Raw genomic sequence first — 140,572 nt, 5'->3', positions numbered from 1 at the left:
TAAAGAAAAAATATTTCTTTATCATAGCTAGAGGTAAAATAAAATATTAAAGTAAGAAATGAAAATGGTAGAGATACGTACGTCCATTTTTTTTTCCATTTTGATACCGACGCGAAGGAGGAAGTCTTCGGAGACGTAGCGCTCGCCGAGAATGTTAAGAAAATTTATTTATAAATCCGGATTTAGGGAGAAAACGGGAGGAAGAGGGAAATGTCCTTATAGGACATACGGTTGAAAGCGTAAGTTGTTTTAGGACGAGGGAGTCAGGGCATCGTGAAAAAGGAAGAGCAGAGGACCGGAGCGTGAAATTTCGAAAACAACCCTGTCGAAGGGCCTTCTCGAGTTTCAGGCCCTTTTCGAGGACTTTAAGGCGGAATCTTTCCCAAGGATTACTCGTGTCGTGTCTGAGGAATGCCAGAAACTCCCTCGCGCCTTCGGCGCGACTCCGCGGTCTCTGGAAAAGCCTATCTACCCCTGGAAGAACCATTTTCCAGGGACTCGAGTCAAGTGCAGCCCGGCACTCGAAGGGAGCTTTATTGCCCCGAGATTAGACCTTACGTGACCCGTGCATAAGGACGCGATTCCCAGGAGCCTGACTCATCGCCGGAATCCTTGGGTTGGAATCCTCCTTTTTTCTCCTGGCCCCATTTAAATCCTCGTTATCTCTAACCTCTGCCAATGGGTTTCCAAAACTCAGAACTCTCGGGTATAAATAAATACCTCTACTTCCATTAACGGATAAAAAGTATAATGTCATAAATGAAATATAACACCGCGAGCTATATTACTATTACAACATTAGTAGGTAAGTTACATTGTCTCTGTAATATAAATGATAACGTGACGTTACATTTAATTTTTATCAGGGCATTTTGAGTGACGACTCTTCGCGTTCGGTTTAAATTGTCGGGGTGTCATTGGAATCGCGTCTTGTCGCAAGACTTCTCGTCTTGCGGCATTCGACGTGCGTTAGCGAAACCTTACGTGGGTTTTGCGAGCCGGGCTTCGAGGAGGTATTTTTATCCCCGATGTGCGTAAAGAGAGTCGATCGTTACGCGTGGCCGTTGACACGTGAGCTGCTCAAACCCACGTGAAAAATATGTCGCGTGAGAAGCACGCGTCGGCCATTTTTATTTTTTTCTCCACCCCGTCCAAGGTGCCTCCGAGCTCCGCGATAGGATCGATGCCGAATCGATTCTTTAAAAATGTGACTCTACAGAATTAACCTAAATAACCCTAATAACGCATTTCCGTGGTAGATTGCGATGTGCTCGATTATTTACCAGGTGATGTTTCCCGAGCGGCGGTCGGCCGTGCTCCGGAAACGAGAAGACGGGCTTTGTCAGTGGACACGCCCGCCATATTGTAACACAATATGGCGATACGTAATCGCCGGTCCGGAGCCCCGGTCTCGCCGGACGGTGCTCGCTCCTGTCGGCCTCGAATGCCATTCGGCTTTGTCGTTAAAACTGCGATCGTAAATCCTTCGGGGGTTACGAGATCCAATGACGAAGCCAGGAGCGCGTTCCTTCGCGGAAGGACTCGAGGGCGGCCCTCCTCGACGTCGGAGGTCGCGTTCCCTTTCGTTTTTCGCGACTCGATCGCTCATCCGTGTCACTCCCAACATCCATACCCATGTAAAATTAAAGGAAACTCGCTGAATCATTCTAAAAGTGCTCATTATTCCCGCAGGTGGAGGAATTCTCGATAATTCTCGGTTTTTAGTTCGACCCAGGCGTCACGGGAAATCCAAGATGGCGGCGCGTGGAGAACGCTCGCGTCGAAAAATTTGTTAATAGAATAGAAAATCTCGTAATAGAGAAGGAGATTTTTTTTCAAATCATCACGTGAAACGTTCGGAAACGTGAACTTCTAGACGAATGGGCTCGAAATTTGTGTCTCGTTAAATAATGCACCCTTTTTGTCAGTGGCCCTTCGGGATGGCGAGGCAGTCCTTGGCAGTAAGTTTGTACCTCTGGGCTCGGGTCGTTTTATGCGTAATGGAATGCGATTCATATCCAAGAGGTGCCCGTGTCGCACTCGGCATTGGAAATTCAGAATATCTTATTGGAAGCCGTTCGAGGCGAGAGAGAGCCTCCTTCCAATTCGAGGAGAGAGTGTCAGCTTCTAATGCACTCTCTCTCTCTCGAATGGTAATTACCGCGTTTTAGCAATAATTTCTTGAATTTTCAGGGAATTCTCCCTAGAAAAGGGAAAGGAGCGACAGCTGACAATCATGCGTCGTGATTATTCTTACGCTTACGAGGTTTTCCGACGGTTTTCAGGAGAAGCTGCGGAAGCGGAAGGACGAAGAGGAGAGGCAGGAGTACCTCAATCAGTCCTTGCGAGGATCTCGAAAATTGCAGGCACTCGAAAGCCACGCGACGAGTCTTGCCGGCCAGGAAAATCCTGCCTACTCCCAGGACGAGACGACGAACCTACCCAGAAGCCAGATCACCCCCAGCAGGGTGGTCCAGGAAGTCGAGGAGCCTCCCAGATCCCTCAGTGAGTATACAGAGAAGAGGCCGGCACTCTCTCGAGGCCGGAAATGGATTTCGGAGTCCATTTGCCGGATTTAAAAGGACCCTCGAGGACCACTTTCGAGGCCACCGGGGAGCGTTAATTCCCTCTGAACTCCAGAGTCGATTGGTCGATTTATCCCGTGAATAGTGGCGAATTTTTAGCGAACTTCTCTCTAAAAAAAAAAAAAGGGAAGACCTGGTCGAAAAGAGACCAATGAACGCGGAATTCCTGGAGAACGTTCTCCACCTGCGAGACTCCGATAAGTTCATTCTTTTTTTTCTTGTTTCTTCCTCGTGGTTCTTCGGTAGCAATTTTCTCGATACAAATATTTGGCTTAAATTTCCCAGGGTAAATTTGTGTGTATCTTGTGCTCTCCCTTTTTTTTATTCCCTTTTTTTGTAAAGGGGAATTTTATGTCGGCTGGTAAAAAATGTCTGCAATGAACGATCGGGAGACTCTTTCTGGCCTCGTTGGAAGAGAAATTGCGCGGCCCTCCGGATAAGCACGTAATCGACGAACGCGAGTACATGTATATGCAAATGGTTCCTGATATTCGTGCCCGATGCCGTATCATCGGATTGTGTATATACGGATACGCCTGCATCTTTAAATCCCGTCAGATGTTGCGCGTTATTTGTAGCCGCTTAAATCCTCTCCGAGCGTTTCTTCCGCATCCCGTATGTCCTTTTTTGCGAGTCCAAGTAATATCCACTTGCAGGGATTTATTTCAGACGATTCGCGCGATCCTGGGGAAATATTTACCGTGGCCGTGGTAAAATTGAGCTTGCCTGTGACCCTGCTTGCGCCGATTGTAAAAAGTCACTCCTACTCGTCCGGATAAATCACTCCCTCGATGGAGGACGGTTTTGCGATTAATTACATCCGGATGGAATTAACTCGCGGCAAGAAACGCCCCCCTCGTTGAAATGAATTTTGTTCACTGGCGACAAATTGCAATACTGCTCTCTGTCGAGGGAATTGATTTATTCCGCGGCAGGACGAGAATTTTTGTCTCCCCTCGTGAGCGCGGAAATTCTCCCGAGGTAATTCAGCTGATTTGAATATTACCGTTTGGGGGATCTAAATGGCCCAATTATTCTCTATAAATATCTAAATAATCGGCAATATTTTTATCAAATCATTTTTATGTACACGTGTCTAAAGTGTCGGGCTGTTTCAGCTTATGGAGAGGTCGTCGCAACGCTGGAGAGGCTGCAGCTGCAACTGCGGAACATATCCGGAGCCCTGGGAATTTCAGGACCCGGGGTGGAGGCCGAATTGGAGGCGGTTAGGACGCTTTTGGTGCAAAGGCGATTCGCAACCGCTTTGGCGACACATCATGCGGTCAAGTCTCGGCTCAGGTCGGGGAAAGTCATCAAGCATCATGCGGAAGACGCGTCGAGTCTCGCGAGAGATGTAAGGAGCCATTCAAGGAATTTCCTATCATAAACCATCTCATAGATAATGTGAAAATACGGAAAAGAAGAAGGAAAAGTGCATGGGTTCGAAGTTAAAAAGGAATCCTTATCAGTTTTTAGGATGAGCATTTTTTATTGGTGCCCGATAGAGGTAATGCTACTCTTCGCTGGTACGCTTAGGAGCTTATAATCGATGCAATTACCCGTTGGATGTAGACAGACGATCCGTGAGAGAGTTTACGTCTTGGCTTTAAGTAGCTGCACTTTGGAGTGCACATGCTTGAAGAGTCTGTCAAGACTCGGAGCCTTTATTGCCCGACTCGCGACACCTCTCGCATTCGGTGAGGACGCTGAAACTCCTAAGCAAAGTCTCGTTCCCCGGAGTGCCGGCTCGATTGTTTGGACTTGATCGATCTGAGCTCCGATGTACAGGCATTGCCACTCGAGTGTCGATACGTCTTTAGAATCCCGGGGAGGGGTAATTATTCGGTAATATTCCCTCGGCGAGAAGTAATTATTTGGTATTATTTCCTCAGTGAGGAGTCGTCTCGTAGAATAGACTTTGGACGACGTTTAAGTTCTCCCTCCTTAATAAACTGAGCTACTGCAAAATTAATTCTTCAACAAGATGCTCCATCTTGTCTTTGGCGTTTCTACTCGTAGGGTTTATTCGTGACATTCGTTAATTCGATTTTTATTTCAGTGCGTCGAGGTCCTGGAGCAATGGCAGTCCTCCTCCGTTGGCAGCGGCACCGGAGCTGGGGGGGAAACGATAGCAGCCGTCGAGGAGCTGACAGGGTTGCTGACGAGTGTCGAGATGGAGGGCCTCCTCCTGGCACACGACTCCATCGTCTCGTATGTCGACGGTCTGCAAAGGAAGAGCTCCTCTTCGTCCTCGCCCAGCGGTCCGCCGAGTCCTTCGTCGAGCCTGAGGGGTTCCCACGTGGCTGACAATATCAAAGTCATCAGGATCGAGAAGACCAACGAGCCCCTTGGAGCTACCGTCAGGAACGAGGGAGATGCCGTCATCATAGGTACTTGATGTCAAAAGAAATTCAAGTCGAGTTTAGTTTTCTAAAAGCTGGTCGTCTACATTGAACCGACACGGTCTAAGATTAATTATTATAATTCCATTAGGTCGTGTTGTACGCGGCGGGGCTGCCGATAAGTCAGGACTCCTCCACGAAGGAGACGAGGTCCTTGAAGTCAATGGTGTCGAGATGAGGGGGAAGAGCGTGAACGAGGTCTGCGACATTCTGGCCGGCATGCAGGGTAGCCTGACCTTTTTGGTCCTTCCAGCTCCTACGAGTCACAGGAATAATTATTCAAATAACAGACGGGAGGACACCACCCAGGTATGACGCTTTGCGCGGATAAAAAGGTCCCCAGGAATAAATATAATAAATATGAGAACGTACCCGAGTCTATGTGAAAACTATAACATGAAAATACATGGCCGGATATGTTAAAGCGGCGTGAACGTAGGATACGACCCTGCAGACGAAGAGGGTGCTGATAAGTTCTTATTCCAGATCCATCACGTCCGCGCTCACTTCGACTACGACCCTGAAGAGGACCCCTACATCCCGTGCAGAGAACTCGGCGTGAGTTTCCAGAAAGGGGACGTCCTTCACGTAATCTCCCAGGAAGACCCGAATTGGTGGCAGGCTTATCGGGAAGGCGAAGAGGACCAGACCTTGGCGGGTCTGATTCCCAGCAGAGCCTTCCAGCACCAGTAAGTGACGTCGAGGACGATTTTCGACGGCCCATCTTTCCACCTCGAACTTGAATTACTATACGATAATTCTTCGGGGGCGAGTTATCGTTGAAATTCTGGTACGTTTAATCGATTACCTTTATCGCCTTACCCTAGGCGGGAGTCCATGAAGCAGACGATAGCCGGAGACAAGTCGACGGTCCGAGGGTCGAAGAAGTCGAGCACGCTCCTCTGCGCCAGGAAGAACCCGAAGAAGAAGAAGAAGAACAAGTTCGGCTTGAACTTCAACGACGATGGGTACCCCCTGTACGCGACGACCGCGATTGACGGTAAGCCGATCGATCGAATAATCCACTTATCGTCGGCATGTCTCGTTACTATTCCTCTCATCCGCAGATTACGACAGCGAGGAAGTGCTCACGTACGAAGAGGTGGCTCTGTATTACCCGAGGGCAAACCACAAGAGGCCGATCGTCCTCATAGGTCCTCCCAACATCGGCAGGCACGAGCTGAGGCAGCGATTAATGCAGGACAGCGAGCGATTCGCCGCTGCGATTCCTCGTGAGTCTTTGTGCACTTGTCGCGAGACTCTGCCGAGATACATGGACTCGGCATTAATTAGATCCAATTAGATCCCTTTATGGTTACGTAGCCACCTTGAACAGGGAGGGCGTATGTTATAAACTTAAATAGGAATCTAAACGCGAAGGATACACTGATAAAAATCGATGGAAATTTACATACATTTGTACATACTTCATAAATCAAGGTTTATATAGAAAAACGTAAAATTGAAGAATTACACATTCTAAATTACATAAATACACGTAAGATTGTATATTCACTGTATTAGGGCATTTTTCCTCGAATGTTACATTCTAATTTTCTTTAACTTAACTTAGGTATAGAATGTGATTTTACAGAGACAACGTAATTTTATTGCAATTTATTGTGACATCAAAGTAACCAATAATTGAGTATGTAAATTTATTTGGGCATTTTCATCACTGTGATGATAAAGTAAATTTATCCGTTCTAGATACGAGTCGTCCCAGGAAGGACTCGGAGGTGGACGGCCAGGACTACCACTTCATCTCGCGGTCGCAATTCGAGTCCGACATCCTGTGCCGGAAATTCGTTGAGCACGGGGAATACGAGAAGGCGTACTACGGGACTTCGGTAGAGGCGATCAGGTCGGTCGTCAACTCCGGGAAGATCTGCGTCCTGAACCTCCACCCTCAGAGCCTGAAGATCCTGAGGAGCTCCGACTTGAAGCCGTACGTCGTGTTCGTCGCGCCGCCCAGCCTGGAGAAGCTGCGCCAGAAGCGACTGAAGAACAACGAGAGCTTCAAGGAGGAAGAGCTCAAGGACATCATCGAGAAGGCCCGCGAGATGGAGGACAAGTACGGCCACCTCTTCGACATGATCATCATCAACAACGACACCGACCGGGCTTACAACCAGCTCCTGGCGGAGATCAACTCCCTGGAGAGGGAACCCCAGTGGGTGCCGGCCTGCTGGGTCCAGTAGCCCCAAGGAAGACGCGCCAGGCGCGTTTCCATCGTCGAGCCGAGCCGAGACTAGTCGAGCCGATCCCTTTCCTCGGGAACGAGGATCTCGACCTTAAAAAGGACCCCAGGATCGCCGGCAGTCGTTCACCCTCGTTCATCCGAATTTCCGGGCAGCCGAACGGGGAACCCAGGACCTGGGATTCAGGAATTCACCCGGAAGAGGACCTTCTCCTCCGGTTCCAAATAGTACTGGCTAGGACTTACTCGAGTCCTGACGAAGCGGAGGATATCTTCGGAAGATCCCGCGAGCGTTCTCCACCGCGCCCCTTCAGGGTGTCCCTCAGGGTGGCTCGGTACCCCTCGACGTTCCCGCGGGGACTTCGCACGTTCTGTACATGTCACACAAAATGGGGTACCAAGGTGTCCTGGAGGTTTCGAGATATTCCGAAATTAGTGCGACTACCCGAAGAGGGCCTGGAAAACTCTCACGTTCGGGCCGGACGATCGTCCTGGCTCTTGGGTGGCGTATAAGGCTCCTCGTATCAGATTTTCCTACACCTCACGGCAGAATGAGTCTCCTCTCGTTTCAAAGTCACGTCGAGGTGAGACGCGCCGCGTGTCTTTAATTCAAGGCCGTGCACCACTTCCCGAGCCCCGCCATCTCGGGTAAAACGTCTATGGAGAACCGCGGGATGGCGGGATAACTCTTCCCGACGAGCCCACCACGAAGTCGAGCGTCGGCGGAAATTCCGCGCGGAACACCCGTTACCGAAGCTTTACCGTTTGCCTTAGGCTACCCTATGTGTCCGTTTAGAGAGCAGTATAACGAACGGAAAGTCGTCTTTCCGCGGAGTAGACATCGTCGTCGCAGTAGAATCGAAGCTCGTCAAGGTCGATACAGAACCCGAGTCCTCCGACCAATGAGGTCCTTGATCGTTCTCCGAAGAACTTCATCACTACCATTTCGATTTATTTTTCAAGTACCGAAAAAGGCTTGTTACCGTACATTTTGTACCTCAATTCCTGACCTTTCCAATTTCTTATTTCAACCAAAAAAAACATTTACCATTTACCCGAAGAAAGTTAGAACTAAATAACCTTGCCGTTGAATCAGCTCTCTCACCAGCTCAAGTTTCTCAGGTAAATACTTCGAGGAATCTCATTTTCGGCAATCTCGTCCCTGAATTTCTGAGCGCGGGAAGTATTTGCCGTGTGATTCTAAGAGGTTGCATTTAAATACCTTGCATTACCTTTTTTACCTTCCGAAACCGGAGGACTCGGTTTTCCGCTACGCGGCGAGTTCCGCGGTACGTAAAAGTGAGGCCTTTCCGAATAAAAAAAAAAGAAAGAAAGAAGGAGAAAACCTTTCGATAAACCCTCGCGAGACTGGTAGGAGAAAAGAAAAGCAACCGGATGAGCTATTTCCCCGGCACCGGCGATTTCGAGAGTTGGACGATCAAGCGATGGGAAAACGTGCCTCGTAAATGGGGAATCGAAGGGAAGCGCAAGGGGAGAACTCCGGACACGTGGGCGAGGATCCAAAATGGTTTTCCATTTTTTGGGGCCGACTTTTGTTGGTATTAAGCGCCGGTTTCCGTTCGCCACTGGCTGCTGACGAATGACGAATAGAGCCCAGCGGTCACTTCGTCGATCCAGCCGAGAGACTTCGACTTCGGCGTCGCCGAATTTCGAGGAGGCTCGACCCCGAAGAGGGGCTGGAAGCGAGAATCTTAGGATGTGCCAAAAAGTACGAAGTAAACGCGAATAAGCCTCGGGCTCGATATATTCCCCGGACGGGGGCGTAGGATTGGTCGTTAACTAATCGTGTAAATACTTGTGCAATTGTATAGAAACGAGTGACAAGAAGTTGTATCGTTGTATCTCGCCGTGGTGCTCTGTCGAGCGTGCGCGACCTACCGCAAGTGTGCGCACATACGCCTCCGGAAATTGCTCCAGGCCGCAGGGCTTGCAAATTCAGGGGCTTGAATTTCATTAGACTCGACTTTGAAGTCCACTCCACGTGCCAAACGACTGTTCAAGTCCCTGGAACGTTCTCGTCGAAGATTTTACATTATGAAAAGCGTTCCGCCGTCGTCTAACGTTAACCATCGACGGCCTCCTTGATTTCATATTTTTTCAGATTTTCTTTAGATCTTGCAGATTTTTCCTTGATTTTTTTAACGACCGTAGCTTCCTTCCTTTCGACCTGTATAAAAGGCTAAATCATTTTAATGGAAAATCAGGACTGACTCGCCGACCCTGAAGAGGCCCCTGAAAACCGGCAACCTGGCGCGCCTCGGTGTACGCGGGCAGACATGCAATAGGCGTCCAAGTCGTAGCGCATATATGTATATTAATTATTAACCTCCTATATTGCTAGTAGTGCGATAGAGTTTCCAAGAGTGCTCGGCATTTTCTTAAACATTGACGTACACTCGCAGCCCTTCCAGTTCGCATATAAATTCCTCATGTACTTGCCGACATTTTCCGAGTTCTCCATTAATGGATAAACTTAATTTTAAATCATTCAACTCGCCCTAAGAAACGAACTTAACTTTGAACGCTCTATTTGAACTTATACGTAATTACGTATTAATTACGGCTAAATCATTCGGCTCGCCCAGCAGATTAGCTCAAATTTAAACATTTCCTCTTCTATTTTTTTTTGTATAAACCAAAGTATACGTACTTAGGTAATTAAGGTTACGTACTTGCGTAATTAAAATGACACGAACATCCAGAGGGCCGACTAGCAATATAGGAGCACCGCATATATGAATCGAAGCGACTCGAGAGGATCCCCTCCCCGAGGGGTCGCCTCTTCGGAATTAAATGGAAAAGATGAGGAAGTAGACGAAAAAAGCGAGAGAGAGAGAGAGAGAGAGAGAGAGAGAGAGAGAAAAAAACATAAACGATAAAAGCCGATTCCTGCCAAGAAGCGAGCGCCGATGACGCTTCGTCGGAAAGCCGCCCCGTCGACGACGTCGAGGAATTATCTCTCGTCCTCGTGACGTCATTTCTCCCCAGAAATGAATTCCTCAAGATGGCCGAAACGTGGCGGCCTTCCTCGCTTTCCTTTTTCTATGACTTACGATTAGCCTCGAAATCGCGGGAAGCCCCTCTCGGCAGAGCCACGTGGCTTACGGCTAGTTATCACACACACACACGTACACCGTTACCATTGAGGGGGTTCGATAACGAGCTTTTACCGATTGAGCTTACCGACATTGCAGACTTTCGCTTTCCCTCGACCTCGGTAGAGAAAACTGTCCCAAGCCTTGATGCGTATCAACATTTCTGTCATAACTCGAGCGGTAAATAATCCCTTACGAGCCCCCTTGAAGAGAGATGAAAAAAGAAACGTGGCGAGTTTTGGAAAAATGGTGGATTTTCGTCGGGGGTTGAACCTCGACTTAAACAGTCGTTACGGATCGTCGCTAACGCTAAAGTGTGTAAATTAGGATTAAATATCCGAAACTGGTATCACTGCGTGTAAAGATAATCGTGCGTTCGCAGAGACGGTACATACATACATATGTATATGTGTATATACCTAGACACGTGGCCACGCACTATATATATACATGTATGTATATGTGTACACGTAAGAGAGTATAAATATACCTAGAGGCGGGAGATGTTGCGAAAGAGAGAAAGAGAGCGAGTAATATAATTAGCAATAAACGTCGGCGTAGGCATAAATAAAATGGAGGTCAGATTTAAAAGAAAAAGGGCCGATCCGGAGGGGGGAGGCGCGCGCGAACATTCTAAAATTACGATTCTTCCGAGACGTTAACTATACATAAATATAAATATATTGTACTAATTAATATATAAATATAAATATATATATATACATATATATATGTATATTGCGTTGGTTCATGGCGGGTATGAAAAAAAAAAAATGGAGGAAGGTGGGATCGAACCTGCCACCTCCAAGACGACTCGGAGAGCACTCGCGCGGTCACCGGGGGTAATTCGTTTGTTGATTATTTTGTTATCAGTCGTAATGGGGCTCGTCGGGGCCCTTCGACCCCTACGGCCCTTTTGTGGCGATTCGGGAAACGAATGAGAATTGTATTCGCCCGATTGGCAGCTAATGTACCGAGCGATTGTACTTATGAACGTCGGTCCCCAGGGGCTGCGTCCTGGATCGCGCACAGAAATTGTGGGAAGAGTCGAAGAACGCCTTCTACGCGTGGCATGTTCCTCTGTGGGTGTCGCCGAATGTCTGGATATTAAATTTGGAGGAATATTATCGAGGCGACCTCGGGGGGTCTCCAGAATTTTTGGATCTTTATTCCAGAACGGAATTTAAAATCGATTAACCAGGACGCGGCTGCCGTTTCGAGCTCGCCAACCTGCCGACGTTTCACCGCAACTCCTCCACATTCTGTTATATATTATTCCGTTGAATAAAGGTTACTACAACATTTATCAGCTGATTAGTATAAGTCGAGGGGGTATCGAGGATTTTTATTCAGGGGGGGATATCTTGGCGATGATGGACAGTTTTTCGAAGACATTTAAACTCGATGTCTCGGGGGTGATTTTACACGTTTACGTTGCGTGTTCTTAAAAATCGACGGGTAATTATTGGGAGAGGATATCAGGACTCTGAAGTAACGAGGCAATTCTTTTGTGCCCTTGATCCGCATTCCCCAAATCGACCAAACGAGCCCTGGTAACGAGGCAACGTCGTGCTACTATCGTCAGATATTTTCATGATCTCGAGACAGTTTCCAGCAAGACTTTGTTTGACCGATAAAGCTGATAATATAAACGCGATTTTCCGAAAAGTGTCGGCGAAATAATTCTCTTTTGAGGTACTTCGGTGGGAGAAAATCTCGTCCCGATAACCGTCCCCTCGGTGGGGACAAATCGAAGCTCCAGATGAGGTTGCTGAAGTTCTTGCTGAGATACTTCCCTCCAGGTAATGTCCAGGACAGTGGTTACCGTTTCCTCTCTCGGAAATAATATTTCCAACTATTGGAAATATTCCTCCATTGCGAAATTATTTAAACAAAATATTGACGAGTTGATTTCAGGCATCGCGGTGAAGGTATACCCCGGTAATTATTTAAATAAAATATTGACGGGTTGATTTCAGGCATCGCGGTGAAGGTATACCCCGGTAATTATTTAAATAAAATATTGACGCGTTGATTTCAGGCATCGCGGTGAAGTATACCCCGGAAATTATTTAAACAAAATATTGACGCCTTGATTTCAGGTATCGCCCTGGAGTACACTCAAGGAGGGGACGTGAAGACGAAGATGATCGACCTCCTGGACCTGTCTGCAAAGTAAATTCTTCCGAAATGAGAAAAGGGGAAATTGCGATAGAATGGAAGAGTAAGAAGGGATGATCTTTCAGGACCGATATCAAAGCTTTGGCGGAGAGCATCAGAGCCTCGGAGCCCATCATCACGGAAACCGTGATGGACCAGCTGGTGGAAACTCTAGAGAGGCTGCAATCCAAGGTCTGCGATACGAGTGTCAAGAGATACTACAAATACAAGACCCTGCAGACGCACCTGTTGCCTTTGACCAACATCGCTTTCGATAAACTAGGTAAAAGGTACTTCCGACCGAGCGCAGATTTTCCCGAGCATCACGTGGAAGTGTTAATGATCGTGTCAAGAGTTACTTAAAAAGACCTTGACGATATCTCTTGGCAGATGCCTGACGGGCAGCTACGACCGAACTTGTAAAGTTTGGGACATCGACAGTGGAGCGGAGCTTCTTACTCTCGAAGGCCATCAGAACGTGGTGTACGCCGTCTCCTTCAACAATCCAACCTCGTAAGTTCTGGGCCCATTAAGCGTGATTGTCCTGCTCGGTCCCTTTAAGTCACGTACCGGAAGTACCCTCGCGTTTTGGCAGTTCGTCAACGAAGGTCATTAAATGGGTGACGAATCGCGTCCGTCCAAGCCTCATCGCCTTACTCTAGCTCGCGAAGAAGCGAGAGGTGACTCCCTCGATTCCTCCTTCCCAGGGAAATTTCTATAAAATTTAAGAAAAATTTGCCTGGAATATTTGATAAGTGACAAGGAAGAGGTATTTATGAATGAAAAGAAGATGCATCCGTAAAGAAAAATTCTGGAAGCGCGGGTTTGAGGATAAGTGCACGGCGGAGATGTAGAAGTGTCGACGGAGAAGTAATCCGGGACATTTTTGTCATTCATTCTTCTACAGGGACAAAATCGTAACCGGGTCCTTCGACAAAACGGCGAGAGTCTGGTGCTCGAAGACAGGCCACTGTTTAGTCAATTTGTGGGGTCACAATGCAGAAGTGGTCGCAGTGAAGTTCTCGCCATCTCAGAGCCACGTGGCCACGGGATCCTTGGATGCAACTGGGAAAATCTTCCACGTGGAAACCGGTAATGGATGATGGGTTTGCTTTTTCCGAGGAAATAATCGGGGAGAATTAAGGTGGCCTCGTGGCCTTGACAAAGAACGCGTATGTTGACCCAGGTCAGGAATTGGGTACCTTGAGAGGACACACGGCCGAGGTAATCGCCCTGCATTACAACAACGAGGGCAATCAAATCATTACGGGGTCCTTCGACGGGACCGTGAACCTTTGGGACACGAGGACCTTCCAGTGAGTTCCTAAAGAAGTTACCGAATTATTAAAAATTAATTTAAATCGCCCCTTCATTTTATTTTCGAATTTTCGACCCAACAGGAGGACGAGTGCATTGATCGGCCATCGGGAGGAGATCTCCAATTGTCTGTACAACTTCGATTGCTCGCTTATCGGCTCTTCGTCCCTTGATAAGACGGCCAAAATTTGGGACCCAAGGACCAATTCGTCCCTGGCGACGATTTCAGGCCACGACGACGAGGTTCTTGACCTGACCTTTGACAATCGGGGGAAAATGTTGGCGACTGTCAGTAGCGACACGACTGCCAGGGTTTGGGATGTCAGCAAGGATTTTCAACAGCTGGCTGTCATGGAGGGCCACAGAGAAGAGGCCTCTAAAGGTAAGAGATAGACTTTGACAATTCTTTCTTCTGTTATACTCGTTTCCATATGGAAACAAATCTAGAAATGATGAATAAATAAATTTAAAAAGCCACGCAATAGGGACCTAAAGTAACGCGAGTGGCGTCAAAAAGTCTCGTTTATGAAACTTTCCTCCTAACTGCGTGTACCGAATCCCTTTAAACTTTACGACGTGAATCTGAAGACTATAAGGAAGGTTCTGACGTCTATGAAATGTCAATTTTTCCTTTTTAATTTGGAGACACTTTAAACATTTTTTCATTAGAAATGAAATTTCCTGGGTGCCAGGACCTTTCTTATAGCCTCCATTTTCACAGGGTGGAGTTTGAAACGATTTGAGACATCTGGTTTGGAGAAGAGTTTCATGAACGATTGACTTCTCAGATACCAATTTCACAGCCAATTAGGGAGTTATAGGTTTTGAATTCGTGGTTCTATCATCCGCTGTTCTAGTTTGTTTCAGTCCTAATAGTCAACATCTTTTGACGTCGTCTTCGGACAAGACTGCCCGACTTTGGTCACTGGAGTCCAGCTACCTTGTCCAAACCCTTGGTGGTCATACAGGAGAGGTGTTCAGTTGTGCATTTTCGTACACTGGTGATACCATTATCACCGCCAGCAAGGACAATACATGTATGGTCTGGAGGTGACTAGACTGGTTCCAAGTGGGCGCCTAGCTCCTCTTGTTGGTCCTCTTCTTCAGCTACGTCGTGTATTTCTTTATCCTCTGAGAGGCCTCGTGCTTTGAAATGAAGGTGCCCCTAAATCTGGACTCCTTGCAGAAGATAATCTCGTATTAAAATTCCTAAACCGATGTACAGGTACCTAAGAACGATTTAAAGTCCTAGCTCATCGATCCAACATAATCTGCATATCTTTAAAGAGTCCTCGGCTATTATTTTCACGAAGTGAATTCATCAATTCTGACCCACTGATTTTTAATCCTCTATAGAGTACATCTCGTTATTGGCAATCGCAGAGTGTAAATACACGGTAGAATGTTTCGATAATTTTTTTTTTTCCCCCCAAAGTAAATAGAGAATATCGATATTTATATACAGTCTATTTGTACGTAACTGTAATTATTTGCAATTCGATCGATATGGAAAATTATTGAGAAATACGAATCCGGTATTCCCGAGCTAGATGGCATACTGGATTGTTGATACATAATTTACCGTCAATTGCAGAAATTGACTTTGGGGCAAGTTCGCTCAAGAAGCCTCATTATGGGTTGAAATTGTAATGCGTTTCTGATAGAACTAAGATTGACACTTCTGAACTTACGCGAATGTTCGTGAGAAAATTAAATTCTTAGGGATAAGTAGCATGTAAGAATGTTTGAAAATTGTCAACACGTACGATAAGAATGTCTGTACATTTTGCACGCTGATTTCTATAGGGCTACGGTCTTTCACTAAGTAAACGTCTTTCCGATCAGACTGCGACTGTGAGGAAGAAAATAATTTATGAAATTGACCAAAAGCATGCTCGCATTTTTAGGTGTTTTTCTTTTATTATAATATATGCCTCGAATAGTCTAAGAGAGAGAAAACGAGTCTCAAGGTTAACGTTGACTGTGGTCAGGTCTCGGATGGGTGACCGGGAAACCTCTTCAACATTCTCTCCCATAAAAGTGCCCTTCTCTCCCATTAAAGTGCCATTCCCTCCCATTGAAGTGCCAAAAGAGGTTTTACTAGACCGGCTACTCAGGAGTTTGAGAATCTCTGTACACCAAACGAGAGGAGAGAAAGAGAGAAGCCTGATCTTTACGACCAAATCCACTCAAACCCCCTCCAACAACAACAATATTCCCCACTCTTGGCACTCAACATTCTACACTTTGGACACGATCTCCCAGGTTGACAGTCAGAGAGTGAGTGGTGAGTAGTCAAGTCGAAAGGTCGACACTCGAGTCGAGGTAAATCTGAAAATCGATGTAAAACCTCCCAAAAGAAAATCTGGACGGAAAAATCGGATCCTGACTATGGACAACAACTTGAAGCCAAAGATTTCCCGTAGAAAAGTGTCAAAAAATCATCTCAACTCGTGACACACCGATTCTTTCCAAGGTGAGGAAAAACAATTCCTTAGAAAACAGTGACCCTGCTAAATCATAATTAATCCTACATTCATTTTCCACCTAATTAATATTAACCAAAATACCAATCCACCTGAGTGGCACCTGTCTCAGACACAAGTCAAGTCATCTCGAAATGAGTCGAAGGAAGTGTACCAATGGATTAGCATATCGTCATCATGAAATGACAGTTCTTATCTCGAAATACAATGTTGCTTATCGCAAGGAAAATAGAACGGGCAAGTTTCGCCGTTCTTCTTTCAGTCGGCACTTTTATTAAATATGATTTTTCGTTAAATACGACTTTAATTTACAATCCGTTTCCACGGCTGTTTTCTCCCTTTCAAGTTTCTCAGTCGCGAGTAATTTCACGTACATCCGTTGAAACTTATGTTCAATGCCGTGTTAATTTATTTATATTTTTTTTCTTTCCGCCCGGAGAAACGTCGCGCCAAGAATTTCCGCTCGTGGTGGATGAAAGGAAAATCCTTTCTCGTCCGTATATTATAGTTGTAAAATCCCCGTCGCGTGCGTAGACCGCGAATGTCCAGGATTTAATTATTAAAGGGCGGTAAAGGAAATGACGTGTAATTATGGGGAGGGTTTGAAAGTGAGCTCAGTGCCGTAATTACTGACGAGTGGCGTGAATCCAGGGTTTTCATTGGCACCCTAACGAGGGCCCCGCAAAAGGGGCTCCGGTTATCCCAAGTTTTCAACTTTTCTCGTTATTTAGGGCTCGGCTGGCTTTCCGCGTTTTCCCGAACCTCGAGCCTGTATGAAGCTCCTTCGAGCACTTCGAGTACCATTGACATCGCGAGATTGCCTCTTGTCCCGAATACGTCGCTTTTGTTTCCCATCTTCCAGGCAGAAACCCCCCGTCTGCTTTTGTAGCCGCTTGCCTCCCCCGAATGCCTAGAAAATGTTTCGCCTGCACTTCGAACTAAACGTCTGAATGCGAAAATTCCACCTGGGAAAGTCAACGAATTGTCAACGTAACTCGGTACCAAGTCTACATAATTGGGTCGCGATTTTAACCGATTTTCTTTTTCACCCCGTTTAAAGGCCCCGCCATGTAGCTCGCGAAAAGAATTTCCGCGAAAAGCTGGAAAATCCGCCCTTAATTTAATTTAAGAGATTCTTAATGGTGACGTCGTGGAAATGTCGGAGGTAACGGGGCGACATTTTCCCGCAGCTCGGTTTAAATCGCTGGATATAGAATCGCTCGTCATTTTGCTATCGAAAAACGTGAAACATGGATAACAAAAGGGGACGGTGATGTTCTGCAACATCCAGCGGGCTTGGAGGAAAAAAAAAAATAATCGATCGATGAGCATCGGCCAAAGCACCGATGCATTTTCTCTGGACGTGAATCGAGAGAAATTACCCCCACGTCGGTGATATTAATTTCGGGGAATTTAAATTTTACCGGTACTCCATAAATTGCCAAACCTCTCGTATATAACTATGAGAAATTTTTAGGAAAATTCCGTGGACTTTATTCACTGGTATTTTCTGGTTATTTCCTATAAATATAGTAAATTTACGAAGTTTTCCACGAGAAGGATAAGTCGACGGAGAATGAGGAAAGTCAAGAGACGCGATCGTCGATTGTCTCTTGGATGCAAACAGGAAGAGAAACCCCATAATTTGAGCAGCCATCCAACAGGTGTAATTGAACCTTTCGTTCTCCCTGATTGTACAGCCGCCCGGCTAAACAGAATTGAATTTATTTCCGCATTTAAGGGCGGCGTAGAAAAAAAAAAAGAAAAAATCGACGTCGACCGGATAACTTGTAGGAAACGATTGGAACGAAAAACGGTTAATTATTTAACGAGGAGTCGTCCGGATTAATAATTATACGATAAATTCTGTCTGGCAGTGTTGCGAGGCTCCCTTGTAAAAATCCATCCCCGGGAAGGAGTTTGCAGACGTTTTAGCCACGGTGCATAATAATTCAACCGCGAGGGGCTATTATCCTGTTACTTGGACCGCCATGCACCATTATCGTTCATTTACACCTATCAAATCCTCTGTCTTATGGCTCGCGAGTGCAAGAGATCTATCTCGAGCAATGATACGAGTTCTTATACCCTGCCCCAGGACAAATGACAAGAAGATACATCCTCGCGCGCATGCGTCCTAACTCAAAATTGACTTTTCAAAAATGAATTTTCACCCCATGTCGAATCGATTTAACACCGATTCATTGTCTCCCACAGGCTGAAGATGACGACCGGAATAGACAATCCCACCTATGCCTCGCCCGATGTGCCGGTAAGTGAAATAGCAATACTCCAAATGTAACCCACAATTATGTAAAAAAAAAAAAAAGAAACCATACAAATTATTTGACACACACAGAAGTGTATCTCAAAGATAAAGGGAAGAGAGAAAAAAAATGATAAAATTAATCATATGTATGTTATAGAAAAATGCGTAACTCCAGAAAATGCGCAGTATAGGTTGAGGTAGGAATTATTATAAAAACAATTTAAACCAACGGTTGGGGAATCTAGGGTTAAGAATGCCTCTCTGTAGCAATTAGATTTGAAGGGGAAAAAAATAAATTTGTATGGTGTTACGCAGTCCGGGAAGAAATATCGCACTCTCCACAAAGTGGAACTTCCTGTAAGTGGATTCCGAATAAAAGAGGCTCCTCCGTAGAAAGTGGCTTGACCATTTCGGTCCATTGATTCGATCAAAGGCAAGGTTACGTTCTGTCAGACTCGTAGCCGGTTTCCTGTAGCCTTTTCTCTCTTCCTGGATGTATTTCTCCTTTCCATTTGTCTCCGTCACCCTCGGGGCTTATTCGAAAACGCGCCACAAGAAATTTGGACCCTTTACTTCTCTCCAACTCTTGTAATTTATTAAAACAAGTAGTTTGAATTCTTTCAAGGTGATATGAAAGGGTCAATCTATATATATGCATCAAAACGTGAAAATGAACGCGATGCTCGTGAAATTACATTTTTCAAAAAATGAAAGGGCCTCCATAATTTCGTGATGAAGTTTCAAATGATTCGGTGCACCCAATTTGGAGACAAGTTGTTTAAACATTTGGACTTTCATATCACCTTTAAATAAAAATGTTCTCATGGTTGAGGCTTTCAAGGGAAACGGGGGAGGGAAAACATACTTCAGGATTGTATGCAGATCGCATGACCATTTGCAAATTTCTGGGGTGAGTTAAATGCTAATTTTCGCAGCGCAAACACCGACCCATCCGGCGGAAACGTTTCCTTGGACTCGACACTTGTTTCTTCCCACAGAAGATAGTTCCTAAAGAGATCTAAAATATATTAGAAAAATTCAGAAACGTCATTATTTTCTTCTTATTAAGCTACTTGAAATAAAAATGATATGTAATAAAAATTGCAAGTACTAGGTTTTATTTCGAATATCGTTTCTTTCGTCCTGACAGAATTTATTTACGCGATTTTCATTCGCGCAAAACGAATTCACGTCGAAGGGATACTCCACGTAAATTGAGGGACGACTGTGTACGTATCCGAACATGTATCGATACATGTAAAAAATTAATCTGGAATTTAATATAGAGTGGAGTTTTTTTTAATGTCACCCTCCCTTAGGAGGTGCAATGAAACATGTCTCGGCCTTCAAGAAAGTCGTCTCTTTCTCTCGTTACGAATCGGGGGAGGATCGAGAAAAGACCAAAAGGGAGATCCGAAGAAAGGGAAATCCCTAAGACGAAGGTCTGTCCACAGATTGCGGAAATCTCGACCTAAGGGTGGGTTCTTATTTCTTATCGTCGGATAGCCCGAGGCAGAATGGAGAAGTCGGGGTAAAAAGCACCCCTGGCTCTTATCACTCCCCCGTGATAAAGATTGCTCGCACTCGACTACATCCGCGGGTACGTCCTCGGGTGTCTGGCTCCTTTTTGCGGAATAATGCGAGCCCTTCTTGTATGTCGCACTTTTACACAATTTCACATATTTTTGCACACCTGCAGGGATTTATATACCTTTATATATTTACATACGTGCGCGTACCCGCGTTTATCTGCAACCAGGAAAGCGGTTTGCGATTCATTTGCTCGATGGGCGCAGTACGCCGGGAGCTGCGATTGTTCCGCAATTACGCGAAGTAACCCGGACAAGATGTCGAAAGGGGGCAAAAAATAAAAGTCCCCTCCCTCCTCGGGGCGATATTAATGGACCAAGCTTTTTGGAGCGGAAAAACCGCGAGCCTCGGTTCGTCCCTCGGGAATCTACGGCTGTATATCGCAGAGTAGGGAAAAAAAAAAGAAATCCAATTAATCCAATAAATTACGAATTGATGGATGGATGGGAAACGTACATTCACATTTAGAAGGTCCGGGAATGAAAGAAATCCAATTAATGGGGGAAATTATGTACCGTGAATTATGAATGGGAAGGGCAAAATCATATTTTGATGATAGAAATTGCGGGAAAATTAAAGGGAAAAGAATATACGATTAATCCGATTAATCCAGGAAATCATAGCTCGATGGATGGAAAATATAAAGTCAGTTGATGATCGAAGGTGGGGGAGAAAGAAGAAACCCTGTTTAATCTAGACAATTTTGGAGAGATATTGCATAGTACATTATGGAGGTTCATATTTTAATAACAAAAGGTGTTAGGTTTATTATGTGAGGTCTGTGGTACCCGGACGTGCCGCATCTGCTCTTCAGAGTCCTAGAATTATTTTCGTGTTTAACGCCGAGGTGATTAATGGCGACAGGCGGTCAGTAAAATTCCCTAGGGTAGTGGAATCTGTCATCTAAGCGTCGTTTTCGATGTTTTAGTGATATCTGGGGAGAAAAGCCGACCGACAATGGGGACGATTACTCGGGCAACGTGCTCGGAAAAACGCGTGACACGACTCCTCGTCCACGTCTTACGGGCCGTTAATTCCGAGACTTACGTTCTTGCATCGAGCCCCTCGAACAATGACCCGGGCTCGGATATTTCCCTGAAAACGGGGACGAAACCCTCGGCTCAAAAGGGAGCTTTGTGTCTCGATACGAGCGCGTTCGCCACTCGCGAGCGCGCTTTCCTCGGCCACCTTTTCGCGCGCTTTCATCCTCGGTTCGCGGTGCCAGCTTTTTCCCTCTTTTCCGTTTTTCCCCTCCCCCCGTGCGGCCGATCGACGCGGGATTTTCCTCCGAATGAAACCCTCGCCACCCCGGAATTTTCTCCGAATTTTTCCGACCCCCTTCCAGTCCAAAATGGCCCCCCAAAGAAATTCCCGAAAATGAGATGAAAAAAACTAATCACGTAACGATGGAATGAAACGATCCTCGTTAGAAATGAAGAATACGTGAATGCGGACAGCTGATGGACTTATTTCTCGGGAAAAATCGGGATATCGTCGCGGGAAACAATTGTTGGCGGCCCTTGGAATCGATAACCGATATCGGAGCGATATACTCCGCGTCGAGATCTCGCGGATCGCCGGAGGAATCTGGATTATCGCGGAAAACGCAGCGCCGGGGCTGGAAATAAAGGAAAATCGGGAAAGAAGGGAAAATAACCCGCCGGTTGGAAATTCGAAATCCTGCATGAGCTCCTTTAAATTCTCGTACTCGAGGGAACTCTCGGAGATTTTTCTCTTTCTCCTGGGGAAAAAAAAAAGAAAGAAAAAAAAGAAACGAAGATTCAAGTCCTTATCGCAGAATTTCGGTATTGCGGAGCCCTTCGATTTTGCGATTACGCATCGGGGTTAATAAACGGTAGGACGGAGGCAAACATTGTTATGGTTTATTTTATTCACAAGGGAGACCGAATTTCGAAAACCGTGTCCAGCGATACGTGCATTTATTATAAACTAGAAAATCCTGTTTGTCGACGGAGCGGAAAATTAACGCAGGTCTCCGGCGTGCGAACTGATTTTGTCAGCGAAATCCTGGGCACTGTTCGAACGGGAGGAACTTTTTCTATTGTTCTTCCAGCAACTAATTCCCTGGCTGCAACTGTTGTAACTAGTCGCACTGAGTCCTGCTAATTGGAAGTAGATTATTTCCGCCCGCGAGATTTTAACGGTATTCGGCGCGATGCTAATTATCCTCGTGTCACCTCGGAATTTTCCACCAGTTGATGGAAAATTCGGAGGGGAAAAAAACCAAGTACCTACACGCAAAAAATAATGTTGTCCATTGAGTCAAATTTGATTCCTTGCCGAAAATGTTCCGGTCGAGGGAACAGAATTTTAGTTCACTACATCGAACCCATTTGCTTCAAGTAAAGTGTTTAATTAAATTGTTTTGTTAAATATAGGAAAAATACTTCAATGAACAAGCCGAATATTTTTAATAAATGTGCCCAATTTAGTACCTGGGGTGATCTATCAGAATATTTGACTTAATCGGCCAGAAATGGTTGATATAAAAATTCGGATACCTTGAACAAATATTTCGTTTTTCATATGCTAATCATACTCCATGTTGAACAATTCTATTGTCTCAGCCAGATATTATTTTATCGTGTTTTACACGGATCGTGCAGTCGATTTGCTCTTACAGATATGTACCTGTACACTTGATTACGATTAGGAGTACCTGCTATCACTAGCTGACAATGACTCGGTACCTCACGTAGGTCTAAGTGCACGCGTGTGCGCGACACTAACGACGTGCATATTTTATCGCTCACGAAACGTGCCGGGGCGATATCTAGAAGCATTACCGGGGATTATCGGCACAATTCGCAAGATAATTACACCCTGATTAATGCCCGAGATTCTGGGAGGCCGATAATTGATAGCCATCCAAAACAGGAGAGATCGATAAACCAAAGCCTCGATTACTGCTAAAATCAAGTGGACGCGCCCCCCTCCGCGAGATCATCGATTTCTCACAGAAAAGTGTTTTCAAAATGGAAATTCAAGGGTCTTTGAATCGAGACCGCGCACCTTGAGACCGCCGACCTTGATTAGAACCCTGGTCCCGTGATAATTAATCGTCAACGCGATTACCCTCCACCGTGGGCGTAAAATGACGGGTCTGCCTACGAGTTGGCTCGCCACGTGCCAATTCGAGGGCCCAAAAGCGAATTTCCGGAGAGAGGAAAGGGGCTCTGAATTAACGGAAGCCATGAATCCTCCTTAACGATGTAAAGTTCCCGCCCGGGTATGCACTGTTGAAAATAATATAATATCAGCAAATTTAATGCAACCCAGGGATACAAAATTGTACCGAGACTACAAATTCGTCGCGCCGTCCTGAATTACTAACACTTGACTGTATGACCGAGTTTCGAATGTTGCATCCTATCGGGATTTTTTAAAAACTTGAAAAATTAAAAAGATTCCACATCAGATATACCTACAAGCGTGTCTTAAATTTAATATACCGCATATGATTAAAACTTCCGATACACGCGTAGTGAATTCGTTACAGATTGTTTTTTTTTTTAAGCGGTGTAGTAGGATGAAAATTGAGAAAAAAATAGGAAATACTGAGTTTTACCGTGAGAATAGACGATGATAATTTTAATAACGATGGTATGGAGCATTTACAACCAGGGCGGGGGTTAACGGAAGCCACTAGCCCTTATTAATAATTGTATGAAATTTGTTTGTCGTGGGTCACGTGGCGCGTCCACCAATCCTCTCTTGCGCTGTTCGGGTTTACTCGGGGTAAACGAATCCGAGGATTTACGAACGAACCCGTGGGGCCTGTATATAAGCACCACGTATGTACATATGCACCACGTACATATGCAGTGTCACGTGCACATGTCGCCAATGCCTTTCCTTTGCCACCCTTCCTCGTAATTCAAAATGGAATCCCGGACTTGGGGCCACATCGCGTCGGCCCTGCATACGAATTAAGTGAACTCTTAATAATAATATGAAATAGTAAGAATGGCATATATATGTAGATACATAGAGGTGAGTCCTTGATTTAAATAGAGGGTCTATACTGCACGGGGTATACATATATACAGTGTCACGTGCATATGCCACTGATGTCTTTTCTTTGCCACCCTCCCTCGTAATTCAAAATGAAATCCCACGGACTTCAGGACCTTTGCTACGTGATATCGGCGCTGCATACGAATTCTAGCCACCCTGATATCATAGAATAGATATATCCTAAATATGAAACAACTGGTTGAATGAAATTTATATTAAAAATCTTTCGAGCGGTTCAAACGTCGCCATTTCTTTTTTAATAATCCAGGGGTGATGGGGCCTAGAATCAGTAATCACGTTAATTAGGCTTTGTAAGGCCTTAACTTTCTAAGGAATTATTTTTCAAGATTAGGGATTTTTTTGTAAAACCTTGATAATAAATCAATGCTATTTCGCGAGGTAAGGAGAATGGATTTCTGATTCGATCCCATTCGCGAGAGGAAATTCTCTTTCCAGGGGACGTTCCTTGGGCGTGATTCCTTTTCGCAAACATTATTCAGCCGAGACATCCTTAAGACAGGGAGCTCCTTCCCCTCGATTTAAAACAAGCGACCCTCTAATGAAAACCGACGGGATTCCCGTGGAAAACGCAATTAAGCTGCGAGCAGACACGGCGGAGTCGCGTTGCATTTAGCGCCATTAAAGGGCGGCCCTGCAGCTTCTTTTTTCCGGCCATTGTCACGGTTTTTAATTTTCCAACCATTCGGTATATACAATTTAACCCCGCAGCAATATCTCCCGTTAATTAATCCGAGAGGGGGGTTCACCTAAACCTTCAATTTTCGATTCTCAAATCGCCCGATCATTTCGGAGCGTAACAACGTCCCGATATTAATACTTCATTAATTAAGCGGAAAAATGGGAAACGCCGGGAGAGAAGGAGAGGAGAGAGGAGCAGGGGATGAAATTGCACGCCGAGGGGCGAGGAAAATAATCCTCAACAGTGGCGTCTTTTAACAGTATATCGGCGAAGCGAACGCGAAGATGAAAAATGGAAAGGGCACCTCGGCATAAATAACCACCCCGGGATGCGGAAGGGGGATTATTATGCGAATTTCCTTGGGGTTTTCCTGCCCTGGGACCGAGGAATGGAAAGCGAGACGGAGACGTTAAACGAGAGAGAGGCCAGGTGGGGGACAAGCTGTTTCGAAGTGGACGCTTTATCGGGATGATTTATTTCGAAGTGCTGGACCCCGGACGGTAAATTTCAGATCGTAAATTTCCGGCCACGTCTACCTGGGTTTCCTTAATTTATTTAATTTTTCCCGCGTCCTTTTTCACGACGAAGGGGCGGCGAGGAGGGTGCTACCGCGCACCAGGGGTGGGTTGCACCAAAGGGCGGACCTTTAAATGCACTCGAGGTACTTCGGAAATTCAAGGGTAAGTGCACTTGGGCCGGGGGCAATGAATTGCGATGAAAGGGGACGAATAAATAATGTGATTAGAAAATGCGTGTAATTGGCGTCGCCTGAAATTATCCTTAGCTTTTCGGTCGGCGAATGGGAGACCGTAATCGTTTCTCATTGTGCACTTTGACGAAGTAATAAGTGTACGTCGGGGTTGTCACGAGGATGTCACGAGCAGATGGGGCGCGGCTCGAGAGGGCTGCTCGAAGGCTTTCACCTTCTTTTTTTTATATAAGAAAATTAATTTAAAAAAGGGGTAGGTACTTAATTACTCTTTCAGGGCGAGATTGATGGAGGAGGTTGAGGTATTTAGCTGTTCTTTCACGTGTTTTAGGGGTAACAGTGGTGAGTGGTCAAGGATTATCATAGAATTATCACAAGCTAGCGTGGTATAGCTCGAGAGGAGACGGTTGAAGGTTGTCACCTTTTTTATTAGTAAATTAATTAAAAAGGGGTAGGAGGAAGTATTTAATTACTCATTGAGAACGAGATTGTCGGGGAAAGCTGAGCTATTTTGTTCTTTTTCTTCCATGTTTTAGAGGAAATAGTGGTCGGTGGTCAGGGGTTGTCACAGGGTTGTCACAGGGTTGTCACGGGCAGACGGGGCGGGTCGCGCGAGGGGTCAGGGAAGGCTCTCCGGGTTTTCACGGGAGAATTAATTTTAAAGGACTGAAAAGGAAAAAAAAAAGGAGAGCGAGGTTCTCGCCCACTTATCCGACCACCTCGGGGGAAGATTGATGAAGGGAGGTCCACCATTCATTTCCTTTGCGCCCCCCGAAGCAACAGTACGTGGCAACCTACGTGGAAAGGGTTGTCCCGGAGGCAACCAGGAAGAACCGCGTTGGGTTTTCGGGGTGAAATTAATTAAAAAAGGAAACACTACAAAGCACGTTATATTCACCCTGCTACCCCGGGAAAGATTGATGAGGCGAAATCCGGCATTCACCCTTATTTTTCGCGGTGCGCGGCCACCTCGGAGGAACTTCACCGAGCCTGACGAAGTTAATTGATAAAATGGGTAAAAAAAATAATAAAACGCTTAACTACCCACCCTGTCACTATGGGGATGATCGAAGAGGGGAGGTCCACCGTGTACCCTTTAAACGCTCCGAGGCAACCATAAAATCGATGTGGCATCTTTATGAAACTTTCCGAATCTACGGACATAAAGAAAGTCTTGACACCGAATTTATTTCACTTTTCCTAAATAAAAAAAATTAATAACGGGTCAATAACCTGAAAAGTGAAGATTCATGGGGACCCTCCCTAGAGCCTTGAAATTTAGGTGATACAATTTTTTTCTTTTAAGGTGAGTTGAGTTACATCCATGAGACGCCTTTCATTTTTCCTTAACCATTTTGGAAATTGTTGCAGGATCGCTTTTTTAGGACGAAGCAACAGCTAGCTCAGGGGGAGGTTGTCACGGGTTTGTCATGGGGTCGTCGTTCGGTGACCAGCCGGAGGTTGGAGAAGGTTAGAGGAGGTTACGGGTGCTTAGGGGTGGTCAGGGGTGGGTGCGGGAGGTTAGGGGAGGTTAGGGGAGTGTTGTCACGGACAGGTGGGGCGCCGATAGCGCAGGGGGGAGGGGCGGCGGGGGAAGCCCGAGGGTGGCAGCGCTCGGGAACGGCGCGCCGCCCGCAGTCGCGTGTCGACCGCGCCGCCGCGCACATCTCACGTTGCGTCCCTTCCGCTCTTACTTTCGACTTTTCGCTGAGATGTCAGCGAAAACGGAGAAAGTCCTCGGCGTCTCGTGAGGATAGAAAGTAGGATACACGTAAAAAAAGATACGAAAAACGAGAAAGAGAGTTATATGCAAATCGATGCTAAGTGTATTCTGTAACTTTGAGGAATACTTCTTCGCGGATTGATTTATGTTATTTAATTTATGAATACTGGGTTAAGAACGCGCGACGACGTCACTTTCTTTTTTTTCCTTTTTCTTCAGTTTCACTTGTACTTCTTTGGGGAATGTAGAAACGTTGAATATTATTTACGAGGTGTTGTCGGTAATGGGAGGTGAAATCTTTAGAGCGGAGTCGCTCCTCGGGATTGGCTTTCAGGGGGCGAACTCTGCCAGGGAATTACGTGTAATTAACGGCACGTATGGACGGCAGGCGAGATGAATAAGAGAGCAAAAAGGACGCTGATTACTCGACTCGTTGCACGTTGCACGTGAAAAACACGTGTTCGGGAGATCTCTACTGAGCCTTCCGGCTAGTTCGAAACTACCGCGACGAGCGGTGATAAAAGTCACGGAGATAAAGTTACCAAAGAAAAATGAAAAGGAAACGAGAAGAGGAAACGAAAATAAAGCGTTTCTCATTTTATTGTCTAACGAGAGACTCCGGTCAGACACGTGGTTCTATGTCATCTTATAGGACGCGAGCAATCCCGCAAAGATCGAAATTAAATCCCCACTTTCCAAGGGACTGTCCTTTCCAAGCTTTAATCGTTTTTTTAGGTCTCGCGTTTTTGTAAATCTCGTAGAATCGTTCTTGGATCATGGATGCATCGAAAACGTCACTTATGACCTCGCGAGATGCACTTCTCGAGAGGAAGTTCTCGCTGACGCTGCAATTAAAATTCACCCCTCGAGCTCGATCCTCACCTGTTCAGGTGATTTGCAATTAACGACTCGACGGAAATGTCCCGTCAGACAGAAAAAAAGGAAAATGAAAGTAGTTACGCGTAACTGTTAATCCCAGAATGAAATCCTAGAATCCTAGAAAGCTCGCATAATCTAGGACTCGACATTATGCGAGCAGGGAATGAATTTATTACTAATTATCTGCACGTACAAAAAAATCGCAGTTAATCCCGAAATTGCTCCGCGTGCTGTGAATCGATTTATCGTTAACTAATTACTTATCGGGACGAAAAGGAAAAGCTGGATCAAAATGAGACGCTAATCATGGAGTTACCTCCTCTAACCCCTCCTCTGAAAAGTGAATTAATTTATTATTAATTAGGTATCGGCGCAGGAAAATGAGCACCTGGTCGCTCTAACTCCCCACGGGGCGAGACTGTATTTCTCGGCTTTTCTTTCCTTTTTCCCAAGATTTATCGCAGACGGTGAGGGGTATGTTCGGAATTTAGTGCCCCAGGGGAAAAGGAGGGCATGTCGAGGACGGGGGTTTCCCTGGCACCAGGTGCGACCATTTCAGCCTCGTACGTGTTGCGTTTACGCTAAGTGCAGTGCTTACCGGAAACGAACTTTTCCGGCTTTCCCGAGGAAACCGGAAGACGCGCAACGCGTCGCTTACTTGACGAGGAAACTTGCGAAAACGACGGCGAAGCTATGCGCGACAAGTTCGCCTTCGGCGTAAGTTTCGCGCGAGCTTTTCTTTCCCCACCATTTTCCCGAATGTCTTGTCCTCGCTTTAGGTTTTCCGGGATTTTCGGCGGAAAGGTGCTCCCTTAATTCGAGATTTTTCCCTTATTTCTCGGTGAATCTTCAGTCCGGGGTCCCGGACATGCACGAGACGCTGTCCAGCCTGCCCGAGCAATTCGCCGATGGCCCGGAAAAGCAAAACGTGAAACCGGATGTGCGGAACGAGCCGAGACACCCTCCGGAAAATCAGAAATGCGGATGGCTCTGGTTCAGGCCCTTTTGTCTGCAGAAATTTCGCACGGCGAAATGGGCCCTCTTCTGGCTCTGCTGGGCAGGGGCCATGCAAGGTGCGTACCCTTTAATTCGGTATTTAATTAGGCGATTAACTACCAGCCTTTTCACCTCTTAATTTAATTCATATCTCTTCGGAGATTTATATCTAAATTATTGTCTCTTCAAAACCGGCCACGCATTTAATGATAAATCCTGGGGTGGAAGAGTGTACGGATTTAGTTGACGCGGCGACATTGTGGAACTCGAGTTAACCGCACAAATTATAAATCGCTACGATTCGTCGTTACGTGGGTGGCTATCTTGAGGAACTCGATTTTACTGGGCATATTACACGTAGCCACGATTTATCGTAATCTGTGTATTTATCAAAAAATTGTAGGGCGAATTTAGCGGCCGTGTGAACGTTTGCGGAACGCTCGGCGTCGCGCCTCCCCGAAAGGGGGCAAGTCGCCGTCCATGGGGGGTGACGTTTATTCTTGGGTAACGTCGCTTGCCTTGAACCATGGTAATCGGGATTTGCCTAACCGGGATCGATAGCTTTTGCCAAGTGGAGCGAATTACGTTGGCGAGAGAGCTTGTACCGGGGTGTCGACACATGTAATCCGCGCACGGGGGCTCGCATGCAAATCGCGAGTGAGAACCTTCTGCGTTCAAGCGGAATGACCGGAAAATCTCGATAATCAAGGTTACGGCCGTCTTGCGACAATTGCACAAACTTAAACTAAAATCAGTAATCATTGATTTTCGCATGCAAGTCCGTAATGCAAATCGCGGGTGTGCAAGTCCATAATGCAAATCGTCTCGTGAGAACAATAATTGCGCAATTCGAAAGTACAGTTGGAAAACTCTATGACTTTCCACGGGAGTGGACGCGCCTCATTTCCGGCGTGTTTTTAGCGCCGTCGCGAGGGTGGGGGACGTCACCCCTTTAAGGAGGGAATTCCTCCTGGGGGGGGAGGAACTCGAAGATCGAATCTCGACAAGACCTACGAGATGTCAAGCGACCTGCGCTCGGTGACGTATCGCGTCAGCACCGTGCCCTGCATTACCGGCAGTGGCGCATTCAAATGCAATTTCAAAGCTTTCAGGGGGAGGGCAGGGGGGTTGACTGACGATAACCGGAAATCGAATTTTCTGGGAGAGCGAGAGAGCGACGGGGCGCGCGCAAAGGGACGAAAGTTAAGGGCGAGGGACAGAGAGGGAGGAGTCAATTCCAAGGAGGAAAACCGTGTTAGCCGATCGGCCCGGGAGGGCTGCAAATTTGCCCCCGCCACTGGTTCTGGTACTTAGTTTAAACAAATTTAACCCACGGTGATTTAACGTGCGGGTCTCCCCTCGGCACGAAACAATAAGCGTCGTGCTGCGACCTCGGTACACTTTTGCTCTTCGGGACTGTTGAATTGACGGACAATGGTGTCCCACCCATGGCCCAGGGTGAGAAAAGGCGGGACGTGGATCGACGGATAAAGAGATGCGTGAATTACGAAAAAAATAATGGAGCCCAGGAAATAAGAAAATATTTTCATTTCATTCGTTCACTGGGAGGTGGAACGTCAAGGTGATGAAAAAAAAAAATTATATATATATAAATAAAAAAAAAAGAGGAACCGTTTCCCACGGTAGGTCGCGTTCTCCGATTTTTCCCAGCGCACCCTTCCGGCGTTCCTGCCTCTCTCGAGGGATCTCTGTTTGCCCGGTCGCGCTCATTTTTCGCGTTATTTTTACGAGAGAGGTTAAAAGCGCCTATTTACCGGCGAGGCGCGCCTTGGAGTTTACACTTCTGATTTTACCGGCGTGTAAATACGCGTAGCGTTGTGAGTATGCAGATTTGCCCGGGCCGAGGCTGGCCGGCCTCTAGAGGCCCGATCGCCCTCGAGGGGTCCGAAAATCCGGGCCGATTAATCGATCGATAGATTCCTCGATAATGTCGAGTCCTCGGGGCCGATTGCCCTCCCCTGAGACGCGAATCAGCTGGGCGCTGATAACGACGAGGGTCCTGGGGCTCTGATTACGGGAAGAGAGGGATTGGGTTACGGCGATGCGCGGACACTCGAAAGGAACCATTATCCTTCGACCACTCATCCTGAAGAGCAGGGTCGTGCCCTGAAGAGTGACTCGTCACTCGAGATTCTTTACATAAATTACCTAAACGAAATATTTTATACCTAGTAATATGCAGGACCAAGATGGCGGTACTGTAATCTCACTTTTTCTTTTTTAACTATCCAAAGTGCGCTTCATTTGTGAATAAATATTTCCGTTAAAAATAGAGAGTTAGAAATAATGTCTGGCAGGAGTGAAGGGGCCTTCCAGACTTTATTTCACTTTACCATACGTTCCATGGGAAAGTATAGATTTTTTAAATCAAGGCTACCCAATTCATCATGGTTTCTGTGAGTTGGTCTCCTGTCTCTATTCATATTTTATTTGTAATCGATTCTGAAATTATCAGATTAAATTGCGGAGTAAAGGGGGTTATGCTTATCATCGTACATAAATAGGAATATGAGGCATGGAAATGAAGTCCCATCTTCGCGTAATTTACCTAAAGAACTCTTAGCGTATAGTATGTAACGCTTTACTGTAAAAATGTCGGTAAATTATCTAGGGTAATTATATTTAATTACCTGGTATTGCTGAGGAGGCACGTTCCTTTTTCCTTGCAGGGATGGTCGTCAACGGATTCGTCAACGTCGTTATCACGACGATAGAGAGGAGATTCGGCCTGAAGTCCTCCCAGACGGGTCTCATCGCCGGAGGATACGACATCGCGAGTTTCCTGCTTCTGGTCCCCGTCAGCTATCTGGGAGGACGGACGAAAGCTTCGAAGCCCAGGTCAGCTGGAACGAGACCAATTAGAGTCGATCGATCGGTATCGATAGCGATTTGAAAGGGCCCACCTGGTTAATTAATATTAATATCGTTTAATAGCTCGATTGCGGCGTTTAATTAAGCCTCCGGGGGTTCTTGGTTCCCTTGAAGGGGAGGATTTTAAATTAATTTCCCGGGATGGAATACCTCCCGCTTCGGGGGGGAAATTCGGGAAAAGTTTCGGAAGGTTTCGTATCCTTGGAAAAATAAAGAAAGGAAATTCCTACACGGGGCTGATTTAATTTCTGGCCCTCAGGTACGTCGGGATCGGAGTTCTGGTGATGGGCTTCGGGAGTCTGCTCTTCGCCGCACCCCATTACCTGGCTGGACGGTACAGGGGAGGATCGCAGAACGAATACTTGTGCCAGAGGGTGGCCAACGTGTCTTCGCATTTAGTGAGTACAGACTCGACCCAGAGAGGCCGAAGCATTCAACGTCGGTCCCTAGGGACGCGAGGGGTCTTCTGAAAGAGGTCTTCTCCTAGGGGTGGACATTAAGGGCGGTTTAGGCCTCCTCAAAATTTAAGGCTGCCTAATAGGGGTGTCCTGCATCTCGGATCTCCCCGTAATTGTCGGCCGCACCTTGGGATTTGGAAAGGAAATTGGTCACTTTTTTAGACGGACCCTCGGGGGTTGCTTTTGGGAGTTGTCATCGTTTTTTTCTCCGTAGTGACCTCAAACAGTTTTAAGGGCTATTTAAGGCGATATGAAAGGATCATTCTATGAAATGTCCTATGAAACGTCAAAGTATTTATAAAACTTTTCGTTGTTTGAAACTTTAACACGTGATTATGAAGGCCCTAAGGAAGAACGTGATGCTCGTGAAATTTCATTTTTTCACAGAAAGAAAAGTTTCTTTTATTTAGCCCAGACTAGAAGCAAAATCGTCGTTTAATTTGTTGTAAGATCTCTTTTTCTTTCCAGACATCTTGCAATGGCTCGGAGGAATCCGAACTGGAGCCCCACAGTGGATTGTATCTGGCCATTTTTTTAATCGCTCAACTCTTACACGGTGCCGGCGCTTCCCCTTTGTACACCTTGGGAGTCACCTATCTCGACGAGAACGTGTCTAAGAAAATGTCCTCCGTTTATCTAGGTGAGAATAATTACCCTCGGTCGATCTTCACTGTACAAATCGTTACAAAATATTGATAAACAAATTATCCGTCCAGGAATCTATTACACGATGGCCATTATCGGTCCAGCCTGCGGCTACGTAATCGGCGGAGAACTATTGAATCTCTATGTCGATTTCCTCGCCTTGGATGCTGGGTCGTAAGTAGATGTTCCTTTTTAACACAACTTTACGTAGCTACAAAGATATTGTTCAATTATCCTCTGAACATTTTACAAGAATTCAACATTTTCGAGGTTTCCCAAGAATTGGGAATTATACCCTAATAAAATTGTCATAAAATTCGGGATTTTTTTCATAAATTCACAACCCTGCTTTAAATCGCAATTTGTATTTGTGAATTCAGGACGATTTGGTACATATAAATGCATGAGATTTGCGAACACTTTTTAATGGGATAGATATAAGTAGAATTGCATATGATGTAGGTATCGTGGCGTGAAAAATCGGGATGAAATTACGGGGACAATTTGACAAAGCTTAAGTCAAAGGAGGCAATCGGCATTCGGGGTTTTCGCCTTAAATATTGCGAATTCTGAAATATGCACCTCGCGTTTCCGCGGGAGAGCGTTTAGGCGGAACGCCGGCTTGACTTTATTAAATTCTGTCCGGGATTTATCGGCCGCTCGTCGGGAGCATTATACACGCGGGAAACGAGTGTCCTTTACGTGCGTGCATTCCGCACTTACGCGTGTGCAGCCCCGCCACCCGCTCTTTAATACTCGATATTACCGCGAAATATGAAAACCCCGAGTCGGAAGGAATTTCCCCTGCGGGAAGAGCGTATTTCGATTTTCAATCGGGAAAGATAATGGAACCGCGTTGCATAAAGTGCATGGGGACACTTGGCTCGGTCCTAATGAACGCGGTCAATTTCCTTCCTATTTTTCTACGTTTTTTTTCTTCCTTCACTCGAGGGTCGAAATCGAAATTGGAAATCACGGGAATCCTATGGGAGGATGGGTTTCCCCATTGCCCATTAAATCCCCGTTTTTCAAACGTTGAACCCCGATAGCCGTTTCGGGGGGAGCCAAACCGCCGGGGAAATTGTCAGGAAGACAGGTAATGACTTCCCTATAAATTTCTCTCCGAGTCAGGAACTTTTACGAGTGCCTCTTGGAAAGTGTGGCGACAGAAAACTATGCGAACAAAGTAGACGGCGCGCATCATCCCCTAAGAGTTCGAGGGGGAAGTTCAGGAGGGAGAGAGAAGCACGTTCGACAAAGGGGTAAATCTCGCGGTCTTTCTCAAACATTGCCTCTCGCCGCGTGACACTTTCCCCATGGGGACGGCGATTCATGAGCCACCAGACACCATTAATATCGGCCGTTATGCTTCTCGGTCATAATTCAAGTTCACTTCCGCTTTTCGCCCTTTGGGACCTCGCGGGGGTTGAGCACCTCTGCGTGCGCTCTGAAGTTCGGCTCGATTAAACTTTCTCTCGAAGCATTGTATGCCTCCCGAGGCGAGTCGCACTTCTATTAAAGTATGCAGATTTCGAGCCGAAGCGAGCTTAACCCAGACTTTTTCAGATTGGGAATTGATATTAAAAAAGTGCACCGCCTGTGAACTACCGAAGTGAATTCTCATATCGGTTGTAGCTCAGGTTATCGTACGGTAATGCGCAATACCTTAGCAAAAAATTGATAAGAACATTACCTCGTGCTGATATGTCTATTCCTTCGGAATTTAAAAATGGAATTTAATTTACTCGTGACTACTGAGATAGTTACTATTAAACTTTCTCTGGAAGCATTGTATGCCTGAGGGGCGAGTCGCACTTCTATTAAGGTATGCAGATTTTAAGTGACGCATAACCTTCAAGAACAACATTACCGTACCTTGGCTAAAGAAGTTGCGATTACAAAATTCAGTAATAAAATTCCCGGCTTAATTTTGCATCGAGAAGGTGTAATGTTTTACCACGTGGTTGGTGGACGAATAAACGATTAGTCGAGACAATAAACAAGGTGAAAGGATTAATCAAGAGGAGTTTGAAAGCTTCAAGCACCCCGAGTTGCGGTAGGTCGCGAAAAGGGAGTTAAAAAAATTCAACAATAAAATTCCCCGCTTAATTTTCCATCGAGAAGATGTAATGTTTTACCACGTGATTCGTGGACGAATAAACGATTAGTCGAGACAATAAAAAAGGTGAAAGGATTAATCAAAAGGAGTTTGAAAGCTTCAAGCACCCCGAGTTGCGGTAGGTCGCGAAAAGGGAGTTAAAAAAATTCAGCAATAAAATTCCCCGCTTAATTTTCCATCGAGAAGGTGTAATGTTTTACCACGTGATTCGTGAGTGAATAAACGAGTAGTCGAGACAATAAGCAAAGTGAAAGGATTAATCAAGAGGAGCTTGAAAGCCTCAAACTCCCCGCATTGTGGTAGGTCGCGAAAGGGGAGTTAAAGTTCCCTCGAAGTTCTCTCGAAGGTTGATCCTCGTGTCCTGTCCTTGCATAAATGCAGGGATTACCTTTCCCCGGGTCGATTTCCGCGGAATCGGCGATTTCAGGATGTCCTTAACCGTTTGTCTCTCCTCGCAAAGAGACAAAGTTCCACCTCCGGGAGGGATAGAGAGTCGCGAGTCTCGCCGAACTCTCGGGCCCGCTCCGAAAAACCACTTTGTCGGGCTAAATATTTGCGACAAACATTTGCGGGGACGTGGATGCACTTCGGCGTCCTATTTTCCAAATGTTTGGACGAGTCTCGACGGCCGCTCGTTCGCCGATATTGCACGTCGAATTTGGCGAACGTCAACGACACGCCGTAGAAAGTAAAAAAGGATTCCGATCGGCCGAAGATACCCTGCGATAATTATACAAGCTCGATTATTCCTAATAAAGGAAAAAGTAAGCGAGCCGAAATCGAGGAATTTCTCCAAATTCGAAATTGGATAATCGGTCGAAAGTATTTCCGCGATTCGAGATACGTCTTTTTCGGTCTCTTCTATATATAAATCCGACGAGACGACGCCCTCTTAAAAATAATCGTAATTTTCATGCAATTGAAGTATTCAAGGTCGCGTTGAAATTACAATCTTGATAACACCAGTTAAATCATTAATATGAATTAATTATTAGCAAGTGCGCAAATGTACAAACAAGTTCCCGAATCTTATGACAATTTATCGGAGATTCTTTTTAACTGGCATGTCAAATTAAAATCCTGAATATTGCGTAGACACATGTACGAGTACATTATGATATTCGGTATAATGTATCTAAACGAAACAGTTTTTCAACGGTAAAGGTACAAAAAGCCGGAAGGAAGAAAATCCCTTCTCGGCCGAACGCGTCACGTTTTATTTCAATTAACCGTACCAACGTGTTGCATGTGAACGGGGAATAATTCATCTGAAAAGGGAGTCTCTGAAAGGACCATTTTGTTACTAATTTTTTTTTTTCATCCCCCCGAAATCCATTGCGTGTGTCGTCTCTAAATAAAAGAATGAACCTAATAATTCGTTATTTACACGTACCCTCAATTTCTTTACAACGACACGCGTATAAAATTCTCCTCACTTCCTGATATTTCTTCCCGTTTGGCCATTTTTTTCGGAGAGTTCAATCGAATGATTTTCCGATCGATCGCTCGACGGGGGGAGTTTTTCAACCCGTTCGATAAGCGATGATCATCAGGTTAGTCAGGGATTTTCCGACGATCAATCACCCTTTCGCAGGTTCTTCTTTTTTCCGGGGCTATGGGGCGGGGAAAAAAAAAAGAAGAAAATGAATCGCCCCGTAACGGAGTTAGGTGCAGTACTTCTCCGATAAGTGCTACGGAGGGGATTCGTCGATATGCTTTGAGGGCGATTGGCAGGAATCGGGAAAAGTAAAAGAGGAATCTGATCGATTCCCTCCGTGAGGGTCGTGCTACTTCGTGGAAGTTCAAAAAGTCGCCGAATTACTCGACTATTGAGCTCGAAGCTCGATCGAGAGTGCTCTTAGGGAATCGCGTGGAAAAGTAATTTCAAATCAGCCCTCGCTCCTTGGGTTTTCCTCGCGAAAGAGTTTTATGAGATCTTTAACCCCCGTTTTCGTCCTTAAGAAAAAAAAAAGAAGAAGAAACATAGAGAATTATGTCGTTGATAAAATTGCACGAGAAGATGGAATTTCCGCTAATTCGATGAGACTCGTCCGGCAATTCTGCAGGCTCTAAAGGAAAATTGGCTCCACTTTGCGACTCCGACATTGAGAGGAAACGGAGAGAGGGAAATGACAAGAGAAAACGTCCGGAGGAACAACTTCCGGTCGCGTAATCTCTCGGACAAGAGAGAGAGAGAGAAATGGAGAAAGAGGAGGGAAAAAGTTCCATAGGAAGCCAGTTGTTGCAACGTACCGGGAGTTTCCCTCGTGGGAAGGGATTCACCCTGAATGTGGGAATTTTCCACCCCCCGCGTCCAGCCAAAGAAAATTCCTCGACTCTTAGGGCTCTAATTATGTTTCCCTCGGTATTTATCGAGAGGGAGGGATAGAAACTCGGATGAAATTCAAAAAGAGAACGGAAGCTAAAGGAGCAGGACTTCGGGAATTAAGAAATAGAAAAGGAAAGCCTACCCTTAGTTGAGAAACATTCCGCGGATGTAAATGAGTGCCGGGTTTCCCGAACGACTGCCAAAGCAGTTTGCATAGAAATCCCCTTCGACTTAGAATGCGTTCCTCGGGAAATCTTCCGGGGTTTCTCAATAATTTAGCCAAGGCAAAACTCCGCCAATTCCCGAGTTTGCCCGCCAAAGAGGGCGAGTCCAACGGGAGACGCCCCGGAGTTCCGGAAACCGCCGCTTTCTCCCGGAACTCATCCCTGGGAACCAAAGGATCCCCCGTGAAAGTTGGCCGATTTTTTCCTTCACTTCCTGTCTAGGAGTTGCACCAGAAATCGCTTCCCACCTTGCCTCCGTTTTATAATAACGCCCTATATGATCAATAATTTTGTTTAGACAATCTCGTGAACCTATGATACCATCCCCACGTTTATCTGGTATCAAAAATAGTAGCATGAAAGAGCCGGGCGCACATAGAAATAAATATATTTTTGTATACAACAAAAATATATGCTGAAATAGACAACTTTTCCGGGAATATATTCTCAGATATATTTTACGGCGATAAGTTATCTATTTCCGCATATATATTTTTTTATAAACAAGAATATATTTATTCCTATGTGAGGGAAATCACCTTCTTGGGCGATCCTGGTCCCTCTGGAGAATCCCATATTCCTTGGCTAGACCCTAATGGCGGATTTTCTCAAATTTCCAGCCTGGGCCTGACACCTGCCAGCAACGTGTGGGTAGGTGCCTGGTGGATCGGATTCCTGGCAGCAGCGGTCCTCTGTTTCATGATCGCCGTGCCGCTCCTCGCCTTTCCAGCATCTCTTCCAGGTACCCTGAAGAGACACACCCACCCGATAACCGATACTGCCAACTGGCACCCTAACGCTAAGGATAACCGTCAACTCACCAAAGAATAGCTCAGAGACCCTCGGTATCCCTTTCTCGCCCTCGGGATTTGTCGTCCCAATCTGCTCCATTCAGGCGAGAGGTGGAGGTCGACAGGTTGCAAGGAAGACACCCGAACATCGTGTCGACTCTTATTCCCACCCGCTTCTCTCGAGATTTAAGGATGAACGAGGAATTTCTATTCCCAGGATCTGAAGAGCTGGCCAAGAAGAAGATCTCCGAGGCCCACGAGAGGACCTCTACCAACGCCAGGGTGGAGGCCTTCTCGAAAATCCGGGAGATCCCAAGGGCCCTTCTGGAGTTGCTTAGCAATCCTGCCTTCTTCATGCTGAATCTCGCTGGGGCCAGCGAGGGATTGCTGATCGCCGGCTTTGCGGCGTTCCTCCCGAAGTTCATCGAGAACCAGTTCAACGTCAGCGCCAGCTCCGCCGCGCTCCTCGTTGGTGAGATTTTGGGAACTCTTTTGACCCCCTCTATTGACCTTTTCGTTTCGGTTCTTCTATCTACTTAATCCTTCCCGTGATTTTATAAAGTCAGTCTTGAGCTTCTACCCAGTTTAGGAGTTTCAAAGTGGTTCTCTTGGACCTAGGTTTGGTGACCGTACCTGCCGGCGGTGGAGGCACTTTCTTAGGTGGCTACCTGGTGAAACGCTGGAACTTGCCTTGCTCCGGAATCCTGAAGTTCTGCCTCTGTGCCACGGCTGTCTGCATAGTTTTCACCCTGGGCTTCGCCCTTAACTGCCCAAATTTGGATTTCGCCGGTCTTACGGTGCCCTACAGCGGCGTCGCCAGGTGAGGTGCTCGTTATCCGGAGGCTCCTCTTCACTGGGAGTGACTATCGAGTGGAGGCGGCGAAATCGATAGATCGACGAGGTATTGTCTCCGTGACTTATTTTGAATCCGATTGCCTTTTTCAGGAAGTCTCTGTCCCTGGACAGCAGCTGCAACCGTGGATGCGGATGCTCGACGTCGGAATTTAATCCGATATGCGGATCGAACGGCATTACCTATTACTCGCCGTGTTATGCCGGATGTTATCACGCCACTCCAGTAAACGACGTCGAGGTACTACGATCCAAAAAACCTAATTTAATCCTACAAGGAGGAGGTATTGACGTTTAAGTAACTCCAGTTGAACGGAAACCCGGAATTTTCATAGAAAACCGGGAACTCGTGTTACTTTATGAACTCCGCGTCTGAAGGATCTGGTTTATGAAACTTTTCTTCAAAATGGGTGCACCGAATCGTTTGAAATTTTACAGCGCGCATATGGGGACTCTACGGAAGGTCTTGACACACGTGATACTCCATCTTTCTTTTAAATTTATTTATTTAAAAATTTTGTTATGAGAAAATTGAAATTCATGGGGGCTGGGAGCTTCCTTTTAGGTCCTCCATATTTTTCTGTCGCAAATTTTCAAATGATTCAGATCCCCGAAATGTTTCATAAGCGATTGACCCCTGAGATGCCACTTTTATGTTACTTTAAGGCGTCGATACTCTTGATGCAGGTCTACACCGAGTGCAGCTGCATACATGCACCCTCCTCGAACATGACCGTCCTTTCCACGGGGTTAAGGGTGTCGTACGACGCCATCAACACCACCTGTCCCAGTCGGTGCTCTCATCTCTGGCTGTTCATAGTTCTTGCATTTTGCAACATGACCATGACTTTCCTGTGCACGATGCCTGCACTCTCGTCCACCCTGAGGGTCGTCAGGCACGACCAGAGATCCTTCGCCCTCGGGATTCAGTGGATCAAAGTCAGGATCCTGGGCACCATACCGGCTCCCATGGTCTTCGGGGCCCTCATTGACGAGACCTGCGTCCTTTGGCACGAGACGTGCGAGGGAAGAGGGGCGTGTCTCGTCTATGACAATTTTTACATGAGTCGGTGAGTTGAATCCTGGAACGATGCCTCCCTGTGCGAAGGGGTGAAAATTATAAAGAAAACCTCCAGCATCGCGCCGATGTTATAAGCGACTTGCATTCATTTCAGGTACATGCTGGCACTGGCTTTGATAGGCAAAGCGGCATCCTTGCTATTCTTTTTCCTGGCTTGGTGGTATTACGTACCCCCTGGGGGCAGAAGAGTCAACCCCAACCCTTCGGAACCTGTGGCGACTTTGATGGCGAACGATGGGCCGACTATTCAGAATCCTCAAGCAATGACGAATCCCAGCAACGACACGTAGGCGTTTATGAGGAACTAATGGAGAACCAATTATGGGGGGACGGGTCTCCCAGGGTGTGAAGTTTCAGCCGAACTTCAGCAGCCGATCTTGGGACGCTTCGACGTGGATTCGTTTGGGATCCTTCGGAAGCAAACGTCAGGAAATGTTCTTTTAGAAGTATCTCGGGGAATCCATTTCTAATGTCTTTGATACTCACCGAGGAAAGTACATTCTGAGAAATATATTTCTCTAATATGCGCTGTAACGATTGATAACGAGCGTTCCTCCCTTATCGTGTACATATCTTGTTATTGTAATCTTGCGAGGATATTTCTGTGAGGGAGAATGTATTTTGTGAAGCCGTCACTGCCACGATCCGGTTTGGTAAAAGGAGATCCTTTATTCTTTTTGAAACCTTGTACGCGAAATTCGGGAAAGATATATATATCTTGCATTGTATACTAAGGTTCATAAGTAACCATTTAACGAAATTAGTTTCTCCTTATTTTACCGAACTTAATGTCACCTACGGTTTAATTCACCGTCGACATGTTTCTCTTGAGTCTAGATATAATATATAGTTGGAGGTGTTTAGATAAGAAGTGTACATATAATAATTAGACTTAACGCATCGGAGTGTCGACAGAAATATGGGTCTTACGCGTACTTCACAGTATTACAAGAGTTTTCGTAATGACATTCCACTTTGGACCTGCAGTTATTTCTGAAAAAAAAGAAAAGAATTCAGATGAGTATTTATTTATTACTCGGACATTTTGCAGAATCCTCGTTGACTATATATAGAATTAATTAAATGTTCCCGGAGATGATGATTAGCCGTGCAGCACTTTGAATCGTTTACATCGCGATGGCGTAATGATTTACAAGAGTACGTAATTTACTTCCGTCGTGAAGACATTGTTGTACATAGTATGCACAAAGAATTTACATAATATTGAACGGACTTTGGTATTCAGGGAGGAGAGAAATGCGAATGTTTGAAAATATTCTGTTAAACAATGCGCGGCGATCGCGAGTAAGTTACGCAATTTCGCTTACGCATTGCGAATTTTTTATACCTTCTTAATGTTTAGACATTTTTACCGTTTCCACCGAAATGCGGCGTTTATTGATGACCAAGTTGAAATCTTTACGCAAATGGAAGAACCTGGAAATATAAATTTGTATACACTGTGCGAATATATTTCGAAGAGAAATCTCATTCATCCGATACCATTGAAAATACTTAACGTGTACATTCCGTGGTGTCTCATTGTCATTTTACCATCTCACCCGAAATTTGTACTCCTTTTCTATGGACTTTAGTGATGTTTTCGTCGTTGTAGTTTTTTAAGAGAACACGTGTATAAGTAGGCCACTTGTTGTTCGTCGTAGCAGTTAAAAGAATTGAATAAAATCAATTGAAGAAGTCAAGGAAGAACCATAACGTCACATGTTGCTCCTTTCCCTGAAAAATGATTACAATTATACACATGGTATCCGAAAAGTACGCAGTTAAATTGTAACAAGTATGATAACTTATTGCTGAAATGAGGTGTTCCTGTCATCGATAGCTTTAAACTGTATATAATTACCATTGTTTTAGCATAGAAGCGTATAAGACACTTTTTTGCCTTTGCCCCGTTCAAATGCGAGTTTCTCGATTACCAGAGTATTATGAATTGTCGTACAATTGTCATGACAAACGTTTCTCATATTAGAGTCTTCAATAACTGTATATCAATCGAGATATGAAAACTCGACGCCATTTTCGTTCTGGTCTGGGCTAAGTTAAAAAATGTTTTTCTTAAAATCCCAATTTTGAAAGGGTCAGGATAATTCCTAGGTGCTTACGAGTTATGTGTAAAAATGTCGGACAGTTTTGTTCAATATTTAAAAAAAAAGTGTTATATTAGAATCGACAATTTTAAAAAGGGTTTCACTTCGGTTTAAGTACTTCATTCTTAAATTGTACTCTCAAGTGGCCTCTTGGTCTAGGGGTATGATTCCTGCTTTGGGTGCAGGAGGTCCCGGGTTCAAATCCCGGAGGGGCCCGATTTTTTGTTTTTCACATCATCTGAAAACTTCCTTATCAGTATCACATTTTTGATTCCTTAATGTATTAAAAGTTTCCAAGTGCAAACTAATTAAATAACTATCATATGCAGCAAACTCACCTAATGAATCCCAGGCCGCAGTAATATTCGATCACCATGAGTTTGCTCTTCGCCACCTCAATATCTTCCTCGTATTGTCTACCACACCAAATCATTTATTAACATTTAACATCACATATTTATCAAGAATATACAGCAATCATACTTCAGTTTTCTTTTTAGGAAAGAAAATGGCACTGCGAAATATTTCAAAAGGACTACCCGTTACCGATAAATCGCTCGACAATTGGCATGTACACTGACTGTTGATAATTTACCGTCGCACCGCCGAGACGTAAAAGCCTAAGAATTCTTTCAAAATTTCCAACACGACTTCCTACGTCTGCACTGTAGATTTTTCAATTCTTTGTTTAGACACATCGCATCACTCGATGATACCATCCCTCCTTTTCTATTAAAAAAAAAGGAGGGTACAAAAACTGCTGACCGGCGAGTGCGTCGTAAAGATGTACATCCACTCCGGTAACTGTCGTACCGACGGACACATCGTGTCAGAGAAAAGATGAGAGTACCCACAGAGATGCTGTTGAAACTGTGCCTCAAGTACTAGTAGTATCCGCAGGAATAACGGCGCTCATGTCGCAAAAATTTGATAGCTGTGTTCCATTGGGCCTGGCTACTCACATCTTCTCTCTGGTAATACCTGGTAATACTGTACAGAGATGGTACTGTACATAATACCTAAAGATCGTGAGGGGTCGACACTAACATTTTGGCTAAACACCCCAAGCTGCTCTCACTAAAACACGGAGTCGCAATTTGAAAATAGCTCTAACATAAAAAATTATAAAATAGTGGCCATGCAGTCGCCAAATTGCAGGAGGTTTATTTTTGTTTTGGAAACCCGTACATTATTTGATCACATTAAATATATATTACCGTTACTTGATAGAGGACAAAACTGACTTCCGAATGAATCCTGCGAGGACTGATCGAAAGGCAACGATGATGACATTAATAGTAATAATAATAAATCCTGAGGTTGATTGGGGAAAAGCATCGACAACTTTCAGAATACATTAAAGAACGCGTATGGAAAAAATGTGATGTGTGTGTGTATATATATATACAGTAAATAATTTCATTTGAAATTACCGACACTTGTCATGCTTCCCACGAGAAATCTTGATAAATATTTTTGTTTTTATTTATATCTATACGTATTGCTACTCTTAAATAATCAATATTAAACAGGGCTTAGGGATACACCGAAGGCTGTCCAAAAATTAGTTTCGGCTCTTTACGCGATCAGCAGCCTTGAGTATCTCATTTTTTAACATCATGGGCAACCATGCTTGAATTAGTGACCGACGAGAACATTTCCTTTTTCCTCGGCGGAAAATAATGGATAATCGTTAAAGAAGTTGGGTAACCTCTCATACTTTTGTTCAATGATTAAGGTACTACCGCCGCAATCGCGACATCGTCAGTTGAACTGTCGTCTTCGTGATCAATGTTGACAGCCTCGGTGGCTGTTTCCGGAGGTGGTGGAAATTCTGGATTTTCCTCATTTTGATGAGCCTGTCTTTCATGGCGTGGAGATGCCTCGGCATTTTCTTCTGTAACTTGAGCAGGGCACTCAAAGTGCACACAATGAAAGACCTGAAATTAAAAAGCGATACAAGAGTTGGTCAGCAAAGTTACGTAGTTTTATTTTAATTATTCCAATGCATATTACGATAAACATGCAAGAGTAACTTTCCTAACCTCGTTGGCTGTGTTGTGCGTGCCAGTTATGCGTATAAAGACCACAGGGCGAAGTGGGTGAAAGTGTAAGGTTTGCCAGGAACGACAAGGTACTCTGGTCTTGTCTACGACAAGTTCCCAATTCCGTGAATTTCCCGACACCTCGATGTAATACGAGTATGAGCGACTATCGCAGTCCCACAGTAACAAGCTGTATGGTAAATTATTTTTATGACTATAAAAATATTTATCGAAGAACCTTAAACTTAAACATTAAATAAATTCTGGACGAAAAAGTTATCAGCCAATTTGGTTAAGATGTTATCATACCGCATGGAATCGATCATGTATGGCTGACCGAGCTGGACCAGGATACAGCCAGAACCTAGCTGATGACAAGTGTATCCGCTGTCCCAGTCGTAGTTAACTGTGTTACCATTTAACAGGGTATTTCGAGATCTGAATTTTGTAATTGCCAATGTCATTAATTATGCATCCCAAATTTGATATTTTTTTCATAGATGCTGTAACGGAGTTACTTTTTACCTGCTGACTCCTTCGGTAACACTGGCACTTCTGTCCATAGTGGCAACATTTTGAGTTGGTACAACAATACCATTACACACGGCCTCAGGCTGGTCTGTGTAATAAGCTTCTACGCTGACCAGATGGAATATCTTAAAATGTTAATTTTTTGTTACATATCGATTACATATCTCTTATTGAGCTATGTATCAGGAATTCACATATTTAACTATTTCGGTTTGTGAGAGAAATACTAATGTATATTCCACCAATTTATCGTGCAGGATTACATACCTTGTTAATAGTATTTTTGGTACCAACTATACGTATGTAAAGGACTACCCTTGGTTCGAAATACAGGTACTGCCAGCTACGGCAAAGGTACTTTGTGTGATCAATAACTCTAACCCAGTCCTTTTGGTCCATGGACACCTGTGATTGATTTCAAAAGTTAGATAAACTCATCAAATAACTAAGATTATATTTTCAAAGCAGCTTTTAAAAACGAAATATGGAAGCTGAAATGTTTGAAAGAATACTACTGAGTACTTCAATAAAATAGGAGTAAGAACGTTGATCTCGATCCCACAATAACATCTTAATATGATTGATAAAACTTGGAGTGCCCAATTTGATGAGTATTCCTCGATCATCAGACTCTGTTATAGTGTGTCTTGTATACCTGAAAATAAATCATTTTCAGTTAACAAAAAAAGTCCTAAAGCAGCCCTCAAACGAAAATAAAGTATTTCCTCAGTCCTGGAATTATTACAATTGATTCAGTAAATGCTCCACAATGACATACCCGCATTCAGTGTCATATCCATGAGTATCACCATCTAGAAGGAAACTTCTCATTTCTCCTTCTAAAACCTGAGCTCCGTATCTTGGATGTGCAACATTTTCTCCAACCAGCAATTGTCCACGATAAGCTAAATCAGAATCGCGCATTTGAGTCCGTGCTGCTATTGCATCCAAAATAACTTCAGATGACACCAGTCCTGTCGGTCTGACTACATTTAGTAAATCAGTAATTGATATCAGACTCAGTCTTACTTGACCTGGAATTAAATAATATATTTATTTAAAGAGACCCATGTTTCTTTATTACAAAAAATAAAATCACTGATTATGTGCTAGACAAAAGAACAAACATACCCAACACTTCACTTGGATCGATGTCAGGATTCGCTTTCAGCCATGCTTGCACTGCGATGAATATGTCAATCTCTGCAGCGAAGAATGAGTCTCCCGAGATGAGTTCATTCAAGGCACCTGGACTAAGCTGTAAAAAGCTTTCGTGTTGTAGAATCTTCATCGAGTTCTTATCCATGTAGTCATGACACACCTGTAAAAGACAGATATTTCCATCATGCATTATAATTTCTAATAGGAATGTAATTTATTAATTACGTAATATTTTACCATGTGAAGCTAACCTTAATCAGAAACTGACGCTGGTAAAGACGGGCGGCATCAAAAATCAAACACACATTTTTAATGCTTAATATTTCCCTGAGATAATCGGAAACTGCTGCTTCTAGCTCTAGGAATCCGTACTGGTGCGCTAGCCCCAAAATATCTAGAACAGCCTGTGTAGAAAATAAAATGTCCATTTACTTTTTCACAAATTAGTTTGAACAGAATCGACGAGATTGCTTACTGGTTAACTAACCTCATCACGCTGATTAGCCAATGACATATGCCCCGTGTAAATATATTTCAACAGACTTTTAAATGCAGGCAATGTTGTCCCTTTTAGTTCGATTTCCTGTTGCGTAGATTCCTTGAGACCGCCAAACAGTAACGCCCGGAAGTACTGACTGCGTGCTGCCAATATAACCTTATGTCCATTGAATCTCTGGCCATCAACGATTAGCATTATATCTGAGTAATCATCGGACAGATACAACGCGCCAATGTTGTCTGACAGTAAATTGATATGTTCCACCTCGCCCGAAGATGGATTCAGATGATGGTGAGAGCTCATCTTCCATTTGACTGTCCAATGTCCCTTAGGACCGAACACCTGACACACCTAAAAGGACAACTCACCAAAAATTGAATCGTTCCTCTGGTTCGTATATTACACTCATTAAGAATAGAACCACTCTACGAAATGAATAGAACTAAGGCTGACGAAAACACAAGTCACAAGGCCGTCGAAAATATTCCTAAGGTCGTCGGTCATCGAGAACTGTCGTTCCGTTTCGTTAATTCATTTGCGGTGATTAGAAACGTTTGTTACCTATAATCAGGCTGAGTTCAACGTAGAAACATTGACGACTAATGCCAGACGCAGTTTTCGCACTTTTCACCTCCAAAAACCAGTTCGGAAGCGGTCCCAATTAAACCGAGACAAAACAGGAATAAAATGATGAGCAAGATTTGTCCGTTATCGCGAATGTTCGAACGTTCGAGCGCCATCTGGCAGATCAGGGAAGAAGTATGTACATGAGTGTGATCGATCACTGCCGGTATCTGCGCAGATCATTTTTCTCACGAAACAAGTATTTTTACCCCCAGAGAAGAGTCCACCGAGTGCAACGCATCACGCACATTACTTTCGTTTTCTTTCCCGAAGAAATTACAGAAATACTAATTGCTATCGTATCATTATTCAAAAGATACATATTTACGTTTCCAACTAAGATCTAGTTTATGCATACGTCCTAACCTTAATATAACCAGAGATGAGCGATGTAACCCTAACTTAATTATTCACTGTAAGAGATTCATAGAGTGATTATGCTAAAAATTAAGGTTAAGGTAATGAAAGCATAGACGCTCCCCATAAATTCCTCATAGTAAATAATTAATAATTAAAGTAGGGTTAAGGTTAGGAAACATAAGCCAGGCTTAAGGGCAATATCGAAGAAACATTCAATTACCATCGAATGTCAACTTCGTTTAATTATCGTTTTTCTGTTAATTTTACTGATTTTAATTCACGATTGCGATCGCCTTCATCGGACGTGCCTCGAAATGGGGGGAGAACAGAGTGCGTAAGACGGAGAGAGACTGAGAGAGAGAGAGATACAGAGAAAGAGAGTTCGAAAGTAGGTCCACGTCGTTCAGTCAGTTGTCGACTGCGACTCCGGACGACTGGGTGTCGTCGCCATGGTGAGTTCTCGATCGGTTCGAGTCGTTCGATCCATCGACCCCTCCGCCGGGATCGATTCTCGCGACCTCGGCACCCGACTTCTTTGAACATTAGAGCGATCGGGTGTGCGTGATTTATCGAAGTCGCCGAATCGAGTGCCGATCGATATTTCGGTTTAATTTAAAATTTAAGGGTGTCAAAACGAGTCTTCGATAAATAACCCCAAAAGTCGATACTGCAAAATGTCGAATGAAATAAAAAAAATGTCGAGGGCGTTAAACGAATTTTCTCCACGATGAAAACTGGTTGTCGCATGAAAGCGAGTCGAGCGATTTATCGAAAGCCTCGATCGGAGCTGGTCGATCGATATTTCGGTTAAATTTGAAAATCCAACTTGAAATTCAAGGGTGGTTAAAACGAGTCCTCGATAAATAACCCCAAAAGTCGATACTGCAAATGTCGAGTGAAATAAAAAAAATGTCGAGGGCGTTTATACGAATTTTCTCCACGATGAAACTGGTTGTCGCATGAAAGCGAGTCGAGCGATTTATCGGAAGCCTCGATCGAAGCTTGCCGATCGACTTTCCATTAATTCCGTTATCGATTGTCCTCGCATCCTCCTGGAGAAGGTCGCTCGTTCCTGGAGCTGTTTCGATCTGTTGCGGTAGCTGTTTCAGGACCGGTGGACCGAGAAATGATTTTTCCGGTGCCCGAAGAGCACGTCCTGCTCGCTTTGTCTCGGCTTAATTGAACGATCGGAGTGCAACGATCGGGAAAGAATTTCCCGATCTCCCCGGGGGTGTCGAAAGAACGTCCTCGGGGCCCCTGAATTCCTTCCCGCGCGGAATTCCCAGGCGAATTCCAGCGGAATTCCCGCGGATAGCGCGAAACGAACACGTGGGACGAAAGTCACTTTCGCTGTCGAGCCTCGGATAAGTGGACCGACTTTGCCAAGGAATGGATTTTCAAGGACACGGTCTCGAGCTCGATTTTCCAATCCTCCCGAAGCACCGTTATCGGCGCACCCTGTGTTATCGAATTAACCCTTTGGCTACTAAGAGCGCCTAGAGGCGCCCGACGTTTGGTCCAATATTGCCTGCCCGGTCAGACGAATTTCGCCCATATGTCGAAATGGCTCCGTGTTCAAAGGGGTAAAGGGATGTGAAAGTGGCATCCGAAAAGTCAATCGTTCACGAATATCTCCATATTCACGTTGTCACGTTTGCCAGTTTCAGAATTTCATTATTTTCGCCGATACTCAGTATTTGAAACGGATAAAAATTTGCCGCTCGCGAATGTGTTAGTCACTTGGCATTGTCCCGAAAGTTGATCGAAGTTATATCGGGAATTTACTTTTCGTTCTTTTCTTTTTTTTTCTTGACATGTTTTTTTAGACATTTCGACAAATTGCGGGTATCGAGTTAGCCCTTTGAGCCACGGAATTTGAGAAAATGGAAAGGCCCATTTTAAGTATAAATTTTCTTTCTTTTTAAAGCACATATTCACGCATTAAAAAGGTGGGACACTTTTAATACCACCGTGCTTAAGAGAGGTAAAGGGTCGCCGAGAGTTAGCTCGAAGGAAGCACCAGGTTGCATAAGCTATGCAACAAGACGACCTGAACCTTAACCACCGATACTCGCGTGTGGATACTTAACCACCGTATAAACAGGCTTAAAGACGCATCGTCGTTAACACGAACGGCGATCGACAGGTTGCGTTGGCCAACTGGACTTTCTCGAGCGGTCGGACAGTCAAGGATCTTTTGCCGAGACCCGTCTATGAATATGGAAATATTTATCCTCCTTTCCATAACTTCTGGCTAGATCGATCGGCCTTGCATGCGTCGGTCAGCATCTCGATGCTCCTCTGCGGAAAGTTTCTCCGCATCGGCGGTATTTAATATTTCTTTTTTTTACCGAATTTCAGGATGAAAACCAACCGGCAACATGAGTCTCATTCATAGACCAGAATAATCAACGCCACTAGATTTTTTTTTATTTAATTTCCGAGCCGAAGTATTTTACCGCAGCTTAACTTCTTCACGTTTCCAGTTTTATGCTATCGGTTTTTTCTATATTTTGGTTTAGTTTCGGCGGTCCATATATGTAATATATTTATAATAATATTTATTGAGTGTTAAGTGACGGAGGAAATGGCTGTTTTATTTGTCGGAATGGCGGGTTTTGCAGATTAATTTTCAACGATAATCGGCCTGTACACTGAGGGTATGGACGAATTTTTTGAGAATCTTGGAGAGGCTTACGTGTCACCTGGGAGAGTAATTCTCGTGATAATTAAGGTGTTGGGATTTGAGGGGACTTCGGTTTTTAGGACACGGTTTCGCTTCCTCGGCGGAGTGGTGTGGCTCCTCTCTACCGGAAGCACTTTCGAAAGCCCCATTTCCTTCGTACAATATCCGCGGAAATGGGAGAAAAGTGGCAAAGAAGAGGCTAATACCGAGTACTTCTCTATGTCACAACCTGACCCCTCGGTCGTTCCTTCTCACAGGTCGAGATTTAAACGCGACTGTCGCAACATCTCCGCGGTCTGTCCTGTCCCGATTTTTTATTTGCGCAACCAAGACCGTATCCGGCGAGTAACCAGGGTTTAACGACTGTCGGGCATTTCTTTGGTCGCGATAATTAGCGAGACCGGTCTGAGAGTAACGAGACGTACTAATTATGGCCCCCTTTCAGATCGCGGCCCTCTGCCTGTTGGCCATTTTCGGGTCGAGTCAAGGTCTGGACTCTGCAGAATTATCGAGGACCGAAATCGAGACATCGATCGATAGGACTATCAAGGAAGTCGAAAGGAAGATCCAGGAGGACCCGAGTCTCCCAAGGCTGGCCAGAGATCAGATTCTCGATGTTCTGTTCCACGTAGTCGCGAGAGATGCCGAGAGAGACGAAGCTGATCGAGTCCCTGAAGAGACCCGATCGGCATATCGGAAAGCTTTGATGGTAGTTCTTCCTTACAGCGCGAAAGAGAACTCCGAAGATACCCTGAAGAAGCTCTTCTCGAAGCCTCCCCTGGTCCAGGTGATCCAGAACAATTCGAGCAACCAGGTCGGGAAGGAAGAGCTCCTGGACTCCTGGAAGACACCTGGCCAAAATCAGGATAACTCCGTAGGCTCTCAAACCGACCACCCGAGTTATCCTGTTTACAAAGCTGCGGTGGAAAGGTTGCGGGAGTCTCTTCAAAATCACAAGGAAACATATTCCGAGGTGGTCGACTCGTCCCTAGAAAAAGTTGCCGAGAACCAAAGAGGACGGAACCGAGAGCCCGAGAAGTTCAGTTTCGACCTGAGAAGCTTGGAGGACACGTCGACGTCCGATCAACTGGATGAAAATGTTCAGGATAACGTCCCGGAGAGCTCCAAGCTGGAAATCGTGTACAGTACTGGAGGCACCACGGAATCTACCCTGAAGAGCACCGCGGAGAAGAACAAACGACCGATCGATTTAGCTACTTGGAAGCAAATGGTGTCTAATAATGATGCAAGGTCTAAGTTGAAACACGAGCGACCGTCGCCGGTCTATGTTGCTCCCATGATCCTGACCACGGCTACCACATCTTCAGCAAAGCCGAAGTACGGCTCCACCTACACAATAGCATCCGGTGGATTCTTGAACGCCTCGACGACGTCTTCGCCGATCAGCGACGAGGTCGAAGGCATCTTGACTTCCATTGGGATTCGCTCGGAGAACGCCTTGAAGAGTGGAGAAAAAGGCTACCTGCGAGTTAGCGACATATCGCCTAATGGAGTTTCGGGACTGGTTGCGAGCGGGGGAACTTCATCTTCTTTAGGGAGCCAGAATACCTTCGGGGACTTTCCCTCGGACTTCAGGAAGGGAATGGACAACCTGACCCCTGAAGTGCAGCAGCTCTTCCAGAAGTTCGGGCTGCAGGCCGCGGAGAAGTGGAGGGAAGCTTCGACGACCTGGAGGCCACCTACGGTGAAAGTCAGTCAGAATTCGTACACTAACTTCAAGCCACTGCCTACAGCTCCGGTGAACAACAAAGACATGAGGGATTTCCTGGCGAAGTTTGGCCTCGGGGGCGAGATCCGAGGTCAGAAGTCGATAGACTCGAAGAGGTCCAAAGATGGGCCTTCTCCGCTGGCGGACGCGGTTCCGGCGACCATGAAGAGGATCTTGGAGAACATCGGTCTGATCGCGCGGACGAAGGCGGAACCGACCGCAAAGAGCGTGGACCATTTTGCATCCACGGAAAGGAGTCCTGAGGTGTCCGCGACGTCCAAGTTGCACGTCTTCAAGCCTCATGAGGCGTCCTTGAGCGACGAGGAGCAGAAGTCGAAGATCCACGAGCTCCTAGACACGGTGAGGCTGGTCCAGGAGGGCAAGGTGGAGGCCACCGAGGTTCAAAAACTCGCCGATAGAATTCTGAGCTCGTCCAAATCTCTGTCGGGTGGTCCCGATCCTCTGAGCCTTGAAGAGATCTTGAGAAATTACAGGGATGGTCTTAGGAAGGAGGTCAAGAGGCAACAAGAGGACCTCACCACGCAGCAGCCGGAGAAGAACCAACAGCAGGATCAGGAGGGTGAACAGGATCAGCAGGACCAGCGGGACCAGCAATCCGATGGAACCGGTACCGAAGACGAGCCGACCTTGACCTCGACTGCTGCAACCGGTATTAAGAGAATAATGCTGTACTTGTTGGGCACCTCGAAATTCTGGGTCGGGAAGATGATTCAAGGTCTAACCGCGGTTAAGGACATGCTTACCAACGTGACCTGCAAGCTGAGACTCTCAGCCGGGGATTGACTCTCGGGGTGACCTCTTAAATCGCCACTTCGGGGTCTTCCTCATCAATCGCTTTCATTTCGTCTCCGTCTCCATTTTGGGCCTTTTTAAACGCTCTCAGCCGGAAAGACGACGATGCGCTGACTAACGTGGCAAATGCGAAGTCAGTCTATTTTCTGGATACTGGTATCTAAGGTTTCCTTCTTCCACTAAAATGTGGCATCTCTTCAGGTTCTTTCGAACGCTTTGGACGTCATTCTGAGAGGACACCACCTAACTGTAAAGGATAAAGGCATGCTAATTAACATGACCTGCACGTTCAGACTGATTGCAGGCGATCGGTCTTCAGGGTCCTTACTTACTAAAACGTTCTACCTCTTCAAGTTCCACCTCTTTGCTTGAGGGCTTTCAGCTTGGATCGTGATCTCTCGCTTTCTGTTACGTGTTTGATGTTCCTAGTCGGAGATTCATGTCGGATCTTTGCTTGATCTTTCCCTCGATGACTCTGGCGAATGCTCGCGATTGGAACTCGCGTGCATCCTTTCACTAGGAGTTTTCTGGTACCCGCCCAGGCTCGAAGTCCTGGAGCAATGGAAGACTCATTGACCCGACTTGTATAGAGACAACCTCGGCCAACACCACGGAGACCAGCTCGCCGTCTTCGAGGAATCTTGAAGCGACCTCGACTGCTTCGACCGCTGCCGAAGAGACCACAAAGGCGAACGCAGAGGTCGTGGAAGAAACCTCCTCGATGAGTGTCCTCCAGGATGCGCCGTCCACCACTTCCAGTCCATTTAATCTCGCCGGCCTTGAGGAATCCTTCGGAGGAAGCACCAGAGCACCGGACCCCGTTTTGCCGACTCCTCGTAGGAGCGGTCTTTATTTCTTGGTCGACTGGAACACCTTCTTAGAGGTCGGCGAGGAGGGCAAGGATAAGGTCAACCTGAGGTTCCAGCCGAAGGTTGGCGACAGGTCCAGATTCATATCCGTCACTGTCCCTTGAAATGAAAAAATCCCTCCTCGCTGGCGAATCATCCGTGATGAAATTTGATCCTTCGTCCTTTTCGTCTGGTCCGAAAAGGACGGGACTTCGTGAATCTGAATTCGCGTGGCGTATTTTTTTACTTTTTATACCCTTACGACGAGAGAACGTATCCTCTCCGAACGAGTTTACAGATACTTATTGATTATTGTAATTAGCAGTTATTTAGTCAATATTAGTCAGTCGATTGTAAATGCATTACAACTAAAGTGCAACGAGTTAGGTCGCTGCGGTTTACTTGAAATAAGGAAATAAATCCTTTTTTATACACATCTATTGTACATGCGATTCTGAGGACTTTAAAGTTATTTTTTTTTAATAGTTAATAATTAGCGTTATTGCTCTTGTGACGTTCCAGTGACTTATTAGGTGAGTTCAAGGAAGTATGGGAGAAAGTACGCGATCGCTCGTAACAGGCTGTAATTTAGGGACGTTATTTATGATTTCATGCGATTCGTAGCGGGAATAAATGAGCCTTACGAAGAAATCGAGTCCACGTCTACTTAGACAGCTGACATATTTATGAAGATTCTAGTCTATCTCCGTTTACGAGGAGGAAGAGGGGAAAGGAATACATAAGCTCTCCTGTATCATTCCTACAAAAGCAAAATATTGATATTTATGAACTTGAAGAGCCGTTCAAGGAGCGAATTAATTGCTGGGCGTTGGTGCCTCGTCACAAGTCGAGAGAGTTTCTGGAAGACAGGATGAATCGCCTCAAGATCACATTTTTCATATTAATATTCTCTACCGCAAAATGCCACCTCGAAGTTGGGAAGACCCTTCAGAAACTGGAGCACATTATGTCGGGAATACATGCCCAGAGGTACTCCAGAAATACTGAAGAAGATACTCGAATTTGGCACGAGTACGAATTCGGGACTGGAGTTGGAAACAGAGAAGGTGAGCTTGTATTTAAAAGCCTATTCTGGTATAATATTTTATTTCTCACTCATAAATGTAACATGGACATTTAATGTACTTTCAGAACTGCGAGTAACGAATATTACTGTCGAGGAGGATCCTAGTTTCCTAAAGGGGGACGAAAATTGGCAAGTTCTGAAGAAAGCTTACGAGTGGTACTTGATTGGCACCGAAGGATCAATCGTATCAGTTTTTCATTTCGATCGGCAAATCGGTCGAACCAGTAAGTACGTCAGCTGGTCGATTCCTGGAAAAGTCACGGCCTTTCGGGCAATCGATTTTTTTGATTTGGATGAACGCGAAACGGACATCGAATTTCTGGTCGTCTTGTGCGTGGGCTCGAGTAATGGCTGGAATTTGGAGTGGTACGTGATCTCCGATGGAAAAGAGAAACTGATGTGGTCCTGGCCTATCCTGAAACGAATGGAAGGTTTGGAGTACTTTCGACATGGCGGGTATAATAAATTATTGTTAATGAACGAACCGAAGGAAATCGCACAGTCCTTGCGCACCGTGGTCGACGTTTATGGATTTAACATCGTTGGGAGTCAGCTTGAATTTTGGTTAGTGGTTTTTGTTTCAAGATATTGTTGATGCAGTTTTGAAAATTACTCTGCTTTTCAGGTTCAGCCAGAGTTTGACCGTCCCCCAAATTTATGGTATACACGTGTCTCATCTTCATGAACATACTATGGTCGTACTCGAAGGATCCAACAATGTCCTGCTGTATGAATTCAGGAACGTCGCCGTGAAGGACGGAGAGCTAAGTCAGTTTCAAAACATCACCTCGAATGGCCTGAAAAATGTGCTTCTTTTCGAGAGTGGATACACCCAATATTTGGCCATCTCTGGACCAGAGGCTGGTCTCTACATTTTCTACGAAAACGAGTTTCAGTTCGACAGCACCTCGGAAAATTTATTTGACGGTAAGGCGGGTTTGAGGACTTCTGTTTTGGACGTGAAGGAACAATTTAAACTGATAACTTCTGATTTAGATATCGGTGAAGTGTCTTGGATGCAGAGTGTTCCTATGGACACGTACAGGGAGGAGTCGTTGCTCTTGGTGCAGCTGAAGAATGGTACTCTCGTGGCCCTATCTTGGCAAGGCCAGGACTTCAAAAGAATCCCTTTGCCAAATTCAATTATCCGTGACCTCGACTTGTCGAAGGCTGTGGTCCTGCCAAAATTCGGGCTCGTCTATGAACGTCGTTTCGTCAACATTCACACCGAGCTGACGACTCTTCAGACCCCACTTCATGGTGAGATGGAGAGAATGGTGCAGTTGAAAAATTCGCTGAAGGTCAGCGTCATTAAATCATTAAATGTACCTAAGATATTAATTATATAAGGGTCTCTTTTGAAACTACGGAATTGTTCTCGAGTAATACGGGGGAATTTTCTGCCTTAGGAAATATTCTGTAAGCAGAATTTAATTCTGTCCGAAACAGAGGCAAAGATGAATGGAAGTTATTTCGTGAATCCTAACATCACCGGTTTCTGGCAGCTCTCCGAGATTCATGCCAATACGGTAACGCTTACTGAAAATGTTGCATATCAAAGTTTGACCCTCAATTCGAAGGTCTTCACTGCCGAAGACATCCAAACGAATTTTAATAAAGTGGAAAAAGTAGCCCAAGAAGTGCACCGAAAGTCTCTGGAAATAGATGCCGCTTTGAAAAATCTAGTTCCCTCGAATTCTACCGATGTCGTTTTAGAGGATGTCGAGATCTTCGGGAATTTCGAGATATCCGGGACACTGGCCGTTCAAAATTTAACCATAGACAAACTGAACGGTATTCCTTTATCTGAATTAAGAAATGAATACAGGGATCAGAATGTTCTGATAAAAGGTTTGAAAAAATTTCCATCAATCGAGGCTGAGAACCTTAAAGTTAATTCCATTAATGGAGTTCCTATTGGGATGATTAATTTCGCAACTGAAAGGAAAAGTTACGAAGGTGCCGATTTATCGAAACTGAAACGCCTCGTAGTGAATGGAAATTTAAATCTGTCAAGCTTGAACGGTGTTAACTGGGAGAATTTGATGAAAAGCATCGTTTGGAAGAATAAACCAGCAACAATCTCCGGCACCGTTACCGTAGAAGGAGTAAGTTGATTCTTTACGCGTCTTTACTTTATATATAAAAAAAAAAGAATGGAATTACTCAACTAATGCCGTTTCTCAGGAAGTTACAGCAGACAGTATAAAGTTGGACAATTTAAATGGATTGGCGTATCCTACTGAATTTGTCATGGAAGATGGCACTAGGGCAGAGAATATCACTGGAATGAAATCGATTGAAAAATTGACAGTGTCGAGTCTAACTGGAGTTGATACTTTAAATAGAATTCCGATGGACGACTTCGTATGTCTCGACAAAGATCAAATTTTACCCCACGAGATCACCTTTGACGATCTGATAATTGAGGAAACTCTTCAGGTCTTCTGTTTTACAATTTATGTCATGACGTTTCAATAATAAAGTGTACCTTCCAATTAACCAATTTTACATAAATGTTAATAATTGATTGAAACTAATTTTAGATCGATGGAAAAATAACAGGACTTTCTTCGGAGCAGCCTGGCCCTACTTTGGAAATATCGAATAAAGTGACGTCGAATGTCCTGTTTTCGAATCTACACGTAATGGGGAATGTTGATATTGAAAAATCACTAGCAGGAAAAACGTGGTCGGAATTCGACGACCTGGTGAAGAAGACCGAGGAAGTAGTTAAAATCACTGGGAAGAAAACGTTCCTGGAAGAAGTTCAATTAGGGAAAAACACGACAGTCAGTGGAAAAATTAATGGTCACGTTTTTAAAGAATTCCTCACCTTGGATACCGAGCAGGAATTTCCTGGTAATTTGCAGGAATATCTTAAGACAGTCCTACTACGTTATTACCAAATAATTCTTTTCCCTAAATCCATTCGTATTTCAGAATTAGAGAAGATCTCAGGGAACGTGACTTTCGGCACACTCGAACGAGACGACATAAAAATGATCGAGATTCTCCTTAACCAAACAAATAGCCGTAACCAGTGTTTCGATAAAACCATCGTATTCAAGAGTCCATTGACGGTGGAGAAATTAGATTTTGGAAAGTTAAACGACAAGATAACAAAAGAGGAGTTTGATAAACTGCACGCTAATGCATTCCGCGAGGTCCACTTCGACCAGCTCAAAGTGAACAGGATGAACGTGAAGGATCTTCAGCCTCGGATAATAAACGGGATTAACATGGAAGAGTTTGTCACCAACAGAGTGTCAAGAACAGGGAGACAAAACATGACAGGTCTGATAGAAGCTGATCACCTGGAAACTGATTTCTTAGAGGTGCAGTTTATCAACGATATAAGCACGCAGGAATTGGAGAGCCTGAAGAGCCAAATGGAGTCCAGGGACCAAGAGATAGTCGATGGCGTATTATCAGTAGACACTTTATTCGTAAACGGAACAGTACGAGTAAAAAAAATCAATGGCCGAAAGCTGGAAGAATTCTTCCTTCCTGAAGAGCTGGGTGATATCATTTTTGACGACGATGTGTCCATCCAGAACCTGACGGTGATGGGCTTTGTTAATGGATTGAACTTTACGGAATTCGTTAACGACGCGGTTAAAAAAACCGATACCGACATCGTGATAACAGGTGAAAAAGAGTTCGAAAGTATCTCCTGCAACCAACTGGAAGTCGAGAACCTGAACGGGCGTCCTGTGGACACGATTTTGGATCCTGGAAAACATCAGATCCTTGCTGGCCCTATTTTTGTCAAAGGACATGTCAACGTGGAGAATACTTTCGATACCACTGGGATGGTCAATGATGTTTTGTACAAAGATTTAATAAACCGGGTGGAATACTTAGATGGTAGATATGAACTTCGAGGGGACTTTACGTTCACCAATGATACTATTATCGAACATCTGTATGTATCTGACGCCATCCAAAATGTCCAGATTGAGAAGTTCTTGCAGAATGTTATTCGCCAAGGAGAAAGCGCTGTTATCACGGGAACTAAGACCTTTGATAAATCGGCAGTCTTTAAAAAAAAGCTCATGATCGTGGATACGTTCAATGGCGTTGATTTGAAGACCCTTGCTGAAAAAGTCGTCTTTATTGATAAGCCCTTTTCTATTAACAATGCTGTAAACTTCACGGATAACATTGTCGTTGAGCAAGAGCTTATTGTGAAAGAAGACTTGAAGTGCAATTCGATCAAAGATGTCGATCTAAATGAGCTGCTGGAAAGTGCGATTTTTCTCAGCAGATCTACTTACATTCTTGGTAAATTCATTGCATTGAATTTCAAAATGAGTAACTTCATTAACAAAAGGAGGGGAAATTTCTTGGATAAAGGTATGAATTAAAGGTTCAATTATTTTATTGCAGGGTCGATGACGTTCAATGATGCCGTTTTCAATTGTAATCTCAAAGTAGAGGAGATCAATGACATCGACACAAGTAAACTGATTCCTTTGAGGAAAGATAGGATCATCATTGATGGGATTAGGGCGAAGTATGTCAAAGCTAAAAAAATGGAGATCCACGGTCTTGTAAATGAACATGCCCTGAGTGATATCTACGCAGACACATTCATGGTAAAGTGGAAAGATTTTGATAAATGTTGAATTGTAAAAGTGGAGAGTATTGAATAGACATAAATGAACATTTATTTTTTCAGTTAATTGGTGATCAGGAGATTTCGGGGAATATTTCCTTCCTCGGCGATGTTAGCATACTTCGTGACTTGAATGTTACGCACATCAACAGTGTTGACATGTCTAAAACGATTTCTCTAGATGGAAATGATACAATAGTCGGTGAGATACAGTACTCTCTTTGATGACTCTTATTCAATGAAAAGGCATAATTAATAATGATTTTTGACGTTGCTTTCTTCTAGGAAATGTCACCTTTATTGAACCTCTCGTCTTGAAAGACAGTTTACGAGTGCTGGGCTTAATAAACGAAATAGATCCGTTAAAATGGCAGGCAGCAGTCATTTCTACGAGTTTTCCGATGAAGCAGACAGCATTTGGAAACTGGAAAATTCATGGAAATGTCTACTTCAATGGCGATGTCACGGGAGAAGGTCTTTTGAATCAAGTCAGCGTAAAGAAATGGGCGGACGAGATGGCGAAACGAAAATTGGAAACGGATCTCGTAGCTTCTGATGCAAAGGTTTCGTATCACGTCCGGAGGTGGAATTAATTGACTCAATATTTCTTTACCCGGATTACTTGAATGACTTTCCTTCCAGGCGGATGCTAAAACAATTTGCGAAGACTTAAACGCCTTGAAGAAGTACGCCGAGGTTCAGATCTATCGTTACAAATATTTTGAGTACCTGCGGATCTTCAGTTTCAATCAGTCGATTCTAAGCGTGCATCACTTTGAAAGCAATGGGCTCGACTATTTACTTGTCAATTTCGATACCTGTAGAATGAACGCATTTATGTTCGATGGGGTCGAGTTTGTGGATGTTAATATTCCTGAGGTTGCACTTATCCATCGATGGATCACCTTCGATTTTGAGAGTCGTACGTACTTTCTCACGATAGGAGCACCTGGTTGCGGAAGAAATTCTGGCAATTTATGGAAATTCGAAGGGAATGAATTCACGGTGAGTAAAATGTGACTACGTCATGCTACTCTATAAATTAAATGTCTATCGGCACGAGTGATAATATTACAAAAATTGGTCATTTATTTACAGCATGTCCAGAACTTTGGAGATATAACGGATATAAAGAAAATCAATGATCAGGCATTCTTTATTCTGGTAAATAATCGACTGGAAAAATGGAACATCGAAACTCTAAGTCGAGGTCCCAGAAAATATCCCGCAGCGGAAGGGACTTTAAAAATTATACCGAATTCTGACAGAATTTTATTGACAGATGGTAGAGTCATTTACGAATACAATTCGGAACATGGGAACAGCTCGATTTTTTCAGACCATTGTGATAGTGGGGAGATTATCAGTTTCAAGACTGGAATTTTTGAAAGGGAAATGTTTCTAAGTTACGATGCGAACCTTACCCCGGATTATGTGTTCGTAAGTATCTTTAGGGTATTTTCATATTCAGTAAAGTTACATTCTTGTAATAATTATCTCCTCTGATTCCTTGTAGATTTTCAGTATCGATTATATGGGAAATAAAGTAATCCAGCAAGTAATACCAACGTATAAACCGCGGCTGTTCACAATCTTGAACTTCGATGGATTCATCGAAAATTTCTTGATTTTTGTGGAAAATAATGACACGATACAGATTTATGAATATAAAGGTAAGTTGCTTCCATAATATTATTTGTTACTTTCCCTTAATTAATGATACAATTTATGTTCGAAGGCATCGAGGGGTTCGTACACAGAGAAGGTATTCGAATGGAGGTTGAAAAATTGTCGACGTTCAAGTTACGAAAACGGCGTGAATTTTTGAAAAGACATTGCTTGCTCGTAGTACGAGGCGCAAAATTGATCATTTTGGAAGCTCAAATGTGGGGAGAAAGACCTGACGTCGAGGACGCCAGGTGCAATCGTTATAATTAATTATTGAATAGATCAGCAACGATCGAAATGATTAAAAAATTATCAAGGTAGCGTCGTACGATACTTTGTGAACATGTGATACATAGTCATGATTCATATACTTCAAAAGTATAATCGAACGCGATGTAAATATTAAAATGATAAATCCAAAGCGACGAGAATGTAGACTTAACAAAGTCAACCGTTCTCCACCGCAGGTACCGCGTGTAGTATTTGTGATCTTCGTTTAAAAATGTTATTTAATTAAATTATTACATTTTAACAGATATTCTTCTTCTATCAAGCGATTAGGGATTTTAATAAACACCGCCAGAACGTTTCGCTTCGTAAAATGCGCGATGATTTCTTTGTCTATCTCCGGATCACCTGTTAGGGGCAATGACTTCTCGAAGGACAAATCCTCCTCGTTATCCTTGTTCACTTCCTGCAATTGACTTTAATTATTTCTCCAACTCTCGAGGATATTTTCCGTTGTTGTCAAAGAGGGTCCTCTGGAAACTTCAGGTATTGCGATGTCTTTTTCTATACATTGTAATGGTTCCTTCGGTAGATCCCTCGTAGACGATCGATTCGTTCTTAAATTTCTTCTACCTGAATCTACTCTTTCAGGATCGGTCTGCGTTGTTCCTTGTTCCAAGTAATGCAAGCTCAAATTTATGTGTTTCGCTTCCGTAAAGATCGTCCCTGAGATTGCGCACTTATACACTCATTCGGAGTTGAAAAGAAAAGTGATAAAAGGAGATATTTCTAGTGACATCCAAGAGGCCCCTATAGGAGATCACGAGTTGTACACTCGGGAACACCCGGATGCCTTTCTCCAGGCGCCTAGCTTGCACCTTGAAGACCCAGACGAAAAAACCCTCACCCTGCAAGATCCACTAGATGCATCTTCGCTCTACTGTAGCGATTGGCGGCGAATTTTTTCACGATCACGACTATCGTGAAGACACAGTGCGACCTCGAAGACAGAGGATTCATCGGCGTCTCGTATATTGCCCTGAAAAATAAAAAGGAGGAAAAATAATCACCGGAACCGAAGATACGCGGCGAGTCTCTTTAAGGACACCGGCTTATCCTCGAAGGCAAATTGAAGGAATCGCAAAAGCGTACCGAAGGTATTTTCAGACGCTTAAGATATTTAAATAACCACGTCTGACCGATTGGCATCGCCCATGAAGAGCAATTCGAGGGCCTGCCTCTCATCCTCAACAGGTCGGAAACCGAGGTTCTTGAGATGCAGGCAACCTGCCTCGTCTTCTTGGATGGTGCCTTTCCTGCAACAAATCTTCAATTATTTGTCTCAAATAGTTTGTCCACTTCTCGACGGATAGATCGATCGGTGGGCCTTAAAGTAACGATCCTGCTGATTCGATTCGAGGTCCGAAAGAGGATCGCGATCCTCTCGGACTCGCTCCTCGGACCATATTTGTATTTCGAGGCGCAACCAGTTTGCCATACGTGTACCAACTATGGCCACGTTATGCCCGCAAGAGGCGTAACAGGTAGTTGAAATGTCGTTTTTACGAAATCACCTCGAGCCACGAGGTGGCCAGACGATATCGAGAGACTTACGGTAAATCCTCCAATCGAGTCGCGGCCTCGCGCTGCTTCCGATCCAGCAGGTCGTAGCCGTTCTCGTGGTAGATCTCGAGGTAGGCCACCTCCACCGAGTAGAGGTTTTCCGGATTCTGAAAACGATAGTCCGGTTTAATGGCGGAGCCTTTTCAGGGGTTAGAGCGAGTTGCTTCCGCTACGACGATCGGATTGAGCTATTGCTGGAGAACCAGCAGAAATGGAGCGAATGATCACCGGCTCAATCGGAATCTTAATCACTTTGTTTAGCGATGACGAATGCCATTTTGGGGGAATGGGTGCAATTAGGGTACTTGTCGGATTTTTTCGAAGAGGTACTGGATCGTTCGTGGGAGAATCCCGCGGTCTTCGTACTTCCTCTGGCCCCCGGTGATCGAATGCGTCTTTTCACTTCCGGTCTAAAACTGGAATCAGGAAACTCGGCAGAGTTTCACGCCAAATACATTTATAAGCGTGCGCGAACGGCACCGAGGTAAGAATCGCAGGCTTATCATTTTCTATAATTATTCTTAATAATTTATCATTCTCTACCTGACCGTCTGGAAATTGACAATAATTCACAATAATTTACCGCGTCACTACGTATTCGCTTAGCTGAAATATTTCGAAAATGTTGGTTCTTTTAAGCTCACCACAACCACTTTCCTTTTATTTTCCGGTTTCAAACGAGCCTAGACTTTGATCGCATTTTTAACTATTTCGGCTCTCAATCAGCGACATTTTTAACTCACGTGTTATTAATCCCAATAGGGTTGAACTTGTCCGCGATACAATTTATTTCCCAGTTTCATGGTGGTCGGTTCAGAGTTCGCATTTGACATTCACAATTTTCCATATTTTTCGCCTAGTTTTATACGAAGTTAAGGTTTTCCATTTGACTTGGAGGACCCAACGCCCTTTTCGACTTTCAATCCCGGCCAACGCCTCGCCGAATGAAGGTACGTGATATATTTAAAAAATCAGCAAATAACCATCGACACCGCTAACGAGACTGCTTTTTGAATCTTCAAAACGATCTCACCGTTGCCCGGAACAATTTACCGTCCGTCAAATATTAAATTTTAAGCATCCCATAATAATCGGCACAACTCTGCCAAGAGTGACATAACCTCCAAAAATCCTCTCATAGCGGGAATATTAAAAACCGGTGAAGAAATTCGTTTGTAATTTATTACTGCCCGTGTATCTTCTCTGTTAAAAAGGAAACAATGTCCCGATGTCAGTGTTTAATATTGCTAACACCCTTGCGCAGGAAGGACTCCCGGAAAAGTTTCTCGAAACTTCCCTAACCTCCCTAAAATTGCCACGCTGTAAGTCATCATAAAAATCAAGTAAATGATTTTCCGCCGCTCGAGCGATGTGAGAGGGTCGGGGTCCCCGAAAGCAATCGTGAGTTTCGATAGCTCGCAGTCGTGTCGCGGCGCGACATTCGATCCATCGATTCCGGGGTCGCCTAGGCGACGTCGAGCCGGCGCAGAGCGCGGCAGAGCGGCTCGGAGCGGCCACGCCGGCCGGGCGGCGGCGCGGCGGCTCGGTCTCTCAGTCGCCGACTCTCCTCGGGCTCTCCGCGCGAGCGCCTCTGCCACCGGGCCCTTCCCGGCCGGGCGTCGTCAGCGGAGGATCCGCTGCGGCCGCGCGGCCGAGCCTATCGATCGGACCGGCACTCACCTCCGACCGGGGCCTCCGGTAAGTGACGTCGCCGCCCCGCCGTAAGCTACATTAATTAAGAATGAATTAACGGATTCACCTCGGCGAAAAGGGAAAACGAAAACAAGCGAACGATTAAATAATCTGAAACTAATGCCGGTCGCCGGAACCGCCATAGCCATGGGTGTGTTAACCGGACGAGTCCATGTGGGAGGATCCGAAGGGATGGTCCGCAGAGATGGACCCACCTGGAAGATTCTGGACATCCTCCTTCCCAATATCAAGTCTTTATCCCGGGTAATCCAGCATCCCCGAGTAACCTGGAATAGCCTCGAGGGAGAGGATTTCCCGGTTTTAATCCCCGTTTCATCGATTCGTCCGCGTCCAAGTGCGCGAAGCATCCCCTGGGGGTGAACTCGCCCCCGGCAGGGCGCCGTGGCCTTCGCCCCTCGCGGCGCCGGCTCGGCGCCCGGCGTCGATACGATACGACAAAGGCCCATTGTGACCCGAGCTCGAAAGAGCGCGTTGCGAGAGAGGCCCGTGACATTTTGAAATGTCAGTGGCTTCCTACGTGGAGCGGGCGCACGCGTGTCCGCGAGCATCCACTCGCGAGGTTCGACGGCGGGCCGCGCAGCCCGTCCGCGCAGCCTGCGCGGCTCGGCGTGCGCGGTGGGCACGCGCGAGTCCGACCGGCGTACCTTCGCGTCGGCGCGCTCGAGTTCATTGTTCGAGCCCGCAATTTGTCCTGCTTGCTCCCGTTCCTATTCTCCCTCGGTCCCGGAGAATTCTCTCCGCGCGTCTTGGCATTTCAATCGTCGATATTCCGAAGATATCTCGGGGGATCGACGTCGCCGATCGACTCTGGAAGAAGAGTCCGATCCACGACGCCCCGTGAGTCTAGACAAGGCATAGTCGCCCTTCGTTTTCGACCGATTTGAGTCCACCTGGAAGCATTTCCTCCGGTAGGGCGCCCTCGAGTAGTGGGTCCGATTTGCCGAATCGAGCGCATATGTACTCGCTTCGCCGAAAATAGTCCGAAGAGGGGAGACCTCCGTTTCCGTTTCCAAGAGCGGCCGCGCATTTCGAGTTCGGACTGTACGTACGTATAAATATTTAGGGCTGGCCTCGCCATTCGTTACACGATCAAAGATGCAAGGAAGGTGCAGGAGACTCTTCCTAGGCCTTGGGCACGACCGAGAGGGGTAACCACTGAATTCCCATTGGCTAATTCTTTATGTCTTTTTTTTCCCTCTGCCTACACTCATCCACGTTTATTCTTCTAGAAACTACTCTCGTCTCTTTGGCGACGAGGTCGGGCCGGAAGATCAAGCGGACATAATTCATGTCGATCAGGAATACTCAGGGGAACTCCGTAAATATGGAAAGTGCTGGGAAAGCGAGATTTAAGAAACGGAGAGCCACAGGAAACGAGGGTTAGAAGCGGTGGAGATTTTCGTAGGGTTTCCCTCGTAGCTTTAATTCGTTCTTTTCGGTTCCCGGGGGATATCGAATTCCCAGATAAAGGGACGAGCCGGGATAACCTACCCCGGCTCTTCCCCTCTCGGAGTAGAGCTCCGTCGCCCCGGCATTCGTCATCGAAGTCCAATTAGAACGGCTTCTGGCGGCTGCTCGTTAAGAGTGCTCCAAAGGGTGCGACGGGGAACTCTCCCGAACATTTGGATTCCATTCCCGGCGCGCTTTCATCGCTCCGCCATTTTTTTCTTCCCCGTTCATCTCTGCAACTGCGCGGGAAAAGACCCGGCTTAAAGTCCACACAATTAATAATTTAAATTCCCCGAGTACCCTGGAGATACGTGTAGTTGGCTCATCGCGAGCTATGAATGCCATAATACCTCTTGTCCTAGATATTGTCGAACAATTTTTTTTACTACTTCCACCAGCGTCGCACTCAGCGCGGCGCGTCAACGCGTCCTAAGGAAAAACCAATCAAAATTGTGTTTAATTCTCTGCATCACTCCCGATTGGTTTTTATCATAAGGATGGGTGCATACGAGAAAATACCAAGTACGCCGTGAAAGGTGTAGTGGTACTGTGAATCATCTTATTTTCGGTTTGACCGTAGATTTTCTGAACGTTTCGGGCGAGGGTTCCGGATGAATGGCGGGGCGATGAAATCGATAAAGCTTGCACCCTGAGAAGGGATGCCACGTGGGCTGGCGGGCACAGCTGTCGACTCTCCGCGTGGCGTGGCGTGGCGTGGCGTGGCGTGGCGTGGCGTGGGGTGGCGTGGCGTGGCGTGGCGTGGCGTGGCGTGGCGTGGCGTGGCGTGGCGTGGCGTGGCGTGACGTGACGTGACGTGACGTGACGTGACGTGACGTGACGTGACGTGACGTGACGTGACGTGACGTGACGTGACGTGACGTGACGTGACGTGACGTGGGAAACCCGCCTCGAGGCTCGGCAGGCTTCGCGGATGTCGAATTGACGACCCACCGTTCAGGAAACTCTCCTAACCTTCGGTCTGGGTTCGATCTACCGCTGCTTACCGGTATTTATGTTCCCAGCGCCCACAGCCCGTGATTCGCGTCGGCACGGCAGGTTCCTACGTAAACGAGCCTCGGCTTACACGCTTCATCGGGTGTCCCGGCTGCGGTGAGTCACTTCACACGTGCCGAAATAACATTTCCGCCGGAGCGAATCCACGCGTAACGTCATACGCGAGACCGGAGTAAAGCCGGTAAAAAAAGAAAAAGTAAATGACAAATCGTGTTTTTCAGGTGATATCCGGAGTTCGTTCAATCCCCGTTGGTAAGTTAGAGGGGAATCGCTAGGGCAGATCGAGGTACACCCAGAAATCTGGTTTTTCATACGAGGAGGCGAAAGTATCGAGAGCGTGGGACGAGATCAGTGACTCGTTCGCGCTTTCCGTACGGTATCGATTCCTGTCCATATAGTAGGCCTTGCTCGGCCGTGGACCGAGTCGCCGCTTTAAGCCGATCGTTAAGGTTAAAGTATCCACTTAGCGAGCCTCTTCTTGCGGGCCGTTTCGTTTTCTTTCAGGGCCCGATCGGACCGCGGTCGGCGCGTAAGGGATCCTTTCTTCTGGGAAGGTTACCACGTGGTGGCCGTACGTTCGAGGGGGAGCAATAGAGCCGTCAGGGTACGGAGCCGGATGCCATTGCACTCGAGGCCAGTTAAGAGTCGTCCCGAAAGGGTTTGTCCTCGCTCGGGAGCAATCAGCTACGCTACGCGAAACGGTGTGTCACCTCGAGATGGACTATCGGATAGCGCGACGCGAAATCACCGCCTGGCCCTAATTGGTGCCAATTCCTTCCAATTGGAGCGAGCGACTCCCCTTAGAGGCAATTCGCTCCGACGAGCCGATGAAACGGCCTCGAGGGGAGCCACCTCGCGCACCGAGGCACCTCGACCTCGCCCAAGGCGTCGCGAACTGACCCTGATTAACGTGCGTTAGCTTCATGAATTAGCATATTTAATATTCAAGGTTTCCCCTCTAAGTATCTAGGGCCGACTTCACCCGTTAGTAAAGCCTATCTAAAATCCTTAATCGAGGATTACTTAACGCGTGATTATAGTTAATCACCCGACCTCAAATAATTACCGAACAATGGATTCTAATCTTCGATTATCTTTAAATTTCCCGTAACGCGAATTGCACCAATTTTAGATTAACTTAATCATACACCGAGGAGATGATATTAATCAAAACGAAAGATTTTATTAATTGAAAGAATAATTATTCGTCCGAAATAAGCTTGAATTAATTAGACGCAACATTCCTTTGGAATTATGACAATTTATCTCAGTCAAATATTTATTCCTTGTATTAACAAAATATTCCCCTCGGCACTGTTCAAAGAAATATTTCTTTGCTTGAATGAGCCTCTTTTATCTCAGGGTAGTTAAGAAATTTCACCCTAATCCCTGTTACTAATTGGGGGTGTTGATCCTCGAAATGATGAACCATCGCGTTTGAATTTCGCGCGCTTCAAGGCTGACTAGAAAAGGGACGAGGAGGGGGATGAACACATGAGATGCGGGCCCGCATAGGGTCCGTGCGGTACTGAGGAGCGGGTCGCGCGTCGATGCGGTCGGAGGGGAAGGGGGAGGGGCGAGGGCTAGGATGCGGGCGGTGGTGGGGGAAGGGGAAGCCCGCCGCAGGGAGGGGTGGGACAGATGTTCGGTCCACGGATCGAGGGCTCAGTTCTCGATGGGGTGCCGCGCCGGAAGCTACCCCTCGCCGGTCGGCCGGCCCGCGGGGTGAATCACGCTCCACGGATCCTCGCCAACCCCCCTCGACGGATGTCCGACCCGAAGAGAACTTCCCGGTACTCGGCGCTGAACTTCGAAGTAAGTCCGGGGGATACGTAACCTAGAAGGGGGTTATCTCACGTTCCGGGTTGATCGTCTCGTAGGTGGGGGACACGGCGGTCTCGGTGCGACTGCTTGGATTTTGTATTTATTATAGGTGCGTTACGTAAGTACGATTGCGAGGTATTTTACCCGGCGTCGTAGACGTCCGCCGGGAGTTCCGATCGTTACGATCCCGCAATTACGCGACGTCCCGGGGGGTTTGACCCAAGTTGAACGTACTTCCTGCTATTAACGAACTGTAATCGCACGTTCCGTGCGGTGCATCCTCGACGGCGACTCGGGACCGTGATTCCGCGCAGCCCGGGCGCGGATTACGTGCTTTTCAGGGAGTGTGCCATTAGTCCGTGAGTTTCTACTCTGGAGTAATAGTTGTAATAGTGTCTTTTAGCTGTATATAAGTGGTAACGGCGTGGAAGGTTTCAATATGTAGGCGTCTATTGGACGATGCAAGATCCACGTGACGGAAGAGGAACACGTGGACAGGTGGTCGAGAGGAAGGGATCTTGAGCACTTGGTCCAGGGATACGAGCAACTTTCGGGAAGTGACGAATTCCATCCTAGAGAGAGCATCTTTGATTTCGATGAGGAGGATTCGAGGAAGGACGAACGAGGGAAGACCAGGAAGACCGGCCACGGTTTACATAACTCGGACATCGGATTCGAGACGTAACCTGGCATTAATCGACGGCGGATCTCTCGTGTCCAACGGTTCCGCCACGGAAGAAAGTGAGAAAAGCTGCGGAGAAAGCCTAGCCTCGCGACTCATCGGAAGCTTCCGGTTTTATCGACCTCGCCGGGGAAGAGGAAAGGAGCGTCTCGGTGTCTACTGCGGTGATGCGCTCGACGTTGCGGAAAGCAGATGTCGTCCCCTCGTGGTCGGCCAGGAATTGAAACGCATCCTTGCGGTACGCGAGGAGGACGATTATTTTATCATCTTGGAGGGTTCGATGTGCGACGCAGAAGGGGACACGTAGTCATAACAAGTGCAGCCGAGGTTGAACCGCGTCGGATTTGGGGGCTCCTCGGACAGACTCATCCGACTGGGTATTTATGGAAATGGACGAAGGATTTTTTTTTTTAGCGATCTTTACTTTGAGGGCGAATGCTCTTCTGTTTTCCCAGACAGATGTTGTTTGTAACTTCCTCGGGGAAGAGGGCTCGAGACGGAGTGCTCCTTGTTGAAGAAAATGAGACCCGGAAGCTGTGCTCGAGGGTCTCATTTTCGACCAAGAGCGAGTAGAAGTGGTCCAGATCGACAAAAATCGATTAAGCTCCACCAGGAGCAAGCGAAAGCGATAAGGAACCGACTAAGGTCGATGGAGACCCACAAAGATCAGCCTCGACGATGAGGGACTAGAGTCAAGATACGGCAAGATCGAAGAAAATCGAGCGAAATCGAGCAAGATCGACCACGAGCGACAAAGAGCGAGCAAAACTCATCAACGCCGACCAATAAGAGGCGAGGAACCCGTCCACGACCCACGCGGTGATAATCGTATCTCCCTTAGGTGTTTCCCGTCTGGGTTCTCTCGTCCTTTGCGAGCCTCTCGTCTCCCCGCCTTCCCACCGACCGGACGAGCCGCCCATTCTTTCTCTCTCCTCGAGCCTCTCCTTTCCGCGACACACCTGGGGCTTGACTTAACGAGAGAGGCTCGACGAGAGTCCTTTTCACACTTCGCCCCGGCTAGGCCCTCGAAGTGCTGCGGTTTCCTCCTCGAAAATGATAAATAATAGGGAAACGAAAATGACGTCTCGGAGCCTCGTTAAAATCCAAAGAGAACCTCGGATAATAAGGGGCCGTCAGAAATTGGTAAGGGTCGAGCCGTGGCGAAATTAATGGCCAATTTCCAGCTGGGATTGTGGCACTTGAGGTGTGCTTCGTTTCTTTTTCTTTCTTTTTTTTTTTCCGTTGTGGTTAATAAACTCGATGGAGGATAACGAGGGACTTTTATGCACCGGGAAACGGAAACTACGCAGGGATGCGTGTCCGGCGTTCGATCTCAATTTATATGGACGTCTATGTCGAGCGATTCGATGATAGGAGGATTCTTGTTTCTCGATCGGACCTGTAATCGGCGATTTATCGCGCAATTACGGGACTTCCGATGTCTCTCCCTCGATTATCCGAGGCGATTCGTCTGTTGCGGTCTTCGAACTCGATCGATCACCGACCACCGTGCCGCTTGTCGGAAGTGCTTCTGAATGGGCTCGATGAAATATGAAAGCATTAGGCAAGTACGAGTAACGAGTGGCCGGGTGGGTACGGTGTATAATGTACTGCGACTCGCAGCGAATCGTACTTTACGCGGAAACGAGATGCCGAGTTGCTCGAGACGAACGACGTTCCCGTAAATCCTGGTTAACTAGTCCGTCATTGCTCGACAGATCGACATCGTCAACGCCCATGTGATTCGGGGCGTCTTTAAACCCCATCTAGCTGATTGGTAAATTATCTGCACAGCTGGAAAAAAAATCGGGAAAAATTGTTCCATTCCTTCGTCCCGCGTGAGAAGGACTTTTTTCCTCCTTTCTTTTATTGTTGTTTTTNTATTAATTATGCCAATTGCCCCCTGGAGATTGGCTATGTAATTAAACGGAGAGAGCAGTAAGTGCGTTAGTATTTGAAAGGACTTTGTCGCGGATGTCCCGAGGGTGGCGCGACAAGAAGTGGAGGATTCCTTTTTCTTTATTTTTTGATTACTTCTTATCACCGATCGATTTTTGTCGGGGCCCCTGCATACGTTGCACGCCTCGTGGGGAATATATTTCTACCGTCTCGGGGTAATAACGCATAACACCGAATTGTCCCTACAGGACGCAAGGGGCACTCCCTTTGCAAAAGTCCTGCCCCCCCCATGAGGAGTGTCTCCCACCGGCGCGGTAATAAATTACGCAAATAATCGTCGCAATCAGTTGTCCCGGCCGTGCGTGCGTAGGAAAAATAACATTAGTCCCCGTGTTTGAGAGGGATCGAATTGCGGAGGTCAGAAGTAAGGGAGGGGAAGAAACGGGAGGGAGAAAAAACCGTGTACACGTACGACCCACGCGTCGCGCATATAACCCGCCCTCCGGCTACTTTACATTGATTTTACCGTCCGACTGGAATCCCTAACGACTTGGTCGCTCGACAGCGAATCTGGAAGAGGAGGAATAGAGAAAAACAAAAACATAAAAAAAAAAAAGGATCCGAGAAGGAAAACGGAGGAAAGATATATTTCCGGGTTTCCTCGCCTCTCCTCGTGCTCGCGTCTTTTTCGCGTAACGCTACGTAACCCACTTTTTTTTCTCTCTTTCCTCCCGTCCCTCCCCCTCGGGCAGTCGCAATAAATTGTTGTCCGTTAAACGACTGCGAAAGTGGAGCACCCGAGAAGCGTTGCCCTGGTTTCCGGGAAGGACGACGAGTAGATGGAAATGTTTGACGAAACGCGAAACTCGTGGACCTCAGTTGCGGAGGAACGCAAAGGTGAAGGAAATCACCTGGGGCTGGTGATAAGGCGCGATGGGCGATATTGCGGGGTAAATCGATCGTTACTGGCCATGGATCGGTGGGCTCGATTGATCGATCGGTTGATGATCCGTGAAATCGACGGGGAAAGGACGAGCGACCTTGCAGGAGAGGGATCGCCATGCCGGGAGCGAGGTGATACGCGATATCGGGTTCGGGTTGCAGGTTTTTTCTTTTCTTTTTTTTTTTTTTTGCGCGCGCGTAATTCGATGGGCTCAAAATATCGCCTCCCTAATCACTCCTGGGTTTCCAAGAATCGATTTGGGGGGCGATACGGTCGATGACTCAGGGCGTTTTAATTAATTTTCTTTATATGATATATATTTTTATTTACATATATATGCGATTTTATTTATATTTTCATATATATATTAGTCGGGCTAGCTCAAGGTGGTGTATTTTAAGTCACTGAGTGACGTACCTGAATTCCGTGAAGAACAAATTGGAAATAGTTTATGAAGCCCAATATGTTGATAAGCACCCTACCGAATGAATTAATGGATAAATAGATAAGGACACGAGAAGTTAGAAAAGTGGGATAGCTGTCTTGTGCAGTAAAGAGGCATCGTCTTTGGATGTACGAACGGTATCGTGGGCGGTAATGAGGCGTACTTTATTTAAAATGGAAGGAAGGGACGCATGACGAATTGTCCATGAAAGTCAGCCGGAGGAACTCTAATTACTCGAGATCGTATCTTTTTTTACCGGAGAAGGGACGTCGAGGTTGAACTCAGGGACGAAGGTCTCGAAGAATCGGCGAGGAAAGTATGGAAGGTCGCCACTTAAGGGTTCCCCGTAATTTACAGTCATGGGATAATTGAAGAATGGCGGAGGCCTCGATATCAGCCTCGTAAGCAGGAACCCATCCGAAGGGGTTTCGAGGTTTATTGGCACTCGGGGCTGACGCGTTCCAATACTCGAGACTGCATCTCGATATCATGGAACGAGGGGGGAAAGTCCATTGACTTCTACCTCGTCGGACTTGGGTATTATTGATTCCGTCTGGCTCCAAGGGTCGCCACTCCGTTTCCTCCCCAAATAGCCTTTGTACACCTATAGTGACTCATAGAGGTCTACTCCGCTAAGTCGGATAAGGTCCGCCTTGCGTGCGTTGCTTCCGTTCCCCTCTTCTTGCTTACCTTTCCCATAGACGATAATGGCCTCGGCCCGCGACAACGGTCGGTAGAAGTGCATTGTCAAACGGTGCTTATTAATCTGGGCGTCGCTTATCGATACTGGAGGCCAAGAGCAAGGAGCGGATTTCCTCCTCCATTCGTATGGAGTGGTCAGCTGGGTTTGTAGAGGGCAAGACCCTTCGTGCCTTAAACCACGTTTCGTGTTCATTGGGTCTACGGAGGCGAAACATGACCTGGGGTAACGATGACGAACGATGACGCCTGAAAGAGGCTTCGGTTTCATGGTTTCCCCAGGTCGGACGTGAGAAATCGGATTTTCAGGGGCACGTGATAGGTGGACTTTGCTTTTGGACTCGATCGGCTACTTCTGGAACGATCATACGTGGACGTGGAGTCCGAAAATAAACAGCATTGTTTTCTCGTAAGAGCCGACCCTTCGGGCTTCAAACCTTCCAGGGCGATCTGGGTTTCATTCGAACTCGATCAGCAATTTATTAGGGGGCCCGGAAATTAATGTCGTTTCTGCGCATTTAATTTAATGCAAGAAAACGACATTACTTTCCGGTCCGCCTAATATATCTTGTTGAGCTCGATTGGCCATTTTTGGAACGGCCCTCGTGAGACTTTTGACCCGCGGCGAGCTCTCTTCAAGGCTCTCTTCGGGGCGTTCTTCAGGGCTCGAGACGTCCCTCGTAAGTCCTGAAGGCCGAGGAGACGAGGTCGTAAAGATGTCCGGGATCTTCGGGCGATATCCTCCCCGTTAGCGCTAACACGAGACCCGTTGTCGACCCTGAAGAGAAGTCTCGTCTAGAGCGGTATCCTCGCCGTATATCGACCGGCTGCTCATCGACGACATCTCTCTTCCATCTCCCTCCCAATCTCCTTCTACCTTGAATTTCTAATTATATATCGGCACCTCCGCAATAATTCTCCTTTTACGATGGCCCCCCCGTAAACCGGGCGCGTCGATATTGTAATTGAAATTTCAAACGGCGAGCACGCATGCTCGACGAGTCGCTCATATCAATTCCTGGCAGCGAACCCGGAGCGAGAAGTTCTGGAACGCATTTTAGGTCCGACAAAGTTGCCTTCTTCCTTTTTTCTTATTTTTTTTTCTCCTCTTCGGGGCGATTAAGAAGGGGGTGCGCTCCTTCAGGATTTTAGGGCGGGCCAGGAATGCCGGGAATTTAAAAGGACCGGTCTCCATCTTGGCCGTTTTCGTTCTCCACGTGGTCCGCGTTCTCCGCGTCGCCACTTTCGCGCGCGTATCTCTTCCCTTCCTACGAAAACCCCGGGGAGAATTAAAATCCCAGTAAAATAATTAATCCGGTGAAATTAATTATCCGACGTGTCGATCGTGAATTAGCGCGCCTTCGTCAGAGGTTTCTAAATAAATTTATAACGTCATTACAAGTTACGACTTTGGGAAATCGTGCACGGGAACCGAGGATACACTTGGGTAGTAAATTTATAATACAGGGGAAAGTCGGCAAATGCGAATTAGTCACCTAAATCGCCCCCCGCGGGTGCAGTCGGACTTCAACATTCGTCTCCTTATCTAGCCATAGATGTCACGGATATTAATAACAACTAAATTTCATTTGAAAATGATTTTTTAACCGCTTGGGTATTTTTTTTTTCTTTCTTAATGTAACACGCTCGACGTCTCCTGTCGGCGAGAACGGGAGGAGAATGCAAAGAGAAAACGAAAAGGCTGCTTCGGAGAGGAGGGTTCGGGCGCTCGTACAGGGCCTTGCAAAAATCCTGGCACACTGACCCACTTGGACGATGAAAAGTCGCCGAAGAAAATTCGACCCGGGCGCTGTTTCTCCCTCTCTCCGCGATTCGCTCTCCACGGGGCCTCTCGCCCTCTCTCTCTCTCCGCTGGGCCCGGGCCTCGCCTCCTCTCGCTCGCTCTCGATGATGGCTCCTTTCTTCGCGGATCGCCGGCCGACCGGTTGTGCCCGATCGGCACTTTCTTCTGGCCGTGCCATTAGACATGTAACTGGACTGGGCGTTGAGAGGCCCCGTCGACGGGTCGCTGCCAAAGGGGCCTTGCCGATTGGCAGCGACTCTTCGGGCCCAAATGACGACTGTCAGGGGCCGCGCGTGCTCGGCCGGGTGGAGGAGCCGCTCCTTCGAGGAAGTCTCGGCACGTACGGGGGAACGGGTCCGGGACCTCGAGGATGAGTCCCGGGTCTGTCCCCCGGGACATTGTCATGCGACGGGCCCCTTGGCCCGGCCTCCTTAGACGAAATACCGAGGCACGGCACCTGGGGGTCAGTGTGCCAACTTGGTTTTGACTGGTCCTGATTATTTACATAAGTGAAATAACTGAGATTATTGTGATAATTGTAATTACGGTGATATGGTGGTAACATATTATGGGGTCATTCCTAAATATCGTAAAAAATTTCAAATGAGTCCATTTAGCTACGAATTCATTTTTTTCTTCGTTCTAAACTTCCCCCTTAACCTTCTTCCTAAGGTTTTGTAATTACAGTAATCACAGGCAATTACCTAAATGTCAATTATGGAAACGGATTTTTCGGCGGTTCAGTTATTTTAGGGGTTTATTATTTAAGGGGAAATAATGATATTTCGGAAATCTATGATCTCGAATCAGGGAGGAAGTTTCTTTTTTTTACCGTTTCTTGACAGTTGTCCATTAAGAATCCTGTGAGGAATATTTCGTAACGTGTTCATATACGGTATATCGACGGTACCGCGTAATGGCTAATGAGCTAATAAATCGATTAGTCGGTAAATAAACTAGTAAATATGTAGTATAACAGTTTTAACGGTGCCGGATGGATGGTTACCGGTAAACGTTGCTCCTCTCTCCGGCGGAAATCGGTGCGAACAGGTGCGCGAAACTATTACCCGGGTTCTAAAAACCACTCCTTATTTTCCCTTTTAATTACAAGGTCTTCATTAATTAGATCTACCGAGAGAGCGATAAACTTGGACCAATTCGAGGAGCCCTCGGATACTTCCGAAGGCGGTAGCTCCCGATCCGGGATATCGTAAACTCGACTGCGAGTTCGCGCCGGGGATTCGATTTCTCGCTTATCGATTCGATCTCGTGCCGGGATCTAGAATTCTTGCTTGTAATTAACGCCATAACTGGAACGCGGAGATAGGAGCGGAGATTCGGTCCAGCTCGGGATGGGAATTCTACGCTGCGAGGCGGCGAGGCCGAGAGGAGCAAAGGACGCCGAGACCGGGTCGATAAGTAACCCTGAAAAACTGTTCAGGAAACCATTGAACCATCGAACGCTGTACTCTTACCATAATTATACCTCCAACGCTGGAACTTATCGCCTTTACCACTTTTCCGAGATTTTTTATCATTATCACCGCTCCCATATATTTCCACTCAGTTAGTGACATCCGTAGATTTCGGATAAGGAATAAATTAGCGGGGGAAATTAATTACTAAATTATCCGAATGCTGCTATTACAAGGTACCCTTACCACGATTATACCTCCGATGCTGGAACTTATCGCCTTTACCACTTTTCCGAGATTTTTTATCATTATCACCGCTCCCATATATTTCCACTCAGTTAGTGACATCCGTAGATTTCGGATAAGGAATAAATTAGCGGGGGAAATTAATTACTAAATTATCCGAATGCTGCTATTACAAGGTACCCTTACCACGATTATACCTCCGATGCTGGAACTTATCGCCTTTACCACTTTTCCGAGATTTTTTATCATTATCACCGCTCCCATATATTTCCACTCAGTTAGTGACATCCTTAGATTTCGGATAAAGAATAAATTAGTGAAGGAAATTAATTACTAAATTATCCGTTGCTGCTATTACAAGGTACCCTACATTCTTATCAATGATCATCAACGATCCCGTGTATTTCGGGACACTTTGTCATATCTCTAAACCCTATGGAAGAACGAATTAGTGAGGGAAATTATCCTTTCAGTATACACCAGGGGGAAGCCTGAATCAATAAATTTATTAATAAATATTCTGGAAATACGTGAAAGAAAATGGTACAATGTTTGAATGTGGCAATTATAATGTCGAGAGACATACGAGTGACCTTTCGTCGCACTGGAATCGCCGATTGGAATTATATTAATTATTTTGATTACTCACTTCTGACCCAGTAGGAGGGAATTCGCATCTCGCGCTAAATGGGACGTCGCGATTCCGGACCCGATTCCGATCGAGTTCGGAACCGGTCCGGAATCGATCCTTGAATGAGCCTACGCGGTTCGATCGGCTCGCCCACGCCTCTCGTCTTAAAATCCAGGCGTAAAGTCCCAATCCGGGCCTATAAGGCACTCGAACTGCGTACTTTCACGTTACGGCGGTGCACCGTAAAGAAACTCTACGCGCGCCCGTAGTGTTCTAAAAGCTAGCGAGAGATACGGCGTAACGGGTCTTCCTGAGTAGGTCGATACGTGCAGCAGTTGACACCGATTAGGACATCTAGGGAAACGCATAAATTAATGGAATCCTCTCGATAGATCCTCGTTCCACGTCCCATCCCCGACTTTCCCCGTTTTGTCACGACACCTCGTAAACGCCTAGAGAGGAGGTACTTCGATGTTACCTGTGAATCTCTCACCTTACTGTTTTTCTTCCCCTTTAACTCGCACTTTTGAAAACATCACCATGAATTTCATGTATTCCAGAGTTACGAAAATTACGAATTCGACATTGCGTAAACGCCTCGAGGAGGAGTCTTCGGTTTTACCTGTGAATCTCTCGCCTTATCCTCTTTAGAAAAATATCTTCAGGAATTTCATGTATTCCGGAGTTAGTATCAAAATTCCGATTTCGATGGGATGATTTTAATGCAACGCTCGTGAATTAATCGTGGAGTTTCGAATTTTTTGGCACTTTATCAGGAAATTTATTAAACGTGTAAGGTTAAATTGATTATAAATTTAGTATGTTGTCTATCGGCTTCTAATTCACGTTCCATGAATTTATTACAGTTTCCTTTTTTTTTTCATGCGGAGTCTTATCCGACCTCGAGGAAAACTCGAGTTTCTCGGCCATTTTTTAAGTCCGCTATCGGAATCTCTGGGTGGGTTTCATCGAAGACTCGATATTTTACGCCACGTTAGTCATCCTCGGGTGTTTTCTCTTGGAAATCTCGCTCTAAAGTAGAATCGAATCGGTACTGGTTTCTGAATTCGAGTACCTAGTAAGCAGGGTAGACGCACGTATTAATATCACGTATATCGGCGTTATGTATATCACTCGTTAATGTTGGAAATTGCGCCTAGGAAGGATATTTGGACAGAGATTGATGTACGTGACTTCTAATGCCATTACGTGCAGATCCGTGTAAACATGTCAGTATGTTGTAATCTCGTTGTACCTAGATCCCCAGTCTCAACAAGACCTCAAGAATTCAATTCAAGACCCTGCCGAAATTCCCCAAGAATTGTGGATAATGTTGATAAATATTTCACATTAATTTTGGACCGTCTCGATTACCCTGCTTCTGCAATGAGATTTCCAAAAGTTATATTATCGAATAAATTCCGTGATAATGGGTGATCGTTACCATCGGTTTCCTCTTGCCGGGAATTTCGCGGCCGGCAATTTAACCAGAGAAGCCGAGACTTTCGAGGAAAAGTCTAAATGGCTTTTCGGGCCGGATTTCCACGAGAGTAGGCTAAGTCGGGACGAGAGGCCCCTCTAAAGATCAAACGAGGTGCGCAACAGGTCGGGTCACGAGGTCGTCGAGGTGGAGGGACCAAAATGGCGGTCGAACGGTTCTCGAACGGCGAACGCTCAAAGGCGGCTCCTACGTTTTCGAATTAGGAATTCCGGAACGGTTTCGACACGGCCAGTCATTCGTGAGAGAACCTCCGTTTGCGGGAGTTTACCTGGAACAGCGTTTTTATCCCCGCGCCGTGTACTTTGCCCGATAACGTATCATTTCTTTGGGTCTCCGAACGCCATCGATGGCAGTTTAACAGATCGTTAGGACTCACATTCCGGGTGTTCTCACAAGTACGCCATGGGCAATCGAAGAAAAAAAGGAGAAGAAAAAAAAAAGACCCACAATGAGAGAATAATATCGAGGTTTTCATCGCAGGAAATCGATCTTATAATTTTCGCGTCTGATCCTTCGGCGTCGGTGACCAATCGATACTTTCCTATTTATTCTCCTCGATAATGCCTATCCTTTTGTGTACCGACGTGACCTCATCCTCGACGGTGTTTACCCGAGGCTTCGGAAACACAAGTGACCAAATGGCGCGACCCAGTTCGATTTATTGCCGCGATAACGCCGATTATTGTCAATTACCTCCCTTATCGGGAATTCGGACTTCGCCTCCTCGAGGATATCAACAAGGAGCGCCAAAGGACCTCCGTATCGCGGTTTCTCTCCGGGAGCGGCGGTCGTGGAAAACCATTTCTAGTCCTTGTACTCCTTTCCCGCTTTCCAATCCGTGGACGATAAAGACACTTAATGCAGCGTGCAATTATCATCGAGCCTCATCAAATCTTATCCCCGAGGATACTTTCCCCTGTGGGAAGTGGCCCGAGGGGCAAAAACGGGCCTCGGACATATTATCACGTATCCGCGCGCATTTCCGCGATCCCATGTGGATTTATCCGCTAAAAGAAGTCGCGAAACTCGTCACGGGTCGAGATATCAATTCTATACATTCTTCGCTCTCTAAGTCATTTAATTAGCCGCTCGAAATTTCCGCCTCGAATTAAAAAAAAAAAAAATCGACCTTTCCGAGGTTCAACCCCGCGCCTGGATCTCATCTCGACCCCACGAAACGGACGCAAATATATATATTTGATGCTTAAATAATAATTTAATCAATATCTTATTTTATATCTGGGAATTATACTCGGAATTGTGTGGGAGGTTGAAACGAGGAAAAATCCGTCCTCTCGTAAACGGTTTCCCAGGTCGGCCTGGAGCGGGCCGAAATCCTGGCCGCCTTCTTCAAGGCCGACCACGGGAGTCGATAAACCGAAATGGAAGGCGAAATGACGTGGGGGGAGGTGAAAAATCCACCAGTCGGGAGTATTTTTTCCCGTGAAAAAACCAGTCGGCCACCAGGGTCGAACGGCCGGGCGCATTCCGCGAGGCAAGGCTGGACGCGAGGCAAACAAGGACGATCCCCGTCCGGTCTCTCTCCGGCGAGTGTCGCGTTTTGTGGGTGTATTTTAAACTCGACTCTCCTGCGGCCCTCCCCTCACCCCCGGGACCTCCCGGGACCTCCCGGGAATTTCGGGCGTTTCGCCGACCAGGGGAAAGAGGGACGTGGTCGGCCCTCCCGACGCTATTTCGGACTCGAGACGGACCTAACAGCCATGGAGTGCCATTTCACTACGCGTTTTCCCTTTAGAGAGGTTTCCAGATTTTCCGTGAACGTCGTTAGGTGTTTCGAAGCGTCGAGGAGGTCTAATGACACCTTTCGGATGGCCCGAAATTTTCCACCCCCCTGGGGATACCCTGGGGGGCGACGAAGAGGGGCTATCTGGTCATCGCGATAAGGTACGCGGGGGCTTGGAGAATATTTCAAGTCCTCGATTCGATCGAGATTCATCTTTTTTTTTTCCTTTTTTAAGGACGTTCCATCTGGGTGGAATTTTTTTGAGGGGTTTGCTTTGTCTTAAGGTCCTTTCTAAGGACCCTTCGGATCTGGGACTTGGAGTGGGGAATTTTTGAGATTCACGTAATCGGGCCCTTCGCGCCTATCATGCTGTGACATCCTGCAGGAGGGTCGGGATTCCGGAGACAATGGTCCTTCGTCGTTCTTAGTCATCGGTCCCAACAAGAGCAGGACGAGTAACCTCCCTCCGTTCTTCTTCGAGTACCCTTCGATCCGTTCGTAGAACTTGCTCCAGCAAAAACGGGACTAGTAAGGACAAGTGGACCCTTGCTACGTGCCGGAGATCTCTCGTCCTTCTTCCGCGGAAGGCTTTTTCTATACAAACAATGTCCTTCGAACACCTCCCTTGATATCTACTTCTCCACTTCGCCCCTACCGCTCACACATTTTGGGGTAGTGCCATTTTTAAATACATTCCGTATAAAATAACACATACTATTTTCTCCTATATCCATCTTATTCATTAACTAATTAATGTATCATTCCATTTAATTTATTAAGCCTTCACACCTGCCTCACCACTAATTCGCTCTCCATGAAATTGATAAGTACCTGTAAGTCTCCCAACATATATTTGCAATAATCCCATGATTTGCAATTGAATCCCCCGGAAAATAAATCCTAGAAAAGATAAGCGTATCGCTATCTCATGCCATTTCCTCAGGGTTAGATGTCGAACTTTCGAATTTCCCTCGGTCAAAATATTCCATTTGACATTCTCATTCGCGCTTAACCGAAAATATTTCCCTGGTAGTCGGTAATTAAGGCCCGATGTAAGTAAGTTACAGGGAATTAAAAATAAAGATATGTAAATAATCGACGCGCTTACTGATAGTTCTATCGGGTCTTCGATAGGGCCGCTTCCTTGGAGGAAATCGGGCCCCTCGATCGCCGACCAAGTAGGGCCCCCTTCCAGAGGGGCCCCTCGGCCGAGCGCCTGCACCTGTGCACCTTCCACCTTCCTAGGTGTTGCGTTTTCACCTGGCAGTCGATGCCAGGACAGCGCGCCGAGAGGATCCTCGCTCGGCGCTCGCGAGTCGCGACCAGGGACGAGAGACTCTCTCTCTTTTCGGGATTCCGCGATAATACTTGAATACTTGAAAAAGAGCCTCTAAAAAATCATCTCGCACGTTGTTCAGTGCCCGAGTGTCCGTTTAACGTTTATCCAATTTTCGGGATTTTTCGAACATTTGGATGTTAAAAAATTGTATACATTTATTAAACGCCAATGCATCGAAATCTCTTCATTCTAGAGGCGCCTTCGCGAGTATTCTCGCGATGTGCGGATTAATTACCAAAGGAGTGCTCATTGAATTTCGCTAAGTGCAACTTTACTCTTTTTGACCCTCCTTCGGAGTCGGATCACAATGGACACGGTCTTGGAGAAAATGGGGAGGCTGAATCTGGTAAATTTTAATTATATATATATATATATACATATATTTTTTTTCAAGTCACGATTAATATTTGCGAAGCTAGAATCGCAGTTGAGGCTTTTTAAAGAGTCGCGAGTGCGAAATTTTGAATTATGTATTTTTTTTACGTTGGAATTATATATATATATTTTTTACGTCACGATTAACGTTCGCGAATCTAGATTCAAAATTGAAACTTTTTAAAGAGTCGCCCGTGCGAAATTTTGAAATCAATTTTTTTTTTTCGAGTTATGATCGACGTTCGCGTATCTAGAATCGAAGTTGAGGGGTTTCGAGTGAACCGGGAAGTGCGAGTCTTTTTTTAAAGAGCCGCGCGTGCCGGACACGTGTCATCGTTAGGTGCGTTCCCAGGAGGGAAGGCCTTTGAGAGTTAATTGCGAGAGCTAATGAGTAGGCAATTTCATTTGCTGTTTTCGAGGACTTAGCCTAGTACTCGGACGTACGGAGGACTTTATGAGACGACTTGTGCCTTTTTCACCCGCGGATCGTTCCTTCGTCGCGGTCATCACCTGTAATTAGACAAAAACAGGTGACGTGTGCCTAATACCCCAAGGGGTTTGATTAATATTAATATATTCCTGGAATTACTGAACCGCGAGGCATTATTACGGCGAAGAATGAAGACTTTCCGGCTCTGCAGGAAAACGTTAAAAATAAATCCGATTTCTAGGTATCGCTATTCAATTGTACTCTGGAATCGAATCGCGAAAATCGCATGGATGCGTCACATCGGTCTACCATAAATCCCGTCAAAAATGGCCATTGCAAAGTAAACCCCGTCGTTAAAGCCGAGGATCGTATCTCAGGGATGCAATATATGTCCCCCTCTGATAGGAATTACTGCAAAATCAGAGAATATCGTGGGAGCCCCTCGAAAGCCATCGTATTTTACTCTCCTTCCGCACGTCTTCCGCGTGCGGAAGGTATCATTAACGGCATAACGAAGACGTCATTAATTATTAACGTCGTGTCGTTTAACATTGGCGATATATTATCGAAAACTTTTGAAATCTCTCTAATCAAAAACGCGAATATACACCTACGAGTGTACCGTATTTCCATAAAACGTCTCGTAGACCTTTAATGAATTATTTTTAACTGCCCCCAAGAGGGCCGAATTTCATTGAAAAAAAATTGAAAATTCGTCAGGAGGGTTTTTACCACTGGTAAAAAATTTCCTTCTTAGGTGTGGAATTTCTTTTAGGGGGAAAAAAAATTGTATTTTTATTCTTTGCTGGTCCGAAGAGACTCGAGACGAAAGATATTGGTCCAGTGTTTACGGATCCGGCGTCTCGCGAGAACAGGGAGCGATTGTGATATTTCTTAGTTCGTTAGAGTTTTATAGCCTCGAAACGACCGGTTTGCGATAATATCGGTCCACATTTCCACGTGGTATCGGCTCGCGCGGATTCGTTCCGCGCACGTAGAGGCGCGGAAACGAGCGTTTCGACGTTCAGACCCGGCCTGGTCTTTAATGTTTTCCTACCTCGGTGTTTTCACGAGCGCAGATCGGTCGATTTATCGATGCCGATCGGCCCGATCGTATAATTTTATCGGCCGATATCACCAACGAGGTGTCTCCCTTCTACGCGCGTCCGCGTGCCAGGAATTACCCGCGAATTATCCGCCGACGGAATTGCAGGTCGGATCGATTTCGAATCGCTACCGTGCGATTGCAATCGACCAAGAAAAGGAAAAACTCACCGGGTGCAGGAAAATCGTTTTCACTCCAAGACACCCTTAAGCTATTCCACAAGGAAACGGCGAAACAAAGTAAATGCAAGAAATTCGTGAAAACGGGTATTTGGACATTTCATTCATGCGATTCATTTATATGCAAATGCAATTATTCTCCTAGGTGGATGATTATTTGATCAGTGGTTATTTCTATTTTTTTATTTTCCGAGCCGAGTCTAGGAGCGTTTAGGGGTAAATTCAATTTTCCCACGATTAAGGGGAAATTATCAAATACGGTGCGAAAGCCTCGGCCCCCTTGCGCCGGGCTCAATTTCATTCGCGCAATTTTCCCGGGCCCTAATTACGGGTTATGTAAAGAGGAGCGAGGATCGGCGAACAGATTTCAAGGCGTATTGTGCGTCTCCATTGTGCGTTGAGAATTACGCTATCAAGGCACGCGTCATTCCGAAGTGCGGGAACGAAGGGGTGACGTTATCGCGGGGTATCGGGGAATCTTACAGCATGTTGTGGTAGATTTTTTGATATCATGTTATACCGTTTATTTGTTATATAATGCGCACTTTATAGCGATATGGAAGTGGCATCGGAGGGGCCTCATTCATCTGGAGGCGCCGAGTCGTTTGAAATTTGACAACGCGAATTTGGAATTTGGAAGTTTGACACCCATGATATGACTTTTTTAAAAATTTATTTATGAACTTAGAAATAAATTTATATATAGTTTCATCATCGATTGACTTAAGACGCCACTTTGATATCGCCTTAACGTGATATGAAAGGGTCATACTCTATACATATAAATGTGAAAATATGTACAAAACTTTTGTCCAAACTGGGTGTGCCGAATTATTTGAAACTTTAATACGTGATTATGGAGGCTCTAAGGAAGAACGCGATACTCGTAAAATGTCATTTTTCGAAAAAAAAATCCTTTTTTGGGTTCTTGTCAGAGGTAATACAAATTTTTCTTTCGAAAAATGAAATTTCACGAGCATTGCGTTGGGGCCTCCATAATCTCGCGATGATGTTTCACAAATGATTCGGTACCCCCAATTTGGAGAAAAGTTTTATGAATATTTTGACATTTTGTTATGTATATATGACACTTTCATATCACCGAATTTCATATCTCGAAGCGGCGCCTCGGTCGGATATCTTCAAAGGATCATCTTCGCTATGGATGTCTGTTCATAACTCGTAGGTGTCAGGTCGAAAGGAGGAGGGAAACAAAGAGACGGAGAGGCCGATTCTCGGGGGAGCTCGTTAGGCTCACCGTTACATGAAACGAAACTGGGAAACGGTCGCCGATGATCGCGAAGTCGCGGATACTTCGCGCAGAGGCGGATCGACAGGGAGCCGCACCTAAATTCTAGGTTTCCTCGATGCACCGTGCACTTTGCATCAATGCAAACCCGTAGGAGCTTCATTTACCGAGGGAGGCTCGGAATTGCAATTTTGTGCACTCCGCATCAATGTGAACCCGTAGGAGTCTCATTTACCGAGGTAGGATCGCAATGGCGATTTTGTGCACCGCGGATGAACGAATTTCGATCGACCGAGAACAGCTGATCGATTGGCTGCACCCGATGCTCTCATGAGGATGTCCCGTCTTGCGACGAAGTGAGATCCTCTCCTGGGACTATCTCATTTTGAGATAATCTCTCGAAACGATCCGCTGTATGCCGATGTGAGATGACCCTCCCGTGGGAAAATCTCACCTCGTGATAACCCTCTTGTGAAATAATCATCCTATATTCCGGCCTGATGAGATAATCCTATTTGGAAAAAAATCCTCTCTTGAGATGATTATACTTTCTTCGTGTACTCTACGAAGACGAAGATATCCCCAAGCCCACGGTTATCAGGAAACTCGGAAGAGTTTCGCGGCAAATACATTTAGAAGCATGCGGGGACGGCACCGAATTCTTCACGCCGAAGTTCGGCACATCAATTTGATAAATATTTTTTACTCTCGGACAGGAGAACTTATCATGGATATATGTTTGGCGTAATAACTATCTAAGCTCCACTGTTTTGGCCGGCCACGTGGACGTCCTAACCCTACTTCCGTGACCCCTCTAGTGGGACTTTTGCAGCCATCCTAACCTTACTTTTATGACCACCCTTACCCCACCTTTGTAGCCATCGTAACTCCACTTTTTCAAAAGTCCGACCGTCATTCCAGCCGCGATTTGTCTCCGCGTAATTCGCTAACGAGCCCATTGGCATTCCTCGTCCGGGAGTCGTTTCGCAACGACGAGGAGCACGGCACCGATAAACCGATTTCCCTCGAGAGGACCTTTACGAGGCCATGGTCTGCGTCGAGGAGAAAATACAAAAGCAACGACGAAGGGAGACGTCGCGAAATCGTCGCGCCGCGCAATTAGCCTCGCAATGTGCCGGGTGCACATTGCGCGATCCTCCCGCTTACGAAAGGACCTCTACTCGTGGTTGAGGGATACGTGTATAGAGTGCCAGGACGAGTACAGGCACCAGTGTACGCGCGAGTAACGCGAGTAATGCGAGTGATGAGCCCGAGTGCGCGCCCAGCCGCGAGGAACGAAAAACGGCGGCGGCTCTCACCGGAGATATTTCAAGAGTGAAACCTGGCCCGGGTGATCCGCTTCCGACCCTTTCCTAGTCTCTCTTTTCCCTCGGGATCGATCGATCGATCGATCGATCCGATCGGTTCGCCTCTTCCTCCAGACGTACGTTCCGATAGGTCGGGCCTTTACTTGCCGCCTCGTTTCTTCGTTTCCTCGTTTCCCCTATTTTTCCTCGCCTCGTTGCCTCCGTGCAAAAGCCTCGACTCCGTTGCATCTAGAAGCATGCAAATTACTAGACGGAAGAGTTCCCGACGTTATGCATTCTGGTCGTGGGGAATTATTTTTTGAGGTTCTGACGGGTACAATCGCGGGTGATATGAGAAGCGGCTCGCTGTTAATGCAGATGGGAAATGTTGAATCAGTCCCTTTGGATGAGACACGCTCTTCTTTTTTTTTCTTTTCTTTTTTTTTATGGGACTCCATCGAACTGGATGAAATTTTAGTACTCGAGAGGAAGGGGGAAATGCTCGTAAAAAATTGGGTTTTGTTTCGAGCGACTGGTTTCGAGGAGTTCGTATCCCCTTAAAGAGGTCTGCCGAGGTGTTCCCATGTAAAAATGAAATCATAGACCTAGGATGTAGTCCCGTAATTCTTCGCGCCTCTTGCCGGCTCTACTAAATACAAGTTACGCGCGGAGATATAATATACAATGAGTGTCATGATAAAACAATAGCGGTTTTGAGTGCAACCTGGGGCCATAAAGCGCATGGATGCATATGCTCTTGGCGCGAACCGTTACCGGACTACAGGGTCATCGACGTCGCTCCAATTTTGAGGTTTCCGTCCTGTTCTCACTTGTGGCAAAATTGAGTTCGCAAAAAGAGTCGATTTTATTCGGTGAAATATTACCGGAATATTAATCGATTCTGATTTCGGTGCAAAATTCCTGGAACATCAGTCGATTTGATTTCTGTGCAAAATTCCTGTAATATCAGGCGATTTGATTTCGGTGAAAAATTCCTGGAATGTAGGTCGATTTAATTTCGGTGCAAAATTCCTGGAATATCAGTCGATTCCGATTTCGGCGCAAAATTCCTGGAATATTAGTCGATTCTGATTTCGGTGCAAAATTCCTGGAATATCAGTCGATTTGATTTTGGTGCAAAATTCCTGGAATATCAGGAGAGGCCGAGAGTCCCGAAGAATCTCTTCGGGCGCCCCCGAGTGGACCCCGAAGATCGAAGCTCCTCGATTTTTTTCCCGGGATCAATCGGATCGAGGAGCAAAGCAAATCGAGAACGCAAGACCAATCGGGATGGATCGAATGCCGATCGATTGCCCTCGTCGGTTTCGAAACGACCGAGACCGCGGGTGGCACGCAGGAATTCGACGGCTATCGGCCGAGCCTTTCTACTTCTTCTCTCTCTTTTTCCGGGCGCTGTAACGATCGGCTAATCGGGAAAGTAACGGCCCGTGAATTAACATACGTCAAAAGCCCACTCCCCCCGAAATCCTGCATCGCGGCGAGACGTAGAGGCGTCGAAAGTCGGCGCCGCCATTTTGGAGAACGCCGCGCGTCCTTAGGAAAAGCGAAATCCGATTTTCGTGCGGTGGAAGTTTTTCCAGGTATGCTTGGATTGACGTCAACTCGTATCTTTAGACTCGACTATGATGGCATTGGTCGCGTGCTTCTCACGTGATGGCGATGGGCTTAACAAGTCATCGCCGCCACTTTGGAGAACGCCGCGCGTCATTTGAAAAGCGATACCCGACGACGCAATCAACGAAAAGTTATGAAATAATTTTATCACCTCAACCAACTCGACTGTATATTGCGTTTATTTTTACGTTTGGGCTCGATAATCAGTGGACATTTTCGCGTGACTCTTGCTCGATGGCGATCGGCTTTGGGACTCATCGCCGCCATTTTGGAGAACGCTACTCCTCTTTGGCAAATGCGAAACCCGACGATATGTAATCAACGAAAAGTAACCAAATAATTTTATCACGTTAATGAATGTTTAGTACTGTTGAAAGGTATCGATATTTTATTGTTTTTGTTGTTTTTTTTTGCGTTTAAGCTCGATAATCGGTGGAAATGGTCGCGTGGCTCTCGCGCGATGGCAACGGACTTTACGAGACTTGGCGAGAAAAGAGGCTAGGCCTTGCTCGCTAAACGGCAGTTTTACGGCACCGACCCGAAAGAATCCATGGCGCTAACAGACGGGAAAAATAGTCCGGTGATTACGCGCATATATGGCGGACAAATACGGGCTCGATGCCTCGTAACAGCTCTCGCGAAATTGCAGGTTAATAACGTAACGGCTCGACAATGCGCGCGGACAGAGGCGGGAGCGATCTCGTTAAACGGGCATTCTCTCATTGACATTTTTACGGTCCTTTAACATTTCCTTCCCTAATGCATCGTTTCCATTCTACCTCCGACACACTTGCGACACCCTCATATAGACTTCGCGCTCTGAAAGCAAATTATCCGTGAATTTCGTACATTTTTAGAAATCATGCCGAACACCGTAGAACGAGTTTCGAATTCCTTGGACTTTCATTAAGACACTTTTTATTGCCTGTGAAATACAGAATTGTTTATTAAGAGAAGGACATGCCCCAGTTGACTTTAGTAGCTTATTACGAGCATTATTGGAGCTCGTTCGATTTTTGGGGCCTTTTCTCTCTTGGGAATTCTTTCTTTCTTTTTTTTTCTTCTCTCTTTCTGCTTTCTTCCTCTCGGGACGATCGTAAACATCTTGGAGGGATCTTCTCGGCGACTTTCTCGATCGGCCGGCACTCGGTAAGAAGTTTCGTCTTCTCTTCAGGTTTGGCCTCGACACCCGCGATCGGAGTCGCGTGACGTCGAAAGTGTTCCCGCAGGTTTTATTCTCGCCGTTGACGCACGTCGAGAAAAATCGAGCCCGACGATTATGAGATGCAATTTTGCTTTACGACCCTAACGAGTCGACTAGATAGAGGAGGGATCCTCTTTTATGCGGCGGATTATCAGCGCGTTACTTAACCCACGACCCGAGGGTCGATTCCAATCGATCCCTATCAATTCCCACCAGGCGGCCTCTTTCTTCTCCTTCAATGCACCTTTTCTCGTATAAAATATGCCTGATGTTAATTTACGTTAATGTAAAAAAGCCTCGCCTTAGCGGAATTAAGGCTTCGCTCGGTGACGTTACCTTTGCGGATTTCTTATTTTTATTTATTAATTCTTTTTATTCAGGGCTTTCTCGCTTAGGTGGAAAACAAACCTCTCTTTTTCTCTCTTTTTATTATTCCTTCACGTATCAAACATGCGCGATGTTAATTTGCGTTAATTTACAAAAAGCCTCGCCTTAGCGGAATTAAGACTTCGCTCGGTGACGTTACCTTCGCGGATTTCTAATTTTTATTAATGTTTCTTTACTCAGGGCTTTCTCGCTTAGGTGGAAAACAAACCTCTCTTTTTCTCTCCTTTTATTGTTCCCTCGGGAGCGCGTTGGGAGAAAGCGAATCGTCGACAAGGTGCCAACAAGCCATGTTGGAATTACTTAAAGACGTTTACTTGCGACGAGTACTCGTCTCGCACGCGTTTAGACTCGGAATTCGAGTTCCGGGAGTCTGTCGGGAACGCGACTCGAAAGTCCCGGGTCTTTTTCGCGAAAAGCGCGGTTCCGTGTCGACTTTATCGCACTTCCGGTACACGACATCGAGTCACTTTCGTGACCCAGTCGCGAGACTTGCCTAAGAAGCAAAACACGGCAATCCCGGTCGAGCCTGATGACATTTTAAACGAGCACCCGAGATTTTTTAGAGACCCGAGAGAGATTTAAACAATTTATGGAATTTAAATTACATGGATCTGTGCACTGCGAGGTAAATAAAAAACAGCGAAGTGCAACATCAGTTATCCCCCGACTTGATGTTCAGAGATATAAGAGATAGATTAAAGATATTTCTGAAAAATTACCAAAAAAAAAATGTTCAAAGGCTTTTCAACGATTTTTCATATGAGTTGTTGGAATTTATTTACTGGTATAAATTCTCTGGACCTTACGGGCAGGTCTTGAATCGTGAAATTTCAGTACTTGAGAATACGTGATTTATTTTGACATTTACATGAGAAATTGAAACGGCCGACCCAGGGGAATTTCTGCCGGCGATATGAGTTAGGTAATCACGCACGTAAATTTCGAGTCCACGGGGAATGCCGATCGATACGCGACGGATTTACCTTGACACGGTGGGAAATGGCAAGCCCGATTCGTCGAGGCGGTGTAAAGTCAACGGGAACGAGTCGCCTTGAAGATGTCACGAGGCTGATATGCATACGCGTCCGATAAATTACATCCTACAATTGGTCGAACTTTCGCGCGATAAGGAGGCCGTACTTTCGATAAGGTGTCTACCTGGTGTTTCAACGGAGTGTTTCGCGGAGCCATACTCGGAGAACACGCGAGAGTCTCGTCGGCTTAAAATCATTTATTCAACATAGTCAAGATTTAGAGTTTGGTAAAATTCGAGGCAAATTCGGGGATTGAAGTATATTCCGGCCACTTCCCTTATCGGGTACCCACCGTTCCCCTGGAACATGTTATCAACGCCACTTTCATGGAGACGGTACCTTTCCTGCGTAGGTATTCTTCGGAGGTGTTCAAACGGACAGGGTTCAGACCGAGGGGAAAATAATTTTTTCAGGGATTTATTTAGACGTCACCGTATTTTTTCTTAGATACTTAAGGAGCGAGACTAGGTGGAGAAATTGTGATAATAATTTAATAAGGTCTCTTCTTTTATTTCTTTCCAGCGGATTCCCAGCTGCCCGGTTAAGAGTCCGCAGCCCTTGAAGGAGTTCGTCGGTCGCTGCCAGGCGATGCCGTCTCGCGTCAAGAAGTCCTTCTGCGGTTGTCTTCAGGTGAGCAAAGCACTCCTCCGAGATGGCCCATCCTCGCATTATCGATCCTCCACACTCGAGGCCCATTAACCCTGCGGAAGGGAAGTGTTACGAGAGGTCCAAGAGCTCTCGAAAGGACGACGTTCCTTCGCCTCGACCCTCCCACCTGTGTGCACCTCCGTAGTTCCGGAGGTATGGGGTAAAGAAATCTCCAGGAACCTGGAATTCGCCACGATCCTCGTTTTTTAAATCCTACTCGACACAAGATATTCCTTCGGGACCCCCCTATTTTTTTTTCTTTCTTTCTGATAAGGTAAATCGCGGGGTCTCAATTGCCCGAGCCGTATCAATTAATCCAGGAATTAATTAAAATGTTTCTTCGCCCTCGGCGCCTCCTAATTCCATTATTCGCGTATTCCGTGCCATTCAGAAATATCCTTTCGAGTCCCTTCTATTTTTTTCTTTTTTTTTTATTTCTAAATAAGGTAAAACGCCGTGTCTTAATTGCACGGGCCAGGTCAATTAATCACCGAGGAACCCGTTCCTTGTCTTCGTTCCCTGTGTTCGACGCGAGTGTGGGACGCGACCTGGGGAAAAATCTCAACACCGAACACACCCAGCCCCGTCGAGGGGGAATTCTCGACTTCGTCGTCCCGAAGACGGGCGACACTCGCGACATAATCGGCCTACGTGTTTTCCACGCAGCACGTTACTCGAGTTCCCCTGGATAATGAACCTTAGGCACCTGGGAGAGGCTTGGCTCCTGGGAAGCCGAGACCCAGTGGGCGTTCCGTCTCCTGGAGCAAATCCATCGATGGACTTTTAGAATCGCTCAATGGTCCGCACCGTCATGGGCTAGCCAATATCATTCATTAAAAACAAAAGAAAAATCACCCCCGTCGATACACACCCTGATGGAATAATTTTACACACCTGGTGACATCGCAAATCCCATGGGAAGCGATAATCATATATAAATGAATTAATATATTAATTCAATAAATAGACCGGCATATCTAGCCATTTTATTCAGTCTAGAGGTGTACCGTCCCAGGATATACGAGTGCACCGAGAAAATAAATCCATCAAACCAAAGGAATATTTTATTCATTCAAGGGAGTTAAATAAATTGTCAGGATTACAAAGAAATCCTGCATTCGATTTATTCCAGTTTGAGTGAAATATCATTATTCTCTTAATTGATAAAATATATATCTGGTTCGATGATACTTTCTTCACAGGGTGGGTATATTTTCCTTGTCCCTCCCGTTCTCTTCGGGGAACTTTTAAGAGATATCCTTCCTGGCGAGGTCTCCCGAGTTTTTCTCCTCGACGATATGTCGAGGATTTATATGAATTAATCCACTCGCTTTCATCCCAGGGTCGCAGAAACGCGACCGGACGATCAAGATCGCGGGGGTCGGTCTTTGGAATTCCTTCTCGAAGGCAGCTTGGCGGAATTCCATTTCGTGTCGGGCTTCGAAGGACAGCTGTCGCCGTGACGGATATCTCGCTCTACAAAAGAAATTCCCCGGTAAATCGCTACCGTTATTTGTCGCCTGACGTCACTGGTACCACTGACCCTGATTCGTGCGCGGGACGTCGCGCGCGGTTTTTTTTTCTTTTTTCTTTTTCGCCTCTTTCCGGGTTTCCAGGCCCAGGGTTAGGCGTGACGAAGAATCGGCCGTTAAATAATTCAAGCATTCGAGCCGGCGAGGAAGGAATCGAATATTCTGACCGCGGATCGCCGAGGCCTTGCAATGTCACGGTCCCGTCCGTCTTCCACGGGGTCTTTGACATCGTGACCGTAAAGGCGAGCACCGGCGCAGGTGATTTTCGAAACGGCGGAATAATCGCCCGGACTCTCCACCTGGTTGTCCTCGCTCTTCCGCGAGGTCGGAAATCGATCTCGATGGAACCCCTGTATCCTGTATCCCGTTGATCGTCCAGGGCGACGATAGAAATTTCACGAGATGGATCCTATGAGCATGAAGAATCTCGAAATTCATTTCTTTTTTTTCTTCGATTAAACCTCGAGTTCATTCATCGAACTACAAATTATTAGAGGACGAGATGAAAATAATTCCACCGAGAAAAAAAAATCGACCTCGATCGAACCCTTGTATTCTGTATCCCGTGATCGTCCAGGGCGACGATAGAAATTTCACGAGATGGATCCTATGAGCATGAAGAATCTCGAAATTCATTTCTTTTTTTTCTTCGATTAAACCTCGAGTTCATTCATCGAACTACCAATCATTAGAGGACGAGATGAAAGTAATTCCACCGAGGGAAAAAAAATTCATTAAACCAAAAAGAAAATATTCTTTCGAGTGGTAGGAAAGAAATATTGCGTTAATTTCAAGAATAATTATTTGGCTCAAAATGAACTGTCACAATTCCGATACAAATGTGGCATTTAATTTAGTCGAACTTATTCGAGTCGAATAAGTCTTTGGTTCGATAATATATTTCCTTTTTTCGGTGTGGTGAAATATTAGGAAAAAAAAAAAAGGGTCCTGAGTTCATTTTTTTATTCCACCCGTGAAGTGCAGCAGATTTTCTCAATTTAAAAAATGGAGGATAAAAATCCAGAGGCCTCGATCGAGCGATCCGATCGATAAATGTCAGGCGGTCACGTTTCCTGCGACTTTGCATTTTTCCGCCGACGTCCGAGCACGCGAGCTCGCGGCTCTCGAGCCATGTCCGAGCCCGGACCGCACGCGCCTTCTCCGATGCGTGATCGACATTTATTATACACGAGAACGTTTATTCCTCCCGAGATCGAGCTCCCATCTCCGCGCCCCTCCCTCGCGGTGTCTCCTTTCGCGCTCTTCTCTTTGCCCGCCGAGAGCGCATCGTCCTTTCCGCGTGGTCTTGCACGCAGGGCAAGATCCTGCCCGAGTGCACTCATCTGGAGATGCGCTTAACGGACCCTCCAGGACATGCCTGGATAAGCCGTTTCCGTATCGATGGAGGCGAGGGATCAATGAGTCCTGCGTCGTTCACCTGTCGCACCGGCGAAGGACCTTCGATCAGCTGATCGCGATTTAAATGCTCCTGGTCATTATTTTTTGGATTTTATGAATGGAAAATATATTTATACTGCGAGTAGGATCGAAATCCCTCTTCTCGCTATCTCCGGAATGATTAGAAAATTAATAAGCGATGAGGTATTTAATATAGGAGGCTTCAAGGAGTATCGCTAATCGGGTTCCTATCGATCGGCGGGTTGGCGTTTCTTCGGATATCTCGCGAGGAACGCGTTTTCCCGCTTCCTGGGAGCGTTCCTGGGATTCCTTGCGCTCGTCCGCGGAATCCCCGGGTATTAAGGAGTCTTGACAGCGGAATGCACGCCGGCTCGTTGAACATGGCAGCGGATGTATAATTCTCGTCGTTTACAATCAACGAGGGAGGATGCCGGGCTCCCCAAAAAGAGAGGGTGCCCGGCATCTCCTGGGATTCCTCCATAGAGCGATCTCTCCGGGTGCCGAGTGACGTTTGCAAGCGATAAATCGGCCCGATGTGCGAATCGGTAATTTCCTAGTCACGTGTGAAAGTACCCGAGGAATCCAGGACCCATGCGGAGCCGGTCCCCTGACCTTTGCCGATGGTTATTGCCTCCTGGCTCGGAGTCTCCTGGATGTCGAGGATCTCTGCCGGCGATACGGTCATCTTCACGCTCCTTAAGGTCGTGGTCGGGACGTCTCTTATCCGGGACATTCCCTCCTAGAAGCTGGAAATTGAAGAAAATTCTCAGGACTTTCGGCTACCTCGAAGAGGGTCATAAGAATCCCCTAACGGGAGGATGTCTCTCCTCCTTCAGGAACCGACTCGATCAGGAAATTTCGCGCCTCTTGCCGACCTCGAAGGAAGTCGTAAAATCTGCTTAAGCTCGTTGTCAGGAGATTTTATCCGGTAATTTTCCTCCGGGAACCTCCCGGAGGGATTTCGGCTTCGCCCGGTTTCGGGGTCACTTTTACCGACCTGGATGAAGGCCGTCGAAATCACGTAACTTCTTGGTTGGGACATCTTTTTCCGGTATCTTTCCTCCAGGAACTTTCCGGTAAGCAGTCGTCGTCACGGAGTTGGCCACGAAATTTCGCCCAATTTCACGGCCACTTTTACCGACCTCGAGGAGGGGGCCTCCTTTCCTCTCTTTTCCTCCGTCCGTAGGACGCGTTTACGGCCGCAAATCGGCTCTATAAATTCCTTCGGAATTGACACAGAGATTTGCGTCTTTCTTTTCTTAAGGATGACGAGCCACCGGAGATCACCTACTGCGTGGTGGAGCACACGGGTACGCTCACGTTACAAGCGATGACGCCGACCTTGCCGATGCCGGCCGAGGAGGAGCTGAACAAGATGTTCCTGGAGCTGGTGGACGAGCTGGACCTGACCCAGGCCAACAGGCAGGCGGTGCTGGCGTTACCTGCGAACAAGAAATGGCAGATATACTGCTCAAGAAAAGGAAACGGCACTCTGGACGACGGGGGACTGAGGACGACGGACCTCAGCGGCGACCCCGAAGACTACATCGAAAGGGTGCGGACGATAGCAAACGTGAGTTCCTTTCCGCCTTCTTCGTCAATCCCCACACATATCCCCTCGAATGCACCCAGGCATGGAATCACTCGACTGAAAAGAAGAAAGGACGATACCGACCTCCTTAAGCCTCCAAATATGGAGCGAGGAGTGAAAGTGGTAGAACGTATGAATGGAGTCAGCTCGGTGTGCACCGCGATTTAATTGCGACACCTGAAAGTGTACGAAGTCGTAACAGGAGGAATTTTTCAGAGTCCGTTTTCCGAGGAGGGCGAAGAGGTGTCGAACCAGATGCGGCAGGTGGAGGCGCTGAAGACAGCCCTGAGGACCCAGCCCCATAGCTTCGTCCTCAGGTTCATCGAGCTGGATGGCCTTAATGCTCTTCTTCAGGTTCTGGGCACCATGGGCGCCGAAGCCGCGAATAGCAATTTGCATACGAGTGTCATTGGGTGTCTCAAGGCCTTGATGAACAATTCCGTAAGTCCCTGGCTTGGGGTAGTTCGATGTTGAAGAGGTGTTGGAGGTCCTGGTGGGTGTCTGGTCCTGATGGAGGAATTCGTTTCAGAATGGTCGAGCTCACGTGCTGGCTCATCCCACGGCCATTAACACGATCTCGCAGTCGCTGGCGACCGAGAACATCAAGACGAAGATATCCGTGTTGGAGATCCTGGGCGCGGTCTGTTTAGTCCCAGGAGGTCACCGAAAAGTCCTGGAAGCGATGCTGCACTTCCAGCAATACCACTCGGAGCGGACGCGCTTCCAGAGCATCATAAACGACCTGGACAAGAACTTCGGGATCTACAAGGATAATTTATCCCTGAAGACTGCCATCATGTCCTTCATAAACGCCGTGCTGAATTACGGGCCGGGACAGGTGACCCTGGAATTTCGGCTGCACCTCAGGTACGAGCTCCTGATGCTGGGCATCCAGCCGATCATCGAGAAGCTGAGGAAGTACGAGAACGAGACGCTGGACAGGCACTTGGACTTCTTCGAGATGGTCAGGAACGAGGACGAGAAGGAGCTCGCCAGGAAGTTCGAGAAGGAGCACGTGGACACGAAGAGTGCCACGGCGATGTTCGACCTCCTGAGGAGGAAGCTCGGCCACACGGCCGCCTATCCTCATCTCCTCAGTCTTCTGGAGCACTGCCTTCTGCTGCCCCGTGAGTTCCTGGCCAAGGCATATGCTCGTGGTGAGATTGCTTTACGATGTTAATTTCATGATGGAAACTCCTTTTCAGTGGATTACGGGTCCTACCCTCAGCACTGGTTGCTGTTCGACCGGATCGTCCAGCAGATCGTCCTGCAGTCCGAGGGTAGCGATCCTGGGAAGACGAGGAACCCCGACGTGGCGCCGATCGACATCAACGTCAAGGAAATCGTCCACCTTCTGGCCAAGGAGGAGGAGCTGGTGGCCGCCAGGAAGAAGGCAGAAGAGCTGGAGAGAGAGAACACGGACATGTCGACGAGGCTGGCCAAGAAGGAGCAGGAGCTGGACCTCAGGACGCAGGAAAAGGTGAACTAAAACTGTCCGTTTGGTCGTATTCGAATATGGGTAGAAGGGCTAGAAGAGTAACGAGAGGTCCTGCTTATTCAGGAAGACATGGAAGCCAGTCTGGCGAGGATCAAGGAGCGTCTCGAGAAAGAGACCTCGATGCACATCGAGACCAAACAAAGGATCTCGGAGCTGCAGGACACCATGGAGGCCCTATCCCGCCAGGTGAACAATGAGAAGATGGAGCGGAAACGGCTGGAGCAGTTGGTCGCCTCTGGCAGTCTTCCAGATGATGCTAAGGCCACGATAAAGATCGTCGAGGAAGAGGTTGTCGAGAAGGTCGAGGCGAAACCTACTCCACCACCGCCGCCACCTCCACCGCTGGCTCCTCCACCTCCACCTTCGCTGATGCCGGCTGCACCTCCTCCCATGAAGGTGAACAGAATTTCTGAGCCAGATCGAAAGTCAACCCTGAAGACCCTAGAAGAGGAATGGTTAGTTCCTCTGCATTGTATTTTCTAAGCGAGCGTTTCTATAATCCAGGTCGAGATCGTGAAGAACGTGCCCCAGCCGAGCAACCCCCTCAAGTCCTTCAACTGGTCCAAGATCCCGGAACAGAAGCTGCAGGGCACCATCTGGTCCGAGCTGGACGACTCGAAGCTGTACAACGTTATGGACCTCGAGTCCATCGACAAGATCTTCTGCGCTTATCAGAAGAACGGCGTCTCTGCCGAGGGGTCCATCGAAGATCTACGGAACCTGGGGAAGAACAAGAAGACCATGTCGGTCATCGACTCCAGGAGAGCCCAGAACTGCACGATCCTGCTCTCGAAGCTGAAGATGTCCGACAACGAGATCACCAGGACGATACTCTCGATGGACCAGCAGAACATTCTGCACATCGACATGGTCGAACAGCTACTCAAATACATTCCATCCTCGGAAGAGGCTGCTCTCCTGGACATGCACCAGAAGGACCTGCAGAGCAGAGCGGACTGCTTCCTTTATCAAATTTCTAAGTACGTGGTGATCGTTAATTGTCATTTCATGACCCGTTCCTAAAAGCGATTCGGAGTGTCTGTAAAAATTGTGTTGGTCCTCTTCAAGCTTCGTAACGAGTGCCGTTTTCTTCAGGGTACCTCACTACGAGCAGAGGCTGAGGTCTTTGCACTACAAGAAGAAATTCGCAGCGAGCATCGCGGAATTGACCCCAAGGATGCGAGCTGTCCTGGAGGCCAGCAGACAAGTGGCCAGGTCCAGACGACTCCGGAAGCTTCTGGAACTCGTTTTGGCCTTAGGGAATTATGTAAATCGCGGAAACGCTCGCGGAAACGCCTGCGGCTTCAGACTGGCCTCGCTGAACCGCCTGGTGGATACCAAGTCTTCCTGCTCGAAGGGCACCACGCTGTTGCACTATCTCGTCCAGATCCTGGAATCCCGCTTCAGGGAAGTCCTCGACATCGAGGAGGACATGCCGCACGTGAGGACAGCTGCCAGGGTCAGCATGGCCGACCTCCAGAAAGAGGTGGCGAACCTGAAGAACGGCCTGCAAGACGTTCAGAGGGAAATCGGTAAATACCGAGATATCTTGATTATAAATTCCATCGAAAGAAGAAAAGGAGGATTAATACCCCGTTTATAGATGGCGTTGTTAAAAGTAGCCATTTCTTGCAGAATTCCATCGAGGACAGTCGCAGGTGCTTCAAGGGGACATGTTCTTGCCGGCCATGAGGGATTTCCAAGCGCAAGCTACCTGTAGACTGGCAGAAGCCGAGGATCTCTTCCAGGACATGAAGACGAGAGTAAGCCATGATCTTTCTCTCTTCCTGGGATTAAATTCCGGTTTTAACTTACCCTATCTCTTTGATGAACCTTTTTTGGACCTTCTTTTATCCTTCTTCCAGTTCGACCGAGCCGTAAGACTATTCGGCGAGGACTCCGCAGGAGTTCAGCCGGACGAGTTCTTCGGGATCTTCGAGAACTTCCTTCAGGCCCTTGCCGAGGCTCGGCAGGACGTGGAGAACATGAGGAGGAAGGTCGAGGAAGAGGAACGTAGAGCGAAGCAAGAGCAAGAGGTAACTTAGAAGGGTTAGACTAATTTTTTGGAAGTATTCGAGTCGGTACTGACGGATCGAATCCTCGCAGCTGAAGAAGAGGACGATGGAGAGGAAGAACTCGAGGGAGGGAATCCTGAACAGCATCTCGCTGAGCAAGAAGAACGAGGCGAATGGCAACGGCCAGGGAGACAATAAAGGCGAATTCGACGATTTGATCTCAGCCTTGAGGACTGGCGACGTTTTTGGCGAAGACATTGCCAAGTTCAAGCGATCCAAGCGTCGTCCTGTGACGCCGAGCAGTCAGGACCCCCGAAGACACAGCATCCACCGCGAGGACTCCAGAGAAAGACACTAGGAAGCTCCCCTCACGTAGAATCAAAAGAGGAACGTTTACTCGTAGAGTTTCTGAAGAACCTTCGAAGGACGTCCACCATCGGACCGGCCTACCGACCACGAAGAGCAACCAGCTCCCACTACGGAAAACCGATGGTGGACTCTTTGAGGTTTCCTTGCTCCAAGACTGGAAGGACATTTTCGAGTGCCAAGGATTAAGAAGTATACACCCTGAGTTCCGGTCGACCTGGAGCTCTTCCGGCCCTCTTCAGGGGCCTCTTATGGAATTGTTTCCCCTCCACCGTACCTGGTGGAATGTCAAGTTCCTCTTTACTTTGTATTTCTCAGATACGACGGGCACTTTGAAGGACCTGGATCGGCTTCCAGCTCGAGAGGAACCCAGAACGCTTATATGATAGGTAGACTCGGGGTCGCGGTCCCTTGTAGAAACAGAAAATAGAGAGGAATCTACGCTGATATCGATATCTCGTCCATAGACTGGAGTTCCGATTCGCTGATAGAGATCCGCTAGTTGTCGATAGTCTACAGAAATCTTCATTCCAAACTCGTCACTCGACCGCGACTCCCGAGGAGGAAACACCTTACGTGATACTTTGTGTTGTACATAGACCCACTATACATATTGTATTTTTCTTTCCTGCATTCGCAAAGTCACTTTTTTTCTTTTCTTTCCTTTAGACCAATCGGTGCCGATTGGGGCAATCACGGAGTACATCGGTTAACGTAATGTCGGATAAAAATGAAACGAGGACCACGTCTACGAGCAAGTAGATTATTTAGAGCATCGATGAGACCGTTTCCCGATTTGCTTCGTTAATACTTTTCCTTTTCTTTTTCTTTCCACACTTCCCGTCTCATTAGGATGGCCCAAGAAAAGACCTACTACTGGTGATATACTAACGAGGGACGAAGTCTGATTTTCACTTAGGGGAGATCATTCGATCTTGATAGGGACGTCTCGGGATTTATCGCGAGTTCGGAAGGATTCACCTAATTTATCGGTGTGTAGATCGGGAGGGCGAATAGGACGGAAGGTATATATTCACTGTATAGAGGTCGTTGTTTTGTACGCTTTTTGTACTTTTGTAAATAACCAGTATCGATGTCGCGTATCTGTAGAGGAGGAGAACACTTAAGAGGGAATCTTTGTCCGATTAATATATTGCTATACGATATCCTATGTATTAATATATGAAGAAATATATATCCGAAAATACCTTTCTACTTATATCTTTTGACGCGATTCTGTGGATTTATCATTAATTGAATACCGTCGAGTCATTACCAGGAAACGTCTTTAAATGTACTGGAGAGTATTAGAGTATCTTCGATGATAAGGATTCCATTATGGACCGATGATAATTCGTCAGGTGCTGCCCTCTCGTGGAGTTCTGAAGAGATTTAAAACCCGCACGCGCTTTTACTCACGAATGGTACCATGTTTTATCACCTACCGACTGTACAGAGACCTGTATAACCTCCTCTCTTTTTTGTCCACTCACGCTTATACTTCCATCCTTACCTTCACTCTAAGTAGTTACATCGAAGTTATCCAGATGGTGCCACAGCCGCAAATGAACCGGCAGCTGCCAAAATCAAAAAGGGACGAACCTCTAACTCGAAAACGAACCTTCAAGAAAGAACAATAAAATGCACTTCAAAATGTTCCTTTCAATCCTTCTGGATTTTATTTATCAAGGCCAAGAACCCTACTACCTGTACAAAAAATTGCCGAAGGTCAATGGAACGTAAAACCTCCCTGAATTTCATTTCCTTCGTCGGCGCCATTTTAAGGTTCAAAAAGTAACGGCGAGAGAATATTGGTAAAGTAATACGAAAATCGTGGAAATTCCGGGGAAAATGGGGTCCTAAAGTTCTTGATTCTTTGGGAGGGACACGGGACACTGTTAAGATAATGCTGACGGTGAACTTTTGCTCAGAAACTTTATTTTTTACGTACACTAGCCGACTACTATATGCATGCGTTTCGGGTGCTCGGGAGGGGATCGTTTATTCCCGGAAGTCCCTCGCGAGTCCCTAAGTATCTTCACGATAATAGCAGTTCCTTTCCTGTGTCTCTTCCTCGGGAAAAACTGGTGATTACTTTTGCCTTCGTAATTGATTCCTTTTAAATTATAATGCGTCACGTTACATGTATAGTCTAGGACCAGCGGGCGTTCGGACGGTAGAATTCCCGGAGATTCGAGATCCTCGTCGATGTGCATCCTCCTCCTATTCCCGCCTCTTTGTCGACCAAATGTCAGGCTGAACAACGAAAGGAAAAGGAAAATCACGAGCCTATTTCCTTTTTTTCGACCTTTTTATCTACAATCGCCCCTGCCGAGAAATCACCGAGAACTCGGCCGACCTAGCGCGCCGCGACCGTATATATACTTTAATTTTTGTATTTATATTTATCCATATTTATATTTATATTCATATATATATATATATAGATTCATTTATTTATTTATATATTTATATACAGTAGACAAAAGGAGTCGCCGCGCCCGCCGAGTCTTGACTTCGCACCTCTAGGCGTCGCTGGTGGTTCTTTTTATTTCCATCCCCTTCTGCTTCTTCATATTTTTTTGTTATCTCTCCAGGAATATGGAAAATCGAGAAAGGGTCGAGAGGGAGGAAGGACCTTGGGCGTCCTCGGACGTCCTCGGGGAAATGACAGGACATCGTAACTCGTAGGGCGTTCCAAGTCGCGCGTCCACCTTCCAATTCGTCGGTAATGTATAATGTCTTATCGGCTAGAGCTTATAGTAGTATATTGCACATTCGACAACAGTTACGTCTTCATTTAAGTACTTAGGTATAGGAAGTGTCCGCTACGAATTATCCATCGCACGTATCTCGTTACTCCCCTTTCCTCCGTATAACCTCCTCGCGTCCCTCCGTGCACTCCCCTCGTTCGGCGTTGCCTCAGTCGCACATATATTTATATATTTACCTCGAAGAATTCGATGAAGTCGGCATGTAGGTACCTTCAGGTTAGCTCGATGTGTACGTGTCCGTCTACGTGAACTTTATCGCGCTCCTCCTCGGGTGCATTTCCCGTATGCAGTCCACGCCATTCGTTGCAGAGCTCCCCTCGAGCGAGGTCTCTTTACTTCTTTACACCCGAAATTTTATTATCCGCCCCCTCGTTCGGCTGCGAATCCAAAGCACTGTCAAAAAGTCCCTTACTTCTTATCGCCCGCCTTTTCGTCGGCGTCGCCATTCTCGATGCGGCCGCCATTTTGTCCAGGAAGAATTCCCGACTGGGACCGCCGCGATATATTTCCCTACCAATGGATTTCGGCCTCGTTTTTCTTCCCCAGTACTGGGTAATAAAAAGATTAATGACTTCGGCATCTTTCCATCGTTGGATTTTGGCGACGCGGTTCATGTAGTTCCCTAGTTAAATGGCGGTCGGCGTCGTTTCCGGTGCGTCTAATCAACTCCAAGAAATCCCGCGACCTCCTGACCCGCTCTCTTTCTCTTAAGTATATCTACATATAAATCGGCTATTATGTTTCGTTAAGTACCATGTTTCCATACGAGAGTGAGGCCCGTGAGGTGTTAGGCCCCTTCCTTACATTTAACTGAGCAGATTCGTCGATCACCCCCGCCGATACTTCCGGGGGATTCTCATTGTACGACCCTATAGATACACCCAGGCGTAGGCCCCGAATTCGTTGATGAACACTACCCTTTCTAAGCTTCCGAATGTTCGTCCATTTACCTCGGTGTGAAGACTCATGGAGCCGGACAATTTTTCGTTGTGACTCGGGTCAGGGTCCTCGAAGGAACGGCGGAAAAAAGAAGAAGAAAAAATGAAAAAAAAAAGAGACAATCGTCCGTTCCTCCTCTCTTTCAATTTTATAGCGTGACCGGGAGAGGACCTCTTCCCTCCCTTGCCCTCGGCAAAAATCCTCGAAACTCCCCGATCGATCTAGATTAAGAGTTCGTTGCTCGGCGATTCGTTTCCCCTTTTTGGAGTCGATCGGGAATCGGCGAGAGTAAGGTTGGCGCGACCTCGTCGTCCTCGAGGAGCGGGAATTAATTCCGATCCTTGGACCTCGTCAAGGTGTCCGCCGTTCCCTCCGTCGTTGTGAGAGATTTCCTCGATTTCGTTGGGCCTCCAGGTTGAGGATGGATTTTTCGAGGGAGACTCGACATTTCAGGATCCCGAGATTTGGAAGAAAGCGCCGAAGACCGGGTCCTCGAAGAGGTCCTGGAAGGGCTTAGAGGTCCTCCCGAGGACGAAGCTTCGTTTCCTTGGCCCCGGAAACGGTTCTCCAGGTTTCGCGGTCCTCCTTTCCAGCCAGGATGCATCGATTATCCTCGATTGTCCTCGATTACACCGAGGCGTGAAGGGTGCCGCTTTGCGGGGCCGGGGGGTAGGATGCATTCCCAGGTGCAGCCGAGGGTTGCAAGCTCAGCTGCAGCTGATGCTGCTGTGCTTTCGCTCGCAGACACGCGATGCTCTCGTTCCTTAGCTGCTCCGTGTCCTGGACGACACCTAGAAGAAGAAGGAAACACGAATTTCCAAATTATTCGAATCCTATCCTCGTGTACCTTCAACGTCGGGTCCATTTAAACGTTTTCCGACCCAATAGATTAAACGATATGAAAGGCGCCGAGAAATTTAATCCAGGTCGATAAATTAAAATTCATTCGTACCCTTTTTGGTTGTAACGCCATTTTGAATTCTCAAGTCGTACATAAGCTGGCGCGTCCCGTAATCGACATTTATATTTAATGGCACAACCCTAACTTAAATATGAAACTTCAATATTTTAGCAGTGCCGTAGCTACAATAAATAAAATCGATAAAGAGTATATAACTATTATATCAATGTAAAGGAGCTTCATCATTTCTTCCTATGTGGCTGTGACCACACATGTATAGTCGAAGGATATTCATGACATGAAAATTAAACGAAATTGCCAAAACGTATAATTTTTCAATGCGCCTCGATTAATTGAAATGAATTAATGATAATCATTTGACGAAGGATGGAGACTTTTGGGACAAAAGTGAATACAGACCCGTGGAGGAGGAGGGGCCCATCCCGTCCTGGCTTTCCTGTCCACTCTCGGAGCTGGTGGGTCCACCCTGGTGGTGGTTGTGTCGAGGGCTGCTGCCACTTCCGGCGTGGTCGTTTCCGCTGTCCTCGCCCCCCGACTTGAGATGCTCCGCCGCCTCGATCGACTTTCGGTGCATCCCTACGGGCCCACAGTCAATCAGTTCTTGGTTACTTTCGAAATCTTGGCTAAGGCTGCTCGTCTTAGACGACTGGGCTGATAGAGACGGACAGAAAAAAAAGGTTCCTCGTTTTTCGAGATGTTCTCCAGGAGAAGGGGGCCAGGGGCGCGTCTCGTCCCTTCCGGTACTCGTTAGGTTCTCCTACATTTCCCTTGAAGGGTCGAAACGGAGAGTGGACTCTTAACGCGATCTTTTTTAACTTAGGTCCTCCTCGATAAAAGATGATTTCCCCCGGAGGGGACAATTGGACTTTACTCTCTCGATTTGGCTTTCAATGGGGTCGTTACCGTGATCGGCCCGAATCGGACCTGGGGCATGTTCGGGAAGCTGAGCGATTTTCTCACCGAGTAACCAGGGCGCGACCGACTCGTTCTCCTTGGCACTCTTCAGGATCGTCTCCGGAAGAGGCAGGGAATGTCGCACCATCGCTCCGTACAGTCCGTACTCCGCCATTATGGTACTTCTGCCCCAGCACTTCTCCGTCTTGCGCCACTTTGCCCTTCGATTTTGGAACCACACCTGAAATCACCCAAACGAGACCCTCCGTTAACATCCTCCGACATTTTTCATTTCCCATTCGACTCTTTTTGGAATCACGTCGATTTTGGAACCACCCCTGAAATCACCCAAACGAGACCCTCCGTTAACATCCAAACCTTCTCCGACATTTTTCATTTCCCATTCGACTCTTTTTGGAATCACGTCGATTTTGGAACCACCCCTGAAATCACCCAAGCGAGACCCTCCGTTAACATCCAAAACCTTCTCCGACATTTATTTTCATTTCCCATTCGTCTTGATCGCGGCTTATCATGGCCAAGCTCCTTGCAGTTCGCTTATCGACACACCCTAAAAGACCGAAATATTTCTTAACACCTCCATATCCTCGATAATCTGTTTCCTCATTGAACAGTACCATGAAAATAATTTCTTAATTCAAGGAATAATTAATTAACTCATACGAACTGGAATAAAATGCACGGGGCATTTACTCGGAATTACGACAATTTATCTGAGTTTAATCGTTATTGACTATCGCTTAAAAGATTAAGCGACGGCGCGTCATCTTCTTTCGTCACGAAAAATTCTATAAATCCGTTAACAATGAATGTACACGGTTATATTTTTATTTTCAGACCGGAAGGTCTTAAATATAAAAAGGTCCTACCAACCTCCTAATTACCCAGCCATGCAGGGACCTTACATCCAATTACGAAGACGGATCACGGGCCGATGGCTCGGCGCGGTTGATTAGCGCGCTTGGAGACCCTTAGGGATTAGTATCCCGTTTTTCAGGATCGGTGATCCTGCTAGGCTACTTGTTAACGATCCTGGCGATACGACCGCCTACGGTGTGGACGCGTGCCAGCTCCTGCGGCCACGTTTGTATTAACAGTTTCGAGTTTAACGATCCGCACTGCGGAGGAGGTCCTGCCGCGTCCTGGCCCAAGGCATCCTTCGGCAGGACTCGGCACGGACAAGAATTACCCACCCCGAGGCTCGTTTTGTAATATTAGGTTGATGCATAAGTAATGGCGGGTTTTTTGTACGCTATGTTACATGTAAAAAAAAAGCGCCATTACTTATGCATCAACCCAGGACACTTCCAGGAACGGCCACCTCCGTTCGCCATGTAAACCGTAAACGAGGAATAAAAATAAAAATTACACTCCACGAAACGATACCGACGTTCCAATTAATCCGAAACAATCCCTATCGAACCATTACACGATTTTAAAAAAGGTATTTCAACAAATTTTAAACGGTATCAGGTTGATACGCAGATTTGTGTGGGTTTTTCTCTCGTTTCATTAAAAAAAAAAGAGCCCAATGTCTATTCCAACAATGGATAAAAATTACACTCCACGCAACGGAACCGATGTTCCGATTTATCCTAAATAATCGCTTTGGAATTTATAAAAAGGTACTTTAACAAATTTTAAACGGTAACAGGTCGATAAGGACATTCGTGCGGTTTGTTCTCTCGTTTTGTTAAAAAAAATAAAGTCGCCGAGGATATAACCTCAACATAAGTATACCTATTCAAGACCTTGTAATTTCCCTGAAATGTTCAGTACTCTTTTGGATCGAGAATAATAGTTTATGTGGTGCCTTTGTTCAAATGGTTCGTAAAAATAAAATTCTAGGAATCTATGCTTTAGCTTAATTAAAAAATTTCAGGGAATTTTTATTCGAGCGTAGGGGTGCAGGGTACCTTTCGCGAGAGGGTGGTTAGCCTCCGTCTTTTTTCTTTTTTTCGACGGCGAGGGATTTTTCTTCGGAGAGGTTTCTCGGTACTCAAGGGGAGGGGAATATTCCGAGGGGTTCCGAATTTCAGGGTACCCGGAGGTGACGATTTAAAAGCTAGAAACCCTATCGCGCAGGTTGCAGCGAGGGGGCGTCGGGACGCAGGGGCGCCGGTTGTCGGGGTGGCCAGGGGAGGGTGTGCCCGAGGCCAGGGCGTGTACCAATTTGTAGCAACAATGCTAAAGTCACCGGCAGAATTGGAACGTAATTCGAATGAATGGGAACGCGTTGCCCTGTCAATTTGGCCCGCCACCCTGAAATTATCTTCAGCTTAGATTTGAACGGGTCGACGGGTTTTTGCAACGTGAGCGCGCCTCTCGCCCGGGCTTTTTCCAGGATTTTTGCATCCCTCGAGTCCTGGAGGCTCGATCGGCGAATCGCGCCTCCGTTATCGACAGGAAATCGCCGGACACCGCCGGACGTCGGGTCCATTTTAAGGGCAATTTCCCTGGCTAACGCGAATTTTAATAATTTTTCTCAAGGACTAAAAGTAGATACAAGTGCCTAGGACTAGAGGAGACCCTTACATTGTTCGATAGGAGTCCTGAGGTATCGACTCAAGGCGAATATTAGCCAAAGATAGGACACCGCCGGACGTCGGGTCTCTTTTAAGGGCAATTTCGATGACTAACATGAATTTTAATAATTTTTCTTAAGGACTGAAGGTAGACACAAGTGCCTAGGACTAGAAGAGACCCTTGCATTGCTCGATAGGAGTCCCGAGGTAGCGACTCAGGGCGGAAGGGCGAATATTAGCCAAAGATATGAAAGTTAAGACCCTTGCATCGTCCGACAGGAGCCCTGAGGTAGCGGCGGAAGGGCATCGGCCCAAGATAGGAAAATGAAGAGAAGAGGAAACAAGAGGATGGAAGCCGAGGAAGAGTCGCCTCTTTATTGGCACACCCGGTATAATAAGGAGCGAGTTTGTATTTAGTCGGCCATGCGCAGTGCTCCGCCGGCGTATCATCGATCAGACCGGCGACTGACTATTGGACCAAAACAAGAGGATGAGAATGGGAAATGGGAATAAAGAGCGAGCCGGCGCACGGCGGAGCCGGAAGGGGTGGAGGAGGGTGCCGTCCAGGGAGGGAAAGATGGACAAGACGAAGAGAGCCGAAGAGGGGACCAAGAGGTGGACAGAGCATGGCCGATGGTGCGTCATCGATGCGCAAAAGTCCAGAAACTCTTCCGATAAGGGACCATCGACTCTTCGAATCATTTTCCGAAAGTCTTAATGGAGTTTCCTCGGATTCCTTTATTCCGATTTTCCCGATAATGGACCTTGCAAAAATCGGGGACCCTCGTTGACCAGCTCGGCCTTCGAGGCGCCGTGATAAGCGCGGAGTCGCGCTTATCACCGGGTCCCGGAATCCCCATCGAGCGTGGACGCGCTTAGCGTCGCGGCGCGCGGATAATTGGAGATCTCGTTACTTTCCCGGAGGGACTTTAATTTGGGACCGGCCGATAACGAGATCGACTTCCCGCTCCCGAAGTCCCCCTTCGGCCCGACTCGTTTGCGATCGAGCCGAGCCCGCGAGGTGCTCAAGGGGTTACGCGGCTAATGTTTAGGGCCGAAGTCATCGCTCCAAATCATCGGGATGGGGACGTTAACGACCAGGATCATCGCCGACTGGTTATTCAACGATTCGCCTCCTTCGACTCCTTCCTCGCCCCGCGCTCTTCAGAGGCTCCCTCGGTCCTCGAATTCTCGGAGTGCCTGACATTTTGAGAAATCTCCCGCACTCTAAGTAATCACATTTAAAGAGATCGCGAAAACTGGCTTGAATTCTTGACCTGCCCGAAACATCTCAAAATTGATCCTCTATCCACCCTTCTGAAATGCTCCGAAATCCTGTCGAATTTCCTGACTTCCTGAAACTCATCGAAATATCCCGCACTTTAAATCACCATTTTTTTTCTCCTCCTTCGAAAACCCAGTATAATTTTCGGATTCCTTGAAATCCCTCGAAATTTCGGGGAATTTAAATCTATGCCTTTCCAGTGATTTTAGAAACTGACTCGAATTCATAGAATTCCTGCAGGTTTTTTAGGAGATCGTGGAATCCTATCTCGTTCTCGTAGACGCGTCGCCTTGTATTCTTTTTTCTTTTCTCCCGTCGTTGTTGCGTCCCGACGGACCTCGACGGACGGTGACGTCCACGTCGTCGATTCTCACAAGTGCGGAGGAACCGGGGACCTGAGCCAATTAATCCCGGGCAAATGGGCGAGGAGTGTGCGAACCGGCTCGCAGGGGATGCGGATGGTCGACTTATTTACCGCATAATACATGAATCGGCACATCCCCCGGGCCGAGTTACCTTGGTAAATAGTTAAGTTAGATGGACCGTGGGGTCCCGGCACCCTCTTCAGGGTCGGACGCCACCCGCTGCGATGCGGCACGCGTCGGAACATCATTACGCGGGACACTTGCTCGGACCGAGGGGTGCGGTCTCTTCCCTGGCGATCGGCTCTTCAAGGCCGATATTTTGCTCGAAATCGTCCCTCCGCATCTTCCTGCATCCTCTGACAAAGAAATCTACCCCGTTACCTGCTCAATACTCAGTCAAAGCCCCAGACATCGCATATATTTAATTTTAGGTGAACCATACAAATCCCACCCCGAGAAAAAAAAAATTGAAAGCAATGTATATCGTTGCTTGAATCCCATTTAATAGCAAGAAACAATTATTACCTTCGAGATGAAAAATGATGTCGTTGAAATTTGGAGGTTTTTTTTCGCGGGATTTTCTTGCAACAATGCATACTTGTATTTCTCCCGGGGCAGTCTTGGACAATTCCCACGAAAGCCCTCTATCCACCCCCGAGGAATTGACACCGTGGTTATATAGTCACTGACAAAGCTTATAGAATAATTCCACAAATTGAAACGTCAATATTAATTTCAGGTGAACCGTAAAAATCCTACCCCGAGAAAAAAAAAAATGAAAGCAATGTATATCGTTGCTTGAATCCCATTTAATTGCAAGAAAGAACTATTTCCCTCGGGAAGGAAAATGATACCGTCGAGATTTGGATGTTTTTTACACCCCCGAGAAATTGACACCGTGGTTATATAGTCACTGACAAAGCTTATAAAATAATTCCACAAAATGGAACGTCAATATCATTGAGATAATCCGAAGACTTCCAAAAGTGGAAGGCAGAATTTCCGGTGACCGATGGAAATTACGAGGTCATTTTCGGAGTTGAACCATAATTGCATATTCTAGGAGAGTCGAAGGGTTCTTATTTAGATGCGTTAATATAATTCTAGCAGGGGATGCGATTGTCAGTTCCAATTGACCAGATATCGCTGGACCGTTTTGCCGAGATAAATCTCGAGTTTAAATCCTTATCACGGACGCACGGGCGATGGACCACGAGGACCCGGTCGGTGATATTCGGATGGTGGCTTGAAAAGCGCGAAAATGTGTAGATTTTACGGGTATTTTTAGGGCGAGTCCCCAGCCCTGCGATTCGGGAGCACCCGGGCGTGCTCCGGTGTAGGTCCTCGTCGACGCAGCCGCCGCGGTTCATCGGCGTGGAGGGCGTGGCGAAAGTTCGGTCCATGCTTCTCCCGTAATCCAGTTACTCCGGATTTATGGGCGCCACTTTCCCAGCGGTTGGTTCCCGGTTTATTAGAATTTACAGGCAGCCTCCTTGACAATCGCGGATACGCCCAAATTGGAGGATACTCCGCGAGTCCCACCTCGTGGGGTCGGGTCAGAGCGCACCCTTATTTATCCCAGGAAGGGCGCCGGTCAATTTTTGGGGTGAGACTCGCCCATCCGGAAATCATCGCTTTGTTTGCGGCGGTTTACGATCCGTCCGACGGTTTTGCCCGGAAACGTGCGGAAACCGCGAGTCTGGGAGTTTCCCCCGGCGCGGTTTCGTCCCCGCCACCAAAGAAGCCGCCCTTCGAGGTTTCCACACCGAGGTCGTCTCGCGACATCCTGACGAGGGAATTCCCCGATATCTGGGTGAGCATCGATTATCGAACCCTTTCCTGGACAAGGATACGCCTCTTCGGGCAGCGGGACGATCCTCGCGGCGTTCCGACACTCGATGACAATGGGTGCCCACCTATCGGGGGGGGGGGATCTGAAATTACAAGCCAGCGTAATGACTATGGTTAAGCGTAATGCCAACATTTAATCGCAGACACTTCACGGTGCGTACTCTGGGTGGGGTCCGCCACTGGCGTGCTCGAGATCTGCATACGCGCCTCGCGATTATTGGGATAGCAGGGGTGACATCTCGCCGAGAAGGGTGACGGTACCTTAATTTCGATAATCGAATATCGTCGATATCGTCCTCGCGATTCCGGTCTTCCAGGGGATGGTTTAGGCGGAGGAATCCCGGGAGGGGTGCGGGGCAGCTCGGTCGACAAAAGGAGCCGGTGGCGTCACAGGGGTGGCCTATTAATATAAATAATAGATGGGTGCCATCCCCTGCACCCTCGGAGGTGCCCGTTCGAGTCAAAAGCCACCCTCCTGGCGAGAGATCATTTAATCATTTCGACGAGCGATAGAAAATTCATGAGATCCGCCGAGGCGACCGGCACCCCCGTCGGGGGTGCGCCGGGCCAATCGCGAGAGGCCTTTAGCCCGCACTTTCCGCTCGGCCAGTCGCGAGTGGTCTTTAGTCCGCCCTTTCCGTTAGGCCGGACCGCGCGGAAGAGCTCGAATCGCTCCGCTCTGAATCACGCGTGGGAATGCGCTAATTCGATTTTAATTCGATTTTAATTCGATCCCCCGGTTAAATGGCGCCTGACGAGTCCCCTCGGCGGCCAGACGGTTCCCGGGAAAACGCTCTTGCGGAAAATTGCGCGGATGCGTAATGGTCGTCATCCGTCTTCTTTGTTCGGAGGAAGAGTTCTCTCTCCTTGTTAAGTCGAGAGGGTCTTTCTGACGGGACCTAGGAAATCGGTCCCTAGTCCTGGTGTCGATCCTGGACTCTGTTGTCATTTTTCGATTCGACTCCTGGTTTCGATGTCGACCCCTGTCAGGGTGTAGCACTCTCTTCTAGGTCTTGGTCCTAGATCCTCTGGACGTAAACCCGACCTGGTCATCCTGGGTGACCAGCTCGTCCAGCTTGCGACAGGTGCGTCTTCGGGCTCTTCGTCCATGAAGAGGGCTCCGTTTTCATTTTTCTTTCCATTTCCTGGTTTCGATGCCGATCCTTATCATGGTCCAGCTCTCTTCCAGCTTCTGGTCCCGGAATCTCTGGACGGAAATCTAGGGTAGTCATCCGGAATCAATTCGAGCCAGCTCGTTCAGTTTGCGACAGGTGCATCTTCAGGCACTCAGTCCATGAAAGGGTTGTTTCCTATGCTCTGTTATCATTTATCTTCCCAATTCCTGGTTTCGATGCCGATCCCTGTCAGGCTCCAACTCTCTTCCAACTTCCGGTTCCGGATTTTCTCGACGAAAATCTATTCTGGCCATCCTGGATCAACTCGAACCACCTCGTCCAGTTTGCGACAGGTGCATCTTCAGGCACTCAGTCCATGAAAGGGTTGTTTCCCATGCTCTGTTATCATTTATCTTCCTAATTCCTGGTTTCGATGTCGATCCTTGTCAGGCTCCAATTCTCTTCCAGCTTCCGGTCCCGGATTTTCTCGACGAAAATCTATTCTGGCCATCCTGGATCAACTCGAACCACCTCGTCCAGTTTGCGACAGGTGCATCTTCAGGCACTCAGTCCAAGAAAGGGTTGTTTCCCGTGCTCTGTTATCATTTATCTTCCTAATTCCTGGTTTCGATGTCGATCCTTATCAGGTTCCAACTCTCTTCCAGCTTCTGGTCCCGGAATCTCTGGACGAAAATCTAGTCTGATCAGCGCGGATCGACTCGGATCAGCTCGTCCAGCTCGCGACAGGTGCGTCTCCGGGCATGCCGTCCACGCGGGGTCGCTTCCAGAGCTTGAAAGGAGGGAAATGAAAAGCTCGGCGGATTTTAGACGCAATCAATTTGAGCCGTGGACCGCGCGTCGGCCGTAATGCTCATCCGAGGACCCGGCGCGCGGCGCTCTCGAGTATTTAATGCGTTGCAGCTTTGTAACCCCTCCACGTCGGGGACACGCACGCGGGGTGTCCTTTGTGCACGGTGCAGGAGCATCCAAAAGACAAAATCAATAGCGGAGCAGTGACTGACGCCCAATTTCCACCCGGTAATCCTGTATGCGAAATCACGTTTCGATCGGGCTGCCAAAGGGCCGGCGTTTCGAGTTCGGTCCCTCTTTTACGAATCGAAACGAAACGGCATCCGCCTCCGTAATGATATCAGGATCGTTCACCTGTCTTATCTCATCCATTCTCCAAATGATACACCTCGGAAGAAACGAGCGCTCGGGAAATCCGGACCGCCTGTATCCTCTAAAAAATCCAGACTCGAAAAGCTTCAACAACGACTGCTGATAGACCTCTCATTCCTATCACCGAGATATGGGATTAAATTCTCTTCGAGGTTCAGAATACAAAGACTATGTTTAATTAGTCCAAGGGTAAATAGCTTTAGCTTCGGTGTAACTATTTCGAGGGAGATCGAGATTTCCTGCACGTTTAAAAAATTCAGGACGCAGATGTTACTTGATAATAAACTTCTGATAATTCATGAGGTTCTGTGATCGAACCTTAAATTCCCTTTTACGGTTCGGAACTTGATATTTCGCGATAATGGCGAAGGTCTCGCGCATTCGATGTACATCCATTACTGCGTCGTTAGTCGAGGGCAAAGCGACTCGTCATCGGAATTAACAATTAGAGGAAATACTATGATTATATCGGGAAGCGGCTCCTCACCTCCTCCGGGCGAGGATTCCCATAATCCCCTAACGATCGTCAAATACGAAAATATTTAACTTGGCCCACCGAGAATGCCTAATTTCCAGGCCGGCCATGTTTACGTAGCGTTAGGCTCGCCACTCGAGCGCCTCTTTTCGAGGGCTTAGGTTCTTCAGGTTCTCTTCAAGATATCCACCTGTCATCCTCGCCGTAGACCCGGCCCCTAGGTAAACCGATTTCCGGAAAGTGTTACTTCTGTTTTTCTTTCTCGCCGATTACACGCGGATTTGCCGGGGAACAAAGACCACGCTTGTCAGCGGGAAAAGATGACGAAGAGCGATCCTTCTGGTCTGTTCATAACCTCCGTCATCCTCTTCGTCATTGTCGAGAAGAATTCCCCACAGTCCCTCCGCATCGCGCTGGATAGAGATTAAATTATTAATTAATTTTTTCTTAATTCGAGATAACCCTCAAGAGGGAATTAATTCCTATGCGGTTCATTTTGAGAAACAATTGACATTATTTAGGGGCAGTTCCTCAGGTTATGTCGAGGTTCATCTCTAAATCGCCATTCTGGGGATGACGTTAATTATTCTATTCGGCGTTAACTACTATCCCATTAATTTGTCTCGGCGCTAATTATCGGATAATTAATTTCGATACGGTACATCATCCGCGAGATAATGGACCGTTTTTATAGTGCAGTTCTTCGGGGCCGGTTACATCGAGGTTCATCTCGAAATCGGGTTTCCAAGATGAGCCAAGGCGAAGTCGAACTTGAGGAAGAAGTCGAAGAAGGAGGCGAAGAAGGAGGAGCGACCGCCCCAGCCTCGGCCACTCGCTGGCGAGCGTCCCCGAGGAATTACCATAAATTCCCCGTGTAAATGGTAATACTAGGGAATAATTTTGCCCGAGTTACGACGCGGAGGGCCTACTAAACATAAACAGAGCCCGCCGGTTCCCAGCCGGAGAGAGCACGAGAGTATAGTCTCGGTCTGAATTCGCGGGTCATTTGAGTCGTTCCACGCCATTACCCTTTCTTAGCTCCATAGGGTCGGACCGGCGCGAGGGGTGCGGGGGAGGGACGTCCCGACGTCGGAAACGTAAAACGCGACCCGGTCCTCCTTATACCACCTCCTGTTTCCCCGAAGGTTAAACCTCCCTCTAGGAGCCCGCCATTCGCCCTCTCACCCTCACGAATTCCGTCTACCCGGGAGTTTTGAAAATCTATTTGAAATTGAAAAAAATAAAATCCAGCATCCCTGGACCAATGTCCATTAATCTCCGTGGTTACTCCCCAACTATCCGACTCCGTACACCCGGGAATTTCGAAAATCTACTTGAAAATGAAAAGATAAAGTCCAGCATCTCTGGACCAATGTCCATTAATCTCCGCCGTTTCTCCTCTAAGGTCCCTCGAGTCCCTTTGGAGAGTCCCAGGACCTTATTTGAGGACTTCGAAGATCCGCGGCGACCTTGTCGAAGTCGTAGGAGAGGATCAAGGAGGAGGAGGAGATGGTTGGTCCAGGAAAAGAGAGCGCTCGACTTCGGGAGTTACGGCCTGCCGAGGGGCCGAAACGGCCGGCCAGTAATAATGCAGTCGTTGCCTCGGAATAGCCGGCGAATGGCGATTTTCGACAATCGAGTTACGTCGGGACTCTTTACGAGCGAGGTTCTTCGGGTAGGGGGTGGGGTGCGGGGCGAAGAGGACGAGGGAGGGACGGCTCTCGGCGCGGACGAGATCGGCCATTTTGTAAGAGGCGCCACCGAGTCTGCCGACGCCAGTCTCCTCTTTCCGATGGAGCGGCCCTTCCCATTGGTCAGGTCGGCCTGGGAGGACTCGAGCCATGGGAGTCATCGATTTCACCAGGTCGAAGTGAGTGCGGACGCGGAACTTGGACGTCGACGGAATTCGATGGAGACGGAACTCGACGGAGACGGAACTCGAAGTCGGCGACTATCAAGGTGATCAGTAAGTTCTAGACGCGGAAGATCAATAAAAAATGCCCCCAAGCCAAATAACAATAGGAAGTAAAAGAAACATGTTTACGATCCTTAAGCCTCCGCCATTTTGAAAAATCGACGCCGTATCTGGATTTCGTCGAAAATTGACTCCCGAAGGACAATGCCGAATCGAGGAGGACTTCGAAATTCGAAATACCAGAGTATTTATAAGGTGAGATGAAAAAGGACAATTCTTACGAAGGCGTGATATTTGGTTACGGGATATTGTAATTTTTCGTCCTTAAACAGTGGCCATTATCCTGGGAGAAAAAAAAGTTAACGGTGGACTTGGTTCCGCAGGACGACCTTTCAGGACTCGAGGAGGTAATATCGAGTCCTTGGGGAGGAGACTGGCTCTATCTTTTTCAGGGTTTGAAAAATCTCCTTTTATAGGACTTTCCCAGGACGAAGATGGTATCCTGGCGAGTCCTGCAGAGGCGAAAGGCAGTTCGAGGCTCGCAGGAGCGCGTTCGGCAGCTGTCGAGCGCATCCTTCCTCGGACCTGTTCCTTCGAGGAAGATCTCATCCTGCGGTCCGGAGGGGCGGGGAGGAGCGAGGGACGAGGAGCAAGGACCTCTCTCTCTCTCGCTGCGAAGATCGCGGAGGAGAGAAAGGGGGAGAGTTCGACGCTCGCGAGAAAAGGCGCCTCGAAGGGGTTGCGGCCGACCCTTCGGGGCTCCTCCTTTTGTTTTCGGATTCTTCTGCCTGGCGAAGCTCCCAGGAAGGGTTGCACCGAGATGGCGGATTCGGGGATGATTGCGGAAGGACGGGCAGAAAAAGCTCGGCCGAAATTGGACGGTCGGCTTCGAAACTTCGGGGGAGCATAGAGGAGCTCCTAACCTGACGAGAGAACTCCAACCTCCGATAAACCTAATGGAACATTTCCAGAATTTCCAATACGCTCCGAGTTCCATCCATACCCTGATAAATAACCGTCAGTACATATTCCTACAATATTCACCTTCTTCATCGAAATGCCGGATGCTAAAATGATAGGGAAAGGCCGACGAATGAAATCGGGGGAAAATGGGAGGACGTATTGAACCCTATCGGGTTATCCGATTTGGTCGGGACGTTAGGTCGATCGCTCGGAAAGGTGAGGACCATTTTCCGCCCTTCCCTAAGCTGGGGGAAAAGTGACCTTTTCAGGAAGGCACCCCGGATTATCTCGAGCCTTTTCGGGCACGCGCTCGATCGCTCGTGTCAGGCGCTAATCCAATAATAATCCAATACCGATGCCGGTATAATTCTCCCCGGCCCTCCCCGGCTTATTTATCGATCTCGCGGACCGGCGTTCTGGACAGGGTGTAATTTTGGCACCCCGCGAAGCACCCTCCCTTCGGATGCGGCCCACCGGCCAAATTGCGCCCGTTTGTCCGCTCGTCTAAGTGTAATCGCGATTGCCGATCCCCGTCCCGGAACTTACGAGCTTCCATTCCGAGCACCCGATAAATCCGTATACCTAAAAATAATACCCACGTATATTGAACCATACGATTCGATAACCGTACACTTTCCAAGGGGAGAAAACCGAAACGCGTGTCTGTACATCGATCGGACTGTTCAGGACCATGTTCTTGCCTACTGATCAAGAAACTATCAGATCACGTTCCTCCCTTTACGACAGAAATATTAAAAAATTAAGAAGCACTATAGGACGTCATTGGAGTAGAAATTGAATTTTCTTCATTTTTTTTTTTCGTGTCCGATCATCAATTTCGCTGATTCCGACTCGCGATTCGAAGCACAGTGATTTCCGTTACCACCAAATTATTCTTGTGCCTCCCTTCGCGGAATGAATTGAAATAAAGAATATTATTCATTTTCAGCGAGCGAAGAGGGTTTTCATTTTCTACTACGAAAGGGACCATGTTTTCAAAATGCCTGATGGAAAGACACGCTCGATAATTTCCGCAATAGTGACGTTATCCGGTTTTTATTTTTTTCCTTGGAGAGGGATTAACATTTTTTAATTAGGGGAGGTCGTTGAATGTCAAAGTGGAATTTCCTTATTTTTTAGTTCCCTGTCAAAGGGCTCACCCTTTAAGCATTTCCGACGAACAGGCTTCGGCGGGCTCGACCTGCGGTTCCGCGGTCGACCGATCTGCGGCTCTTTATCAGACGTATCGACCTAACAAGCTTCTCGAAAGACCGAGGTCGGGGTCGCAGGGATCGAACGGCCATAATCATGCGACGTTTCCGTCGAACCCCTGTCGAAGACATTTCTATTAACCTCGCCACGGGGATCCGGAGGCGCACAAGACCGTCGACGTCCCCGCGGAAAATTCTCCTTGAGGCGTCCACGTACCGAGGAAGTCCCTACATGTACTTATGACATCCCAACAAATTTCTAGTCTCTAACCATACCATCTCTCCACGAGATAATCCAAAAAGAAATTAAATCCTACCTAGAAATTTGGTATCTCTTAAAAGTGACAGGCAATCTCCATTTCTTCCACTTCTATCTCTAATTGAGGACTGAATTCCTATTAATCCTAGCGTGGATATTAAATAGAAAATTGGTATTAAGTGTAAAAGCGATAAAAGTAGAAAAGTCCGTATTAAGCATGTCGAAATGTCCGTTGGGTCGATTTTCTTAATGAACCGACACCCAGACTGGTAACTCGCGATAAGCGGTTGTCCGCGATAAGCCTCGAGTAATCGGCGTTAATAGGTTGCGGCCTCGGACGGGCGCCGAATTACGTCGAGTCCTTTGCAAGGGGCCTCGATCTCTCCGATAATTTAATCGAGTAATAACGCGTCACACGTCGCCTAACAAGGCGGGCTGCTGTCAGCCGGTAATTAGGCGATGCCGGTAATCGGGGTGGAAGGCGGAAGCGGTTGTTTTCTTTCGTCCCGAGGGAACGTCGCCGTCGGTAAGGCCGAAGGGTCCTTTCACGAGCGGCGTCGGCTGGACGGCGCCGAATTTCTGGCGCGTAAAACCTGCCTGGAAGGTAAATAAGTCGGACGAGGCGGCCGGAAGGTGCGATTCACCTTCTGGGCCCGATAATACCGTGACAACGCCCCTTTCGAGGCATCGGCCTCTTGAGAACGGCGGCACGAAGAGGAGGAAGTGGCTCGCAGGAGTAGAGGTCCTTCGAGGCAGGACTCAGCCTGAAGGACTTCGTTTAAGGGGATTTGGACGTCCCGGTCAGACGCCGCCGTGGGCGGTTTTCTTCTCCCGCCTCGGTATCGACTTTAACCTGGACTTACCCCCAAATACTTTCAAATTTCACGTCTACCCGTTCAATAGCCCCAAGTATATATACAAGTAAACGTGCAGTACAGTGATCTTCCCGAAACCATAAAAACCCTACGACGTGAAAATTGAAGAAGGCACCCTACAAGCTAAACATCAAGATCTGGGCAGAAAAATCGCGGCGGCGCCATATCCAAATTTCTCCTAATTAAATCGTACAATTTTCCCGTACACTTGGAATGAATTTCAAGTGCGACAAGAAACGGCCAATCGAAATCCCCGACTACAAGCAAAAAAACCCCTTAATACAAGAATTCCATCGGCGAGATTTAATTGTTACGCTTGTTACAATAGCACGAGGCATCGGAAAAATCCGGGCAGGCCATGACGAGGTACGGAAAGGAAACAGTGAACTTCGGAGGAGCTCCCCACGTGTAGGGCGATCGTCCGGGTCGTCGTCGCGGCGGCACTTAGTCTTATGAGCGTCGTCTTGCGCCGCGAGCCGTGGCTTCGTTTCCAGCCGAGGAAGCCCTCGGTTTTCGAGTTACTCCAAAATGACGCGCGCGCCCCGCGCCCCCGCGTCGAGTGCCACCCGGCAGTGGTCCCGGGAAGCGAGTGGGAGGGAAGGAGCGAGAGAGGGCGCGCGGCGGGTCCGGCAGTAGGAGAGAGACGGAGGGAGACAAAAGCAAAGACAATTCTCGCGCAGGGCCGGTGCGGGTGGGTAGAGGAAGAGGGAGAGCGCGACGACGGGCGCGTGGGCGCGAGGGGGGGTATGACGGGGTAGGGGGTGAGGGAGGGCGGAGGAGGGGGATAGCGGGGGAGGCAAGCTCACGGAGCTCGCACACCCTACAAAAATATCCCGTTAACGATTACCAACCCCTCTCCCGCGTGCTCGTTATATTGTGTCCCCCCGCGGAACTTAGAAACAAAAGACGGGCGAAGGCGCCTCCTGATTGGCCCGCGGCTCGCGACCCGCCGCGCTGATTGGCCCGCGGGACCGCACCCACTCTGCAATGGCCGCTTTGTCGGTGTGTACGCGCCAGTACGTTCGGTGGGCGCCCCTACGGGCGATCCGTCTCTCTCCGACGCTCGGCCGCCGGCTCGCTCCGTCTCGCTCGCTCCCGCGGCGCGCTCGGGCTCGCCTCCTCGCCCCGCGGGTCCTCGGTCTTTCTCCTTCTCCGGCGAGAGCTCTCGTTCTCTCTCCCTCTCTCTCCACCGTTCGAACCCCTGCCGCCGCATCGTCGCCGATTATATCAAAATATAATCACTACCCGGTACTCGTAGGCTCTCTCTTGCTACCTGGCGGCGCGGTGCTGCGGGGGAGGCCCCTTCGAGCACCATGCAGTAGTCCGCGCCGGCTTACGGCAGTTTGCAGTACCTCCCGGCACCTCGTGACCTAGGGGCTTTTCGAGAGAGAGAGAGAGACCCGTCTACCAGAGAGTGGCGGCGCCTCGAGACGCCGAGGAAAGCCCGCACCTTGTTCCCGGGCCGCCATGCGGAAGCCGATTTCCGCCTAGGGCCTGCGGATAACTAACCGGTGAGCCGCCTTGCGGAAATCGAGCTTTATTCCACCGCTTTTTGCCCTTCCGATCCCCTCCCCCGGCCTGTCCAACCACCCTCCCTAGGAACACGCGCGGTCACCCTGGACGCCCACGAGTGGCCGCCTCGTAACGATCCAATGGAATGTCCCTAGGTGACCGCTCCTCCTAACGTAGGAAGGCTTTATCGTCGCTATCGGATCTGGGTAGGCCTTGAACCTCGCGTTAGTGCCGCGTGACTTTAGCGCGGGGGAGATGCGAAACTGCTGCCGTCACTTCTCTCCCTCGAGTGGCTGTCGTAACGATCCAAGGGAAAGACTCTAGGTGATCGCTGAAGAACCGCCTTTATTGTCGCGATAGGGCGCCGATAGGCTTAGAATCTCGCGGTAGTGCCTCCGGGATTTTAGCGCCGGACGAGGGGCCGAACGGCTGCGGCCACTTCGCGGTGAAGTACCCACCCGTAACGGTCCAACGGCAAGACCCTGGATGACCTCTCCTACGAGTCTAGGTTCCGATCCTGCCTTTTCGGCAATTAGTCGCGGATAGGTTGCGAATTTCGCGTTGGTGCGCCGGACGAAGAGCGAAACGGCTAGGGCCACTTCTGGGGACATCGCCCTGGAGTGCCCGTCGTAACGATTCAACGGAAGGGCCCTAGATTCTAGGTTTTGATCCTGCCTTTATCTCGGCAATGAGTCGCGGATAGGCTGCGAATTTCACGTTAGTGCGCCGGACGAAGAGCGAAACGGCTAGGGCCACTTCTGGGGACATCGCCCTGGAGTGCCCGTCGTAACGGTCCAACGGAAAGGTCCTGGGTTCTAGGTTCTGATCCTTCCTTTATCTCGGCAATGAGTCGCGGATAGGCTGCGAATTTCACGTTAGTTCGCCGGACGAAGAGCGAAACGGCTAGGGCCACTTCTGGGGACATCGCCCTGGAGTGCCCGTCGTAACGATTCAACGGAAAGGCCCTAGGTTCTAGGTTCTGATCCTGCCTTTAACGCGGCAATGAGTCGCGGATCTCGCGTTAGTGCGCCGGCCGAGGAGCCGAACGGCTGGGGCCACTTCTCCGGGCACGTGGTACGAGCCCCTTGTCTAGAAGTCGATCGCCGGCGCGTTCGATTGGCCGATGGCGGCCCTCGAAGAATACTCCTCGAGAGAAGGGGACTCCCGAGGGATGGAGGACTGCTTCAGGTAGGCCCGTGGAACGCGATCCTTTCTCCGGTCTACGACTATCGGGGCTACGTGAAATCATAGATGGCATCCGGGGGGGAGCGGTATAATGGAACACGCGGTGATTTTCCCCCTTTTCATCGCAACGCAGCCGCGGGGACTCGTGTCCTCGTCGCCGTAGAAAATCCACCGGGATCCGGTCCGGCAATATGCCTCGCTTTTTCGATTTTCCTCCAGTCCTTTAATACCGGCAATTTCGGAACGACAAGTAATCCTGACTATTTGGCATTATTATTATTTTTTTTTAGGCATCCTCCGCACCCTGCGACTTCGGCTCACCTGTATCCTGTCTTCGGGTAGCTCGGTCCGCATGCTCAGCATCTCCCGGGCGTAGACGTCGGGATAGTGGGCCTCCTTGAAGGCGGCCTCCAGCTCGTCCAGCTGCTGGGACGTGAAGATCGTCCTGGAGCAACAACCACATGAACCTAGTTATATGCCATTACAACTTTTCTCCTAAGACTAAGCTCGCCTAGGTCGGTCCTGTCACGAATCGGGGTAGGGTAGCTACCCCTTCCAGGCACCGATTTAATACACCACTAATACCATTTCCTTATTACCGTGATATGTATTCCAAAAGCCCGTTGGTTCTTACCCCCAAAAAGCGAGATATCGTTCGAGGAGCGTTTTTACATTTTAAATCTGAAATTTGTTAATACTTTGACGGGTTGACAGCGCAGCTGCCGTGACCGTGACGACCACTTGGCAGTCATGGGAATGACGGGACTCGAGGAGGGTTAAATTTGACCGAAAGACGCCCAATTAGCGATAATTCGGGGAATCGTCGGCCAGGGTGGACGGACGAGCATCTGGTGGAGGCGCCGAAATTGAAAGTCACTTCCAGGACGGTTCCACGTCTCGTTATAAACCGTCTCGTTCGATCGGCCGACGATCGTTGGCTTCTCGTTTAGGAGTGCCGTGTAATTTCCACCGGAGACTCCGGTAATTCCCGGTTGTCCGCTAATCAGGCCTCGTTAAGGAGTCTCGCGCCTCGGCGACGTCGTCGTCAGCGCGATCTCCTTCGCGTTATCGCGGAAAGGGGCTATCAAGCTCGCGCCGTCTCTAAAATGGCCGCCGGGGGTGGGTTTCTCGGGATCTCGGGAACGAGATTCTATTAGACGGCGACTTCTGACGGAAAGCGGGAAAAACGTCTCCCAAGAGGGTCCCTTTGCACGCGGAAAGCAATTTCTGCACGCCCGATTATCGCTAGGTGGCGGAATCGAGCTCGAAGGAGTGTATCAGAGAACCTCCGTATGGATTTAGTTCCTACAAGGATCTCTTTACCACCCTTCTCTAGTAGGGCGTAGGTCATTTTTACCGCCGTTTGGGGTAATTAACCCTCGACCTCATATTCACCGGAAACACTAAACGAAAGAGTCAAAGAGAAGAGGCCGAATAATAAGCGTTTCGAATTCACAGGAGTCAGTAAGGGAAGGCGTTTGAAGGAGGAAGAAAAAAAAAAAGGAAACTGGAATTTTCGAATTCTCTTTATCACCCTTTTTCGGTGAACACTAAACGCAAGAGTCAAAGAGGAGAGGCCGAATAATAAGCGTTTCAAATTCACAGGGGTCAGTAAGGGAAGAGAAGGGCGCTCGAATGGGGAAAAAAAATAAAAAAACGGGATTTTCGAATTTCGAAAGCCTGAGATGGAGCGGAAACTCGAAATCGAAGAGAGTCGAACGGTGGGAACTATCGATTAACAATCGTGATACGGATTAATTTTCCGGAAATTTTCTTTCCTCGCCTCTCCTGATTGCAGAGTGCAGGTAATTTTTATCGTTTCTTGGGATAATTAAGATTCGACGGCATATTAACAGGGAACTGTGGGAATTATCATGAAAGAATCGTGATAAGGGTTTTGTTTCTTGCGGAAATTTAGTACTTCTCGCCTAGTTGAGAGTAGGCGAAAGGGATTTTAACCCTGCGGATAATTAACACTCGGCGCCATATAAAACGAGAATAGTAAACTCAAAAGCCAGAGAGAGAGAAGGCCGAATAATGCGTGTTTTAAATTCACGCGAGTGGACGGTGGATTCGCGGTTGAATGTGAAAAGGAAAAAAAAAAAAAGAAGGGGGATTTTGAAAATTTCGAAATCCCAGGACGGGCCGCGATTCGAAACCGGAGAGGGCGTGGAAAAAAAATCCGGCTGAATTTTGAGCCCCGTGCCTCTGGTGTAATTGTCGCTTGTCCGATATACCAGCCCGGGTCCCGATTATTATTACATATTTCTCGGCCGAGCCGAATTTTTCGCCCGCTATATCTGCCCCCGAGTTTCGAATGTCCTTTCGTCCCATTAGCGCTTTTGCACCGTCCAGAGAGAGAGCCGAGTTTTTCGTTTCGCCCCGCGATTCGTTTCATCCGATTCCCTCCTGCCATTCGGTGCAGATAACGCTGATAACGGATAAGCGTATCCAAGTTAACATGAGAGACTCACCTATGACGACGCTTCTTCTTCTTCTTCTTGCTGAAGCCCGAAAGCCCGTCGACGGTGTAGTCCTTGCCCGACTCGACGTTATGTCCAACTCCTGCAAGCACGAGCATAAACTTTTAATGATTTTAATCTTTAACTTTTATCAATTTAAACATTTCATCGCGCATTGAAAACGGAGTCGGAACGAAAGCGAGGGACATTTCGAGGTTTCCGTTCGATACGACTTTTCCGTCTCGATAAGAGAGCCTGGAAAGTCGATTCTATCGATAAAGGGAGGTTACCATAAAGTCGGAAACTGTCGGGGAAACATCATTTCCTAATTAAAACGCCTCCCATATCGCGTCAGAGATTGATAATTTCCGCACATCCCGGGCGCGATAAACGACCGTAATGGAGTCGGCCGCAGGCACGTGTGTCAACTTTATATTATATTTTCATCATCCCTAGGCCCGGCCTGTCTTTTTTTTCTCTCGCAATTCTACGCGTTAACATGAAACGATCCGGATCTTCCTTTTTCAGCGATTCGCTCGCATCGCGGACGATCCCGGCAAACGAAACGTCGCGCGTCCGTCGTCGAAGCTAGCTGCGCCGCGTCGTTTGGGGAAATTCATTAAAATTACTCCGAGTCCTCGCACTAGCGTTTCCGCTGGATTCGAGGCTCATTATTTTACAGTCCCGGTTGTAATTGATAATTATACGCACAGACTCGTCGGCCGACTCGGCCAGGGCGAATATCAAATTACCCATTAGAAGTATCAGCCCTGTCAATGGCGCCCGCAAGTCTCCATGACACCGGACTTATTCCCCGGCCTTTCGAGATTAACTTTCGACGTTTTAAGTTCAACACAGCTCGTGCCGCATTAAATATAGACTCTTGACATTTCATACCCCATAAGTTAATTAATATCGGCGGATTGTGTTGGATTTATGGGAGATTAGGGAGGGATTTAGAGAGAAAAGGGTGTAAATCGAGGCGCGAGGTAAGAAGCAAGATGGCCGCGGATGTTCTGACTTCTCCACAGCTCGTCTCATAAAATATACAGATTTCATGTTTCATATGAGTGTGAATTAATTAATATCAGTGTATTGTATCCGATTTATGGGAGATTTGTCAAAAGAAGAGGGTAGAACTCTCCAGATAGAGGCGCGAGGGAAGAAGCAAGATGGCGGCCGATACAGTGATCAGGGCCGCCGCGGGGCGGCGCCATCGGCGGGCACAAAGCCGCGGCTCGCGGGCCGGCACTCTCGCATCCGCCGAATAATCATCAATTATAAATGGATTTCGAAGTAACGAGGGAAAAGCCACGGCTCGAGCTCGATGTACAATGAACCGGCGCGCCCTCTCTCGGGGCGGCCAACGCCGCCCACGCGCCGCCTCCCGGCTAATTAACTATTAATTAAGAGCTTAAGTCCAATTATATATCCCTCGACTAATTGGACGGCGAAACATTGCTGGCGCGATTGTAGCGAGGCGAGGCCGCGGTGGACCCGAGCCTTTATCCGGGCGAGTCGGCCGCCAAGGTGGGCGCCAAAGAAATAAACGAGAGAAAACCGAGAGATGGGCGGCGGGGGCGAAGGGGGGAGGAGCTCTCGTCGATTTCGGGCGCGACGCGCGCTGCCACTTTCGAAACTCCCGCCGCTAGCGCCCGCTAGTTCCGGAGGCCGCCGCGCGTTTGGCCGGCGCTGGCGGCGCGCGACTCGGTTCAAATTAACGGACAGCACGGGGGTCCGGGTCCGCGCGCTGTTTTCTCGAGATTTTCCAGTGTTTTTCGCTTAAAGTAAGGACATGGAGGAATTGAATCCACAGTGTAGTGAAGAGGAGGCGAAATCACGCTGCCAGGAGGTATGCATCCAGTCTCCACGGCTAATTGAAGGTTATCTATTCGTCTATATAGGCACTCGAATCCGAAATGGCGGTTATAGAAGATAATCGTTCGTCGACGCGGATGCCAGAGGACGTTACTAGCGTCCAGACAGGAAGGAAACGACGGGAATATAAAGACACTGATAAAAAATATGCGGACGAAATACCACGATCGAATTTTCTCCTAAGAGGTGCTTTTACAAGAGAGGAAATGGGTAAGGGAGAACGAATATAGATGCGAAGGACACGAAGGAGAGGTTAGAAAGGTACGAAAGGAAAATCTATGCTCATAAAATCCGCAGCTGGGAATTCTCTGTAAGAATGTATTATCGATCCAGGTCGATCGTCGCGGAGGTCCAGAAAAGTCAGGGAAAGCGTCTAAGGATGCGTCGCAGCGAACTTCGAGGAAAATTAAACGGAGCTTCGGATGCTGCGCGGGCTCATTATCCCACCATCCAAAGTTGAGGGGTGAGTTCGTCCTCGAGCAGTCTCCGAAGGACCGTCCCACCGTATTTTTGACAGATAATTGGATTAAGGATTATTCCAGGACAAAAAGCCTCACCTGCGACGGAGAGAGAGAGAACCAGAGAGCGGCTAGGAGGAGGTGAACCCGGGGAAAGCAGGGAACGCAGGGAAAGAGCCGAAGGGTGGCGCGACCGATCGAATTTCCCTCGGATGGGTCGCACCAATGGGGCGCGGTGCGGTGCGGCGGCGCCGGAAAAAGAGGAAATAAATATTTCCCGGGCCGCGCGGAGCGATACGCCTGCATTGTTTCTCGGGTGCAAAGAGCCCTCTCTACGCCCCCTCGTGCCTCCTTATTCGAGCTTTTAAGTGTGCTTATTTACCGCAAGCCATCGAACCAATCGTTCCGAGAGCCGGGAGTCGGCTGCCGGAGAGCGAGAGGGAGCGAGAGGGACCGCCGGAGGCCGAGGAACCGAGCAAGAGGAGAGAAGGAGAGAGAGAGAGCGAGCGCGAATTCGTCGAGGCGCCGCGGAAATTCCGCGGAAAAAGGAGCGTGGAAAAATCCGGAGGACGCCTACGCGCCAGGGAAAACTCGAGAGCGCCGGTTTATTGGGTTTCAATTAAAATTTTTCTCCAATCGATAGAGGGGGGGAACCCCCGATCGCGCGAGGACCAAGTCGACCGAGGAATGGCTCGACTCGCGAGCGCACTCGAATTTTTCAACGGTTTATGCTTCGGGCAGGCAATTCCCGATCGCGTGGAGGAGAAGACTCGTATCCGCTGCGGAGGTTCCGCCACTCCGGGGGCGAGGCTCGCGCTTTTAGCGCTTTTAGCCGCGAGTCTCGTCCCCTGAAAGCAAGCGGATGGAAACGCTCGGGGATTCCCTCGCACCTTCCGGGGGATCCAAAGCTTTCTTCCTTAATTAGCGGGCCTTCGATCGCTGGTCGTTTCGCTGGCGACGACGCCAAATTGCGCCAATTAAGGAGAAAACGTCCCTAAGCCTCCGGGACGGATTCGCCCCGGCGTCCATCTCGACCCTGGAGTTCCTCCTCGACTGTCCGGAGCGCCGAAGAGCGAACCTGCCGGATAAGCGACTCGTTTTCGGCAGACGAGGGGGAAATTATCGCAGATTATTGCAAATTCGAGTTATTGCAAATTACTGAGAATTATTGGGAATTATCGTAAATTATTTCGCTGTTGAGCCGATAGGTAACTTCCTCACGCCGGTATCTTCGCCCTCCGGTTTTCCGGCCGGCCGTTATTAACGCACCGCGGATTCGACCGGTGAATATAGTCTCGCCGGTAATTGCGGCACCGCACCGGGAGACTTTCGATAATGGAGCCTCCGATACAAGCGGGTATATTTATTTCCGCCTCGGAGATATACCGAATCGGCCCTGCGGATTTGTTACGCCGTCGAATTAACGCGGAATTCGGGCCGCGGCCGCGCTATTAATTACCGCGGTTGAATGCTCCGCCGACAATTTGCCGCCGCGTCGATGGGACGGCTCGACGCGGACGTTCCGTAGCGGAAAAAGGGCTGGACCCTCTCGCCGCGCGGAAAGGAACCGCCCAGTGGAGACTTTGAGCGTTTTCTGTGGAATTTTTACCGACAATTAGAATCTAAGTACCGCTGGCATTGTCCATTGATCGCGGTCCTTGCCTCGACGTGGCGTACATCTTTGTTATCGCGAATCCGCCCCTGCGGAATCCGTAATTGCGGCCATAATCAGTCCCGATGGTTAATCGGCGAATTAACGCGCTAAGATATCGCTCTCCGATGATATCGCCCGAGGTCTCGGCTCTCCTCGTCTCGGAGGTCCTTGGGAGGATCCCAGGAACGCGCGGCGCGTCCTGCGGGACCTCGTCCAATCGAAATTCCGCCGGAGAAATCAATTAATCCGATCCAATTAGCGATTACGGGAGCAGAAGTGCGGAAGTTGGACGCGCGCCGAGCGGCCTGGAACGTCGACCCTGCGACTCGCCCTGGATCCCTAATCTCTCTCCGAAGTCGTCCCTGGGGACGTCCTAAGTCCCTCGGGACCTCCTCTGTTTATTACATCCAATTTCCGCCCTGGGAAGTGGAGCCCTAGGTCGACTAAAGGCCATTTTCCCCGACAAAATGGAGAGTCGCGACCGGTGCCACCGAATTCCTTGGCTGAATCTCGACGGAGAAGACTGGGAAAAAGTCCTCCCCCTCTATCCATTCTCAATTTCGATTTTATTCACTTTCCGAAAATGTAATATATGCTTCGTTCTTAAAAATATGTCGCGTGGCAAAGGGAACCGCGGCGTTGAATTATCGCGGAATTGCGAACAATAGCCCATTGATCTATCGGGAAACAGTGTTGAAATTGTAGAGACGGTCGAGGGTGCATCGAGATGCGATAAAAGCGACCCAATGTGGATTTATCCACGTATAGCTGAGTAATTCCCGAAAAAAGAAAATCGATTTCAAATCTCGTTTTATTAATTTTCCGAAGATGTAGGATGCGTCGTTCTTAAAAACGTGTCTCATACGTGGGATTAAAGGAAACGCGGCGTTACAATCACCGCGGAATTGGGAATATTAGCCTATTGATCTGTCGGGGTAAAATGTTGAAATTCTAGAGATGTGTCGAGGGTGCATCGAGATGCGATAAAAACGACCCGATGTGGATTTATCCACGTAGCCGAGTAATTCCCGAAAAAACGAATCGACGGAGTCGATTCGGTCTCCCCCGCGTTAGAAGTCGTCGATGAAGCGACGGCGAGTTTCCGCCGGAAACGTAACCGCGCGGAATCGATACTTCCCAACCCGTAGTTTCTCTCTCTCGTCGCTCTCTCTCTCTTTCGAGTTTTATTTCCGTTCTTTGCATCCTCGGTGTTGATTTTTTTATAACGCACTAAAGCCCCCGTCTCCTCTTGTACGTCGTTTTAAAGCTCAAAGTGAAGCTCACCGGGCACGAGAATCGGCACCTCGTAAACCAAACGCGACTCTCGAGCTTCCCAAAACCCCAGACCTTGACATCCGGATTCTCCATAGATTCCTCGCAAAACCGAGGAGAAAATCCCCAGGAGATATCATAGTTCCGAAGAAGAGCTCGCTCCGCACCCCACCGCCCGTTCAAGGAAGAGAAATATCCGAAAAATTCCGAAAAGAACTAATCAGCGAATGAAATGATTACCTTACAAGAGAATCGCAATTAATAATCGAATGTAGTAAAATATGCCATTGGGTATATCCGCCATCTTGAAAAATATTCAAGCGGACGAGTGTACCGGTACTTTTAAAAATGTCCCGTCTTTTGTTGGCAAAAATTCGCGAAAATCGACGCAGCTAGAGGAGTTCGGAAAAATCGATGCATGGCGAACTGACGAGCGAAAAAAATAATTACCTTACTAGAAAATCGCAATTAACAATCGAACATTGTAAAATATGCCAACTTGTACATCCGCCATCTTGTATAAGAGGCAAAATATTCAAGCAGAATGATGCAGCGGTGCTTTTAAAAATCCCGCATAAATTCCTGAAGCACTGCCGCGTCTCTAGCAGTCGAAAATCCGGGAAAATCGTCGCAGCACGAGAAGTTTCGGAATCGAAAAGTCGACGTATTTCCACCTAACCAGCGAAAAAAAACAATTACGTTATTAGAAAATCACAATTAACACTAGAACTACCGGCGATTTTTTGTTGTTGTATAGGATGGGCCATTTGAAGCCAGTCATATTGACTGGTCTTGGTAGTTCCAATATCAACAATCGAACATACTAAAATACGCCAACTTATACATCCGCCATCTTGTATAAGAGGCAAAACATTTGAGCAGTATGGTGCAGCGGTGCTTTTAAAAATCCCGCATAAATTCCTGAAGCACTGCCGCGTCCCTTGCAGTCGAAAATCCGGGAAAATCGTCTGAGCATGAGTTCGGAATCGAAAAGTCGATGCGTTTCGGGAGTTTTCCCGGTTTTCTGGGCTACCGGAGGCGTCAGAAAATAGGGCCGAGCCGTGGGTGGTTTTTCGCCTTACGGCGCTCCCCGTGCGAGGAGAGTCGACACTCGAAACACCCTCGCATCAAAATAGTGGTAGTTTGGCTAAATATATTCGCGTCTTGTCGACTCCGGGCGCGCTCGCGCTGCACACGCACGCGGGTCCGTGCGCACGTACACGTGCGCAGGGGGCAACGCGGCGGCACGCGGGGGATGCGGCTGCGGCGACGGCGGCGGCGGCAGTGGCGGCGGCAACCCGAGGGTGTGTTGCTCCCCCGCGAGCGGCGTTGTGTTGGTGCCGGCCGGTTGCCTGGCAACCGGCAATAAAGGCGCGCGGGTAGCCAATGGCGGCCCTCGAAATACCCCTTCGTCTAACGCGGCTTGTTTTCCGTGCTTAAGAGCGAGACAGAAGGAGCTTTTGCTTTAGTAGCTGTTAAGGGTTTAGGACCGCGGCCCTGCACTAGACGCGGCCCGAGGACGCAGCCCCGGATGTCGGTATCTCGCTGTGCATCGGCATCTTTCTATTTTCATTTTTCTTTTTTTATTTAATTTCTCCGAGGCGATATGATACTTCAAATATTGATAGCGCTCGCTAGGTCCAGATTTGACTATGTTTAGATATGCTAGGGTTGGTATTTAAACTTGTGTTCAACTAATGAGCTTTTTACTGTAGCAGCAAGAAATACTTTGTAAATTCAAAGGACAATCATTTCACTGGAATAAATTGAATGGAACGTTTCTTCGGAGATGTGACAATTTATTTCGGGCTAATAATTATTCTTTGAAGGAAGAAAATATTTCTTTGGTTAAATGAGATTTTTTTTTTTTATTCTCAGGGTGGGTATGAGGTGATCACCCGATACCATGCGCACCTCCGGAGGGCGATTTCCCCGGGTCGAAATCGCGATATCACCTGTTCAGTGGACCGTTCCGAAGGGTATATTATTTCTCTTGGATGGATAAACGGGGAGGATAATTTTCGGATAGCCGATCGGGTCGATGGACCCGAACATGTATCCAGGGTGTCTATATTAGGCGTCGTCGGATCGTTACATCGCGAACTACGCGCGGCTCGTCTCCCGGGGATCCCGGGGGAAGGCCGGGATGGCAGAACCCGGCGCTCCCGAGGGACATCTTGAGAGACCACTTGTCCGCATTAAGCGGGCACTAATCCCGAAATTTAATTTGAAAATCTTTTCACCGGCCTCCCTCGGCCCCGCCGAAGATGTTTTAAACCGGGAATTACGGCTTTGTGCGGGGTAATTGAAAATTTGTTTCGATTCTCAGCCCCCCCCAGGAGCCGGGACGAAAGCCAGACTTGCGGCTGCCAGGAGAACCCGGAATGGCTCCCGAAGGATAAGGTGTTCGATTGATAGGCGCCTTTCAGGATGGCTCTAAAAACACTCCATAGAGTCCCCGTTAACGAGACAATCGGCGGAACCGAGAGAGAGAGACACCCTCGTCTGGGATTCTCACCAATGACCATCTGGCTCCGTAAGAAAATTCTTGAAAATTTACATAAACAATTGAACAACGCTCAGGTATTTTCCTAATATCTTTTAGGGGACACTCGAGGTGAATACCCGTTACAAGATTTTCAATCCGCGGTTTTCAACCCTTTCTGGAATTTATTACTTATTTTTTGTATTTCAGGTTTGGGAAAATCGGAGGAAAATCCCACGTTGGTGACGGGGCGAATGTTGCTTGGCAAGGTGGTGGTGATTTTTTATGGGACACCAGCGACCCGTTTGCGAAATTGCTCCGGCCTGACAACCCCTTGCCATGGCGAAATGACATCATTTTCCAATTTGATGCGCCAGGCTTGACTTTCGTCACGCCTTTCTGCCGAGTCGGCCCTCCTGCCACTTAGTGCGTCTCCCTCTCTCCCACGGACTGCGGATACGTCCGTCTCCGTCCCCCGGTGGTGGTCTGCTTCTTGACTTATTGTCGCGGAGGTGTCTAGGGAAATTGTTCATCCCCAGCGAGAAGGCTGCCATTTTCCCCCAGAATCACTCCGACGTGGCGAGGCCTTCATCTCCGAGACCCGGGGCCATTTCAAAGTCCCGGGAAATATTACAAAGCACGACAAGAAATACACACATGTATGTACAAACGAGTCTACTTATCAGAAAACAGAGAAGAAAGAACCGTGTCAAGTGTACCTATATATAATCTTATCGCGCCCATCAGAACTGCCGCTAAGAGTGGATAAATTGTTGTAACAAATGTATGCAACCTGTATGTATTTAAAGCGATGTGTAAATGACGCGATGCCATGGGTAGAGCGCGGTTTAAATGAATGAATTGTAAGTCGCTATTTGTTGTCACTTCCTTTTATATCGGGTTTTAGTCAATGACGCGTTTAAAGAAAAATAACACCGTCGATTGATCTGCCCTCTGTGAGTAAAAATTCACTCAGGCGGCACGTCCGCCGTTTCCTAAATTTCCTAGGGTAAACTCGTTCTCGAGGGGGTGAAATAAAAATACATTTTTGATCCTCGCGGAATGTGGTTATTTATATGCAACGACTGTTGGCTCCACTCGGAGGCGGAAAGTGTAACGGGTGCAGCGTTGGAGGAGCGAAACGCAAACGTCGAAACGGTGCGTCTTTATCGAGTTGGCAAGGGTGAATATCGAGCCCACCCCGTGTAGACGGAGTCTCGATCTATCCCGAGGGATGTCTCGCTAGATTAGGGACCCCTGGTCGTTTCGCTACACCATCCTCCACCATGCTACATCGTGTAAAACACTTGTAACGGACCAACAGCTTAGGGGTAAGCTGCTAATGGTTCTCCACCGTGTTTTCGGGGCCGAATTAATTTCGGTCGACTCGATCGCGCCCTGGGATTTCGGGACCTGCACCCTCGGCGAGAATAGTCATCCACCCCTCCCATGATTTTCTAATGGAAAAACCTATCGGCGCAATAATTCTTTTCCTCCTTTCCAGAACGAGATCTTCCGACGCTGCTCCCGTGTAAAGGAAACCGCAAGATGGCCGACACTCGGGGACCCTCAACTTCCTTGTGACTTCATTTCCCTCCCTAAATGTAAAACCACACGGTATGAATACTTTAAAATGTATTTCCATGGAGATAAATGATTCCATTCTAATGTAACACCTTCATTGTAGGGTACAACCCTACGAGTAGCGCTTCTGGTGGCGGGTGCTTGAACTACGAGGACCCAAGACCGAGCTCGTTCAGGTATTTCATTACTTCTTTCCCATTGCTACCTACGAGAAGTAGATTTTTATTTTCACTAGAGTATGACTAAACGATACATATTGTCGTACAGGTGACCATGCACCGTCAACGGCTCAGAGGGTTGTCGGTACATCAAGAAGCTGGACGAAACTCCAGCTGGACGAGTCACTTTGCGGAGTAGGAAAAGCGTCTTGGGGCGGACTTAATTAAGGTAGAGGGCGAGTTAAGTCGGTTTTCAAGGAGCGATCGTAGCGGATTAATCGATCCGCCTCCCCGTGTAAACCGGAGAGAAAAGGGGGTCGGGACGGTGTATAAACGGCGGTAAACGCGTTTTTGTCGTGGCCCGGATCGCGCGGATTCTTTCTCGTTCGCTCCCGTTCCCTTTCCCTCTCGGTCCTCTCTTCACACCTCGCGAGGCCGAGTACGTTTTCACTCGCGTCTCGCACCATTCTCCTTGCGCGGTGGCCATATTGAAACCCGAGGCTCTAAGAACGGTGTGAATATTATGATGGCCACGCATTCAGGTGCCAGCCCGGGACAATGGGCGAAGTGTTGATTGCCTGAAAACAACCTTTCCTCTCCTCCTTTTGCCCCCCTTTACTCGGGCTCGCTCCTTTTTCTCGTACTTTTGCACACCCAGTCGCACTTTGTTCCCCGAGCGAACCCGCCCAGGATGTCCAAGAACCTCGACGACACCCCCGCGACATGATCGCCGACCGTCGACTTTTAACGCGTCTTCCGAGGCTCCCAGGGTGGAGGGACGATGGAAATTGGGATCTTCCGATCTTGAAACGATAGATGGAACCAGGGAATCCTTAGACGACCGATCGATGATCCTTGGTACCCTCCACCCTTTTCAACAAACGGGAACGTCTTTCTTCCTGGCGCATCGCTCGCTATTTCATGGTTCAGGGTCGCAGGGGAGTCGGCAAATATTAACCATTTGCTCCTCCTTTCGTCTGTACCCCGGCTCCGTTTCTTTGGATGCCCCACAAAGGGTCCCGAAAAGCGTTTTAACTGCGAGATTAAATCCAACGATCGCGCCCGCTGAACAGCCTTTCGCCGTCTTCACCGACGGGGCTGAAGAGCCATCCCTGACCGACCGAAAAACCGTGGGGTGCTCCGTAAAAGGAGGCAAACGGGCACAAAGATGAAAATTCGACGGCGGGGGGAGTTCGAGTGCCAAAAGAGCAGAGAGTAGGCAGCTCAAAACAAAGAGAGACGTCGCGACGAGGGACCGGCAAGGTGTCGACAATCGCCCAGCAGCCTGGAGGTACGAAAATCCCGGAAACTGGGTAAAAGCTCCTACTCTACGGAATAAGCTATTCCCTAAAAATTGTCACGCTTAGGTATTAATAATTTCTTAATAATTTCTTTTCCTCGCAGAGAAATGACTAGCCAGGAATTCATTCGCGCCACCAGTTGGACGTACCCTTAGTCAGGGGGTGGAAAGAGTCAGGAAGAACCACGACGAGGTGTCGAAGGGTCTTCAGGGTGGACCATGAAAATTTCTCACATTTCGGTACTGATAGTCAGCACGCAGCGTAGATAATTTCTTAATCACTGTTTTATCGAAGATAAATGACTGTTTCCTCAGGGATTTGTTCGCGCCCCCTAATCGGAGCTGCCCTTACTCGGGGGATGGAAAAAGCCAGCCTCGGCCAGGAAGGACCGCGCCGAAGAGGCAAGGTGCCTTCGGGGTGACCAGGCGGAGCTCGGGCGAGCTCACCCTCGCAATTTGAGGAATAAATCCGACCTCTCGGCCGTCGGAGGGGCGCAATATTCGGGCGAGGCCAGGCCGAGCCCAGGACTACCCCTTTTGAGCTGGGCAGCGCCGCGGCATAAGTCAGGAATTCCGGGCACGCGGTATATTGCGCGGGGGGCGCGAGGCGGTTATAAGCTATAGTCCTCGCCGTGGCATGGTATGCACAGCCATTTACTTCATTATGTCATTAAGCTTAATGGCCCCGGCCCTAACGCGGCTCTAGGCTATAGCCACTTGTACAGTCTGTCCCCATTAACTCCCATCCTGGCGCGGCCACCGCGAGCCCTTAACCCATCTCCGCTCCCTCGCGGACGGCACAATGAGCGCCGACTTTATGCCCCGGCCTCGGACGAGTGCCGGAACCCTTGCCGAATTTCCCGCTTTCCCCCCTTTCCCGAGCTCTCCGCCACTTTCCCCGGTTATCCCCGAAAAAGACATTCGCCGGAAGAACCTCGCGGCTTTGCCGTCCGCCTTTTAATATCCGAATTCTCTCCTCGTAATCCGTCCTCTCGGATGTCAATTCATTTTCGAATAATTCTCATTAACAATTGGCAAGTTTAGACGCTGCCGGAAGTGGTGTATCAAATATCTCACCGTCTCTTGACATCCAGATATCTCGACGCTATCCGCTCTATAGAGGTTAATTCATTTTTATATATCTTCCTGATTAGGCATCCCGATTCTAGGAGGTGTTATCCCTCGATATTCCACATTCTTCGTCGTAATCCGTTCCCCCGTACGTTAATTCATTTTCGAACAATTCTCATTAACAATTGGCAAGTTTAGACGCTGCCGGAAGTGGTGTATCAAATATCTCACCGTCTCTTAACATCCTGATATCTCGACGCTATCCGCTCTATAGAGGTTAATTCATTTTTATATATCTTCCTGATTAGGCATCCCGATTCTGGGAGGTGTTATCCCTCGATATTCCACATCCTTCCGGCATAATCTACTCCCTTGGGGGTTAATTAATTTCTATGTAATCATTTAGCGTTGGATGTCGGAAATTTATATATCGTGAGAGGCGTGTATCGTTTCTCGATGTTTTCAAAATTCTACCCCTCCACGATAATGGACAAATGGAGCACTGTGGGGGTGATCTGTCGCGCGCAGCGTCGCGCTTTCGCGATGAACGTTTAATATCTCCTATTATCATCCCCTATCGACTCAGCGACCGGGGAATAAAATCAACCTGCTCCCCGGGAGCTGGTCGATCGACCCGAAATGGATTTTCGACCAGTGATTGGTTCCCGGACAGTCGATTTCGGTTGACTCGGCGTAGTCACCTGTATCGCGTGATTCAGTTTCCTCAGTTTATCCGGGATTATTACGGAGTACGAGTCTATTAGTGAACCGTAGGCCCTAATTCGTTCCTCCGATCGTTCGAGTAAGTCCAGCTGAACGACACGTTGCCTTTTATAAAAACGCCTGTCGCCTTTCAGGAAGGTGTCGACTGCCGACTGTTTATGGAGTAACTCTAGATTTCTGAAGGGGCGCTGCACACTTTCTGCTGCTTGGCGCCAGACAAACGTTACGTTCACACATGCCACCCCAAAAATAGTCCGCCGACGTTCATCGAGTGAGAGAACCAACCCTCGTGGAATTCAGGGTCTGTCAGGAGCGACTAAAAGTGCCCGACCAGCCTCTCGTCAACAGAGAATCAACCGGTAACGACATAACAATGTTTTAATTCAACAATTGTACATTGATTAATCTATCGTTCTCGTCAGGTCGTTCCTAGATGTCTTCGACGAATTTCCGGATTTTTGGTTTCCATTTAGTGTACCATTAAAACCTAGACAGTAGGCTTTTTTATCATAGGAAGTGCCGTTTACTAAGCATCTCCGTTTATCTCCGTTATCTAGGGAAAAACTGCTCCAAAGGAAGTGGGAGAATCCGTGACCGTGCGTCGCGAAAGGAGCCGAGAAGGAGAAGAGAGCAAGGAAGCGGCTGCCCTCTTCGGGAAGGGAACTCGAGCCGGGAGGGACCTCGGAGGGGATGTTTTCATTAACCGTGGAACTTCCTAAAATGACAACAAGGGCAGCGCAGCGAGGCCGGCGTCTTGAAGAAACCCGGGCCGGGTCTAAGGACGCGGTAACAAGTGCGGCCGAGGCTAAGTGCCGTCGCCATTTGCGGGAAAAGGGATACAGGTTAGCCGAGTACATTGTAATCGTTGGGACGTCACTTTGTGGGGCAAAGTGGTGTCCCGGCGCTTTCAGGTGCTCCACGGCCCGCCCGGAAAGGCGGCCTTTTCCGCGTCCCGTTGTAATTAAGCTAATACGTTCCAGGGAGGCTGCGGAACGACTTCCTCGGCGGGCTCGTCTTCGGGGTCCCTGTTTCCGATGGATCGATCGGCGCCTCCGCGCCAGGAATGCCTATCTCGACGCGGATCCGGAAGTCGCGAGAGGTTCCCTAGAAGGGGATCGCGGATCCGCGAGGGGATCCCTCGCGACCCTCCCGGTCGCGCCCCCGGAGGAGGTGTCCTCTTCCGCTCAATAGCGCCGTGGAAAATCCCGGTGAAAAGGTGTGAATCTCGGCTCTGAAAAGGCGACAATGGCCATAGTGGCCCCGCCGACAATGGCCCTAAACCCACAATGTACGAATCGCCTGGAAAGCCCTTTTCCACCGGTCGTGCTCGGCTGGAGTTGTATACCCGGCCGATTTACGAGGCGCTCCTCTCTCCTCTCGCTTTCTCTCTCTCTCTATTCCTCGCAAGCTCTCACTTCCCGGCCCGGCGTCTTTCGGGATCGGTTTAAAGGGTTTGGCTGAGCGGGATCCGCTCGAGAAGGGCCACGCCTCCGCGCGTCAAAATATTTCCGCGACCGGCCCGGCCCAGGAAAGGGCCAAGGATTTCCGCGCCCGAAGGTCCGCACTCGCGCGCGAGCTGCCGACCAACACGCACGCGTCGCCCGTCCGCGCCCTGTCCATTGTGCTCTCGGGACATGGCGGCCTGCCCCATCGGCTTACCCCTTTGTCGGGACCAGCTGAGCCAAAATGGCCTCCCGGTGACGTCACGGGATTTCGAGCTGCCACCTAGGCATCGATCCGAACCGCCCTGGCGGCCCACTCGGAGCCGGGGGAGGCGACCTGGACCTTACCTGGACTCCGTCCAGAGAAGCGGCGTCTGCGACAAGTTCACGACCTTCGCCAAGCGGGTCTCTTTTCTGTCCATCCGGACCTGACTTGGACTGTCAAGGGAAGCGGACCCCAGGAAGCGACCCTTATTCTAAGGATCGGTTCCGTCAACCACGATTAATTTATTATTTCTTAACTATGATTAGCGAACCTTGGATTAACGAAATTCAGAACCAGGCTAATCGGAGGTTAAAATCTTTTGTTAGGTGATTCATTCTCATCGCGGGTCAAGTAATCCCTGGTCAAGGATCTTAACTCGATTGTGCAACCGGCGTTTAATTTAGATTTTATCTAGACCCGACCAAGAGACGCAGCGGCGTCTCGGACGAGTTTAAGACCCTTAATAAGAGCATCGTCTCTGTTCTTTAAATCTGGAACCGTTCCGTTCCCGATCTGGACCACGGCTGTGAAATCGTCTCCCGATCCCTGCCCTCGAAATCTCTCGCCGCGCGAGTCGGCGGGACCTCTCGGCCCGTCTACAGCGGAGCGAATGTCTTTTTCTCCCCCGGCCCTCTTTTTCTCTTCCCCAGCGGAATCGGAGGCTGGATGGCGGTCCAGGCCGGATCCCGGCTCGATCCTGGCTCGATCTCGGGCTCGATCTCGAGTCGGAGCGCTCCGGGCGCTGACTGTTACTAATTAAGGGTGGTTTCAGTACGCGTGTTAATTCTTAATTAATATCTTTGTCGCCTCCTCCGGTGTGGCAACCCTCGGCGTCCCTCCTCGACGACCGGTAGAGCTCTACGAGCCATCCCCCTGCCCGAGCCGCCCCCCACCCCCGAGAGCGAGTCTCTCGAATGAAAAGAGATGTATGGAAACACGCGCGCATCTCGAGTCATTGACAGGGACAATCGTTCTCGAAAACAGGAGCGGCCGAGGGGGCCGCGGGAGCGAGCGAGACGGAGCGCGCCAAGAGAGAGA

The 140,572-nt window shown here is 47.6% G+C and overlaps 9 protein-coding genes and 1 non-coding gene across 14 annotated transcripts in view; 7 read left to right on the top strand and 3 right to left on the bottom strand.

Moving 5' to 3' along the window:
• Positions 1-11,607, top strand: part of LOC105696676 (MAGUK p55 subfamily member 5) — a 17,364-nt gene extending 5,757 nt beyond the window's left edge. Inside the window, exons 3-10 of the mRNA XM_012419326.2 lie at positions 2,286-2,505; positions 3,704-3,939; positions 4,645-4,975; positions 5,079-5,296; positions 5,474-5,676; positions 5,815-5,987; positions 6,055-6,219; positions 6,698-11,607. Of these exons, the coding sequence (XP_012274749.1) occupies positions 2,286-2,505; positions 3,704-3,939; positions 4,645-4,975; positions 5,079-5,296; positions 5,474-5,676; positions 5,815-5,987; positions 6,055-6,219; positions 6,698-7,188 (2,037 nt within the window). The 3' untranslated portion in view covers positions 7,189-11,607. The remainder of the gene's footprint in view (positions 1-2,285; positions 2,506-3,703; positions 3,940-4,644; positions 4,976-5,078; positions 5,297-5,473; positions 5,677-5,814; positions 5,988-6,054; positions 6,220-6,697) is intronic.
• Positions 11,608-12,065: 458 nt separating this feature from the next.
• LOC105696661 (dynein assembly factor with WDR repeat domains 1-like) lies at positions 12,066-15,339 on the top strand. The gene is made up of 8 exons (XM_012419280.2): positions 12,066-12,105; positions 12,406-12,478; positions 12,550-12,753; positions 12,854-12,976; positions 13,371-13,555; positions 13,650-13,779; positions 13,864-14,162; positions 14,638-15,339. Exons 1-8 carry the CDS (start codon positions 12,066-12,068, stop codon positions 14,832-14,834), a joined length of 1,251 nt encoding a protein of 416 aa, XP_012274703.1. The 3' UTR covers positions 14,835-15,339.
• A 718-nt stretch (positions 15,340-16,057) lies between these two features.
• Positions 16,058-42,264, top strand: LOC105696650 (solute carrier organic anion transporter family member 4A1). The gene is made up of 13 exons (XM_012419271.2): positions 16,058-16,256; positions 18,484-18,538; positions 29,028-29,247; positions 31,861-32,029; positions 32,322-32,460; positions 32,989-33,160; positions 33,237-33,339; positions 38,458-38,579; positions 38,846-39,100; positions 39,247-39,448; positions 39,574-39,721; positions 40,168-40,550; positions 40,656-42,264. Exons 2-13 carry the CDS (start codon positions 18,491-18,493, stop codon positions 40,849-40,851), a joined length of 2,157 nt encoding a protein of 718 aa, XP_012274694.1. The 5' UTR covers positions 16,058-16,256; positions 18,484-18,490; the 3' UTR covers positions 40,852-42,264.
• Positions 42,265-42,813: 549 nt separating this feature from the next.
• Trnap-ugg lies at positions 42,814-42,885 on the top strand. The gene has a single exon. It is a non-coding gene; the product is annotated as a tRNA-Pro (tRNA).
• A 917-nt stretch (positions 42,886-43,802) lies between these two features.
• Positions 43,803-47,623, bottom strand: LOC105696697 (BTB/POZ domain-containing protein 9). 3 transcript variants are annotated; one of them, XM_012419385.2, is made up of 11 exons: positions 47,467-47,623; positions 46,894-47,256; positions 46,658-46,810; positions 46,377-46,566; positions 46,024-46,279; positions 45,768-45,900; positions 45,513-45,650; positions 45,240-45,370; positions 45,024-45,152; positions 44,715-44,904; positions 43,803-44,609 (listed from the first exon to the last, which is right to left on the bottom strand). In XM_012419385.2, exons 2-11 carry the CDS (start codon positions 47,206-47,208, stop codon positions 44,403-44,405), a joined length of 1,842 nt encoding a protein of 613 aa, XP_012274808.1. In that variant the 5' UTR covers positions 47,209-47,256; positions 47,467-47,623; the 3' UTR covers positions 43,803-44,402. The 3 variants fall into 3 exon arrangements, with proteins under 3 accessions (XP_012274808.1, XP_012274810.1, XP_012274809.1); XM_012419387.2 differs by having other exon boundaries at positions 46,894-47,268; positions 47,467-47,585; XM_012419386.2 differs by having other exon boundaries at positions 46,894-47,584.
• A 687-nt stretch (positions 47,624-48,310) lies between these two features.
• Positions 48,311-54,399, top strand: LOC105696696. Its single transcript, XM_012419383.1, has 3 exons — positions 48,311-48,341; positions 51,021-52,974; positions 53,708-54,399. The coding sequence occupies exons 1-3, from the start codon at positions 48,339-48,341 to the stop codon at positions 54,088-54,090; spliced, it is 2,340 nt and encodes a 779-aa protein (XP_012274806.1). The 5' UTR covers positions 48,311-48,338; the 3' UTR covers positions 54,091-54,399.
• Positions 54,400-54,826: 427 nt separating this feature from the next.
• On the top strand, positions 54,827-61,943 carry LOC105696704. Its single transcript, XM_012419397.2, has 15 exons — positions 54,827-55,032; positions 55,118-55,616; positions 55,678-55,979; positions 56,049-56,353; positions 56,462-57,160; positions 57,240-57,494; positions 57,599-57,914; positions 57,996-59,339; positions 59,445-59,653; positions 59,737-59,875; positions 59,959-60,236; positions 60,316-60,678; positions 60,772-61,113; positions 61,190-61,346; positions 61,412-61,943. Exons 1-15 carry the CDS (start codon positions 54,837-54,839, stop codon positions 61,609-61,611), a joined length of 5,604 nt encoding a protein of 1,867 aa, XP_012274820.1. The 5' UTR covers positions 54,827-54,836; the 3' UTR covers positions 61,612-61,943.
• Positions 61,944-62,472: 529 nt separating this feature from the next.
• On the bottom strand, positions 62,473-65,117 carry LOC105696639 (kinesin-like protein KIF6). The gene is made up of 4 exons (XM_012419260.1): positions 65,100-65,117; positions 63,184-63,299; positions 62,769-62,885; positions 62,473-62,608 (listed from the first exon to the last, which is right to left on the bottom strand). Exons 1-4 carry the CDS (start codon positions 65,115-65,117, stop codon positions 62,473-62,475), a joined length of 387 nt encoding a protein of 128 aa, XP_012274683.1.
• A 3,941-nt stretch (positions 65,118-69,058) lies between these two features.
• On the top strand, positions 69,059-101,729 carry LOC105696701 (disheveled-associated activator of morphogenesis 1). Of its 3 annotated transcripts, none has more exons than XM_012419392.2 (12): positions 69,059-69,183; positions 91,968-92,075; positions 96,309-96,617; positions 96,852-97,076; positions 97,165-97,762; positions 97,841-98,115; positions 98,197-98,529; positions 98,638-99,113; positions 99,229-99,665; positions 99,769-99,896; positions 99,999-100,169; positions 100,240-101,729. In XM_012419392.2, exons 1-12 carry the CDS (start codon positions 69,136-69,138, stop codon positions 100,504-100,506), a joined length of 3,375 nt encoding a protein of 1,124 aa, XP_012274815.1. In that variant the 5' UTR covers positions 69,059-69,135; the 3' UTR covers positions 100,507-101,729. The 3 variants fall into 3 exon arrangements, with proteins under 3 accessions (XP_012274815.1, XP_012274817.1, XP_012274816.1); XM_012419394.2 differs by lacking the exon at positions 69,059-69,183 and adding an exon at positions 82,490-82,886; XM_012419393.2 differs by lacking the exon at positions 69,059-69,183 and adding an exon at positions 91,569-91,793.
• A 3,125-nt stretch (positions 101,730-104,854) lies between these two features.
• Positions 104,855-125,347, bottom strand: LOC105696638 (visual system homeobox 2; the record flags this gene model as incomplete). Its single annotated transcript, XM_023434659.1, has 5 exons — positions 104,855-105,018; positions 105,549-105,800; positions 106,110-106,284; positions 123,104-123,227; positions 125,257-125,347. Coding segments are annotated over 5 exons (806 nt in total), but the record flags the coding sequence as incomplete, so codon positions are not given.
• Positions 125,348-140,572: the final 15,225 nt, after the last annotated feature.

This window comes from Orussus abietinus, unplaced genomic scaffold (genome assembly GCF_000612105.2).
Source record: "Orussus abietinus isolate OABI.00-Male unplaced genomic scaffold, Oabi_2.0 scaffold23, whole genome shotgun sequence".
NCBI classification, from domain to species: Eukaryota; Metazoa; Arthropoda; class Insecta; order Hymenoptera; family Orussidae; genus Orussus; species Orussus abietinus.
Note: the sequence above shows the minus strand (reverse complement) of the source record. Positions and strands in the feature narration are given on the sequence as shown.

Coding starts and splice junctions, on each gene's coding strand:
- LOC105696697 (XM_012419385.2), bottom strand. CDS start 47,208: ATGAGCTCTCACCATCATCTGAATCCATCTTCGGGCGAGGTGGAACAT. Junction 45,901..46,023: donor GGATATGACACTGAATGCGG/GTATGTCATTGT, acceptor ATTTATTTTCAG/GTATACAAGACACACTATAA. Junction 45,651..45,767: donor CTTACTCCTATTTTATTGAA/GTACTCAGTAGT, acceptor AATCAATCACAG/GTGTCCATGGACCAAAAGGA.
- LOC105696661 (XM_012419280.2), top strand. CDS start 12,066: ATGAGGTTGCTGAAGTTCTTGCTGAGATACTTCCCTCCAG. Junction 12,106..12,405: donor GCTGAGATACTTCCCTCCAG/GTAATGTCCAGG, acceptor CCTTGATTTCAG/GTATCGCCCTGGAGTACACT. Junction 12,754..12,853: donor TTCGATAAACTAGGTAAAAG/GTACTTCCGACC, acceptor ATCTCTTGGCAG/ATGCCTGACGGGCAGCTACG.
- LOC105696704 (XM_012419397.2), top strand. CDS start 54,837: ATGAATCGCCTCAAGATCACATTTTTCATATTAATATTCTCTACCGCA. Junction 59,876..59,958: donor TGGAAATGATACAATAGTCG/GTGAGATACAGT, acceptor GCTTTCTTCTAG/GAAATGTCACCTTTATTGAA. Junction 60,679..60,771: donor TCGAAGGGAATGAATTCACG/GTGAGTAAAATG, acceptor ATTTATTTACAG/CATGTCCAGAACTTTGGAGA.
- LOC105696696 (XM_012419383.1), top strand. Junction 52,975..53,707: donor GACCTCGACTGCTGCAACCG/GTATTAAGAGAA, acceptor CGACTTGTATAG/AGACAACCTCGGCCAACACC.
- LOC105696701 (XM_012419392.2), top strand. CDS start 69,136: ATGTCCGACCCGAAGAGAACTTCCCGGTACTCGGCGCTGAACTTCGAA. Junction 99,114..99,228: donor TTCCTTTATCAAATTTCTAA/GTACGTGGTGAT, acceptor CGTTTTCTTCAG/GGTACCTCACTACGAGCAGA. Junction 99,897..99,998: donor TCCAGGACATGAAGACGAGA/GTAAGCCATGAT, acceptor TCCTTCTTCCAG/TTCGACCGAGCCGTAAGACT.
- LOC105696650 (XM_012419271.2), top strand. CDS start 18,491: ATGACGACCGGAATAGACAATCCCACCTATGCCTCGCCCGATGTGCCG. Junction 33,161..33,236: donor AATGTCCTCCGTTTATCTAG/GTGAGAATAATT, acceptor TTATCCGTCCAG/GAATCTATTACACGATGGCC. Junction 39,449..39,573: donor CCCTACAGCGGCGTCGCCAG/GTGAGGTGCTCG, acceptor TGCCTTTTTCAG/GAAGTCTCTGTCCCTGGACA.
- LOC105696639 (XM_012419260.1), bottom strand. Junction 62,886..63,183: donor ACTCGATTGGAGGATTTACC/GTAAGTCTCTCG, acceptor GATTTGTTGCAG/GAAAGGCACCATCCAAGAAG. Junction 62,609..62,768: donor TTCATGGGCGATGCCAATCG/GTCAGACGTGGT, acceptor TTTATTTTTCAG/GGCAATATACGAGACGCCGA.